Source organism: Equus quagga, chromosome 3 (genome assembly GCF_021613505.1).
Source record: "Equus quagga isolate Etosha38 chromosome 3, UCLA_HA_Equagga_1.0, whole genome shotgun sequence".
NCBI classification, from domain to species: Eukaryota; Metazoa; Chordata; class Mammalia; order Perissodactyla; family Equidae; genus Equus; species Equus quagga.
The window spans coordinates 103,248,786-103,392,844 of record NC_060269.1 but is presented as its reverse complement, the minus strand read 5'-3'; the positions used below and the strand labels follow the sequence as shown (position 1 = coordinate 103,392,844).

The following is a 144,059-nucleotide window of genomic DNA, read 5'->3' as shown; positions in this document are numbered from 1 at the left end:
CTGTAAATGTACTAAAAGATGTTGAGGGGGTCAGCCCCATGGCCAAGTGATTAAGTTCACGTGTGCAGCTTCAGTGGCCCAGGGTTTCACCCATTGGGATCCTGGGTGCCGACCTAGCACCACTCATCAAGCCATGCTGATGTGGCGTCCCACGTAGCAGAACTGGAAGGACCTACAAGAAGAATATGCAACTAGGTACTAGCAGGCTTTAGGAGAAGAAGAAAACAAAAAAGATTGGCAACAGATGGTAGCTCAGGTACCAATTTTGTACACATTAAATGGAAAAAAAAATGCAAACCAAAACCACAATATGAACAAATTTCCACTTAGAAAAACGTTAGATACAATGTTTAAAATCGACAAAAAATTTGATTTCACAAAAGAGATGCAGATGGCAAATAAACACATGAAACAATGCTCAACACCACTATCATTAGGAAATACAAGCTAAACTAAAATAAGACACCAATATACACTTACAAGAATGGCTAAAAAGTTTTTTAAACTGACTGTACAATGCACCAGTAAGGAGAAGGTGCAACTGGTACTCTCATGCATTGATAGTAGGAATGTAAAATGGTACAGACGTTCTGAAAAACTTCCATTTCTTATAAACAAATGACATAGCAATCCCATGCTTGGGTATTTACTGAAGAGAAATGAACACATATCTACACAAGGAATTTAATACAAATGTTTATAGCAATTTTATTCATAATGGACCAAATTGGCAATATGCCCATCAACTAGTGAATGAATAAACAAATTGCAGTACATTCATACAGTGGAATACTACCTGGCAATAAAAACAAACTACTGATATACGCAACAACACAGATGAATCTCGAAAACATTATATTAAATGAAAGAAGCCAGACATCAAAGGCTTTCTGCTGTATAGTTCCATGCGTGTGACTACATAAAGCTATACGAACGGAAATGAGATCAGTAGTTGCCAGAGGATGAAGTCAGCGGGGAGAAGACACTGACCACAATGGGCCTCGAGGGAAATTTCTGTGGTTGTGGAAATAGTGTATGTCTTAATTATAGTGATGGTTACGCGACTATATGTATTTGTCAAAGCTCTTAGAATAGTGGTCCTAAGGAAAGGGTGGCTTTTGCTGTAAATTATACTTCAATAAACCTGACTTGAAAAATTAAGAACATTAGAGAGAGAGACCGAGAAACAAATCAACCAAATGCAATGTGGGAATTTTGATCAGAGTCTGGTTCAAAATAAAAACGCTATAAATATCATTAAGCAACAGTGAAAACTAAAATATTAATTGATTATTAACTGACAGGAAATTATAAAATCTGAGATGTTATAATGCTATTGTGTCAATGTAAGAGAATGTCCTGATTCTTTTATGTCCTTACTCTTCTAACATATACATATTAAAGTATATGTATATGTATTTTACCCTCATGAGGGGTAAAATGTCATGTTTGTAAGTACATTGAAATGGTTCAGTAAAAAGAAAGAGATACAGTTAAAGTAAATATGGCAAAATGTTAACAATTATTGAACCAATATGGTAGATGTGTAGGTGTTTATTACTACTCTTTCAGCTTCTCTGTATGTTTGAAACTTTTTACAGTAAGATGATGGGCAGAGTGGCATTAATAAAATTGCTGAAGTTCTCAAAAGTTTTGCAAAAATTTGTTATTCTGCAAAAGTCAAAAGTTAAAATGTTAGCAAATTACCATTGGAGAATTTTATCAGAAAAATTACACTCCAAAAATCAATTTTTTCTAGAAATTATAGCATAGTTGCAATTGTAACTTAAAATTTGCTAAAGTGAAATAAACATATTTGCATAATTTTGTTTTATCTTTTAATACAAAATTTCAATTATTGTTTTTCCTCTTCACTGCCAAATGTTGGTCCATTTGTTAAGTACATTCACTCTAAGTAGCCTTTTATGACAAAATTATCCCCAGATAGAAAGGCTCTACTATACTGTGTTGCCAAGTCAATACTGTAAAGTGGGCTTGCAATATACAGATAGGTGGCAGCAACGTTCACAAAAAGACAATTTTACCATGCAATGGGATTTAAAGGTCTGCACTGAGTCCTTAATTTTAAAGTGTTATGTAAATTGACTGACCTTCACATTTCTTAAGTTACCTCTGCCAACCATTTAATTCTTAGTTGCAATTATATTCTATTATGTACACATTGTTTCTCTTAACAAGAACACCACAATCACACTGTTCTCTGAGTCTCCATTCTTTATCCTATAGTTTACTTCTAGTCAACATAATTCTTACCTTATAAAGAGGAGTTTTTGTCATTTAAAATACATTTAGATTTTCAAAAGCTTACTACTATAGTTCTGCATTATAGTTTTAACCTTGCAAAGACTTTAATTACTTTGATGGTACTAGGCAAAAATTTAAATAATGTACATTTGTATTTATTGATGTGGAAATGTGCTCTAGATACATTATATGAAAAAATGAAGTTTATGAAACAGCTTGTACAGTATTAACCCAATTACATAAATATATACAAATAGAGAAAAAGTTCCAAAAAATGATGGTACCCATTCAAACAGTGCTAATGGTGGATGGTGGAATAGCATGTGCTTTTCATTTTCTTCTTTATCCCTTTCTGTTTTCTCTGAAATTTATATAAGTAAGTTTTCCATTTATAATAAGAAAAAATATGAAATTATTTAAATTTATGTATAGGATATGATATATAACATGTTTGTAAATTCAAGTGCCTATAGAAATTCATAAAAAGTAAAATGCCAAAACTGTAGCTTGCAGACAATACCTAATAGTAAGTGATTTATGAGGTGAAGGAAATAGGAAGATAAGCTGCAAGCAAAGACATGAGGCAGAAATGATGTGCTGTTGACACAGAGGAAATTTGTCAGATATTGTAAAGTGTTCATATTTGCAAAAAGGAACTAGATTATGCAGCACTTTCAATGTTAGAATAACTTTTCGCTTATTCCAATGGACAGTGGAAAACTGTATCAATCAGGGGTTAGTTACAGAATTCATGATGGCTAATTTAGGTTAAAAGGGATCTACTAAGAGTCATTTATCACACTGCAGAACTGAGCCACCAAAAGCCAGCTGCTGTATGCACAGTCAGGAAGCAAAATTGAAAAACTGGGAAGCTGATGCTAATGCTGGAGTCTCCAGAACCATATTGACATTGCCCAATCAGGAAGTCACCACAGTTACAAAACTGCCATGTCAAAGAAGTCACCACAAATAAGAAGCCTCCATGAGCAGGGAGCTTCCTTATTGCTTCTGGCTCCAGAAGTGCACCATACCTGCCGTGATAGGCATCAGAAAACTCATGTTCCATGCCTTGACTATCCAGGAAACTAGTGATCGATCGAACACTGGGACTTCTGATAACACTGCCGCAGAAAAATCAGATGCCTACAGACCACGAAAAACCAAAGGCAGCAAAGGAGTGAATTCTGTCTCCTTTCTGCCTTGCTAATGTTGAATGCATCCCAACTCCAGCTGCAAAGACGTCTGGGAAATGTTGTTTTTAGCTTTTCAGCCTCTGCAGTATAGAATGGCACACCAGAAGAGATTGGACTGAAGGTTCCACCAATCTACCTTATCCCCTAAACAAACACTAACGGACCTTAAATGAAGGGAAGGGGAAGAAAAATGTAGACCTAACTCTTGCATATATTGAATTTGAAATGGTGAAAACTGAATTTATCATTGCTGTATTACTCCCCAAGCTATCTCCCTATCTGAAATTTCCAGTTTCTGTTAAAGCTACTATTATTCTATGATTTACCTCATTTAGACACCTGTAGATGTCCTGTATCTTGGATGTGGCATCCAAGAAATAGTTCTCAGTAGTATAAATGTTTACTACACTACAAAAATAGTGTGGACATATAACTAGAAAAATTCTTTATCATCCTAGAAGGAACTCTTTGTACGCTGTAAACTCTAAGGCTGGCAAATCAAACCACTCGGACAGAGCGACTAACATCACTTCTATAGCAGTCATTCTTCACCACTTTTTTCTGTCCCAAAAGACCTAGTGGGAGTAACCAAAGTTACTAGAGGAGAGAGTATTTTTTAAGAAGTTTAAATTTAAAAGAGCTCTGTTTTGAAGGAACTTTTATGCCGTGCTGGAGCACATTGATGGTGCTCAATAAATACTTAGTGTTGAATGAACAAATGAAGGAATGAATCTCAAAAGCAATGAAAATCCATTAAAGTGTTTTAAGTGAGGAGCGACTTGATTAGATTGATTTTACATGAATCAGAGCAGGAAGAGTGGAAAGTAGGCAACTGCTTAGAAGCCTGTTGTAACTCTTCAGACAAGAAGTCATTTAGTCCATGCCCTCATTTCATAGGTGAGGAAGCTGTGATCTCAGAGAACTTAAGGGGTTTGTTCAGGGTCTCAGAGTTGGTTAGTGGCAAAATTGGCTTCTTTGCCAATGCCCAAACACTTTTCCTACTATATTTCCTTACCTACAAATTCATTATTTAACACCTGAAGCTTGAGATAGCTGTAAGAGGATTTCCGTTGTAATGGTGTAGTGATACAACGATGTTGGAAATTACAGACAGGTCTAACTGGCCAATAATATTTCAGCAGGATTTTTGCATTTTGTACTTATTTTTAGGGAGACATAATTTGAACATTGGTATATTAAGGATTAATTTGACTTGCAAATCAGCAAACCAAAGCAACTTACAGAGGTTGATAAACTAGATTTTTCTTTAATTTGGTTATTTTTTTCAAAAGTTAAGAAAGAAATAATTAACAAGATGATTATGTCTCAAAAATATTCCTATCTATACATTTTTCTAGGGGCAGTCTTTTCTCCCACGAAACTCTCTGGCCGTAAAGCCAGTGCCTACTTTTCTCATATTCCAATCACTGATCATTCCCAGCATCCTGTCTCCCTCCCTGCTGCTTCTTTTCATTTCTCAGTTCTCATCCCTCCTCACTTCCTCGCTGTGTTACGCCAGCTATCAGCTGCCAAGAAGGTCGTTTAGGTCATTCATCAAATCAGGAGGTTTTCCCTTGTCATTCAACTTACTTTCTTAGAACACTGAAACTGAAAAATAGATATGACTTTGTCTCAAAAAAATTAAGTGGGATTTATATTTTATCATTTGAAATTTGGGGTAGCAGGAAGCAGGTCTCAACTTAATATAAAGGCAAGGCAGTAATTCTGAATCTTCAACTCCCAAAATCTGTTTCAAACTGTCTTTATTATTTTTATTTTTTGAGGAAGATTAGCCTTGAGCTAACTGCTGCCAATCCTCCTCTTTTTGCTGAGGAAGACTGGCCCTGAGCTAACATCCGTGCCCATCTTCCTCTACTTTATACATGGGATGCCTACCACAGCAAAGCTTGCCAAGCAGTGCCATGTCAGCACCCAGGATCTGAACCGGTGAAGCCCGGGCCGCCGAGAAGCCGAACATGGGAACTTAACCACTGCATCACCAGGCCGGCCCCTCAAACTGTCTTTATTTTGATAATGCACCTGAACACTCTCCTCTAGTTCACTGATAATCAGTCTGTATTGTGCCTCACTTTGTTGACAATTTAGCTCCCATAGCTACAGCTGCAGATCCAGTGGAACCCATACTGATGGCGAAAACCACATGGTCTCTCCATTAGGAAAGGAAGATCAGACTGCAGATTCCTGGCCTGCTTTGATTTCCGAAAATAGGCTGCTCTAACTGGAAAGAATGCCCAGGCCCAGGCTATACTAAATCTAGAGTAATTCTGAAATATTGAGGGTGAAATAAGAAGTGGTGGAACTTCTCAGGACTCCTGCAAAACAACCCAAAATTCCTTCCAGTGTTCCCTTCCCCCAGCATTCCTTGCACAGTGTCGGGCCAAATCCAGTCTGTCAAGGACCATTTCCCACATGTAACTATTAAATGCATTTTGGCCCCAGTGTCGCTCTATAAAGCTAGAAAACTGTAGGGCCCCTGTCTGTGGATCATAGCATCAGTAATCCACAGATCAGAAAGCATAAAAGAACAAAATAAAAGTTTGAAAATTTACAGCTTTATCTGTCAGACGTATTTTGCCAAACATCCACCAGTAACTCACCAGTAACTCAAAATAGTGACAAAAAAGGGAAAAATGTCATGTTCCCATAACTGGTTTATATTTAGTGGACCATCAAAATGGGCATGGGATAAAGAACTCCATTTTTCTAAAAATTTAAACAAAGCTCTATCCTGAAATACTTACAACAGAAATAGTACCAATAAAATTATCCTATGAAGTAATTTTTAATGGCGTTCATTCAAATCATGCCTTCTGGGGATAAAAATGGACAGCAATAAACAAGAAAAGTGGAAGAAAACAAATGCGACTTTGATGTCCCCTCTAAAGTCCATAATCTCCACATCAGTTCCTTTCATGCTCTGGTGATGTTAATCTTCTGTTTATTTTGCTGCTGTAATTTGAAGTACATGTAGTTTACTCAGAGATTGCCCTCTTAAAGTTGGTCTATGCCTGTTCTTTCTTACCTCACAAAAAGTAAAGGAAAAAAATGTGTGTGTGTGTGTGTTCTGTTGGTGGTTAAAAATCAAGTTGGGACTTCCTCTTTGAACAGTTGCCTTTTCCTCTCACGTAAGGGAGATCTCATTTTCTTTGAGACTGGATACAGTTGAAAGTAAACCAGACACCAACGAGAGGGTATGATGGCTAAGAAGCCCCCGAAACCAGCCCCTCGAAAGATCTTCCAAGAAAGATTAAAGATTACTGCTCTACCATTGTACTTTGAAGGTTTTTTACTAGTCAAGCGGTCAGAATACCAGGTAAGTCTATGGATGATAATGTTAAACTAGAAGCTTCTGTCTTAATATAAAATTTATTTCTTGATGATGTGAGGTGACAAGGGCCTCCTTGTTTCTGTTGGAATTAAGTGCTCTTACTTGAGCTCAGAAATATGATTCCAATTTTTCATACTTTAAATACAATGTGTGGCTTAAACACATACGTGCATGTATGTGTGTATTATATATAATAACGTAAGGTCCTAATGTTGTGACTAATGCAAAAAATTCAATAAGCTAAATTCCCAAAGAATTAATTTAAACATCACAGAAGATTTTAGCTTAGAAGATAAAATGTTTCCTATATTTTCTCTGCAATTTACTAGTGTGCTTCCACGATGATGTCTACCATTAAGATAAAATGATACTCTGATTGAAATGAAACTTTCTGTTCTTATTCTCAGTTGTTTCAAGTTTACAAATAATGATCAAATTATTTTTTTAATGGTAAACTTTTGTAAAATGTTGAAAATGAGAAAATTGATACTGTTTCAGATCAGGCGTAGTTATGTCTTCTAAAAACACTGTTCAGGATAGTGACTTTAAAAGATAAAACTTAGGGTGTGTTGTGGGTAGTATGTACACTAAGCTACATAAATACATTCACTCTAAGAAAATTAAAAAAGCACTCCATGTTTTTATTTATTTATTTATTGGTGAGGAAGATTGGCACTGAGCTAACATCTGCTGCCAATCTTCCTCTTTTTGCCTGAGGAAGATTGTCCCTGAGCTAACCTCTGTGCCAGTCCTCCTCTATTTTGTATGTGGGACTCAGCCACAGTATGGCATGATGAGCTGTATGTAGGTCCACACCTGGGATCTGAACCCAAGAACCCCAGGCCACCAAAGCAGAGTGCGTGAACTTAACCACTGTGCCAGCGGGCTGGCCCCCTACACTCCATATTTTTAAAACGCAAAAATGAAAACTTATAATTCATTAAAATCAGTGCTTTTAAAATATTAATTGTGGATAATTTGAAATTAATGAAAGAAATATGAAAGTGCCTGTTACCAAAGAAATCATTGACTTTGTCAAATTTTATGAAATTTTAATATTAACTGAAACTAGGAAAAATTTGTGTTTTGAGAAATGCCATAAGAAATGTTAAATAATGATAATAAAAATATATTTCCTGAGGATTTATTAATACTTATGGAAAAATTGTGTATGTGAAAATATTTGTAATAGCACATTCATATTTCTTGCATATACGCTCAGATCATTTACTATTAGAGAGTAAAGACATGGTAATTTGCATTCTTTTATGGGTGTTACACATATACTAGTAATATTTGTCAGTTACATTGGAATATATTTTGGCTGATCCTATATGCTTTTAAAGTGAATTCAATCTTGTCACCACAAGTTAACCACATTGTTATGCTTTGCCAAGAAAGAGGAGTTGGGAAAAATAAATTTCTAATTTGTAATTTAAATTTGGTTATTCACTGAATGTTTTCCAAAGTATATTTATAATAACTGTTTTTTTATGGAATTTTTTTTCTTCTAAGATCGCCCGTGATCTAACTTGTGTTGCCAATCTTTTTTTCTTTTTTTCTCCCCAAGTCCCCCAGTACATAGTTGTATATTCTAGTTGTAGGTTCCTCTAATTCTGCTATATGGGATGCTGCTTCAGCATGGCTTGATGATGATGCTACGTCAGTGCCTAAAATCCGAACTGGTGAAACCCCGGGCTACCAAGGCAGAGTGCACAAACTTACCCACTCAGCCACAGGGCCACCCCTATCATAACTGTTTTTTATATCTGGTTCCTTTTAATGTTTAAAGAAGGTGTTCCGTTGGTATGGTTAGCAGAAAGAACAAGGATTTTAGAGTGTCAGTAAAACATGTCTTTACCTGATAGCTTTGCCACTTTTAGCTTGTGACCTTATGCAAATTACTCAGTCTCCTTGAGACTCAATTTCCTCAACTATAAAACGGAGAGAATACGACTTGCCTCCCAGTGTACAATGCCTGGGATATAGCCAGCGCTCAATCAATTTATCCATTCAACCAACGTTTATTGTGTGCCTCCTATGCACCAAGCAGCACACTCAGTTCTGGAGAATGTGAATAAAACACAAAGACCCTACCTCCAGGAGGCTTAGTTTAGTAAGAAGTGAAGACTCCCTTACTCGATTGCTCTATCTTTTCTTAGAAAGCATGTTTTGAAATGGAAAGAATAAATTATAGGTATAAATATTTCTGATGAAATTAACTTGTCTTCCACTTGAATTCATAGCAAAGTATCTTTTACTTGTATGTCAGGGAGAAGAGAGCAAGAGGACATCAATAATATCGACTTATAGGGTGCTTTCAGTTATCAAAGGGATAACGTATATAAAACACCTGGCTCACATTGAAAGCTAGATTCATTCTCCTTCCATTTTGTTATTTATTGTATTCTTGTAATAAAACTGATAAAATCAGTTTTGAGTCCACAAGTAATATGGCTCAAAGGAGAGCCACAGTGACAGAGTGCTCGAAAATAGGAGGTATGAGAAAAAACTGAAGAAAATAGTGGGATTTCTAGGCAAGAAGCGGCAAAGTGCCAGGGAACCTTTAAAAGGAAGGTGATCCAAGGGTATACCAAAGGTCATCTTTGGGGCAAATGGGCGAGAGGAAGTCGGGAAGCAGAATGTTAAATGGGGTCTTTGCTGAAGGAATTCAGAACACTTAAGTTAGAGAAAATGTAACTAAGGAGTATTTTGGTCTGTAATGAGATTACACTTTGAGAAGTGTTTCTTAGCTGTTTTTGTGACAGGGGCACTTAAGAATTTAAGGAGGAGCATTGCCCCAGGAAAAGATGCCAACATACATCATTTTAAATGCAATTCCAGAAGGTTCGTGGATCCCAGGTCAAGAACGCTTAAAAGTATATCATATTCATGGGGCTGGCCCAGTGGCCGAGTGGATCAGATCGTGGGCTCTGCTTTGGCAGCCCAGGGTTTTGCTAGTTCGAATCCTGGGCAGGGACATGGCATTGCTCATCAAGCCATGCTGGGGCGGCATCCCGAATGCCACAACTGGAAGGACCCACAACTAAAAATACACAACTATGTACCAGGGGGCTTTGGGAGAAAAAGGAAAAATAAAATCTTAAAAAAAAAAAGTATATCATATTCATGGAAAAGACAATGTGAGAAGATTTACTTAAACCACAGTGCTAGAATTTTGGATTGATCAGGAATATTTAGTTGACAGTAAGAGCTATTAAATGCCACAACAGGATACCAGTGGCAACACAGTTCTTAGAAATGTGGAAAATTCTCATTTTTCTGGAGCGGTTATAAAATAAGAGTGAGTTTCGGCAACATCTAATAGTTTCTTCAATCTGTAACGTGCTAAAATTAGAAACGATGTGTACAATATGTCTTCTTATTAGCCTGGACATAAGAGTGTGATCATCATAGTAGTATCAAAATAACATTTCTCTAAGTAGTCTTCTAATTGCCACTAATTCATTTAGAAAAATCTTAGGGCTATCTCAGTTGCGCTCTCAAACATTCTCTATGCCAGTAATTTCCAAATTTTTAAAATAACATACTCCTTTCAAGAAAACATTTTTGAGCACAGATCTCAAATAAGAATATTAATTTATTTAGAAATTATACGTGTGTACTCCTATACTAATACTCCCAGCAAATTATTAAATATATGCAAAAATGGAATTAAGAAAAATGAAATATAATTAGATATTCTAAAAGTTTCTTCCCAAATGGGAGTATCTTGCACACCTCTGGGGTTTATGTGCCCTACTTTAAAGAACACTACACAATATCCTTCCTTAAACAAAGGTACAGTACTCACTCACAAGAAAAAGAGTGGAAGCTCTTTACTGGGGACACGGGTTAGAGAGGAACTTAACTGAATTTTGCCTTGTAACCCGTTTTTACTAGTTACTTCAATGAGAAAAAAGCCCTGGGGAGCCAGGGGATACAAATAGCAGTCCAGCTATGGAACTTGGGCAATTTCTTTAAATCTTTTCATCTGTTTCCTCTTTTGTAAAATGGATAATTACTCTCTTGCGTAACTGAATGAGTTGCTGTGATGATCAAATGAACAATATAATAATGGGTATACTTTCTTGAGGTGTTGACATATGGCAGGTATCATGCTAGGCTCTTAATGTCTTGTCACTCTGATCCTTACAATAACTATTCTGGGTAGAGATTATTTTATCCGCTTCACAGGTGAGTGAATTGTGGTCACAGAGGTAAAGTTCAACGTTCTTTGCCTATTAAGGAGTCTGGGCTTTTATTGCAAAGCACTTGACATCACGCTGCCTCTCAAACTTAAGTTCTAGTTCCATTTGATTGCGGGCTTCCAAAGGTTGGGGATGTCTAATCACTAGGTTCTTTATCACACTGAGCTCAACAGTAAGCTCAGTAGACTTTCAAAATTTGTTTGATTGAATAAAAATGAGATAGTGACCTTAAACTCTAAATACAAGGTCACCTAATGATTATGAAGCTAGCAATAAATTAAAAAATTCCATTATAGTCCTTTTATCTATTTCAGCGATTCAACACAAAAAATTGCTAAAAAATAAGAAACTTTGTGCTAAATGTATTTCATTCAACAATGTCTACTTCAAAATTAATTTTTAAAATATTTACATATCTCTATAGATTTAAATACATACCTAGATGTTTGATATTGATATTGATAGATGCCTCAAATTATACTGGTATTCATGAGAGCTTATCAGAAACTAAATCAAGCCTGTGATCTGCAGATCTCTGCATACTGAATATAAGTTTGATCTATTCTTAGGTTTGTGGCTGTGGTTGGAGTTCACAGGGCCTATTGCTATTTGTAATCTTCCTTTTCTTCTGGTCTGTCTTTACTCTCAACTCAGTGCCTTTGTTCTTGCTTCTTCCCCCATTTAATAAACCCTCCTAATCCTTTCCCTGAATCTGTATGTTTGTTTACCAGTAAAACTTCCATTTTTCCCTGATTAACTCTACCCAATTCATATCATTTTCTCATGACTGATCACCTCTTTGATTTTGCTCAGGCATACAGATGGATGTCTGCGCATACATCCAGAAGGAACTCAATAAAACTTGACTGGCCATTAGTAATTTTAGTATTTTAGTTTTTCTATCTTATGGCATGTTAATACTAATGAAGCTAAGTAAGAAGATTAATAAAGTGCTTGACTTTGACTTCAGGGTTTACTCTTGCTTTTTTTCCTCCAAAAATCATAGATCTCAGATTTGGACTTGATTTTAGATACCATACCTCAGTAAAACTATACAACCCATGATTAAGTTCTCTAACCAAAATGCTTACCTTCCAGCCTGCTCCCTCTCTCCCTCACCCACATCCTAGTTCCAAAATACAGTATAGCATTGACTTGCTCCTTGCATTCAGAGGCTTACCACCAGAGCAGAATGCAAAAGGCTTAAAAAAAGAGATATGATTTTAAAAAAAAGCTCCCAAGATAAATTCAAATGGTTTTATTATTTAATCACGTCAAATCTGAGAAAAGTAAAGTGTTTTTCAGCAGAGTGACAAGACACTCATGGGTTTTACAGAACATCTGCCCAATCATAAAGACAGTATATATTAGCAACTTCTCAAGCCAAATTTCTCACTGCAGTTTTCTATCTCTTTATTTAAGGCAATTTGAAAGGACGATTTTATATAGGAATGACAATGGGTTTCACTGTTCTGGTTTACAAACTATCCTCTCCTTCATATACATAATCCCATTGAAAGAGATCTATTTTAGATGCCACCACTGTCACACATACATACTAGTCACCATATGGGAAAAGTATTATATGGATAATGAAAAATGCAAAGTACCTGTTAATAATGTGAGTGATGAGGCAATGTCTTTTTTTTTTTTTTTCTTTTAGTGGCCAACATTTATGGAACACTTGCTATGTCCCAGGTCTTTTGTGCTTTACCTACATTATGATTCCATTCAATCCTTCAACAACTCTGAGGCAATAGCAGGAGGCTGGTTTCCCTACTCCAGTTCTTGGTCCCTCGACAGTGAACTCTCACACAGGAGACACAGTAATTATTGTTATTGTTAGCTTTATTACTACAATTCAGTGGTTTTTAATATATTCACAAAGTTGTGCAGTCATCACCGCTAACAAGTTCTAGAGCATTTTTATCATTCTAAAAAGAAACCATGTGAGCACTTACCACTGAGCCTGCCCTGTAGATTTTTACTCATTTGTTGGGATTTTTCCTCTCCCAAGTTTGAAACCAATTGACAATTAAGACACAGGAATCACACAAAGGAAGATCAATTAGTTAGTTTTATTATTAATAAAATCTATTGATATGTGGTTTAGATTTAAGGCCAAAACTGTGCTAACACTTTACCCCAGATTTAGGTGGCCTTGAGCTACCTTGAGCCACTGACTCAGTTTAAGAGCCATGAGCCCACACCTCTTAGAGGCCCTTTGCCAAATGGCAGGGAACAGAGCAGAACACCCACTCTCTCCTGGGAGGCTGAGCTGAGAGAGAACAGAAAGGGTCTCAGTTGAACATACTGCCTCCCAAACTCACCTAGTAGTTACTCAGTCCTACTCTCTACAGAGGGGATAACTCACTCTGGCAGCACTGTGCAGGATAGATTGGAGGGTGTAAAAAGGTGGCAGAGACCAGGTAACAGGCTACTGCAATGCCAACAACACTTTGCATCCTACATGAAACAAAGGAAACAAAAGACTTCTGATAGGGCTGAAATTATGGTTTGTTCTTTTGCCTTATTAAGCTGCTTGACTCTGAGATGTGTCAGGTAAAAATCCAGGTATCTGGATTTCAGAAAAGAAAGAGTCTCTTTGCCCAGTTTTATAATTACTCCTTTGGGGACCATCTATTGGCTGATCCTTCAATCCTATGCCCTTTTTTTTTTTTTTTTTTTTTGAGGAAGATTAGCCCTGAGCTAACTACTGCCAGTTCTCCTTGTTTGTGCTGAGGAAGCCTGGCCCTGAGCTAACATCCGTGCCCATCTTCCTCTACTTTATATGTGGGATGCCTACCACAGCATGGTGTGCCAAGCAGTGCCATGTCTGCACCTGGGATCCCGGCCAGCGAACCCCGGGGCTGCCAAGAAGCAGACATGCGAACTTAACCATTGTGCCACTGGGCCGGCCCCAATCCTATGCCCTTTTGAATTGTTTTTTTGGGTTTTTTTTTTTTTTTTTTTTTTGCTGAGGAAGATTTACCCTGAGCTAACAGCTGCTGTCAATCTCCCTCTTTTTGTATGTGACCTGCCACCACAGCACAGCCACTGACAGATGAGTGGTGTAAGTCCACGCCTGGGAACTAGGCACAGGCCGCCAAAGCAGAGTGCACTGAACTTCACCACTAGGCCACCAGGGCTGGCCCTTGAATCATTTTTTTTATGGTAATTCATTCTCAGTTCAGGAATTCTCAGAGGTTCGTTATATTGGATTATCATCAGCTTTCATTTGGGAGGTAGGATGGAGTGAAAAGACCACAGGGCGTAGACAAAGAAATCTTGCCCCTAGTTCCTACTCTTGCCCCTGAATTGATTGCTGCAGGAATACTAACAATTTGTTCAAGCCTCACTGTATACACTCCCCTTTGAATGTGACTTTTCTGCTCCTTCCATAAAGAGGTTGAGTCTATTTTTCTACCCCTTCAATCCAGACTGGGTCATGCTTTGGTAAGTGTGACAAAAACAGAGGATTAGAAAGTACTCACATGTTGGGCTTTGCCCTCTCTGGCTCCTGGGAATCCCTCTGCCAGCATGTGAACGAGTCTGGGCTGCTTGCCTGGAGGATGAGATTGTACGGAGTGAGACTCCAGTTGTCTCAGTGGGGTGTTGTCCAATACCGATAACCAATTCTCTGATTTGCTAGACACTAACTGGGTGTTCAACAATTCCGTTCAATTCTGACACTAACTCCCTACCCAGATTTAGTGCAGACCCCACAGCTTAATTAAGGGCTCAGTCCCACAAGACTGCCCTCACTGTGTCATCAGTCACAAGTCCCAGGCCTCCTGTACTTCTGACCAACTGGCTTTAAATCAGGAGTTGCCATGACCCCCTCCTAAGATTCGATAATTTACTGGAACAGCTAACAGAACTCAGGAAGATGCTTTACTTACATTTACCGGAAAGGAATACGAATGAACAGCCAGGTGAAGCAGTGCATAGGGCAAGGTCTGGGAGGGTCCTGAGCACAGGCCATTCTGTCCCTGTGGAGCTGGGTTTCACCACCTTCTTGGCATGTGGATGTGTTCAGCCATCAGGAAGCTCATCAAACCTCATTGTTCAAGAATTTTTATAAAACTTAATCTCCCTCTCCCCATCCTCACCCCGCTTCATGGAGGTCAGTGGGTGGGGCTGAAAGTTCCAACTCTGCAATCATTTGTTCTTTTGGCAACCAGACCCATCCTAAAGCTATCTAGGAATCCCATCCTAAGTCACCTCGTTAGTATAAACTCAGGTATGGTATAAATGGGTTCATTATGAATAATAAAATCACTCCTATCAATCAGGAAATTCCAAGGGTTTTAGGATCTCTGTGCCAGGAACTGGGAGACAAAGACCAAATATATTTCTTATTATACCACTCCCAGTTGTTCTGCATTCCTAGCTAAGACTTCAGGCAAGTGAATGAGGCCACCCAGACCATTCAGCCACAGCCAGGTATACCCAGATCCAGAGACTCATCATCCAGCCACAGAATGATAAGAAATAGGAAATATTTGCTGTTTTAGTCCACTAAGTTTTAGGGTAGCTTGTCACACAACAAAAACTAAGTAATATAACACCTTATCAGCCATGAAGACAAAGGGAGAAAATAGTTCTATTAAGAACAAGAGAAAGATAGTTGTTGTAATTCAGAATGAATTTAATGTTGAGCTTCCTGGGAGCCAAGGCAAATAAAAGCAGATGGGTTATAGAGTTCCCATTATTTGAGAAAATAAGTACATAAATTCTGAAGAGGGAACAAACATTTTGCTGCTCAAAAAAAGGATAAATGGGGCCAGCCCGGTGGCGCAGTGGTTAGGTTTGCATGTTCCACTTCGGTGGCCTGGGGTTCACCAGTTTGGATCCTGGGTATGGACCTGCACACTGATTGTCAAGCCATGCTGTGGTAGACGTCCCACATATAAAGTAGAGGAAGATGGGCACAGATGTTAGCTCAGAGGCAGTCTTCCTCAGCAAAAAAGAGGAAGATTGATGGCAGATGTTAGCTCAGGGCTAATCTTCCTCAAAAAAAAAATTTTAAAAAAAAAGGATAAATGATGGGAGGATGGCAGAAGGTGTAAAGGGGCACATATGTATGGTGTCGGATTAAAAATTGGACTGTTGGTAGTGAACATGATGCAGTCTATACAGGAACTGAAATATAGTGATGTACACCTGAAATTTACATAATGTAAGCCAATATGATCCCAATAAAATAGTTTTTAAAAAAGGAGAAATGATACGTCAGTATTAAAGAGGCACAAAATATCATAGTATGTAAAAAGAGTCTTCACATTTATAAGCAAAAGAAAAAAATTTCTTCATGTGATTTTCTTACATTAGTTCTCAATGTAAGTCAAAGTAATCCAACATGTTACAAAAACTCAGCTTATTAAATCCTAAAGGAATGAATGATCAACATGTCTATGAAACTGACTGGAATTTTTTTAGCACACTTTTGGAAACAGCTGGGTGTGAAGGTAAGTCTTTAGATGTGGAAAGATTTTATTCTTTAAAACTCCTTGCCATTCTTTTAAAATATAGCCAATATTCATAGAATGTAAGTTCCTCTTATTTAAATAAAAATGAGAGTCTGACTAGGTTATTTACATTTTCTACACTTAAAAAGTTGTATTTCCATAGAATCCATAATAATGTGAATGTATTAATAGTGAAATGTTCAACACATGAATGAAATTTGGACTTCAAAGTTCAGCTTTGACAGCGTTCAATTCTTTTTATCATTATCAATTGTTCACATTTCCTTGATCTATATCAATATACGTCATTTATCGAACTGAAACTATGAGCTAAGTGCTTCACATGTGTTAATTCACTCAATCCTCCCAGCTGTCCTGGAAGGTAGACATTAAGTGCTTGTACTACCCTGGTCCCTTAAATGGCTCCTCTTATAGGTGTAAGCTTCCACTGAAACTCCATAAAAAGTCAAGAGTCTTAAATCAATGAGGAAAGTTTTGGAAAATGATCCATTTAAACACAAATCAAATTACATCCTGACTTCACACCTTATGCTAAAATAAATTTGTGAAGGATTTAATCAAGAATTAAATGTAAAATTAAGTCATAAAAACTAGGTGATTTATCGCAGGATAAAGAAGAACCTTATATCACAAAGCAATTAAGAAAGTTACAAAGGAAGATATCAATAGGAAAATAGTTGGATATTCACTAACGAATAATGCTTATGATTTCTTTCCCACAGGAGTATAAACGTTATTGGACAGAACTGAGAGGAACTACACTTTTCTTTTATATCGACAAAAAAAATACAATAGTAAGTAATTAAACACGTTCAGCTGATTCCAAGTTTTCCCAATATCCACTTGTCATATAGTTCATTATACATTTGGGATTTTATGTCTTCCAAGAATAAGGATGTTCTAGTAAAACCAATTCAAATAAGAACACTTAGATCTGTGAAGGCTATCAATTATAAGACCCATGGTAAAATTTCCTGGGCAACTCAGAAGACAGCATTAACTCATATTTTTAACTTTGCATTCTTTTCTTTCTGATCCTGATAATAAAAACTTAGTTGAAAAGTGAAAATTTTAGCTAGACATCTGGATACAAACTGCCTAATACAAGTGATAGCCTTAATTTTCCCCACTTTTTATGTTGCCGTAGCATGCAGTTCTAATCTGAAAGGAACTAGATGGTCTCCAAAGCCTCATAACATACGCTATGCCACAAAATAATTTTTCTAGAAAGACAAAAACATCCCCTATGAAACAGGATTCCTAAGAGCTGAAGCATGAGAATAACAACAAAGAGATTCTGGGATTTATTTATTCTTATTGCTTTCAAATAATTTATATTTTAATTTTTCCACAAAAATTTGAAAATTGATTGTGTATTTCATTTTTTCTGTAAACAAAGTGTAGTATTTTAGTGGCAAATGCTTGCCTACTTTGGAATGCTATGCTTATAAGACATTTTATGATCCAGTAACTTGCTTAAATATCAACATTTTGGACCATGGATTTAGTAGCTCACACTTTTTAGAATATCATTATTACATGTCCAGATCTAATGAAAGAAACGGGCAAAGAGCCTATGTGATGTATTCCACCTGTAGGTATTCCAGCGCCATTAGTGGTAAACTAACCAGAAGTTATTTTAAACAACAAATGAAAAACAAACTTGAAACAGTCATCTTTCACCAGAGTTTTGGATACACAAGATTTATATAACGGTGTTGTCAAATACCATAACAAATTTTAACAAAACTAATTTCTACGTTGTGCCTTCCAACTTCCCACTGATGTCAGTAAAAATATAAAAGACCCTGGCTTAAACCTTGTGTAATACACATAAATGAGACAGTTAATAGTTATTGCTCACTTACTATGTGGCAAGAGGCAGTACAGCTTAGTGAATGAGAGCCTGGTCTTGAGGTAAACTACCTGGGTTTCTATCCTGGCCCTGCCACCGTTCGCTGTGCCATCTTGGGATCTTGGACAACTTACCTAACCTCTCTGAGTCTCAGTGTATCAGACAGGGAACTGGTAAGAAACAGATGACATCTCAAATTGGGCAATTCAGACAGAGTTTAATGAGGATGCTATATTCAAAGCAGTGAACAGGATGTAGGAAAACCACAAAAGATAGCGCAGAAGGTTGAGGCTAGTAACACTGCCCCATTACCATGCCGTGGAGTAAAGGAAAGACTGAGAGAATGGTAGGGAGGCTTATGTGATGATGACTGGCTTAGCAGGAATATGATCTTTGAGGAAACAATTGTGTAAGGTAATAAATACCTAATCTCACTCTACTCACTCTCCTGATCTCCTGCCAGTGTTCACCAGCAGTCCAAACCAACAGAAAGAGGGCAAGGGAGCCCTTGATGTTGTCCATACAGGTCTCCCTTCTGGCTCACTGCGTCGGGTGGTGAAGGGATAAAAGTGAATCTAGAGGAGCAAATGAAAGATCTTCAACACACTCAGTTTCAAATCTCTGAAATTAGGATAAAAACAGTAGCCCATTTTATAAAGTTATCAAAAGGATTAAATGAGATGGTGATTGCAAGGACTTAAGAGTGTAGCTGTCACATAATAGTCAAGCATTTTACATGCATTATCTCATTTAATTCTTACAACAACTCTGCAGAGTGGGTACTATTTTAATCCCCATTTTATAGATGAGAGTATTCAAGTTTAAAGATTAAGAAATTGTACAAGATCAGACAGCTAATGAAAGGGGTGCAATTCAGGTCTTTGCTCCTGAGTCGACATTCTTAGCCACTATGCTGAGAAGAGATTGTTATAATGAAATGCTGAAGAATTGCTCACCTACCGATTTTGTTCAAAGAGGATGCAGACTTTTTAGGAAATTTTTTGAGTGATAGTCTCAGGAAAAAGTACAGGGATAGAACAGGTAGAAACTGTAGATTTTTAGCCTATAGTAGGGGAGAATTTAAAGCTGCCTTTAAATATTTTAAAGGCTGTCAGGAGGTCATGTGAATAAGTCACTGAATTTATTTAGTGTTATCCAGAGAAAAGGGACTAGGACCAATGGATGGAAATCACTTGGAGAAAAACTGTGCCTTAATACAAGGAAAAAAACTCCCTAGCAGGCAGAGTTGCATAGAAGGCATGAGTTCCATGTTGTTCGAGACGTTCAAATGTAGGCTGGATGACTACATGGAGAGATGCCCCAGGGAGATTCAAGCATTAGATGGCAGCTAGATAATACAGATGACCTTTAAGGGGCTTTTGAACATTACAATTAAAAACAAAAAGATATGACTTCCTTTCTTCTAATCAATAGATCAGCTTGCAGCACTCTATCTAACCCGGCCACTTCTTCCTCTTTTGCTTCCTCCTTTGTCTCAGCAAAATTCACTGAGCTTGCTCTAGACAACCCATCAGAAAAAGATTCTTGTGTAATTTTAAATTCTGTCCTCCTTCCCTTATGCCTCTCCTTCCATTTTCAATTTTTCTTTGTTCATTGAAAATAAATGGATCAACTCAAACTTACCCTTAATCTCATCAATTTAGGAATAGTTCTGGAAAAAAAATTTATTTACTTATTTTTATGTCCTACCTTCTTCAGAAAAATACAATGAGGAGACTTACAAAAATAAAGTGAAATAAGTTATACCGGGTTTAACCGAGAGGAAAATAAAAGGAGATGAAAACAAGTCAAGAATGAGGCTCATTTAGCAAAAAATTATACCATAAAAACCCTGCTATACTTACTAGAGGTGATCCTAATCACAGAGCAGTCCGTATAGACCAATTGCTCAGAAGAAATATTTTTATTGTACTGGGATAAGACAGGAATTTCTTTTTTTGGTGTGTGTGGAAGATTAGCCCTGAGCTAACTACTGCCAATCCTCCTCTTTTTGCTGAGGAAGACTGGCCCTGAGCTAACATCCATGCCCATCTTCCTCTACTTTATCCGTGGGACGCCTATCACAGCGTGCCTTTTGCCAAGCGGTGGCATGTCTGTACCCGGGATCCGAACGAGTGAACTCCAGGCTGCCAAGAAGCAGAACATGTGAACTTAACCACTGTGCCACCGGGCGTGCCCCAAGACAGGAATTTTAATAGGATCCTCATAACCAGTGGTATTTGGTAAATGTTGAATAACAGTTTTCTGGGAAAAAAAAAATGTGTGTATTAATATATATATAAACATATTGTAAATATTACAGATATAAAGAATGTGTAGCACACAGTTAAAAAAATAAAATATACAATACTGTTATTGTAATTTCCATATAGGTAATTGATTCGTACAGAATGCTTTTATTGATTTTTCTGAATTCGCATCCGTAGCCAACTCTGATTGCAATTCAATAATGATTTGACAAATGGAGTCATTTTCCAATCTGCTGTTTCCCTAATAAATTTATTGTCATTAAATATGACATTTGACATGAATGTTGGCTGATATTTTTGTTCACATTAATGACTAAGAGGAAAGAAAAACAACAATTATGTATGTCAGAACTTTACCTAAAATTTGTCAATAACATGAGCAACTTCTTTGCTGAATGAGATAATAGTTTTTGAATTATAGAATATTTTGTCAATTTTTTGTCCTGTTCACAAGGAAAATGCTTCAGACACAACAAATTTTAAAGTTTCATCTGCATTATTAACACTTTCTCCTTCATTTTCTTAAGTCTAGACCAGAGGGCAGCAAACCATGACCCTTGAGCCAAATCGAGCCTGTGGCCTGATTTTGTACAGTCTATGAGCTAAGAATGTTTTTATACTTAAAAAGTATTGTAAAGAAGAAAAAGAATTTGCAACAGAGACTGTATGGGGTCCATAAAACCTAAAACATTTATAATTTGGCCTTTGAATAAAAAAATTGCTCACCCTTGAGACAGTTAACAAAATAAATCAAGCCCTAATTTGTAAAGTTTGCTGGGTTCCATGATGTAAGTACTCATATGATGGCTGATTTCAGCCTATCAATGTGACCTCACTGATTACGCAGTTGGGAAAAGGTACAGCAGCGCACCATTATATAATATTCCACCACATAGAAATGAAGATGTAAATAACCTTAAGAGCATAGAGAATACTATGCAGTAATATAATTAGAAAATGATGAGTTTTGAGTTTTAATTACCTTTGTTTTTAATATCATTTATTTACTTGTAGATGTATATAATTTAATTTTTAATAAGGGCTGTGTTTACCAACTGGCTTGCAAAATTCCTGAAAATTTAACAATTGGCTTTTGTAAACCTGTATGAGCCAGGTCCAGCGCACCACCACATGACACATTTCCAAATGCCCTGTAGGTTGGGAAGGGGTCCCACGCCCATCTAAAAGCCAGGATATCATGCAAAGTACAAATCAGTTGAAAGGAAGCTATTGCATACGTTCCTTTCTACTAAAATTAATGCATGTTGCCCATGAAATAATTTAATGAGATTTCCCTTTATCTTTGCAGTATGTTGACAAGTTAGACATAATAGACCTCACACGCCTTACTGACCGGAATTCAACTGAAAAGAATTGTGCAAAATTCACCCTTGTTTTGCCAAAAGAGGAAGTGCAACTGAAGGTGAGTGAAGAGAAGCAATTAGTCTGAAACAAGTTGTGGGTATAAATAGCTTTCACCCCTTCACAACCCAGTGGCTGAAGTAAAGAGGTATTATAAAAGGACTGCCAAGTCTTAGGCTTTGTTAATACTCCTTGCCTTTTGCCAAGAGTTACAGTTTTCTAAACAGGGATTTTAAAAACGCACACTCACTTGTTTAGTATACAAGCACTTTGACACCATATACTTCTGTCCTCTGGCAAAGTCAAAGATCCCACCTGGTGTTTTTTCAAAGTTGTTTTTGAGTCGGCATTCAAGAACTTGGCATTTACACGTTCCCAGATGATTCTGAGACGTGTCCAACATCATCCACGTTTGGAAACATTGAATTAGACAAACCCGTATTTCACAAATTGAGAGACATTCTGCAAAGCAATTGGCCTATATCCTTCAAGAATAGCAGTGTAAGAAACGCCAAAGACTGGGTGCCCGTTCCCAATTATGGAGACTAGAGTGTCGTGATGACTAAATGCAGTGTGTGATCTGGATTGGATCCTGGATCAGAAAAGGAAAAAAAATCACATAAAGAACATTATTGAGACAATTAGAAAAATTTGAACACGAACTGTATATTAGATATATTCAATTTGTGAAATATGGTGTTAATCTCATAAAACTCATTTCATAACATATATAAATGTTGAATCACTATGTTGTACATCTGAAACTGACATAATATTGTATGTCAATTATACTTCACTAAAAAAATAGAAAAAAATAAAATAAAAATATAGGCATTTTAGATATACAAAGAAAAAAATCTCGTAAGACTCTAAACTCCACAAGGGCAGATTTCTTTGTTAAACTTACTACTGTACGCCCAACACCTGTATAGAAAAACAAGTTGTTCTTGAATTGGCATTCAAAGTGAGTCAATCGAAGACAACCAACAACTACAGTTTTAAAGAGAACAACGTGCAATTGAATAAGATGTAGTTGAGGCTGACCTTGAACGTACTGTTCCTTACGCTTTAGTGAATCAGGAATCACTTGTAATTAGGAAATCCCGGCCTCACCTCTAAACGAGGGCCCCAGGACCTACGTTTTAAGCAAGCTACCCAGCTGATTCTGACTTGGCGGTTAAGGACACAGGATTGGGGTCAGATGTCTAGGTTTGAATTCTGGCTGTCTTATTTGTTGGAAGTGTGATCGTAGGCAAGTTGCTTAACCTCTTTGTGCGTTGATTTCTTCACCTGGAAGTAAGTCTCTGCTTAGACGTAACCCTCTGACTGAGGGCTACCTGGACCACTTTATTAAAATTGCAACTCTTCCTTTCCCCTGACAGCATTGCCAGTCTCTTTTAGCCTGCTCTACATTTTATTTTTCCACTTATTTCCTTCTGACACTGTAAAACTTAGTCACTATTACATTTATTATTTATTCTCCCTTGCTAGATCCTAAACTCCACAAGAAAAAGGATTTTTGTTTTGTTCTCTGATGTAAACCAGTAGCTAGAATAGTGCCTAGCACTAAAAGGCACTCAATCAATATCTGTTAAATGGATAAATCTGTAAAATATAAAATAATAATAGTACCTTTTGCACGGTGGCTATGAAGATTAAATCAGTTAATACTTGTGAAGTTCTCAGAATAGTAGCTGCCACTTATAAGCACTTACTAAATGTTCTCTGTGTTAGTCACATTTAGAGCTAAGAATTGGAAGTTTCTAAGGACTAACTACATTGGTGCTACCTAGTTGCCCCAAACTGAAAGCCAGTCACTGTTGAACACCAATGGGAGGACTAACCATGAATTGACATACTGCAGAAAAAAGTGTGCTAACATGTAAATTTTTTTGAGTTAAGTAAATTGTACACTTTTACTTGTTTGAGTTAAGTAAATTGTACACTTTTACTTGTTTAGTAAGCAAACAGATTAAAGCTATATACTTCTACATTCTGACAAAAGAGAATAGTATTGAAACATTTCATAGCAAATACACATGAGTGCTTCTGAGCAGGAAGGAAAACGAGTTGTTTCTTCCTTTCGACTGATTTTAAGTGGTTTACAGAATTACAATTGACTTTTTGAAATAATGTGCTTCAATAGGATAATAAGCATTTTGCCAATCTTGCTGGTTTTTGATGGTTTACTTATTTTGAGTCTTACAAAACAATCATGAAATTCTAAAGTTATTTGAAATTAACAAAAGTATTAATGTTCATAGTCATTCGTGTCTTTTCTTCCTTGTCTGTTTTTGTCTTCATCTTTAGACAGAGAACACAGAAAGTGGGCAAGAATGGAGAGGCTTCATTCTTACAGTAACAGAGGTAGGAAGGACATTACTTTTGATTCATTCACTCATTCAACAAATATTTACTCAACACTTGCTAAAAAAACTATGCAGAGTGAAAGGGGTTGAAGATATAGCAATTGAAAAGGACAGATAGAAACCTTTACACTTACTCATGAAATTTACATATTTTTTGGTGGATGGAGAAGGAGAAAGAAAATAAGTAAATAAATGAGATAACTTTAAATCGTGATAGTTGTTATGAGAAAATATACAGGGTAGTGTGCCGGCTAGTGAATAACAGGGAAATCTACTTTTTGGTCATATCCTTTTGACACAGTGGTCCTTTGTATATTCTGATATTTGTAGCTTACATAGCATCTTCTAAAATACTTTCCAATTCCTTTCTTTCTTCTTTTTTTTTGTGAAGAAGATTGGTCCTGTGCTAGCATCTATTGCCAATTTTCCTCTTTTTGCTTGAGGAAGATTGTTGCTGAGCTAACATTTGTGCCAATCTTCCTCTGTTTTATGTGGGATGCTGCCACAGTGTGCCTTCATGAGTGGTTCTACGTCTGCGTCCAGGATCTGAACCTATGAACCCAGGGCCACCAAAGCAGAGTGCATGAACTTAACCACTATGCCACTGGGCCCGCCCTCCAATTCCTTTCTTATTCATTTAATACATATTTGTAAAATGCTGAGATGAATTTTATGAACAACATAGGTAATATAACAGGGAGAGACCATCAAAATGAAAAACCACCTTTAAACATTTGTTTAGTGAGTCTTAAGACGTCACTAAAGGGATGCTTATCTATTAAACTCTGTGGCATCTTATCTGAGACAAATAATAAGATCTACTGCCTATAGTTAACTGTTGCAGCAGGATAACTAGCATTATTTTAAATAAAGCCACTGTAGCAACTGTCTTAGGAACATGAGGTACTTTAACAACCAGCCCCCCAAAGAGCACCATGTTCTCTAATACTTTTAGAGGAAAGAAAACTTCCTGTATTGATTAGGGTCAGTTAAATTCAGACTCTATCCAAAGCTAGTTCTGAAGTAAAGGCTTTGCAGTCACACAAAATAAGCACTGCACTTTACTGAGATGATGGATGCTGGTTCTTTATCTCAGCCAATAATAGGTAAAAGTTGAAGTTTCAACTACCATGTAGGGAAGTCATAGGAGGCTAGAAAAGTGGGCCAGTTAAAGATGTGAAAGATATGTTGAGTCGGGGGGTGGCGGGGAGATACTCTTTGAGGCATGGGAGTCTCTCCCTCTGTTGTGAAAAGGCATCACTGTGTGGCATGGCACTTCTTATATTGGGGTACAAGTATCCCAAGGGTATGTGATTAGGTGTCAAGGAGTATACTAAAACCACTGGAAAAACTTTGGGGTGCATCTCCCTAGTACACTAATTGTACTTGGAATTTTGGACAAAAAAATTGTTTATATTTTTTTTTCCTTGAAGGAAGGATAAAAAGCATTATTTTTATTTTAAAATGTACATAGGTACATTACAGACTATAAAATAAAATTAATGTGAATTTCCAACAAGACAAGTTGCTTCAAATTTCATGCTCTACAAATGTTGTTTTTCAGTATGTTCTCAGATTACTCTGTGTATATGCATTCACATTGTGCTGTTATTAGGAGAGCTTTAGCAGAAGTTTGAAAAACACAGACTGTAGTTGAAAGAGCAGAGACGTTACTTTTGAATTGAATAAACTAAAGTTTGAGTCCTGGTCCCACAGCTTCCTAGCTATGTGACACTGGACTAGTTATTTGATTTTTCTGAGCCTGTTTTTTTCATTTCTAAAGTAAGGAACAAAATACCTATCTTGTAGCGTTGCTGTGAGGATTTGCAATGCATAATGCTTCTAACAGATAGGCAATTAATAAGGAGTAGTTTTTCCTCTTTCTTTTATTTTTTTCTGGATTGGTATATAAGGAATAGACTTACTGATTATTAGTTAGCTTAGCTAACCAGAAGAATAGTCTCTAAACCTTTTTGATTGTGTACTCTTATCAGTAAGTTTTTATTTCAAATTTCATATATATATATATACACACACACACGTACGTTATAAAATATAAAAAGTAATAGGAATTAATAAGGTGATGTGTAAATAGAAAATAAAATTCTAGTGTTTTCTTCCCACACTTCAAGGGACTTTCTTATACACCCCTTGGAAAGCATGGACCCCATTCTGGAGATCAAGAGGATAATTGGACATGTCTGCTTCAAAATACAGACTAGGTAGTGTCATCTAAAGAAAAATATTCTACCATTCAGATTATACCTTCCAAGAGCACATAACTGGTCATAATGAGGTCTAAGTTAGTGGTATGAATATAGATCAGCAGGATATAGGTGACTCAACCCGAAACACATCTCTAGACAAGGCTAAAAGGAAAACTAAGCAGAGCAGTATCATAATCCTAATGTGCGAATGAAAGTTTGAAATATACACACAAACACACCAAAATATAGACCTTTGATTGCTGATTCTCAGTCATTTGATGAATAGTTCCATCTCAACCCCATGCTGCCATATGGCTGGTGGAGCTTATTCCAGATTACCTGTGGGATAGCTAGGTAGGCAGCTTGCAGGTCCTCTGGGACTTGCCGGCAGGGAGAAATAGTGAGCTCAGAATGAAAAAGGAGAGAGTTGTTCTTACTTGAATTAGCTTGTAGTGCAAGGTGGGTATACATTGTTTGGGGCCAGACCAAAAGGAACATTTCTTGGAAGAAGATGGGGCACCCTGTGCAGGTTCAATTTGGTTTAGAGGCAATTCTAAAACATCAAGATCCTCTATTCATGATTCTACCCATCCATCTCTGTAGGGTAACTGAAGCTCCTAGAATCAGCTCATCTTTGCTAAAATCAGTTCTTCTGCTGTCCTTCTTGTTTTCCTACTGCTTTAATTGGTTTCAGCTGTCAGTTCCCCTACATGTGTCACTCCTTCCTGGGCAAGTAATTAGACTGCATGAAGTGCTAGAGAGAGAAAAGAAAAGGAGGATTGAGACAGAGCAGATACCAAGTTCATCTACGGAAAAAGAGAAGGAACCAATCGAAGATTATGTGGATGTACTGACCCCTATGCCAGCGTAAGTGCACCCAGTACTCCAGTTTATTTATTAGATTTTAATATTATCTTCTAATTATCCAAGAAGAGTTAGTCATTGACCTCATTAAACCAGGGACAATAAGCCGTCTTGTGGATAAACAGTATATCTCTGAATATGTGCCACATTTCCTCTTCCATGTCATGATCAACAAAATGCAAAATGCAGATTTGAACCAACCCTCATACCACACGGGAAATCCCCTTCCACCCACACCTTTAGACCAAATAGATATTCTTTCCAAAGCTCAACCTAAATAAAAACTGCTATGTAGAAGGAAGGAAAAGATATTTTTTTCACCATGCACCTCTATGATTGACTGATTTTCTATCAGAAAATTATACTAAAGAATTTAAAATCCCTGAATGTTCTGTTCAATTGTCCAGTCAATCAGTGAGTAGTCATTGAACTTGTACTTTGAGGAAGGCCCTGAGTAAAGTATGTAAGGTGTTGTTGGGAAAATGAAGAGTCAAAGAACATGCTGAATTTAGCAAAATCTTACATTTATTTTTTACCCTTATATCGTTGAAAAGTGCAACTAAGATTGTGAGCCCTTTCCTCCCGGAATCTAGTCTTCTTGTCAGTGAAACTTGTCCTGGTACCATCTTTGACATCGGGTTCTGGTGCATATTCTATCTGTATTACAATCGCTGAAACCCAACTGTCACTCTTGGCTGAAACCAGTAACAACTGATGGACTAATAAGTTAAAAGTCCCATAGACTGCTTCTTTTTCTTTTTTTATCATTAAAAAAAGTAATATATGTTTATAAAGATAAATAAAAGGAAGATTAAAATCACTCCTTGTCCCACTACTCAGAGATATTTGCTATTAACATTTTGGTGTATTGCATATCCTGCCAGAGTTTTTTCTGTTGAAAAAGTAGACTTTTCATTGACTGCAATATTGACTATAAAAATGAGAGGTGCTTTAAAAATTTTACACATAAAAATGTCACCAGGGCCATTAGAAAGCCATATTATACCAAAAGGAGTGAGTTCAGGGACATATTCTTAAATATCAGTTATTTAGAACAGAGACTATACAAGAGAAGCATGTATAGAGACGTTTTGTAGCCCTGAAAAGAAACCACTAACAAATATTATTTATCCAAGATCCTATTATAAACTGAGCCTGGGGATACATTGTTAATTCTTGTCTTAGATTTTCAAGTGGTATTGGTGATTATATACTGATCAATAGATAACTTTTCAGGTCCTCTTTGGTTAAAGAAAGAGGCTTTGAAGGGATAAGGGAAAGAGGGCCTTAAGCATAAGCATACTCATAGTGGCACAGGTGTAATAATAGTAATTATAATTATATCATTGAAATTGTAATAATAAAGCTAGAAATTTAAAGAAAAGTTAATAACTACAGGTCTTCGAGTTATTTTAGCAGCATTTTTTTTCAAGTAATCATCTTCACCAGTTTAAAAAAAAATCTGTTTTTTTTTTTAATTTCACCTTTGTAGATGTTTCTATACAGTATCCCGGAAAGAAGCAACTGAGATGCTTGAGAAGAACCCTTCTTTGGGAAATATGATCCTGAGGCCTGGTAGTGACAGTAGAAACTACTCCATCACTATCCGGCAGGAGATAGAGTACGTTTAACTAAAAAATGTATGCAATAGTTAAAAGCATGATATCACTTTAGAAAGCAAAGTCACATAAGTTCAGATTAGTGCCTGCTATGTGTTTGTTGGAGTTAAAAATACGAAAGCAAGAATAAGGAGAGAATGTTATATAAGCAATGCTAAAGACTGAGCCAAGGCTAATATTTGCAGTAGGAGAGAAGAATGAGCAAATTACTTTGGTCCTGGATATAGTTCCATTGTTCATTCATTCATTTCAATAAATATGTATTGAGCAACTACTATGGGCCAAGTAATATTCTGGGTACTGAGGATACAGCAACGAACAAAACAATATTCCTGGTTTAAGGAGTTTACGTTCTTGTAAGGAGACACAGACTATAAATAAATACATAACTGAAAATGTCATATATGGTAATAATGTCTATGGAAGTAAAATAAAGCAGGATAGGGGAAATGGGAACACTCAGTGGTGATATAGAGAGAGAATTTTTCTGGTTGCTCCTGTTGTTTTAATATAGAGTGGTCAAGGAAGGCCTACTTTATTAACTGACATTTAAGCAGAGATATGAAGGAAGTGAGGGAACAAAACATGCCAATATCTGGGACAAGAACATTCCAGGCAGCAAGTGCATATGCCCAGAGGCAGGAGAATGCTTGGTTTGTTCAAAAATAAAAAGAGGCCGCTGTGACTACAACGGAGTGAACAAGGAGAAAATTGTAGGAGATGAGATTCCAGAGGTGGGGGGAGGGACTGGTCACTCTAAGCCCTACAGCTCATTGTAGGGACAAAGGTTATACTCTGAATGACATGAGAAGTCACTGGACTGTGATGAATAGAGAAGTGACATAATCTGATTTATCTATACAAAGGACAACTTAGGAGCCTCTTGTCAAAGTTAATCATTTCTTTCTGGTAAAATGGTTTACCTTTGATACAAAGTCAGTAACTCTTATATGCGAAAGTTGATTTCTCTGTGTAGTTAGGGTTATTCGATCTTTTAAGGTCCACTGCAGCTCTCAGAGTCCGTGACAACTTGCGTTTCAACAGGGACTCTGGATGAGTTAACACTTTCACAACTGATAATATAATTAAAAGAGACTTTTTGTCCTAAATGAAAATATTCAACCAATGATCATTTTTCATATAAAAGCGTAAACAAAACTTTGACTCTAGAATTTGCCATTCTTTCTCAGGGAAAATTTTCTATTAATTTTTTTAGCTATAACACATCTATTGGGCCAGCCCCAAGGTGCAGCGGTTAAGTGTGCTCGTTCTGCTTTGGCAGCCCTGGGTTCACTGGTTCGGATCCCGGGTGTGGACATGGCACCGCTTGGCACGCCATGCTGTGGCGTCCCACATATAACGTAGAGGAAGGTGGGCATGGATGTTAGCTCAGGGCTAGTCTTCCTCAAAAAAACCCCAAAAAACCAAACATATCTATCAATGAATCTATCTACCAGTCCACCATAAATATCAACAATTCTAAATAGATTAAATATGAAGATTTTGACAGTGGAGAAATGCAGTAAAAAGAAAACAGTCACTTACATGGCAAGACTAAAATTATGGCATTATGGCTGCAGTGCCAGTATGAGCCATGGCCCAATAAGTTTCATTCACTTGCCAAATACTCTATATAAACAGAGACTTGTCTTTGTATACTTGCTATGTGCACTAAATGGATGGCAAGAATGTGATGGTAAATCAGATCCTGGTTCTGTGTTATCATAGATTACTCAGTTTTAACTTATTTGATTTATAACTTAATTGGCTATCTTGAAACAAATCCAAAAGAAACAAAAGTTATGACTGCCATTAAATATCAGTGAACTTAGAATAACTCCTGGGAGAAAAGTGAATTTTTCTGTTTAGTGTGACCTCATTAAGGAGCTTGTCCTTTTTTAGAGTTTAGGAAACTGAGTATCACATAAAATACGAAATATCTTTAACTGTTTACTACTACTTTAAAAAATAAGAGTACATAAAACTGAATTAAAATTTATCTTGCAGATTAAAAAAAATTTAACCTTGGGGCTGGCGCTGTGGCCGAGTGGTTGGGTTCGCGCGCTCTGCTGTGGCGGCCCAGGGTTCGGATGCTGGGCGCGGACATGGCACCGCTCGTCTGGCCACGTTGAGGCGGCGTCCCACATCCCACAACTAGAAGGACCTGCAACTAAGATATACAACTGTGTACAGGGGGGGTTTGGGGAGACAAAGCAGAAAAAAAAATTTAACCTAACTAATTTCTAAAGAAATTTAATCTAACTGCTTGAACGCTAAATTAGATCACACATGAGAGTGATTAACTTTTTTCCTGCATACTATTTTTTTCTTGGTTGGATCAAGTGATCCATTTGCATGTGAACCTTGTGTTACTATTCTGCATGAAATGAAAATCCAGGGACCTAATGGCTCTTTAAAGACTGTATATTTCCTGCGCAAAAGCAGCCTGATCTCTTTTAAGGTGGTCCGAATTAGTGCAACTTTCGCATACATTTCCTGTACAAGTGAGCTATGAAAAATAACAGGCTTTTCTGCTGTAGGTGTAGTTTGTGACCAAATGCAATGAGTTTCTATACTTAGGATATGCATTTAAGGTCACAGTTTTTACTTATATTTATATTGTATTTAAGGTATTTTTAAACCTATAAGAAAGAGTCTGGGAAAAGAGTTCATATCTAAGTTACATAGTTCTAATTTCATTAAACTCACCTCCAGTTTGAATTCATATAGAAATTTATGCTTTTGTACAGCTGATGGTCATAAAACCTTGTAACATTTCATAAAACTAATCACTCCCTGCCCCCTCAAAGTTCATCTTTAGAAAACAATGAGTAAGGTAGAAGGACCAATCTAGAGAATTCTAACACTGGAGTCCATAAGTGCTTATTTAGGCTCTGGGGAATAGTTTATACTTGGAAGTGGCTTAGAAAAATTTTAACTGTTATTGTACAGATTTTTCCTACAAGCCAGATATATCTATGATGTTAAGGATTGTTATATGTGCTCTCTGATTCCTCAAACCAGGTCTTTTAGAATGCCTGGATTTACTATCTTCTGTTTAACAGATCACTTAATTTTAAAGGATAGCAATTGTAGAGAGTAGTAGAACTTCAGCTTGTTAGATTGTCGAGCTTAATGTGAAGACTTTGGCAGGAATCTAGACTATGGGGAAGCACCTGTGTTACCAACAAAACCAATTCACTCTCTTACAGGATGTAGGAGAAATGTTCAGCCATGCACACCATAGGTGTGTCTGGTAAAACACTAGCTGAAAAGGACAAGTTGGTTTACAAAGCAGTACTTGAAAGTAAAATTATCTCCATTTGTTAACACATCAGCTGTGGGAGGAAGACTGTAGTTCTCAGGAAGAAGCAAAAGTCATTCAATGCCAAATTATCAAGTGACTCCTCTCTTGATGTAAAATATCATGCACCTTTACCCAGCCCAGTGGTGTGTGAATTCATAAGACATAAAGCTATTTTTACAACAAACCTCGTGGTTTGGTTTTGTTTTCTTCAAATTGTTATGACTATGTGGCAAGCTAGTAGTATAAACACTTTGGAAAGTCATTAGCCAAGAAAGCAGTAGAAAAATATTTACCCAAAGTTCATTCCTTTACAAAAACTAGGGTTAAAAGCAAAGAACAAGTATTTATAACCACATTTAAGGTTACTCATTTTTTTTTTTTTAAAGACAGGTTACTTCTTTTTTGAGGTCATAATGAGGAAACCTCAACTAGTAAATTTTATCAATCTCAGTCTCATTTTTTCCCTCCCTCTTTATTCCTTTGGAAAAACAAAACAAAATATGAAAGCAAAACAGAGGTCTAAAATGAGAGTCAAAACCTAAGTGACTTCAATGGAATTTTTTTCTACCTTACTTTCTGCATCAGAGCTTAGTCCCATTAGTCAAAAGTTCCAAGAGACCCTGACAATCTTTGCTACTTTTCCTCCCACAGCTTTGCCATGAATGATGATGATGATGATATGATGGCTGTTACTAACAACAACAATCATTGTCCCCACTTACAGGGTACCATTTGTGGGTGCTGTGTTGAGTGCTTGACAAACATTTCCTTCAGGCACAATAAAAACTAAAACAGACAGTGTTTTCTATGTTTTACAAATGAAGAAGCTGAGACTTACAGAAACTAATCTGTTAAAACAACGAATTTTAAAAATAGTAAAAAACAGTTATGGTTTACTGAGTGTCTAAATATGCCAGACACTGTACCAAGAACTTTTCAAGCATTAATTCTCAACAGCCCTGTGAGGAAAGGCATTACCAGCGCCATTTTATACATGAAGAAATGAAGGCTCAGAGAGCTCACACAACAGAACAAAAATCTGAACCTAGATCTTTCTGGTTATAAAAGCCTTACCCTTCAAGCTTTCTATCAATCTTCCAAGAAGTAATAATCACTTATTTCATAGGAGTACAAGCTTTCTAATTGGAATTGGTGAGAGTTTTCAAAAGTAACTGTATGATTATATATGTCTTTTCATGTAGGGAGAAAGATAATGCCAGAGTCAATCACCCCAAAGGAGGCTATATGTAAGAACTCCTCTGTCCTAAAATGTTTCCTTCACCAGTCTGTAACTCATTTCTGAAAGTTTAGCATTAAGAAATAGGTGTTTTTTTTTAGGAGGGTAGAGGGTTGGTTAGGTTTTATCCCATGTTTTGAAAGTAAAGCTCTAGAAGAAGTCGCTGGAATAAAATGATTAGTTGTTTTCCAACATGATGTCCAACTGAGAGATTTGAATATAAGAGTGCATGAGAAAGTCCCTTGAATAGAAGTGTAGTGTAGTCCTAGGGGAACATGACCTGGAAAAGGAGACAGGACTGGTGAAAAAGAAGGTGGGAGGCCCTGTAGACAAACCTAAAATAATAGACAATTTGGCTTTGGATAACTTCTGTAAATTGGACAGGTGTAGAAATAGTTTGTTTTTCAAGCAAATGGCAGTGTAATAAATGCTGTTAACTTTTCAACAGTAGAAAAAGTCTTTGTCCTGACTCTGTTGCCATATGAATCAAGGAAATTCAAGGCAAGCATGTTGACCTCTGCCCACAGTATAAATTAGTTCTAGCAAATAGCACTATGAGATGGCCTCCTAATATTTTAAAATTCAGTTTCATAAATGTTGTGTGCCTAATGCTGGAATAGAAAGGTCAATAGAATGTGCTTCTTGTTCTTAAGCAGTCTAGTCAATAAAATACCATGTGTTTAGGGCAGTAATAATTTAGAGTGCCATGAGACTACATAAAAGGAAGACATTAAGATTCATCTGCTGTATTTACATGCTCACCTATTTTTTTCATATCTTTAACACCTAGCATTTTCCATATCTCCAAGTCAGCCCTGAAGTTAGCAGATGCCCAAGGTGGTATATGAGCTAGAAGGAAGAATAGCCACTGAAGTCTTTCTGATTGGAATAGTGATGAGGTGGAGTACAAAGTAATTTGCTTTCAGTAATTGTTTCTATTTCCCTTTTAATATAGAGAATACACATTTGATTTTTATATGCCTACATAGGATTTCATAATCTTGTCTACTTTGTAAATTACTGGCATTTAAAAAAATAATTTCTTCCTGAAAGACTTTCAGTTTTTGATTCCTTTTTTCTCTGTTATTCTTTCTCATTCACCCAACTCAATGACCCAGGCTTCCTATATCCCTAGTATATAACATCCCAAAAAGAGACATAGAGAACCAGGTAAATAGAAAAACAAAAACCACCAAAGTTTTTTTGCCAACTACAGTCATGAGAACATAGGTTTTACTATACAGGTGATATTTTATACTCACTTTAGTTTAATTTGACCCAATAGTATAGTCATATGGAGAGTAACCATTTTTTTCATTTTAGCATGCCAAGAATCAAGCACTACAAAGTGATGAGTGTAGGAAATAACTACACTATTGAACTGGAAAAACCCGTAAGTAGCTATTTCCTTGTTGCTGAATTTTCTTCTGCTTCCTCTCAAACTTACGTTATAGAATACAAAGAAAGGTGGAAAAGCAGACTCCTTGCCTAGGAACATAGTGCTGGCAAAACCCACCAATGTTAAGGAACCCTGGAGGTGGTAGATATCTAGGGTGAGAAGTGAGACTCAAGAGCAGGTGGATGAGGCAGAGTAGGAGACAAATCTTTCCACTTTTATTTCTCTGCAAATCTTTATCAATATAATTTTTTTCAGGGAGAGAAAAATATATATATATATTTTTTTTGAGGAAGATTAGCCCTGAGCTGACTACTGCCACTCCTCCTCTTTTTGCTGAGGAAGGCTGGCCCTGAGCTAACATCCGTGCCCATCTTCCTCTACTTTATATGTGGGACACCTACCACAGCATGGTGTGCCATGTGGTGCCATGTCCACACCTGGGATACGAACCGGCGAACCCAGGGCCGACAAAGCAGAATGTGTGCACTTAACTGTTGTGCCACAGGGCCTGCCCGAAAAATATTTTTGTTAAGCATCTGTTTTACAACCTCCAATTTTAAATATTTCAATGTGCTTATTTCTAATGGGGAAAAGATCTGTGAATGCCTAGTCTGCTAATAACCATCATGCAGAAGTTCCAAAATCCCCTTCTTAATAGCAACATAACAGTCAGGAAAATTTTCTTCCTTGTCTACCCCAACTGACTTATCATGGGGCTAATGATATAATATCATAACCAGTAGACGCTATGTTAGGCACCGAATTAAGTACTTACATACACCATCTAATTTAATCTTTGTCATTACCCTGAGGTAATGCCTATTATACAGGCAGGAAAACTGGTATTTACAGTGGCCTCAACCAATGAGAATGTAGTAATGTGGCCTATGGCCCAGGGTGCTGAAAAAGGGAATACAGCTCTGTAAGCTTAGGCTGAAGTGATGGGAAGATTGGGCCAGCAAAGTGATATGACTCAAATGGAACCATTGGGTCTTGGAGATATTTATGATATCTTCTCTTAAAATTGAGCTCCTAATTCCTCTGCCTCTCCAGGCCCATTGTTTTGCTCAAGTAGAGAAAGGGACTGTATGGTTGAATTTCTTTTGTTTTGGCCATAACCCTTAGAGTGCAGTAGTGGTCTTTGCCAAGAGCAAGGCAGCTGCTGATTCATACACTCCACATACGTCTTTGCCCTAAATGCTTCCCAGAGCTTCTCAGTTCTCATGTCCATGCCTGACTGGGCTTTTTCAAGAATTCTAATGAAGGAAACAGAGAACTAGATTGCTGAAGGATAATCCAAATAACCAAATGACAGGAAGCAATTGTCAGGGAAGAAGAAAATTCCTCTGCAACTGGTGAATTGGGGCTCATCTATCTGTCATTAGCCCAAACAGTCCCCAGTGTAAGGAAAGCTAACAGTCTGGATTATTCTTTCACCTTTCACACTCCCCAACCCTTCCCTTCAACCAGGTTGTCATTTTGTAAATTCTTTTTCCTCTTCAAGGTTACCAGCGATGTTCAGACTTAACCTGATCTTACTTGTATAAAAATATTGATTTCGGAGGCAGCAACACATTTCATTTACTCCTAGCCAAATAAATTATCCTGTTACAATGAGATACTAAAATGCTAAGTTCTCTGGCTTTAATGGCTCTCAGGTTTCAAGCAGAAGAAACCAACTATGGCTACTTAAGTAAAAATGAATTTAAGAACACAGGAAGCACACAGAATGACTGGAAGGCCAGAAAATCTTCAAGGACTAGGAAGCAGTTACTTGTAGTAAGAACCATCTGATTAGGAATCTGCTATTCTTTCTTGTTCCTCTACTCAAGCCCAAATTTCAAGAAGGGAGCGTTTTCTGGACTAACTTGTCACATTCTCATGCAATAACTGGGGAAGAGCAGAGTACTTCATTATTGTCCCTCAAAATGCATCCAATGGGAAAGGGATAATTCCTTAACAGGGAATCAGATATGGTTATAAAGGAGAAATAAAATGCATGAGTAAGTAAATCCGTGGCCATTCAGTAAGCCATTTAAGTGTGGTATTGACACGATTTTCAGGAGGTCAGAAAATACACAGTATTCTACATTAAATTTCAGTTGAGCTTTCTCTTACTCCATCAGGTGACTCTGAGCCTTCTCTCATTCTCTCTTTATACAGGTAACACTCCCAAACCTTTTCAGTGTCGTTGATTATTTCATGAAGGAGACTCGAGGCAATTTACGACCATTTATATATTCAACCGATGAAACCCTTGGTATGTTCTTCACTTTACTGCTGTATTAAAGAAAGCAAAGCAAAACGAAACAACGACAAAAAACCCTGAGTATGATTTGTAATACCAACCAGGTAGGACTGTAGTTCAGCCTCATTTTGTCACCGACCCTGTGAAAATACGGGAGTACCAATATATCCTGGTGGATATAGTATGGGCTCGTTCTAGAGAAAGAAAAACCCTGAGGCATGTATTGTGACTATTAACTTTATTCCATCATTCTACTTGGCTTTATAAAACAAGTTCAGAGATAAGAAGAAAACCATATGGATATAGAGTCATGGAAAACAAAAAGTGAATTTAAAGGTGTGGTCTGTCAACAATGTCAGATGCTCCAGACAGATTAAAATGGATGAGGACTGAGGAGAGAGTATGGGAATTGGCCACAGTAGATGACTCGAGACAGAGGTCTTATTCCACCATAAAGGCAGAAGTCAAGAGTGCAAGGTAACAAGGAGTGAGTGGGTAGTGAGGAACTACAGATAAAAGTTGTAGTCAGGACTGGCTACAGAATTTGTGGGGCCCTTGTTCATAAATTATTAAGAATTTCAAAACAAGTGATAGCAGACCATTAAACCAAGCATGCCCTGTGCAAGCACAGTTCACATGACCATGAGGCTGGCCCTGTTCCCAGTCCAGTTTTTGGCAGAGCAGGGCAGGCTGGATGTGATAGTTTCTCTTCATCCTTTGAAACAATCCCTGGTACACATGGTCACATGACAAGTTGTAAGCAGGAGAGATAAAATATCTCCAGCTTATTTAGATTGAGTTGTCAAAACAAGTCCCTGTTCCTACAGATTATGAGGGAAAACAATTTTGGCTATCTGCATCAGGGCATACCTAGAAAGTCTCACTAACTAAAAGAACAGCAAGCTTAAAAGTCCAAGTTTTAAAACATGGCTATAAATCTTGTGATGCCAAATGATTTTTAAAAACCCAGAGTCTGAAGGAACTTTAGAAAATTATCCAGTACAGTGTCTCACTCTGCATAGGAATCACCTGCACACTCAGTATAGAAAACATGTCGAAGACGTGACCATTCAGCTTGTTTGAAAATTTCCAGTGATAGCCATACCCCATTTATTTTTGAGGCAGCCAAGTTCACGTTTGGTCAGCTCTCAAAGAATTATTCCTTAATATAGAGTCCGAAACATTTCTTTCTTTAACTTCTACCTATTAACCCAATCTGGCTTTAAAGCAACACAGGCTTTTAAAAAGCCCATCAAATATTTAAAAACAGCCACAATGTCCCCACTTAGTCTCTCTCTGTCATCTATAAACTATTGGTTCCTTCAGCCCTCTCACTCTCATCTTTGACCTTCTCTGTACTCTAATTTCTGAACATCCCTCGTAAAATATAACCCACAAGGGATGAACACATTACTATAGATATGGCCAGCCTAATACATTACCTGGGCTTTATGCAGGAAAACACCATCTAATAGAAATCTCTTGGAATGAGCTATTAATATAAGCCTGTTTTTTTTTTTTTTTTCAGAGACCAAAGGATTTCCTGTAACATCTCTAAAATGAAAAAAAAATTTAGGGGGGAGGGGAATGCAATATAATTTGTCTCCTCCATGGATGATATTGTGTCAGTTATCTAGTGCTGTGTAACAAACCACTCCCAAAACATGGTGATTAAATCAACAACCATTTTATTTGCTCACAATTCTGTGCCTCATCAATTTAGATTGGATTCAGTTGGGCAGTTCTTCTGCTAGTCTCACTTATATGACTGGGTAGCTTGACTGGGGCTGGATGGTCCAAGTGGGCCTCATTCATACATCTGCTGTTGGTACTTAGCTGGGTCTGGCTGAAGCACTCTCTTCACATGGTCTTTAATCCTTGAGGAGGTTGGCCCAGGATCTCTTACATGACCTCTCAGAGCAGTTAAGAAGAAAAAGGTAGCTATATGTCTGGTCTAGAAATTCTTAGTGTTGAGGATAAAGTATGGCCCTCTTGGAGCTTTTAGTATAGGAGAAGTGGTGAAATGAATAAATAATTCAAAGTGTAAAATGTCTTATGTACAGGAGCTCTACTTCTTTCTTTTAAAAAATTATTTAATTTGCATATACAATAAAGTTCATTCTTTTTAGTATACAGTCCTATGAGTTTTGACAACCACAACCACAATCAAGAAAAAAAGTTCCATCACCTCAAAAAATGTCCTAATGGTCTTCCTTTGTAGTCAACCCTTCTTCTCACCCACAATCCCTGGCAATCACTGATCTTTTTTCCATTCCTATAGTTTTGCATTTTCCAGAATGTCATATAAATGGAATCATAGTATGGAACATTTTGAGATTGATTTATTTCACCATAATGTCTAAATTCACACAAGTGTTGTGTGTATTACTAACTTGTTCTTTTTATTGCTGAATAGTATTTCACTGTATGGTGGTACCAGTTTGTTTATCCATCCATCAATTTAAATGTATTAGGTTTGTTTCCACTGTTTGGCAATTATTAAGCTATATAAATATTCAAATACAGAGTTTTGTGTGAACACAGTCTTCATTTCACTTGGGTAAAATATCTAGGAATGAGATTACTTGGTTATATGATAGTGTCTGTCTAACTTTATAAGAAACTTCCAAACTCTTTTCATAAACGGTCCTACCTTTTTGTACCTCTGCCATCAATGTCTTAGAGTTCTAGTTGCATCCTTGGCAGCAGTTGGTATTGTCATTTAAAAAAAGTTATTCTAATAAGTGTGTAGTGGTATCTCTACACTTATGTGGTTTTAATATGCATTTCCCTAACGATTAATGCTGTTGAGTATCTTTTCATGTGCTATTTGCCATTCATATATCTAATATGGTAAAATAATTTTAAATCTTTTGCCCATATTTTTATTGGAGTGTTTGTTTTCTTATGGTTGAATTTTGACAGTTCTGTGCATATTCTGAATACAAGTCCTTTGTTAGATATGTGATTTGCAAATATTTTGTTTGTTTTTTCATTCTTTTAGCAGTGTCTTTTGCAGAGCAGAAGTTTTAAATTTTGATGAAGTATAAATTGTTAATTTTCACTCCTATAGATTGTACTTTTGGTGTTGTATTTGAGAATTCTTCGCCCAATCCAAGAGCACAATTGTTTTTCCTATGTTTTCTTCTAGAAGTGTTATAGTTTTATGTTTTACATTTAGGTCTATAATCTATTTGGAATGAATTTTTGTTTAAGGTGTGAAGAATGGGTCAAGGTTTATTTTGTTTACATTTAGGTATGTAACGGTTCTAGCACCATTAGTCAAAAAAAGATCATCTTTTTTTCATTAAATAGCCTCTGCACCTTTGTAAAAAATCAATTGATCATATTTTTATGGGTCAATTTCTATTGATCTTCCTATTTTTTGCCAATACCATGCTATCTTGATGACTGTAGCTTGACAGTAACTCTTGAAATCAGGAGGTATAAGTCCAACTTTGTTGTTCTTTTCAAAATTGTTTGGACTAGTGTAGTCTCTTTGCCTTTTAGTATAAGTTTTAGAATCAGTTGCATGTTATCTACAGAAAAATTCTCCTGGGTTTTGATTTGGACTTTGTTGAATCAGTAGATCAGTTCAGGGAGAACTGACATCTTGAGTCTTCCAATATTGAGTCTTCCAATTGAGGACTAAGTATATCCCTCCATTTATTTAGGTTGTTTTTGATTTCTTTTACAGTGCTTTGTAGTTTACAGCATATAGATCCTGCATATATTTTGTTAGATTAATACCTAAATATTTATTTTTTGATGCTATTATAAATGATACTGTTTAAATTTTTGAACTCCAGGTGTTTGGTAATATACAGGAATACAATTTTTGTATCTTGATCTTGTATTCCAAGACTTTGCTAAATTCACTTATTCATTTCTAAAAGCTTATTTTTTGCAGATCTCCTGGTATTTTCTATGTAGAAATAATGCTGCGAATAGATGCAGTTTCCATTTATGTTTTCCAATCTGCATAGATTTATTTTTCCTGTATTATTGCACTGGCTAGGATGTCCAGAACAATGATGAAAAGAAATGATGAGAGTGGACATCCTTGCCTTGCTCCCAGTTCTAAAGGAAAACATTCTATCTTTCACTAATAACTATGATGTTGGCTGTAGGTTTTTTTTTTTTTTTTTTTAAATGCCCTTTATAAGATTGAGGAAGTTCCTTTTAATTCCTAGTTTCCTGAGAGGTGTTTTGTTTTTTAGCCACGAATGGATGTTGAATTTTCTGCATCTATTGAGATGATCACATGATTTTTCCTTTTATTTGGTTAATACAGTAAATCAATTGTTTGATTTTTCCACTTTTGAACCAGCCTTGCATATACCCACTTGGTCATAATGTATTATGTTTTTTTTTAAATAATTATTTTGTCTAGTTTTGGTATTAATGTAATGCTGGCATCAAAAAATGAGCTGGGAAGTATTCCCTCTTCTTCTTTAGTCTGAAAAGTGTGTGTAGAATTGGTATTATTTCTTGCTTAAATATTTGGTAGAATTCTACCAATGAGCCTTATGAGTCTGAAGATTTCTTTGCTGGAAGGTTTTTAACTATGAATTCAACTTCTTTAATAGATGTAGGACAATTCAGATTATCTATTTTTTGAGTGAATTTTGGTAGTGTCTTTTAAGGAATTGGTTCATTTTTTCTAAGTCTTTGAATTAGTCTGGCTCAGGGCCGGGTAGAGTAGAAGCTGATGGATGTTGGTAGAATAAAGGCCTAAGCATGGCATTGGGGAAGGAAAAAGCAACTCTCCCTGCTTCCTAGAGGAAAACTGTCACTTTCAGAAAAACAAAAGAACTATCTCAAGTAACAGGAGCCCTGGTCACCATATACTTACCATGTGCTGGGCACTGTGTGTAGTGCCAGGATTACACAAATTGTCTCATTTTATTTCTCCCAACAATTTTATGAGGAAGGTATGATTATTATCCCCATTTTTATGATCAAGGAAAGCAACACTTAAGTAGTTTTCACGCATGGCTAGTTAAAGAAGTTAAGACAGAAACACAGCTAATAAGTGAAGCTGGAATCCAAACCCATGTTTATGTCTAAAACCTTTTTTTAAAACCTCAGTATTTCTGCATCTCCGGTGATAGATATTCGTATGTAGGTACTCATATTCTCTGTCTTTCTGTTCCCTTACTCCATCCTTTCCTGTTTCTGTGGGTTAGGGGTCTGGGCTTGGTTTAGCTGGGTCTTCTGCTAAGTCGCAGTCAAGGCATTGGCTAAGGCTAGGTTATCTGAGACTTGATTGAGGAAGGATCCACTTCAAAACTCACTCAGGTTGTTTGGAGAATTCATTTCCTTGCAGTTCTAGGATTCATAGCAGCTGGCTTCTTCAAAGATAGCAATGAAGGGTAGCCGAAGGGAGTGACGGCAGAAGGGAGGAGGGACTAGAGAGCAAATCTGATAGCAAGATAGAGTCTTACATAACATAACATAATCATGGGAATGACCTTTGTCATATAATGTAGCATAACCATGGTATTGACATCCCACCACCTTTGCCATATTTTATTGGTTAGAAGTAAGTTACAGGTCCAAACCACTCTCAAGATACAGGGTTTACACAATGTATGAATACCAGGAAATGGGAATCATGTGGGTTACCTTAAAGTCTGTGCACTACAAGGTGCATATGCTTTTAAGATTATGTCTTTTTGGTAGATTAACTCCTTTATAATTATGTAACTTTCCCTGACTTGATGTGTACTTTTTTCTGATATTAATAAAACTACCCCAACTTTTTTTTAGTGTTCTCATCGTTTGTTATTCTATTTAAAGTAGGTTTCTTAGAGGCTACATATATTTGTCTTGCTTTTTTTAAAAAAAATCTAACCTGAAAATTTCTGACTTTAAATTGTTTAGACTATTTAATGTTTTTTATATGGTTGGATTTATGTCCAATATTTTATTGTTTTCTGTTTGTCACTTCTGTTTTTCCTGTGTTCCCCCAACCTCAATCCTGCTCTTTTCAATAATCTGAATGCTTTTTAGTATTCCATTTTTATTTACTGACTTTTTGGCTATGCTTATATTATTATTTACAGTTGTTGCTCTGGAAATTACAATATACATACCTAACTCTTCTCAATCTATGTAGAGTTAGTAATTTTGCTATTTCAAAGAAAACGTAGACTTACAACCATATACGTCCCTTTACTTTCTCAAGTTGTCATATGTATTACATCTACATAACAGTGGAAACCCCAACAAATGTTATAATTTTTGCTTTCAATAGTTACAATTATATTGAACAATTTGAGAAAAGTAGTCTATTATTACCCAGATATTTCCCATTCCTGTTGTTTTTCCTTCTTCCTGTGGTATCATTTCCCTTCAACTTGAAGAAGTTCTACTGAGCCCACCCAGTGGATCTTTTATTTCAGATATTTTTTCATTTTGAAAATTTCTGCTTGGTTTTTACAGTTTTTCTTTCTTTCTTGAGAACAGCTATCCTTCCACTTGTTTCAAGTGTTTATCACCACTTCATGGAGCTTAGTTCTTCAAAGGCTTCGATAATTTCAATATCTTGGTTATCTTAGTGTTGGCATTTGTTGTCTTTTTCCTTGAGAATTGGTCACCTTTTTCTGTTTTTTTATCTATCAAGTAATTTTAAATCATATCTTGGACATTTTGAATACTATGTCATGAGCCTCTGGGTCCTCCTAAAATTCTCTGGAGCTCTTTTTTTCTTTTTTAAAGCAGGCAATCATTCTGAATAGATTGAACCAGTTCTGACTTACTTTCTGTGGGAAGGGGTTCCAACATCAGCTCAGTTTTCAAAGCCTTTGTTGTGTTGCTTTGGACAAGTATATCTCAGGGATTAAGCTGGGGTTAAGGTAGTGGTTTATATCTTAGTTTAGTTCTCAAACCCTTCGCTGTTTTGTATGTTTTGTGCATGCGCAGCTCAGGGGTGAGCCTGGAACACATGTCACTTCATACACAGAACTAGGGGATGCTCTTTTCCAGCTCTCTCACCTCTCCAGGATTTCCCCTGACTCTCCAGCTATCAAAGTTCCTGTTTCTCGGTCTTCTACGTGGAAAGATGGGGCTTCTTAAGAGTTGTAGCCACCTGTGCCACCACTGTACTTCTGTGAGACTGGGGCTGCCCTTGGGGCAAAAGACGTTAAGAGAAAAGAAAAAGAAAAAACAGGAATTCTAGCCTTCTTCCCCCACAACCCCCCATTCTTCAGACCACAGGGCCCACTTTTCCTGGTTTCTCTGACAGGAGGATGAGTTTTCTCCTGGAGTTTTAGGTGCTCAAGCTGTCACTGCTACAGTGCAGCACCTTGACTGGGGCGAACCTCATAGCAGGTCCAGAAGAGAAAAAAATAAGACAAAGGAAAGAAATAACCAAAAATGGGCTGTTCATGTAAAATGTTAATACTTTCAGAAATACACAACCAGATTACTATTGCTCTGGTGGCTAGACTAGTTCAGTTTGCTTTGTGATCAGGAACAAGTTACTTGACCTCCCTGCAGTTCAGATTCCCTTGTTATAAGGATTATGAAATAACATATAAACAGAAGGAATTAGAGGGGCACATGGAGAGAGACTTCAAATAATCTATCTTCTCTTTTCTTTCAAAAGCATAAAGATGATGGAAGAGTAAACTAGAAGAGTAAATGAGAGTAGAAACAGGACTGTATAAGAAAAACTACAAAAAGGTCAAAACCCATCTTGACAAATAGTGGTGAAGTTTTAAGGAAACTTTGGGGAACTCTACAATTGTTTCAGGAGTTTGGCCTTATAGCTAATTGGGGCACATTGGGAATGCTAGAACCCTTAGCTTTAATTTGCCTTAAGTTTGGAAATGGGAATTGTAGAGCACCTAAGGATTAAAATCCGGAGACTTGGAGAAAGTTATTTCCAGCAAAATACTACCAAAAAGAAAAGGAGGTTTTCTTTGATCCTTGTTAACCCATGTCAGCATTCAGCTTTTGAGAGATGACACCAGAAGGCAAGAACAATGATGGAATCAGAATGGTCAAAGATATTTCCTCAATTTATTTTTCCCAACTTCAGAAATTAGAAGTTTAGACTAAAAGTCACTTTAAAATATGGTAGAGTAGGTAACTGATATTAAGCTAGCCAGGAAAAAAAAAGTTCCTAGAGAAAAATTTATTAGGAAGTTAGAAGTCAATAAAATAAAAATTAAAAAAGCATCCAAATATTCAGTATTTAATTAACTAAATTTATTAAATACACCACCAATCTTCCAACTACAAGCAGGAAAATCAGTTCACATTGAAATAAGAAACTGCCCTGTTCCTTGATATTGGCTTTTTATTTAATCAAGCTTCTCCACCCACAATTTCTAGGCCAAGAACCCAACACAGAAGAGAGAGGAGAGAGGTTGAGGAAAAATCTACATATTGCATGAACCAAAATGGGAAACCTAGCTTCATGTGTCTTGGTAACTTTTCAAAAGGAAGATCTTACTTTTAAAGAAAATTACCTCGATTTTCCTGATCCTGATTACCAAGTCACTTACCTGGACACCAGAATTAAACACTGTAGCATACAATTTCACTATCTTGTCAGAATGAAACCAACTCACCAGTAAACTATAAAATATAGCTGTGAAGGTAACTCAGAGATATACGCATTCCCAAGCATTGATATAAGTTGAAAACATATGATCCATTCCAAATGGAGTTTTTATTTCCCTATGCTTCAATTTAATACATTTCCCCTCTATACAGCTTCCACAGCAGATTTTCTAGTTCTCCTAAATTCTAGCAATTCCAGAAAACCTCACTAGGTTTTGTTGAAATCTGATTTATCAAATTTAAGTCATTCTAACTATCTAGCTAGAAACCAGAGACATGAAATGTACTAGGAGAAGCCCTTTCCCAATGGAAATATTCCACGTTACATTTTTGTTACTAGAAATAAATGAAATTTATTAATTTCCATGTTTTTCCCTGACGTTATCTTTTTGTTAACTCTAAATCAACCCACACCTCCTTTTGTAAAAGCCTTAATGGTAAGGATGGTAAAAGGCTATGTAATCATCCATTTCAAAAGTATAACAGTGAGACTGACTATAATCACTCAGAATCCTTTAAAAATACTGATTTCTCAACCCCACGCTAGATCTACTGAATCAAAATCTCAGGGATATTTTTTTAATACATTTTTTTCTTGAAAAACAAGCTTCTAAATTGATTTTGATGGTCATTCAATTTGGGAATCACTTGTGCAATCAACTAAGAATCAAAAGATATGGCTTATATTCTACTCCTGGTTCTAATTATTTGGATGTTTGGCTTCTTTGGTGTCCTCATCTGAAAAAACAAAGGGGTTAGAATGGATTTCTAAGGTCCTCTTACCTCCAACATCTTATACAGATGTGTCTTTATGAGAAAAGGAGATTAGGACGCAAACACAGAGGAAAGACCATGTATGACAGAGGGAGAAGATGACCATCTATAAGCAAACAAGAAGAAATGAACCTTGCTGACACCTTGATCTTGGACTTTTAGCCTCCAGAACTGAGAAAATAAATTTCTGTTGTTTAAGCCACTGAGTCTACGGTATTTGTTATGGCAGCCCTAGCAAACTAACTCAATGAGTTATCTGGGATGCCTGAAAATATGCAGAATCCTAAGCCTCCTTCAGATTTACTAATTTCTGGAGTTGGTCCAGAAATCTGCCCTTTTATCACACACCACAATCAAATTTGTTATAATGAAGTCTGCAAACTTCTTTAAAATCTGTGATATCAACTGTATTAACTGATGCAAAGATCTATCTACCTATCTATCTACCTACCTACCTACCTATCATCTGTCTGTCTGTCTAATCTCTTATTCTCAAAGACCTTACAATTAAGTTAGTCCAAATATAGTTAAGGAACAAGAGACTAAAGAGCTCCAATTTGCTACCATCTCAAAAGGTTAAGAGTGAATTCTTGCATTCTATAAGAAAATACAGTCCTTAATACCGAAAGCTTCAACAAAATGGACCCCTAAAGATGGTGAGGCACGTGGCTGACTGCAATGAAGAGAGAAGGAATGGACAAGGGAGCTCGAAATCAAAGGCGAGGGCCTGATCAAGGTGGAGAGTCTAACAGGAGACAAGCAACACATAATTAGTTGGGAAAAAGAGAGAGTCACAAAAACTGCAGAAATTGAAATTGGGAGACAAAGACCATAAAATGGCCCTCAGAGTTTAAATAATAAATATTAGAAAATATCTGCATGGGATAGGAAACTACAAAAAGTGACCCAGCAGCTTTAAAAAAGAGAACCAAACAGAACTTCTGGGACTGAAAAATACAACCAAAATTAAAAACAAAATGGATGGATATAATAGTAAGTACGTACTTAACAGATGAAAAGAAGTACACTAGAATATGAGTCAGAAGAAATTACATAGAATAAAGCATAAGACAAAAACAACTGGAAAATACAGAAGAGAGGGTGATAAACAGGGAGGGCAGAGTAAGTTTGCCATGTTCAATGAGAGTCACCATAGAAGAGAATGGCGGGGAGCGGGGAACAACATGTGAAGGAATAAGATCTGAGACTTTCTCAGAACTAACAAAAGATATAAATCTACATTCAAAGAGCTGAACAAATCCCAAACAGGATTAATAAAAAGAAATCCATACCCAGGATTATTTATTTAACACAGACTAATTATTTAACACACAATAATTAAACTGCATAAAATGAAAGCATGTAAACAGATTTCTTTTTAAAGATGCAATATTTAGCCTGACAGCTGACTCAACAGCAACAGCAGAAGTCATAAGAGAGCAGAAAAGCATCTCCAATGTGCTGAAAGATAATAAAGACCAAATTAGAATTTTACGTTTGGCAAAATATATTTGCAGACAAAGAAATCATGAGCAAGTATGCCACCAGTGGACTCTCACAAAATGAACTTCTAAAGGAAATATTTCAGGTAGGAAGAAATTTATTCCAGATGGTAAGCCTGAGAAACAAAAAAGAACAAAAAAGCAATGAAAGTGATATGCTTGTGAATAAATACAAACATAGACTATCTAGACAAAGTAATAAAGTCTTGCAAAATTAAGACATTAAACTACATGACAACAGAATTGAATACATAACAGAAATAAAATATATGACCACAGTATGCAAGTTGGGAATTAGAGTTGTACCAGTGATCTGCATAATAAATAATCCCCAAACTTATTTGCATAAACAATCCATGTTGATGGACTCTGTGGGTCAGGAATTTGGTAGAACACAGCAGGGAAGGTTTGTCTCTGCTCCATTAAGCCTGGGGCCTAGAATCATCTGGAAGCTTGCCTACTCACATGTCGTCTGACACCTGACGCTGGCTGTAGGTTAGGGGCCTCATTTTCTCTGCATGTGGGGTAGTTTAGGCTTCCTCAAAACATGATGTCTGGATTCCAAGGATGAGCTTTCCAAGAAGGAGAGATCAAGCAAGAGAGAGTGAGAGACAGCCAAGTGGAAGCCTTTTATGACCTAACCTTAGAAGTCATACAGAGTTACATATGCTGTACTCTGTTACATTAGTTGAGGCATTCATAAATCCTTGTTTAGGTTCAAGGGGAGCAGAAACAGATTCTGTCTCTTGATGGGTTTGGGGGATAGGTGATAAGCTTCTAGAATAGTATCTGTGATTGGAAATGTTGTGGTCATTTTTGGAAACTATAATCTGCCAAAAGATAAATGATTAACTTTAGTCTAACTTTACCTGAATATGGCATGTTGTAATAAAGGGTAATCATCAAAGGACGAAAGTTATTAAACTAGTAAAGAAAAATAAAATGCGTACAGCTCAGGAAAAGAGAGACCATATCATTTATATTAAGAAAGAATTTAACATAAGGAATTGGTTAAACAGGTTTTAGGAGAACTGATAATGTCACCAAGGGACACGACATTTAAGGGAAAAGGGTGGGATTACTAGAACCTGGAAGCCTAGAAGAGATACTCTGCAGATTGCTGGAGAAAAACTAGAGCATGGGAACTAACCACAACTACTGGGAGAAAAGCCATTGCTGAGGTGATGCTGACAATATCAGGAAGCAAATGGGAAGAGTAAAAGTCTCTTCTCCCTACCTCCAGCATTCCAGTCTCCTTCTAGTGCCCCCTATTTGTGTAACCTAAAGGAAGCCAGATGGCAAAGGAGAAATGTAGTTTGCAAAGTTCCAGAATATAGAAGGGTATCTAGAGTTGAGAGACAATCAGTTAATAATCGGCATAAACGGATTTAAAAAATTAAATAAATGAAAATTTTAAAAAGGTAAGAAAATAGAAAAAAAGGAATCATAAAACAAGCTAGATGAAAAACAAAACCCCACCCCCTAAGATGGCAGAAATAAATCTAAATATATCAATAATTACATTAAATGTAAATAGATTAAGTGTTCCAGTTAAAAGACAAAGATCATCAAACTGGATTTAAAAAACCCCAAAACCCAAACTCTATGCTGGAAGTTAAACATTTTCCTAAAAGACCCAAGAGTTGAAGAGGAACTCCTAATGAAAAACAAAATATTTTAACTAAATATTAACCATGTCATATATTGAGACTGGTAGCATATGCTACAACACAGTAGAGTATAATGTAATGTAATTACTTTACAGTAATATAGAGATATTTATAACTTTTAAATGCATATGTTGGAAGACAGGCTGAAAATGAAGTTAGAAATAAGAACAGTAAAATATACCAAAGAAAACAGAAAAAAGTAATAATGATAAGAACAGAAATTAATGGAATAGAGAACAAACATACAATAGAGAGGATTAACAAAACGAAAATTTAGATCTTAAAAAAGACTAAACGTGGTCCCTATTTGAAGATTATGTAGGATATTGAAAACTGAAAAAAAATTTACAAGAATCATTAGAGTTTAGTAAGTTTCCAGATATAGAAGCAATACAAAGAAATCAATTATATTTTACACATAATCAACAGTTAGGAAATAAAGTCGGCTAGGTAAGTTTAGTTTAACATTCTTACTTGAGAATATTTAGAAAAGGTGGACAAAATATATTTTAAAAAATGATCACTAATTGGATTATTAGTGAATAACTGTTAGGCTAATATCTGAGAGCTAGAATAGAAACAGAAAATTCATAAAGGTGAATCTTTCATTTGGGACCCTACTGGTGCCCTGGGAGCCTTGGCAGATTTGTAAGGGGCCACTGAGAAGCTGAGCAGAGCTAAGGCACTAGGGATTCAAAACTAGTCCAGTGCCAGCCAAGAGGTGGGGGTCTTGGTAATCCCAACCCACTCTGAGGAACCTGAAGGGCAGTAGGAATAAGGGGTAACAGGAACTAAGAGCACTAGTACAATCTATAGTTCAGCTCTGCATCACATGGATGACTCAGAAAATCTAAGTCTCTGAAATTGGGTCAAAATGATCCTGAATTACTAGTGCCCAAGTAACTGGCAGAGCATATTAAAAAACTCTGTGGAGGATGAAAATATCATGCTGGCCATCAAATTATTTCTACAAGCAATTTTTCAAATATAATATTAGCATACAATTAAAGATAACCAGACACACAAGGATATAATAAGATAAGAAGAATGAGGATTAGAAGAAACAAACAAACAAAAAAACAGACTCACAGGAGAGTTTCAGATTTGGGAATTATTAAAACACAGACTATAAAATAATGCTTTTCATATTCACGCAGATAAAGACTGAAAATTTCAGCAAGACAACTGGAAACTGTGCAAGTGACAGATTTGCATATTTGCAATTAGAAATCTGAGAACTGAAAAACAAAGGGCTAAGAATAACTATGACACTCTTACAGAACAGTAAGTAGGGAGGACTTTTTCTTCCAAATATCAAAAACAATGTATCAGCTACAGTGATGAAGACAGTATATTAGCACAGGGATAGAAAAGCAACAAAAAAATTCAGAAAGATGTATAGATATATGGATATGATACATGACTTTGGTGGCACTGCAGAAAAGACTTCAATAAACAGTGGTGAAGCAGTTCTCAGCATATCTAAAATTAATTTCTTGTGAATTAAAAACTTAAACGTGAAAGGCAAAACTAACACTTTTAGAAGACGACACAGTCATGTGCCACATAATGATGTTTTGGTCAATGGTGAACTGAACATATGACTGTGGTCCCATAGATTAGTACCATAAAGAGTATGTGTGTAGTAGGTTATACCATCTAGGTTTGTGTAAGTACTGTAGGGGAGAAAAATTTGCTTCTACCCTTCTAGGTTCTTCTGGCTAGTCTAAGAATTACATTGACAGGAGATGGATTAACAGGAGAAAAACAAAGTTTAGTAATACATACACATGGGAGAAACCCAGGAAAACTGTGTAACTAGCCAAAACGGTCAAAGCCTTTACCTTAAATATCACCTTCAGTTAAAGATAAAAGATATTGGGGTTGGGGAAAGAGTCAGGGACTTCAAAGGGAAGGAAGGCAATCCAAACATAGGAGAATAGGAGCAAATGTTTGGAAAACAAGTGTTTGGCCACACAGAAACAGGAGACAGAGAGGAGCCCAAAAAACAGGCTCTTCTAGGTTCTTCCCTGTCTACCACCCAGTTCACGTAATGCTAAGGTGATAGCTCACTTGATGAGACAGTTTTTTTAATCTGAAATCTTTTAAGCAGTTAGGGGAGAAACAAGAAAAACTCTCTGTGAGTCTTTTGTTTCTTAAAAATAATCAGCCTAAAATAATCCTCATGTTAAAGAGACACATTTTGAGGTGGCAAATTTTCTTCCTCTTCAGAACACTCTATGATGTTCACACAACTACAGACATGTTTCTCAGAACGTACTCCTGTTGTTAATGGACACATGACTGTATGGAGGAGTATCTGCATGACCTTTGGTAGAGAACAATTTTTTAAACTTACAAAAAACTCTTAATTTAAAATAAAAGATTGAGACTTCTCAGTACTTAACCATTAACAAATTCTGTTTATCAAAGAACATCATAAAGACAGGGAAGCCAGAGTGGGAGAAGATATTTGCAACTATATAGCTAACAAAGAATAGGTTTTATAAAGATCTTTTTATGAATAATGAGAAAAAAGACTGCCAGCACAACAGAAAAATGGGCAAAACTTGAAAAAACACTTTACAAAAAAGAAAATCAAGGTGACCAACAAACTTAGGAAAAGGTGCTCAACTTCACTGGTAATTAGGGAAATGCAGAGTAAAACTTCAATGAGACACAACTGCATTATCCACCAGTTTAGCAAAATTTTTAAAAATCTGTTAACACCAGTGTTGAGCAAGATGTGGAGAAACAGGAACCTCTATTGCTCAGGCAATCTTTGTTATTATCTATAAGATTTAAGATGTGAATACCCTATGACCAACCAATTCCACTCCTAGGTATATACCTTATTTGCATTAGGAGACAAGTACAATAATGTTATCGTGGAATTGTGATTGCCTCAAACTAAAAATATCACAATTGTCCACAATCAATAAAATGAATAAATAATTTGTGGTATATTAATGCAAAGGCAAATCATACAACAATGATGATGGAAAACAGCTATGGAGAACAACATGGATGAATCCCACACGTAATGAAAGCAGCAGCCACAAAAGAATGCAATATGATTTGACTTACACAAAGTTCAAAAACTCTTAAAAGTAAACTGTATGGTTTAGGTACATACATAGATGGTAACACTATAAATAAAACCAAGGACATAATTATCACAAAAGCTAGTGTAGTGGTAATTGCCAGAGGGTATATGTAGGGAAGCTGCTTGTAACTGGGAAGGGACTACAAGGGGAGTTTCTGGGCTGCTGTCAATGTTCTGTTGATTTGAGAGCTGGTTATACAAGTAGTTACCTTAAAATGATTCCTTAAATTGTGTATTTATATTTTATGTAGTCTTCTGAATATATATTTTTTGAATATTTCTCAGTTAAAAAAACAAGGGGTGGACTCTGTGGCGTAGTGGTTAAGTTCAGTATGTTCTGCTTCAGTGGCCTGGATTTGCGGGTTTGAATCCCAGGCATGGACCTACACCACTTGTCAGCCACACTGTGGCAGCGACCTACATATAAAGTAGAGGAAGATCAGCACAGATGTTAGCTCAAGGCTAATCTTCCTCAGCAAAAAAACCCTCCCAAACCCCAAAACGACAACAACAACAATAAAACAACAAAAAAACAAAGGTAGGACATGGCAAGAGAAAAATGAACACAAATTACGGACTGATTACTTACTGTGATCCCCAAGATCTCAACTTCCTGTTTTTGAATTTGTTAAAATAGTCAAGCCCATAAACCTAGTGATTGTAATCTAAATAATCATATATTTATGATTATAATACATTTTTGGTTATATTTATTATGGTTGAAAGAATTATTAGGTCAAGAGATTTTTCCTCAAGATCTCAAGAGACTAATTTTCTGTCTTCGTTTTATTAATTATAAAATAGTGGATTCTAAACATGATTGATTTTTTTAATGCCTTGTCACTGGAACCACCATGGAGTACCATAATAGAAAAAACATAAAAGTAAAGATACACGTCTATTTCTAAGTTCTACCTTTGGGACAATTTAGAGGAACTTACAGATGAGTAACATAACTGCTTTGAACTCTAAAAAGGAGTGGACATTAGAAATTCCACCCAACAGTCTGGAATTTACCAGATCTTCTTGGTTTTACATGGTTACCATCATTTTCCCTCAACCATTTTAATAGAATTTCCAGGATGCAAAAGTACTTGGAAGTAATGTCTTTCTACAACCAGTGACTGTTGTCATCTCCATGACAGCAGAACTTGAAAATTAGGAAAACACCAAAGCAACATTACTCACAAAACGAACAGCAAAACTGGAATCTCTGAAGTCAACTATGGAACAGGATTTACAAATATATTGTCAAATTTCTTAATTTATTTTTAATAAGTAAAAAATTACTCAGCGGTACCGTACAAAATCAAATCATTAATTTTTGCACCTGGTATTTCATTCACCAACAGTGATCTTATGGTACAGAAATAAACAAAACAGACAATGAAAAAAATTGTCATTAACTTTACCCTGGCTTTCCAGCTTAGTAAAACTAAATAGAAGAAATTAATGGCAATAACCATCACGTACAGAAAGAAAAAGCAATGACAAGATGGCTCCAGGTTTAATCACAAAATGAACTTAATCCTTGTTGATTTTGTTTGTATCTGCTAAAGCAGTGATCTGTATAAATAAGAACTGATAGCATGGTTCTAAATTTACCTTTGAAGAGATGTGGTGATTTAGATCAAATATAAGCAAGCATTAGATCACAGTTGAGTATTACTGAATGGCTACCTAGAAAATATCAGTTATTGTCATAGAACACAAAACAAAGTGAAAGTGGGGAAAAGGGTTCTTAAAGAGAAGTCCTTTTATTATTCCTAGCCTCCAAAGTTCCAAGCTATAGAGCTTTGATATTCCTGGATTCAATTTTAAGTAGTATTAATTTCAAGCATTAAATTTGCAATATGCCAAATGGCAGAGAGTAGGATATGGTAAACAGAAACTGCTTATTTCAAAGGTAGCCATTTCCTTCAAACTTATCCTATCCACTTTTTCCCACCTCCCAACGCAGATTATCTTTTAATCATAAGAATTCACCCTCTACCTCCAAATAAATATATTTTCCCAACTGGATGATACTTTTACAAAATAATATAACAATGCAGCTGGTTGACAAAGAAATTTAAACTATTTGTAAATAGAGTAAAAGGAAAGTTAAGTAAAGAGTAGAAAAAGATACCAAATTGGGGTAATACTGATGTGAATTTAATTTTTAATTTATCAAAGTATCTATTAATGGTCTGAACAGGAGAGCAGAGGAAAAACTGCTAGAGGGAAATGACTTCCTGTGGTTATAAAATGCCAATTGCTTTAGAATGCATGACAGTCTTCGAAATAAAAGAAACATTTGCTGTCTTCACTGAGTTTACAATGTTGAGTACACTTCATGTCATTTTAATGTAAGCACTTATATGAACATCTGCAATAGTTCACATTAGAAAACAGAAAGTTTCCATTAATAAAGACCTAAAAAAATAAATTTTTATCCTCATCAACTCCCTTTCTGGGAATGCAGAATAAAATAATAAGTTTCTCTTTAAAATATTTTTTTTCTACCCATTAAGTTGCTGGAAGAAAAAAAATCAAGACTCAACTAGTGATGGTTTTTTAATTTCCAGTTTTCATCTAATTCTAAGGACACTCCCTTTACAAAATCTTTCAGCTTTATATGCTTTGAGAATCAGGTTTAAAGTTCCAAATAAATAAAATAGCCACACTAGAAGGTGTATTGAAGAATCAAATGATTAGCCACATTTATCTGTTCACATTCACGGATTCTCTAAGAGGGTTGTCAGAGTCCATATAATACTGTTAACATTTAGTCCAAGTTAACACGTGTCATCTGACGTAATGCTTGTGGCTTACAACACTGATGCTATCAACAAAGATCTTGATTTTGGGGAGACAGTAATACAACAAACTCGGGTTAAACTAGCAGAGGTAAGAGGACAGTAAATTCTAACTGTACAATTTAAAATGTCTACTCTTCATCTGCTGCTACCATTCCTCCTCTTCCCACTGATGTTAAATTCAAAGTCTAATTATGAGAGGTGCAAGATGCCAAACACTATTTGTATAAAAAAAATAGGCCTCAAATACTAAAGAAAGAAATTCATAAAATAGGATTACACTTTTTGGATAGTTGCATTTGTTGCTTTCAATTTCTTGATCTTTTCTCTCTTCTGGTCATGGATACATATTTTTTCCTTCTTTTGATCCAGAGAGGTTAATACACAAATTTGTTGTAAGCATTATAAAATGGCATTCCAGTTCAAAGTTGCTTGTGATCATATACTATGCTCCAAAATGTTTTGCAATTCTTCAGTGTAGTTTCCTATCTAATATTTAAGGGATATTTCCCTTAAATTAAGGCTTCCTCAAAGAGAAATCCATAGTATTATGAGGTGATTTTTTTAGCTTCTGAATTAAGCGTTCTCTTTCCAAAATCAAGTAGTCCTGGAGTAACTTTAAGACAACTTCTGTTAATCAGTGTCATGACTAAAGTAGTATCTTACTGGAGGTCCAGGCAAATCTTCATCTCCATCAGAGTCTGGGGCAAATGACACAGTAAGATCCACATATTTCTTTTCAGTTGAGGGTTTCACAAGTTTATGCATTCTAAGAAAAATAAGCAAGGACAAATAATTTGGTAAATTCTATAAAATGAAAGAGTTATTTGCTGACTAATGTTGCCTAGAGAACTTGGACTTGTATCTAGACTTTAAATTCATTTTTAAATTTAATAATCCATCTGCTTTCATATATTCATTTTTCTTTACTGAAAGCTCTAAACTCAAGACACTCACCTACCTAAGAGTGAATCAATTTGGACCATTACTGGTACTGATAAAGAATACAGACCACTTATTAAAAGACAAAAACACCCCAAAATGTAAGTGATGTTTTTAAAAAATGAATTCTCCTCCTATACTCCCTATAAAGTTTGGCAGCATTATAAATTCTTCTCAAGCATTTCTCTGTAAAGAGTAAAAAGCAAGCTAGATTTAAATCTTCAAATGTATAATACAAACATCACAGTAAAACACATTCTTAGGTTTTACCTCTCTCATATCCTATTTACTAAAAAACCACTTAGTTTTTGCTATTGTCACTGCTACTATCTTAAATCAAGTCTTCATCTATATGCCCCCTAGATTAACGCATTAGCTTCAGGACAGCTGACTTGTTTTTCTCCTATCTCCAATCCACTCTGCTGCCAGAATTCTCTTAAAATGTAAATTTGATGTTATTCTCCTGCCTAATAACATTATTTATCATACATCATCTACCTTTGTTATGCCAGGCTCTGAACTATGTAGTCATGTGCTGCTTAACGATGGGGATATGCTCTGAGAAACGCGTCATTAGGCAATTTTGTTGCTGTATGAGCATCACAGTGTGTGCTGATACAAACCTAGACAGTATGGCCTACTACACACCTAGGCTATATGGTACTAATCTTACACTGTCGTACATGCAGTTCATCGTTGACTGAAATGTCGTTATGTGACGCATGACTGTTAATCTACTTAATTCTTAATAATAGCTCTTTCATTTTAGAAAGATATTTTGTTCCATATATAACTTTTCATTCTTTCCACATTCATTCTCACCATCTCATCCTCGAGTCATTCCAAAATACTTGATTTCCCAAATAGATCATGCATGCTCTTTATTATTAGCTGCATGCCTTTGCACAAACTATTGCTTCTTCCTGATATAATCCTTTTTCAAAGGTAGCTCAGATGAAATCTACCCTAAGCTGAAGGTTTGAGTTAGTAATGCCCAGAGTACTCATAAAAATCTTTCTTATAATAATTATTCAATTACATTTTAATTATTCATTAATATGTCACTTTCCCTTAGTAGACTGTGAACTCCTTGAGAGTAACGGCTATTTGATAATGATGATGACAAATATTAACAGGAGTAACATTTATGGAATATGTCTTACGGGCACACATAATCATCCCTCTTTGTGGATTGAAAACTAAGTTTCAAAAAGATTCAGTAAATTAGTGTGGTAAAACAAGTAAGCAGCTGAGCAAGGACGTGAATGCAAGTCTTTCTGAAGCCAAGCTTGTCCAGTCAATTCACAGCTACTCAATAAATCTGCTAAATAAGCAATGTAATAAAATGAGAAATATCATTCACAAACACATCATGCTGGAGGTTTCAAATATTGACCAACTCTATAAAGTATTTCTGTGAATTATTTGTAGCAAATTTTAAGTTCCACTAATTAATACACCTCAGGATGGCAAATTCTGCTCTCATCTAGGTGGCACACAATAAAGGAATTCGAAATACTACTCTTAATTTATCCAAAAGATACTTAGGGATCCTAATGAAAAAACAATATAAGACAAATTAAGGCCTTAGCTAATATAACAGTAATTTTGTTTTTGAAAGTATAGGTAATTAAGCCCAGATAATAATAAAAAACAGTGATTAACCTCATTAATTCATAATCATAGTTAAAGCATCATTATGCAGAGATTTATAAATTCAGAAGACAAGTATTTACTGATTGATGCCTATTATGTGCCAGGCATTGGTCTAGGTGCTTGAAATAGATCATGACTAGATCAAATAAAGATTACTGCCCTTCTGAAGCTTACGGACTAGTGGGGGGACACAGATAATACATAATAAACAGAAACAAAATATATAGCAGCTATAAAACAGTAATAAGTTCTATGAAAGAAACAAAAAATAGAGCAGAGTAAAGGGGATTGGGAGTGCTAGGCTGGAGCAGCTGACAGTTGCAGTAGGATTAAATAGAGCTCAGGGAGGTCTCTTCAGGAAGTACAAAGACAAGAGGTGAGAGTCAACCAGGTCACCATCTCAGAAAGAGTTACAAGCAGAGGGAACAACTAGAGTGAAGATTCCATGCTGGAGCATGACTGGAGTGTTCAAGGAAAAGTAAGGAAGCCAGTATAGCTGGAGTTTTGTGAACAAAGTGAGAGAAGTATGAAAGGAACCCAGAAGGGTAACTGGGAAGCAGATCATTTAAACGTTGTAGACCACTGTAAAGACTGGCTCTTTTTGCTATCCTTCTTCCTTCAGTTCTCTGCTCAGATGCCATTTATCAGGTATTCCCTATGATAGGCAAAGGGAATACCTACGCTACCTCAGTATAACATAACAATTTAACACATCCTTATTCTGCTTTATTTTCTCCATAGCACGCACTACCATCTGACATACTTGCCTAGTTGTTATGCAAACTCCTCAAGTAGGACAGGGACATTGCTTTGCTCACTGCTGTATCCCTAATGCTTACAAAAGTACCTGGCACATAGTAGGCACTCTTTAAAAAGAATCAGTTGAATGAATGAATGAAAATAACAATTTGGCATCTTTCTTTTATACCTCAGTCTCATAAATCAGGACATTATGTATGTGTTTCCACATAAGAGGTAGATCTATTTTTACTTGGTGTATTGACCAATTCAGGTTTCTAAGCCTATTAGCTAAAAAGCTGACTCTGAACTATGATAAATTCACAAGGGTATTGTAGTCCTATGAATCTCCCTTGAGAGGTAAGTCTGTTGAGCTTGGTAGATCCACTGTCTTTATTACTAACAGTAGACGGGAGTAAATCACATATTTTTTCTGAACTTCGATAATCTGTTTAATTTTCCAGTGTGCATCCAGCTTATATTTCAATTCTTGTGAATCTTCTGCATATAATGTTTGATACTTACGTTAACTTCAATCTTTTTGCATGACCAGGCATTACAGGAACATAAAGCATTTTGACGCCCTGTACCACCATTGTTGGCTCAATTCCGTACTTCTCCTAATAGTGAATACCCAAAAGAGAAACAATCAAAACTCCATTCAAATATAAAATGCTGGGTAACAATGTTTTACAACCAGTAAAAAGAGAGCAAACAAACCCCTGCCAAATAATATTTATAAAAACCTCCAATGAAATTATTTGTAAAATCTAACAGACTCAAAGTGACTAATGAACTAAGTAAATAACTGTCTTACTTTGACTGCATTTATGAAATCCAAGAGAGTGAAATCTTCTTTTCCATGTATAGTCCATCTGTCCCAAATTGTAAATGATATTCCATTTCTGTTGTAGAAAAATATTTAGAACAAAAAAGTTTTACTTTTCTTCCCTTTAGTAGTAACAAAAACCCCACAAGTCCATTACATGTGATTTAGCTAGATATTAATGTGGGGTAATAAAGGAAAATACAATTTCTGAAATATTCCATAATCTTATTTCCCCATCATACCACCCAGGTAACCATTTTTATCAGTATCTTTTTGATCCTTCCGGTGTCCCATTATAAACCAGTATGTCTTAGTGAGAAAGTTTTTTCTCTCTTTTTAAACAGCTGCATGGGTTTCACTGCGAGGACATAACAGTCCCCTATTACTGGAAACTTGGGTTGTTTCAATCTTTGGCATGATAAACAATGCCAGAATGAATATTTTGTATGTACATCATTTGAGATGAGTGTAAATGTATCTGCAAATTTGAAATATAGTTATTTCCCTTATATGGGTTATATGAGAGTACTTTCTTACACTCTTGCCAAGATAGGTATTTTCAAATTTTTGACTGTTGTCAATCTGAAAAGTAAAAAATGGAGGTCCAGGGGAATTGTTGTGCTTTGCTACACAGCTTTTGGAATTAGACTAAATTTCATGATCCATTCAGTCAGACACTAGAGTGCTTTCTAATTCATCTAAGTTAGATAAACACAGATGAAACCAAAAGAAAGTACAATGCTAAATAGTATGGCAGATTAAGTGTTCTAAGAGTTCTACGGCTAGTTTAGCCAGAAATGCTTCATGAAGATTGTGTTTTGACCTGGTCTTGAAGTGATGGCAAGGATTTATATATACGTAGAAGAAAAAGGAGAGGTGAAGCTAGTATTTTTCCCCTTTAAAAAATTTTATTTTTTTAAAAATTTTATTTCATTCTCATTATGCAAGAGAAACAGAACTTCATGCATACCTGATTTCAGTTTTTCTTACTTCAGATGTTTCTGTAAACACTATAACTGGAATGGCTAAGTTAAGGAAACAATTTTTGTAAGCTTCAAATGGATAGCCACCAGCTACTTTAATCATCTCCAATGCAACCTAGATAAAAGAAGATGATGATCTGTTTATATAAATAGCTTTATTATTCATAAACTTAATTGCATCTATTTCATTTTCCTAAATTCTTCTCAAGCATTTCTGTGTAAAGAGTAAAAGCAGCTATTGGATTAGAGTAATATAAATTTCTTATAAGTCTCTCCACTTTTAGCATATTTTATACTTTCAAGCTTTCAACCTGTTTTATACATGGTGAACAAAGTTATTCAAGAAAATACACAAATTTGACCATGTAATCTTTCTACTTTGAAAGCAGACACCAGAAATTAAGAAATACAATAGTCTAAAATCATTTAACATAGGGGCAGATAATTACACAGTTTCAAAGAATAACATTAGAGTATAGTATAGTAACTAGGGCCATCCTAAAGATTCTGCATCATTAGGAATGATGAAATTTTAAGGAATCTGAATTACCAAGAGGAATTACATTTTTTTTTTTAGGCAAAGAACAAAAATTCAATATAATCAAAGAGCAAAGATTAGGCCAGTTCATTTTTTTCCAAGAAACATAGAGTACCCGCTTTGTATGGAGGATACAAAGATGATTAAGAGGATTACTGCACGTAAGAAAAATTAGATTCTATCATGACAAAGCTTATTTTATAAGTTAAAATGTTTATATACCTATAAATCTCAAAATGTAGATTACTGTATTTTCAGAAATATCTTGAAATTTTAAATTATAAGATCAATATATCTCTCTCCTTCTCTAAGATCTCTGAGCAACTGGTTGGGGGCAGTATAATGGGGAAGAGAGGAAAGAGGTGATAAAAAAGGATTTTCATTCGAAGAATAATAAACTCACCAAGCCAGAAACTGCAGCAGTGGATGTTGCTATAGCAGGGATAATTTTACCAGCTATCCGCTTTGTTTTGAAACGGTCAGCTGGTTCAATGCTATACATTTTGGCACGAAGATTTGATGCAGCTGTGATGAAATCTATGTGTCCATTACTATCATCATCTTTTTCAAATGAAAGCACTGCCATCTGAAGGTCACCTGATCATAATAACCAGAAAAACAAAGTTTCCTAGTAAGTGGCAAAGGTTTTACTAGGTAAAAAGCAATGTGGGGTTCACTACTATTAAAGATTCCTTTTTGGGTTAGGTTTTTAAATGACTAAAAAGTCTAAGAAAAATCCAGGGAACTGAAGTTACTGAAGGATATGAAAATGATGGCTTTAATAACACTAAATTAGACAAGTTTCTATATTTAAAAAGCCTTTCCAAAAAACAGAAAAATAAGAAAGCCATGTACCATATCTGCTATTAAGTGGTTTATAACAAAATGTCAACACTGGGTATCATTCACAAATTGATTCCATAAATATTACTCTGAAACATTTTGCCTCTGACAACTAAGAATAGGGTCAGCTGGTCAAATAAAAATGTATCTTTTTGAAAGGTTTCTAGATCAGTGATTCCCATAACCATTTGGTAGACCGGTGTAGTTTGATCTGTGATGAAATGAGAAAGTAAGAAACAGTAGTAAGTCTTTTGTAGAACTATAATTATTAAAATAAGATACTGACCTTTTATTTGAAAAGTAAACAGTTGGCTAGTCTAGGCTGTTTTTCCTGAATTTTACTGGTGTGTGTATAAAATCCCAAAAGTCTGGAAATCACTGATTTATGTAATAAAAAGTGATGAGCACTGATTTACGTAATAAAAAACATGAGCTAATAGCTCTGTTTTTAAGGAATTAAAAGTTCAGTTTCCCTATATTTAAGACCATTTAGCAAGGATGTACGTAGGTCAGCTCATATTCCACGTGTGCAATCACAGAGACTAAGGCGCCAAGAAGAAATCTCTCTATGGTATTTTTTATCCTAAAGTGACTTAACTGGGTCAAAGGGTTAGTCTCCACAAGGACTCCATTGCTTTGTTCATTACGCTAGCTGTAAGTTAAAAAGGACTCACACAATACAATTTCAAGGACTAAAACAATCAGAACGAAAACAATGACTTACATTTCAGCCTTTGAGGGTAGGGCAATGATGGAGAAAATTATGAATGCAGTCACAGTTAAAGATGAACAGCAACTTTCATATAATCACGAAATCAACTAATATCATTGTTCGTGTTGTTATCATTTAATCTCACAAGCTTTTGGGTGTAGAGCTTAGTGAAAATAAAAATCCCTTCAGTTCAAAACATTTTTATAAAGACTTCCCCTTACTTGTGGTAGCTTCATTAGATGAAATAGCTTTTTCTAGTTGGAAAATAGCATTCCTCTCATCTTCACTGCTAATAGGAACATGGTCTGGTTTCCTTGCAGTTTCATCTGTTTGAACAACCTTTAAATATATGTAAATATATCCATTAATGTTATCACATCCTATACCTAAGTTTGGTTACTGTATCTGTTTTATCAAATATGTCACAAAGAGAAAATACTTCCTCCATCTAGTTCAATCAGGTTATTAATCATTACGGTCCAATGTATTTTACACCTTTCATTAGTAAGTAATATTATGTTATTTATTTACTTGTTTTCTTTATTATCTATCTCTGCACACTGACATGTAAATTTTATGAGAAAAGGTATCTTTATCATGTTTACTGAAAGAGAGAACCTCAGTGACAACAAACTTGCTTATAGTGAGTGTTAAAAATAGTTACTGAATAGCTTATAAGACTTGAGTTCATATAGGTCTTTTTAAAATTCTGCACTAAAATAATGTTAATATTAACCAACAGTTTATAATTCTGATGAATCTACCTCAAACCAAATTGCACAGCTCTAACTAGTGCAGAGCTGTTTTCTGCCTACAAAGAAACTGAAGAAATTTCATAAAATATATAATATGGGCATCCTTTAAATATTTATTGATTGCTGATAAGAAGTTCTTTCCTAAGGAATACGTCTTCCTTCATACAGATGCGCACTTAGGGCAGTACATACACTTGTGCTGCACACATACACCTGTACATTTATCCTTAAGAAACGACTTACTAGACATTCCACGAGGGCAGTGAAGTTGATATTCTTAAACTTAGAAACTAGTTACATCATCACAAATTAAAATAGTATTTCTTATTAAAAAATGCATCCAACTCATGTTTTTACAGATTAAATATTATTTAAGTATTTAAGAAATATTAAGGAGTCAAGGAAGCAGAAATATTTGCCAGAATGTCTAGCTGATATTTTTGGCTGTGGCATCTGTTAACAAAAAGTGCCAGACCCTGAAGCTTTGGTGTGGGCTGCTTCAGGGAGTAGTGAAAAAGCTTATAATTCATGTTAAAACTAGCTAAATTGCTCAGGATAATTTATTATCTCCAAACTTTGATACAGAAAGCAATTCAGTTTAGAAAACATTGAAGAGCAATAAAGACTAGTAAAGTTATTGACACATGTTTCCTTGGCTTCTGTCTAGCAGTTTTGCCCATTAGAAACATGGGCTAGAAACTTTCTTTATATAGGAATTCTGTTCATACTTTCCGAACTTTCCCTCTTAAAATGCTACAAGTCATGAGAGGAGTGACATCAGCATCATAGCAGAGTGAGCTTTACCAGTAATCACTCCCATCCAACATACAATGAAAAACACATTCATATTTCAAGAGAGGACATCCAAACACAACACAAAAAATGTTGGAGAGACCAATGCATCCATATCACAGAGGGCAGAGAGGCTGGACCCCCTCTTGGAGGAGGTGGGACAGCGTAAGAGAAGACTTCACTCCTTCCACTAAAGACTGTGATCCGGGACCATGAGCGGCCTCTGGGAAGGAAGGAACGGGGGAGGGGATGTTCATTTGCGGGAACATCAAGGATCCCCAAGGGCCCTTGCAGCCCAGAGGAAAGCCTTCTACTGGGGCGAAAGCTTTCACAGGGGATGACCTTATCAAGCAAACACGCCAGGAGAGCAGAAAGCAAGAGCAGAGGGAGAAAACCTTGAGAGCATCCAGGAGAAAGAGCCCCTACCCCCACCTGCACAGTGCAGGCTCCAGAGCCTGGGATCTTGGCTGAAGGCTGAGGGCTCAGAATAAGCAGCTCTTGAACCCCAACCAGTGGCGATAGGTGGTAACTGTGACCAAATAACACCAGGATGCAAAAAAACAGCCATGCCATCTAGCAATATCTAATATTATATTAGATCTCCAGACCAGAGAGAAAATGACAAGTCCAGAAATCAGTCCCGAGGACAGAGAAATATGTAATCTAAAAGACAAAGAATTCAAAATAGCTATCATAAAAGAACTCAACGAGTTAAGAGAGTGTAGAGAAACAATTCAACGAGTTCAGGAGCTACTTCACAAAAGAGGGTGAAACTATAAAGAAGAATCAATCAGAAATATTAGAGATGAAAGACAGTATGGATTCCCTGAATGCTTGAGTGGATGTCATAGAGGAGCATATCAGCATAATTGAAGATAGACATGTTGAAACGCTCCAGAAAGAAGAGAGAGAACTAAGACTAAAAAGAAATGAACAAAGTCTCTCAGAAGTATCTGACTCAATTAAGAAATGCAACATAAGAAGTATAGGCACTCAACAAGGAGAAGAGAAGGAGAATGGAGCAGAAAGCTGGTTCAAAGAAATAATAGCAGAGAACTTCCCAAACCTAGGGAGAGATGAAATCGATGTGGAAGATGAAATATCAGTGTAAAAAGACCCACTGCAAGGCATATAGTAGTGAAACTGGCAAACGTGAATGACAAAGAAAGAATCCTAAGGGCAGTAAGGCAGAAGAAAATAACCTACAAAGGAACTGCTATCATGCTTTCAGCGGATTTCTCTGCAGAAACCTTATAGGCTAGGAAAGACTGGAAGGACATATTCAAATCTCTGAAGGACAAAAACTTTCAGCCAAGAATACTCTGTCCAGCAAAAATATTCTTCAGATATGATGGAGAAATAAAAACTTTCTGAGACAAACATAAGCTAAGGGAGTTCATAGCCACAAGACACCCCACCCCCCTGCCACCACAAGAAATCCTCAAGAAGGCCCTCATACTTGAAAAAAATAAAAGGAGAAAAGGGTTACAAAGCACGGAGTAAGGAGATAAATAGGTAGACAGAATCAGAGCAGGACAGCAATTACTAAAGTATAGCATTAAAGACAAAGGGAAGGAAAACACCAAAACCAAAGATAACCTTGTTATTTAAACCACAAACTCACAACACAACATGGAATAAGATGTGAGAAAAACAACTTAGGAGGGGACAGGAAAGGGACTGAATCAGTTTAGTCTAAGGCAATAAGAAGCCATCAGAAAATGGACTATCTTAACCACAAGATTTTTAAAAGAAATCTCATGGCAACCACTAAACAAAAAAGCAGAACAGAAACACAAATAATAAATAAGGAGAAAACAAAGAAACACAACATAAAAAACTACATAACTCAATTGGTAGACCAAAATACACAGGAGTGAAACAAAGGAAATGCGGGAGAACTGGAAAATGAGTGATGAAACAGAAGCGTTAAGCCCTCATATGTGGATAATCACCCTAAATGTAAATAGATTGAATTCTCCAATAAAAAGACACAGTGGCGAGATGGTTTAAAGAACAAGACCCAACAATACGCTGCCTCCAGGAAAAACATCTCAGCTCAAATGACAAACACAGGCTCAGAGTGAAGGCATGGAAGACGATACTCCAAGCTAATGGCAAACAAAAGAAAGCAGGTGTCGCAATACTTATATCAGACAAAGTAGACTTCAAGATAAGACAGGTAAAGAAAGACAAAGAGGGGTAGTATATAATGATCAAAGGGACACTCCATCAAGAAGAAATAACTTATCAATATCTATGCACCCAACACAGGAGCACCAAAGCACATAAAGCAATTATTAACAAACCTAAAAGAAGATATTAATAGTAACACAATAATAGTAGGGGACCTCAACACTCCACTCACATCAATGGAGAGATCATTCAGACAGAAAAGCAACAAGGAAATGGTGGAATTAAATAAAAAGCTAGACCAGTTGGACTTAATAGACATATATAGAACACTCCATCCAAAAACAGCAGAATACACATTCTTCTCAAGTGTGCATGGAACATTCTCAAGGATAGATCATATGCTGGGAAACAAGGCAAGCCTCAATAAATTTAAGAAAATTGAAATAATAACAAGCATCTTTTCTGATCACAATGCTATGAAGCTACAAATTAATTACAAGAAAAAAGCTGACAGGGATAAAGATGTGGAGACTAAACATGTTTCTAAACAAGCAATGGGTCATTGAAGAAATTAAAGGAGAAATCAAAAAACAACTGGAGACAAATGAAAATGAAAACATACCAACCATACCAACTCATATGGGATGCAGCAAAAGCCGTATTAAGAGGGAAATTCATCACCATACAGGCTCACCTTAACAAATAAGAAAAATCCCAAATAAGCAATCTTAAACTACACCTAACTGAATTAGAAGAAGAACAAAGCCCAAAGTCAGAGGAGGGAGAGAAATAATAAAAATCAGAGGAGAAATAAATGGTATTGAAAGACAAAAGGCAGTAGAAAGGACCAATGAAACAAAGAGCTGTTTCTTTGAGAAGATAAACAAAATTGACAAATCCCTAGCCAGACTTACAAAGAAAAAAAGAGAGAAAGCTCAGATAAACAAAATTAGAAATGAAAGAGGAGAAATAACAATGGATACCACAGAAATACAATGGATTATAAGAGAATATTATGAAAAACTATATACCAATAAAATGGACAATCTAGAGGAAATGGATAAATTCTTAGACTCTTACAACCTCCCAAAGCTGAATCAAGAAGAAATAGATAATCTGAATAGACCAATCACAAGTAAAGAGATTGAAACAGTCATCAAAAGTATCCCAAAGAATAAAAGCCCAAGACCAGACAGCTTCCCTGGGGAATTCTACCAAACTTTCAGAGAGGATTTAATACCTATCCTCCTCAAGCTATTCCAAAAAACTAGGGAAGACTGAACGCTTCCAAACACATTCTACAAGGCCAACATCACTCTGATAACAAAACCTGACAAGGACAACACAAAAAAGGAAAACTACAGGCCAATATCGTTGATGGACATAGTTACAAAAATTCTCATCAAAATATTAGCAACCTGAATACAACAATACAGCAAAAAGATCATACATCATGATCAAGTGGGATTTTTTTACCAGGGACAGGGATGGTTCAACATCCACAAATCAATCAATGTGATACACCACATCAACAAACTGAGGAATAAAAATCACATGATTATCTCAACTGATGCAGAGAAAGCATTTGACAAGATCCAACAGCCATTTATGATAAAAATTCTTAACAAAATGGGGACAGAAGGAAATTATCTCAACATAATAAAGGCCACATATGACAAACTCACAGCCAACATCATACTCAATGGGGTGAAACTGAACACCCTCCCTCTAAGAACAGGAACAAGACAAGGATGCCCACAATTACCACTCTCATTCAACACAGTACTGGAGATTTTGGTCAGACCAATTAGGTAAGAGAGAGGAATAAAAGGAATCCAAAAAGGGAGTGAAGAAGTGAAACTCTTGCTGTTTGCAGATGACATGATCTTATGTATAGAAAACCCTAAAGAATCCATCGGGAAACTATTAGAAATAACTAAAAACCACAGTAAAGTTGCGGGATACAAAATCAACTTACAAAAATCAGTTGCATTTCTGTACTCTAATAACAAACTTACAGAAAGAGAAGTCAAGAATACAATTCCATTTACAATTGCAACAAAACAAATAAAGTACCTAGGAATAAATTTTTTTTTTTTTGAGGAAGATTAGTCCTTAGCTAACTGCTGCCAATCCTCCTCTTTTTGCTGAGGAAGACTGGCCCTGAGTTAACATCTGTGCCCATCTTCCTCTACTTTACATGTGGGACGCCTGGCACAGCATGGCTTGTCAAGTGGTGCCATGTCCGCACCCGGGATCCAAACTGGTGAACTCCGGGCCGCCGAAGCGGAACAAGCGCACTTAACTGCTGCGCCACGGGGCCAGCCCCGGAATAAATTTAACTAAGGCAGTGGAGGACTTATACAAAGAAAACTATGAGACATTACTGAAAGAAATAGATAATGACATAAAGAGATGGAAAGAGATTCCATGCACACGCATTGGAAGAATAAACACAGTTAAAATGCCCATACGACCCCAAACGATCTACAGATTAAATGCAATCCCAGACAGAATTTCAACGACATTCTTCAAGGAAATAGAACAAAGAATCCTAAAATTCATATGGGGCAACCAAAGACCCCGAATTGCTAAAGCAAGACTGAGAAAAAATAAAGCTGGAGGCATCACAATCACTGACTTCAAAATGTAGTACAAAGCCATAGTGATCAAAACGGCACGGTACTGGTACAAAAACAGACACACAGATCAGTGGAACAGAACTGAAAGCACAGAAATAAAACCGCACATATACGGACAGCTAATCTTTGACAAAGGTGCCAAGAACATACAGTGGAGAAAATAAACGGTGTTCAATAAATGGTGTTGGAAAAACTGGACAGCCACACGCAAAAGAATGAAAATAGACCATTATCGCACGCCATACACAAAAATAAACTCAAAATGGATCGAACACTTGAAGATGAGTCTTGAAACCATAAAACTCCTGGAAGATAATATAAGTAGTACACTCTCTGACCTGGAACTTAAAAGGATCTCTCGAAGACCACGTCTACTCAGACAAGGGAAACAAAAGAAAAAATAAACAACTGGGACTTCATCAGACTAAAGAGCATCTGCAAGGCAAAAGAAACTAGGATCAAAACAAAAAGACAACCCATCAATTGGGAGAAAATATTTACAAATCATATATCCGATAAGGGGTTAATCTCCATAATATATAAGGAACTCACACAACTGAACAACAGAAGAACAAATAGCTCGATCAAAAAATGGGCAGAGGATATGAACAGACATTTTTCCAAAGAAGATATACAGATGGCCAATAAATACATGAAAAGATGTTCAACATCACTAATCATCAGGGAAATGGAAATCAAAACTACACTAAGATACCACCTTACGCCTGTTAAAATGGCTATAATCACTAAGACTAAAAATAACAGATGTTGGAGAGGGTGTGGAGAAAAGGGAACCCTGATACACTGCTGTGGGAATGCAAACTTGTGTGGCCACTATGGAAAACAGTATGGAGATTCCTCAAAAAACTAAAAATAGAACTTACCATAGGACCCAGCTAGCCCACTACTGGGTATTTACCCAAACAATTTGAAACCAACAATCCAAAGTAACATATGTACCCTTATGTTCCTTGCAGCACTATACACAATAGCCAAGACATGGAAACAATCCAAGTGCCCATTGACTGATGATTGGATAAAGAAGATGTGGTATACATATACAATAGAATACCACTCAGCCATAAAAAAAGACAAAACCATCCCATTTGCAACAACATGGATGGACCTGGAGGGAATTCCGCTAAGCAAAATAAGCCAGACTGAGAAACACAAACACCAGATGATTTCACTCATATGTGGAATACAAACAAACACATGGACAAAGAAAACAGTTCAGTGGTTACCAGGGGAAGGGGGATGGGGGGTGGGCAAAGGGGTTGAAGGGGAGCACTTATGTGGTGACAGACAAGAAATAATGTACAACTGACATTTCACAATAATGTAAACTTTTATGAACTCAAGTGAAAAAAAAAATTATTGCCCAGACCAAAAAAAAAAAAGCTACAAACCATGAACATTTCATTCAGCAAATCCATGTATCTGTACAAAATCAACTGCCTACAAGTTTTCCTTTCCCCTAAAAGAAAAATGCAGAGTGGAAGACTGCACAGAAGACTGTACACATCACCTCTTTCTTGAATTTTGCAGAGACAGTCATTACTTCACATTTTCCAGTATAGCTACAGGGTAAGGGGAACAGAAGGTTGTTTTATGGATGATTTTTAGAGTGTATACAAAAAGGCAGATAATGAACATGCGAAAAAGAAAAATACTTATTTTATAACTTTCCTATTTAATGTCCTTAAATTGTATGTTCCATGTTTATTAATACTCCCTATGTCTTTCTCCTTCCAACATATTTGCCTGACAAAATCCCAAGCCTTTTACTGAATTTTCCATCTGTTCTACAGTAGCATCCAAGCAGCTGTCTTTTCTCCAGGCACATTAAGTGGATTAATATTAAGTGGATCCTCAGTGCTGTCTGGAAATTGTACTACATCTTCTAATTAAATGACTTTCGCACTCCCCTGAGCAATTATTTCACACTTTCTTTCCTCTGCTCAAATTTCCTTTATCTTCTTCTCCTCACTCTGAACTATTAAGCTTGCTTCTTATTTCAAATAAGAAAATAATCTTTTTTCCTCTCACACTCCAACTCTAATCCCCTTACAAATCCAGCAGGGCTACTGCAAAATATACGCAGAATCCAATCCCTTATCACAACTTCCCTGTTACCAACCACTTCTTTCAAACCGTATCATCTCTTGGCTATAGGTTCCTAAGAGCTTTCCTTGCTTCTTCACTTGTGTCCCATATAAGCATTCTCAACACAACTAGCCAGTCATCCTTTTGGATATGTCAGATTGTATCATCTGCTTAAAATCCTCCACAGGCTTCTTATCTCATAATAAAACACAGAACCCTCATCATAATCCCAACTACGCCTCCAATCTCACCATCTACCACTCTCCTCTTGCATATTATCCTCCAGAAAAATCCTGACCTTGAAACTGTTTCCAGGCTTTTCTGTGCACTTGTTCCTGTTGCCTGCATTGCTCTTTCACCAGAAAACAGTATGGCTCATTCCCTCACTACCTTCAGGCTTCTGCTCAAACGTCTCTTTATCAGAGGCTTTCCCCTTTTATTCCATGTGAAATGACACCAGTTCTGTCACCCTTTATTTCTTTTCCCTGTTTTAATTTTTCTTCTTAGCACTTATATCCACACTGAAGTATTATATAACCACAGTCACTTGCAGCATAACATGATGTGTTGGTCAACGACGGACCACACATACAACTGTGGTCCCATAAGATTAGTACCATCAAGCCTAGCTGTGTAGCAGGCTATATCATCTAGGTTTGTGTAAGTACACTCTATCATGTTTGCATATGGACAAAATCATCTAATGACGCATTTTGTTTTGTTCACTGTGGGATTCTTGAGATTTAGAATGGGGTTTGACAAATAGAAGTTCAATAACTATTTGCTAAATGAATCAATTTCTAAACATACCTTGTTGGAAGGTTTGAATTCCTGAATCTTTACTTCAGAAAGAATATTCAAGAGGGCATCTGCTGATAAGTCCTGTTTTTGTAAAAAGTAATTTTATCAACAAACATATTTTTTAAATTCTGAATTCTAAAGCAAAAAACATCCTATACAAGGGCCTTTAGCATACTAAAATATTTGAATAATTTATCATCTGATTATCTAGAACACATCCACTTGCGACATTTACCTTTCATTTTTATAGAAATGCCACCTATAAATGCTGGGGGAAAGGAGTGGTATGTGTGAAATAGTACTTTCAACCAAGCTGAAATCTTAGTTCCTTCCACAAAATTTTTAAAAAGTAGTTTTAGGACTGGTTGTAAGCATCAGACTGAGTGCCTTGACATCAGGGACTGTCCCTTCATTGTTCTACAAAGTTCCCTGCACAAAGTTATACTGAATAAATACTGACAATAAATAAAACAAACGAGTAAATGGAATTCATACGTTCAGAAGCAGGAAAAAATTGAAAGGGTTCAAGATGAACTCAGATGAATTTAAGGCTATTAGTTCCACATTCTTTACTAAGAAGCTGCTTATGCTTACTGAGACATACTGCTTTTGAGATCATCTATGATACTTACCACAAAATTACCACTCTTTTCACAAAAAGAATACCAGACTGAATGCCACTATTTTTACCAGACATTTACGGTATATCTCACTGTGCATTAACTGCAAAATGGATTAACCTATAACAGGCATTTTTATCTGGATCCCAAATAGCCAGTGTTAATTATGGATCTGGTTCATATTTCCCCATTCAGCCTGCCTAGAAGTACAGCAATTTATTTAGCTCCAATATGTATTTGTAAAGAAAAATTCACTAATGCAAATCTGCCTCTCAAGTAAAACTGTATTAGATCGTTTAGATGTTAGCCAGTAAAGATGTCTAAGAGAATGGGTATGATGATAAGGGTTAAGAAATGTCAATACGGGGTAGCATTTTCAAATTTCCTGAAAAGCATATAAGTTATTATCACAAAATAAGCCAAATAACTCTCAGGAATACTGTAAAAGTGCTACGAAATAGTTCATTGTGGGTGTTGAGTGTGATTAGGATAATTAAAGTTAACAGGTTATAGATGTTTTAAAAATAAAGTAAGACTGCTTTTACAAATATTTGTTTCACTACGTTCAACTTAGAAAAATTTGACTTTCTTCTACTTAGTAATGGTGCAATGGGATTTTAGCTTTTGCTCTGTTCGAACAGGCAAAAATACAACAAAATTAAAAGCTTATATTAAAGAACGATTCTCATAACATATAAACACATTTTGATGATGCAATTATCTGACAAGTCATCTAGTCTAGCCTGGTTTTGTATCATTACTAGGGCTTGAAGAATATCTTACCTCTTCTGTAAACGGAATGCAATAGACTGCAGCATATAATTTTGCAGCATTCAGAAGGAAACTGAAGTGCCTTTGAAATTAAAAAATAAAATGAAGTATGAATGCACAATTTCAAAGATGTTTAATTCATCAGAAATTATAGCTTTTAAAATGTTGAAGAAAAATAATCACAAAATCTTTGCTACAGAATTATTTTTTTAAAAACTTAGGCAATGAAACTCTGCTCTAGACCAAAGCAGTGCAGAAGCTATAAAAGAAAAAACATCAGATATTTATTCTCTCTTTTTTTCTTTTGAGGAAGATTAGCCCTGAAGTAAGATCTCTGCCAGTCTTCCTCTACTTTGTATGTGGGACGCCTCCACAGCATGGCTCATCAGTGGAGCACGTCCACATCCAGGATCCAAACCCGTGAACCCCAGGCCAATGAAGTGGAGTGCATGGAACTTGAACCACTTGGCCACGGGGCTGGCCCCCGATGTTTATTCTCATAACCATTAATATTCAGGTAGTGATCATGACTATTTTGGGGAGAGGAGTGTCCAGAAGTACAAAGATTAGAGTAGTGAAAGGAAATTCATTTTAATTTGTAAGAAAATATTACATATTTAGTTTTAAAAAGTGTACATCAGGTCCAAACTAAGCAAATGAGCTTGTTTAAAAACAAAAAAACGATAAGTTTTACAGGAGAAGCAGCCAGGATAAGGTGACTAGAAGCCTAAAACAAGCACCAGATGAGAAACTAAGCAGAGCTATCTGCTGAAAGGAAGGTTAACACGCTAAGTATTTAATTAAAATAATACGTATAAGTATGTGTGCATGTATATAAATAATCTGTCTATCTAATACAGATAGGGTATACAGGTATAAACTCAAAGATCCACTCTTTTTTTTTCTTCTTCTCCCCACAGCCCCCCACTACATAGTTGTATGTTCTAGTTGTGAGTGCCTCTGGTTGTGCTATGTGGGACACCGCATCAGCATGGCCTGACGAGCAGTAACATGTCTGTGCCCAGGATCCAAACCAGCAAAATCCCAGGCCACCGAAGCGGGGTGCACGAACTTAACCACTTGGCCATGGGGCCGGCCCTGTAGATCAACTGTTTTCAAAATTAATTTGAGATTATTTAGGGAGAGAGCAGTAGTAGTCATTTTCCCTCTAAATAACTAAAGTTTCTTACATACTGGCTTCATTATATAGAAAAACATTTGTTGTCATTTTACTTTTTTATGGATAAAGTCAAAGAGGTGACACTTTGGTTTCATTCTAGAGAAGATAAAGATAATGTTATTTACCATAGGGAGTACACACATTGTGTGGAGACAAGGGTTGTGGCTGGCTTCGTTGGCCAGACTATGTTAACTCTTAGAACAACAGAGATGTAATAATTTATCATTAAAGAACCGTAGATTCTCACCTTGCAATGTAAACTTATACACACTTAAGAAATTTACAATGAAGGATGCATATAAAACTGAGTACAAATACTTACAAAGGTTCATTTAAATCAAATTTTATTGGAGAGGGAGGCCTCTTTGGTGATTGCCAAAATAAACCTAACAAAAAATACAAATATTATTTTCAATGTAGGAAGCCAGTAATAAATTACATTAAACTTTCTTCTCAACACTTGGTTATACTTACTGCCATCTTTTAATTGTGTGTCCAGAGGGAAACAGTGAAGAAGCTGAAGAGCCTAAAGAAAAAATTAATTAAAAAATCACTACTTCACATTATCTGAAGTATAAAGAAAAGATTAAAATGCATAAAAAGAGACACAGTGAAGTCTCCCAGCTACTTTTGTACTCCATCTGTCCATTCTCCTGTTACTGCCCCCTATACCTCAAATAACTTGCATTATTATTATTACTTTTTTCTTCTTCTCTCCAAAGCCCCCTAGCACATAGGTATATATTCCAGTGGTAGATCCTTCCGGTTGGGCTATGTGGGATGCTGCCTCAGCATGGCTTGATGAGCGGTGCTAGGTTCATGCACAGAATCCCAACCGGCGAAACCCTGGGCAGCCAAGCAGAGCGTGTGAACTTAACCACTCAGCCACGGCGCCAGCCCCTGCACTGTTCTTCTTTATTGACACTGAGAGTTTGTTTTTTGGCATTGACAGCAAACACGAGTACAGATTATTTCATCCCTTTTTAAACAAATGGTGGCATATATTATAAATTATTCTGCTCCTTTCAAAGAGCTAATCCTTAAAAATGAAACTAGTAAAAATACATAGTACTTTATATTTTGAAATGATATGATGTTTGAGATTTGCTTCAAACCACCTCGGGGAGAGTATATTGGGTGGAGTTATAGAGGACAAGAAGATTATCTAGGAGTTGATTATTGTTAAACCAGAGAGACAGGTACATGAGGATTACATGGGAGTTCATTATACTATTTTATTTATATTTCTATGACTGAATTTTTCCATAATACAAAAAGGCTTTTTAAAAAAAACCTACAGAAGATAAGGACTAAAAGGAATTCTTTAGATTTTGCAACAAGAGGTCATTGATAATCTTGGTAAGAAAAATTTGAATAGCAATGGGGAAAGAAGACATATTTACCAGAAGAGGAAGTGGCAGCAGTGAATACAGACCACTTGTCCAAGGGGCAGAGTCAAGAAGGAAGTGAAAACCAGGGATAAGTGCAATTAAAAGACTTTTTAAAAAAGATGAACTTACTTTAGATTCCAAGAGGTAAGAGCTTAAAGAGAGGGAGAGACTAAAGAGAGTCCAGGACACATTCTAGCAACTCTAAGTAACTGGAGGTAAGAATATTTAGTGAGCATTTATGGGCCAGGTTCTGTTCTAAATGCTTCACATGTACTAACTTGCTTGACCCTCACCACAGCCCTATGAATTAGGTGTCGATTTATTATCCCCATTTTACAAATGAGGAAATAGACACAAAGTGCAATTATCAGATGGGTAGGGAAAGCAAAATTCCAACAAAATTTGTGACTGAGTATCTCTATCTTCTCAGTCTCTTGCTTTACTCTGAACAACAAATTTCTTCTAGACTATTGATGAAATGTATTCCTTATTCTCTAGATGGAACCCCTATCTAAAAGCCAATTTTGCACACAGAAAGACAAGGATCAGTTAAATGTATAACTAACAACTCAATGGGTGGAGTGCAAATGTATACTTTAATCAGTAACATTCAAGGAGAAATCAGTTGTGCGCCCAGAACTTGTTCTCACCTATCTTACTGTTTACTTCTGAAAAGCTTCCCCAAAGATAAATATTTCACTTTAATGAAATTAACTTGGTAGTAATTAAATGAGCCAAGTCAGACTTTTTCTTAGTGTTTATAATGCATACTTACCTTATGGTTAAAATATTTTTCAAACTTCAATCTTGCTAATTCTATACACTGGGACCAATTTCTAGGTCTTCTGCTCAGTAACTTAATAACTTGAAAACAGCCTTCTAAACTGTGTCCAGTTTGTATCTTCTAGAATGAGAGAAAGAAACAAAACAAAATGAATACAATTCCAGCTAAACACACACACACAAACACACACACACACTCCCAGGAAGTATTAGCCAAAATATGAAGTGCCAGCTCATATGCCTTATGATCTCACTTTTTTCACCATGAAATTCTTGTCTCTGCCTTTCTCCTCTCCCTCTTTCTTTTCTTTCTTGGAAAGGGAACAGGAAAAGATAGCATGTGAAATTTTAACTCTACAGTTTTTCATCTCGTAAGTTACCCTCATGTCTTGCTAGCTATAAGTTATTAGTACTATATATGTACTTACTATAAGAAGTTCTATGAATAATACTTTGTACTAAAAAGTTGGCATTTTTAGCATAGGATTAAAGGAAAAGTAGGAAAACATCTGTGAAGTTCCCCTCATCATGAGAGTAAGTCTGAGAGATTACCATCCACTCATGAAGTTTTCACTAGAACTCAAAGAATTTAACCAGCCATTTTATTATTTGTAGCTCTTCTATCAGGTTGAATCATATGAACTGCTGCTTTGTGGGTCAAACATGGTCAAATATTGGCAATTCCATACAGTTCAACCAAACTAAAAAAAATCATCTGCAACCTGCTAATTTCAAGATTCCTCATGCAGTTACTATGAACAATAAAAATGTTATAAACTTTAAGAAGGTAAAATAAACCGTTTGTAGGCAACTTGAAAATAAGATTACACTGACATAGTGTTAAGTTTGTATTAAAATGTATTGATTTGTACCTGTAAGACTTCTTCGGCAGATGGATAGGTTTGCCAAAATTTGTTAAACAATGAAGGCTTATGGGAAAAGGAACTTTCAAACTGTAAGGGAGAAGAGGAAAAAAAGTTACAAATAGAAGTCTATGTAAAAGTTGGAAATATCTTCTTTTCTACTTCAAAGAAAGGTCCCTTGAAAAAAGGTCTTTATTACCTTATCTCTTGCCCACTGTATAGTATGCTCGATAGCAGCTGGAAAGGATTTGAGAGTACAAAATGGTATTTCCTCTTCTGGGGGATCCCGCTAATTTATAAAATATGACAATAGATAGTTAAGAGAAGTAACCATGATTTTTTTATTGAATTTATTTGAATGTTTTAAGGCCATTAAAAAATAAAATTCATAAATAAAGTAAATCCAACATTTTTTTGTTTTCTGCAAGGAAGATTCGCTCTGAGCTAACATCTGTTGCCAATATGCCTCTTTTTTTGCTTGAGGAAGATTAGCCCTAAGCTAACATCTGTGCCAATCTTCCTCTATTTTGTATGTGAGTCACTGCTACAGCATGGCTTGATAAATGGTGTAGGTCTGTGCCTGGGATTCAAACCTGCGAACCTGGGCCACTTAAGCAGAGCGCACCGGACTTAACCACTAAGCCATGGGGCCAGCCCCAATCCAACACTTTTATATCTTCTTTCTCATAGGCAATAAGAGGAAAAGTTGATTCTAATGACACTTAAGCTATTTGTTAACAGTAATTTAACAACAAACATGAATTCTGTTGTCACTTATCTGTGTACTCATTTGGTACCACGTAGAACTCGTAGCAGATCACCATATATAATTCATGTTTTTCCTCCAAGAATTAAAGTAATATTTAAAACTTTATAAAACTCCCTACTTTGTTCGACAAGTAATTCAAGAATCCCCAATACAGTGCTCAGATATCATGAGTTTCTCCATGGAGAAAACAATTTGAGAGCATGGTTATGTCCCCAGTGGTTTTTTTTGCAGAAAGTTTGTATTAAATGAATGGCAAATGCCTATGTTGTCTCATGTGAAAAAGTACCACTGCAGAAATCCATATTCTATTGCAGGGTACCTTTTGCCTAGGTTTATTGGTTCACCCAATCTTTGCCTCTTTTCACTTAGAAATTTATATTTTAGTTTGTTGATCAATGAAATACTGTGAAATATTTTATAAGCCAAAGAGGGAAGCCACAAGAGTATTAAATTCTGTTTTATGAATATGAAGTCAGAAAACATAGAAGAAAGTTTGGGAAAGACGTAGAATGAGAGAATCAAGTTAACTTTTAGAATTTGACAACATTCTCTACTTTGAAAATCCTCCAATATGACACCCAGAATATCATGATTTTTCTCCATTACTTTCAAATTAAACTTAATTTTGTTTACCATAATGTTTTTAATGTATAAATTTCTGATTTCTTGACAGTAAACAAGAGAATAAGTTTTAGAAAATTTTACTAAATCAAACATATCCATTAAAATAAAGGGATATTGGGGCTGGCCTGGTGGCGCAGCGGTTGGGTTGTGAGTTCCGCTTTGGTGGCCTAGGGTTCACCAGTTCAGATCTCGTGTGTGGACAGGGCACTGCTTGGCATGCCATGCTGTGGTAGGCGTCCCACATATGAAGTAGAGGAGGATGGGCATGGATGTTAGCTCAGGACCAGTATTCCTCAACAAAAAGAGGAGGATTGGCAGCAGTTAGCTCAGGGCTAACCTTCCTCAAAAAAACCCCACAAAAAACAAACAAAAAAAATAATAAAATAAAGGGAGATTTACACTAGTAAAATAATATTCTGTCAATTTTACAACTTGGGTTATCTTTTTTAAATTTCAAAGCCTACAGTTAATTCCTAGGTCAGTGGTTCTCCCTTTGCAGTACTTCAAAATTACCTGTGGGGTTTTCTAAAAAAAGTTATATCTATATCATTTATGCAAAATATATATACACATAGACAGACAGCTTTGTCCTTCCTATGGAGAAACTGATTCTTTAGTAAGATTTTGGGTGGGTCACTTGTTGAAAAGTTGTTAGAAAACTAATCAAGTAGCTCTGAGAAATAAACAGTAAACACACAAATGAGACTCCAGAAAGGCCACGAACAAAATTTTGTTTATTGTGATAACATTGGTTTATAACATTATATAAATTCAGGTGTATGTTGTTATATTTTGATTTGTGTGTAGATTACATCACATTCACCACCCAAAGACTACTTATAATCCATCACCAGACACATGTGCCTAATCACCCCTTCTGCCCTCCTCTCTTCCCTCTTCCCCTCTGGTAACCACCAATCCAATTGCTGTCTCTATGTGATTGATTGTTCTCGTTTTTATCTTCTACTTATGAGTGAGATCATACGATATTTGACTTTCTCCCTCTGACTTATTTCGTTTACATAATACCCTCAAGGGCCATCCATGTTGTCACAAATGGCAGGATGTCATCGCTTCTTAAAGCTAAGGAGTATTCCATTGTGTATATTTACCACATCTTCTTTGTCCATTCATCCCTTGGTGGGCACCTAGGTTGCTGCCAAGTCTCGGCTATTATGAATAATGCTGCAGTGAACGTAGGGGTACACGTATCTTTATGCATTTGTGTTTTCACATTCTTTGGATAAATACCCATCAGTGGAATAGCTGGATCCTATGATAGTTCCATTCTTAATTTTTTGAGCAATATTCATACTGTTTTCCTTAGTGACTGCACCAGTTCCCACTCCTACCAGCAGGGTATGAGAGTTCCCTTCTCTCCAACACTTGTTGTTTCCTGTCTTGTTAATTATAGCCACTCTGATGGGAGTGAGGTGATATCTCATTGTAGTTTTGATTTGCATTTCCCTGATAGTTAATGATGTTGAACATCCTTTCATATGCCTGTTGGCCATCTTTGGAGGAATGGCTGTTCAGATCTTTTGCCCATTTTTTAATTGGGTTGTTTTTTTGTTCTCGAAGACGTATGAGTTCTTTATATATTTCGGATATTAACCCCTTATCAGATATATGGTTTGCAAATATCTTCTCCCAATTTTAGGTTGTCTTTTTGTTTTGTTGGTGGTCTCCTTTCCTGTGCAGAAGCTTTTTAGTTTGATGTAGTCCCATTTACTTTTTCTATTGTTTCCCTTGCCCGGTCAGAAAATATGCTGCTAAGACCGATGTCAAAGTGACTTCTGCCTATATTTTATTCTAGAAGTTTCATGGTTTCAGGTCTCACATTCAAGTCTTTAATCCATTTTGAGTTAATTTTTGTGTATGGTGTAAGATAATGGTCTACTTTCATTCTTTCGCATGTGGCTGTCCAGTTTTCCCAACACCATTTATTGAAGAGATTTTACTTTCTCCATTCTATGTTCTTGGCTCCCTTGTCAAAAATTAGCTGTCCACAGATGTGTGGGTTTATTTCTGAGCTCTCGATTCTGTTCCATTGATCTGTGTGTCCGTTTTTGTGCCAGTACCATTCTGTTTTAGTTATTATAGTTCTGTAGTATATTTTGAAATCAGAGAGTATGATAACTTCAGCTTTATTCTTTTTTTCTCAGGATTCCTTTGAGTATTCAAGGTCTTTTGTTGTTCCACATAAATTTTAGGATTCTTTCTTCTGTTTCTGTGAAAAATGTTGTTGGAACTTTGACAGGGATTCCATTGAAATCTGTAGATTGCTTTAGAAAGTATGGACACTTTAACTATGTTAATTCTTCCAATTCAAGAGCATGGAGTAGCTTCCCATTTCTTTGTGTCTTCTTCAATTTCTTTCAACAATGTTTTATAGTTTTCAGTGTACAGATCTTTCACCTTTTGGTTAAGTTTATTCCTAGGCATTTTGTTCTTTTTATTACAACTGTGAATGGGATTGTACTTATAATTTCTCTTTCTGCTATTTTGTTGTTAGTGTAGAGAAACACAACTGATTTTTGCATGTTGATTTTGCATCCTGCAACTTTACCATACTCACTTGTTATTTCCAAAAGTTTCATGGTGGATTCTTTAGGGTTTTCCATATATAAAATGATGTCATCTGCAAACAGTGAGTTTCACTTCTTCCTTTCCGATTTGGATCCCTTTTATTTCTTTTTCTTGCTTGATTGCTCTGGCTAAGACTTCCAACACTCTGTTTTAGAGTGGTGAAAGTGGACATCTTTGGTTCCTGTTCTTAGAGGGACAGCTTTCAGTATTTCGCCATTGAGTATGATATTAGCTGTGGGTCTGTCATATAGGGCCTTTATTATGTTGAGATACTTTCCTTCTATACACATTTTATTCAGTTCTTCTCATAAAGGGATGTTGTATCTTGTCAAACACGTTCCCTGAATCTACTGAGATGATTATGTGATTTTTATTCTTCATTTTGTTAATGTGGTGTATCATGTTGATTGATTTGCAGGTGCTGAACAAACCCTACATCCCTAGAATAAATCCCACTTGATCTTGGTGTATGATCTTTTTAATGTATCGTTGTATTCAATCTGCTAGTATTTTGTTGAGGATTTTTGCATCAATGTTCATCAGTGATACTGGCCTGTAATTTTCTTTTTTTGCATTGTCCTTGTCTGGTTTTGGTATCAGGATAATGTTGGCTTCAAAGTATGACTTAGGAAGCTTCCCCTCCTCTTCAATTTTTTGGAGGAGTTTGAGAAGGAGAGGTACTAAGTCTTCTTTGAATGTTTGGTAGAATTCACCAGGGAGGTCATCTGGTCCTAGACTCATTTTTTGGGAAGTTTTTGATCACTGTTTCGATCTCCTTACTGGTGATTGGTCTATTCAAATTCTCTATTTCTTCCTGATTCAGTTTCGGAAGCTCATATAATTCTAAGAATTTATCCATTTCTTCTAGATTATCCTATTTGTTGACATATAGCTTTTCGTAGTATTGTCTTACAATTTTTTGTATCTGAAGTGTCCATTGTAATTTGTCCTCTTTCATTTCTGATTTTATTTATTTGAGCCTTCTTTTTCCCTTGGTGAATCTAGCTAAAGGTCTGTCAATTTTACTTATCTTTTCAAAGAACCAGCTCTTGGTCTCATTGATTTTCTTCTATTTTTTTTAGTCGCTATTTCATTTATTTCTGCTCTGATTTTTATTATTTCCTTCCTTTTACTGATTTTGGGCTTTGTTCTTCTTTTTTCAGTTCCTTTAGGAGCACTGTCAGATTTTTTATTTGAGATTTTTCTTGTTTGTTGAGGTAGGCCTGTATTACTATAAACTTCTCTCTTAGAACTGCTTTTGCTGTATACCATAAATTTTGGCATGTTGTATTTTCATTTGTCTCCAGGTATTTTTTGATTTCCCCAGTCACTGTTCAGTAGTATTTTGTTTAATCTCCATACATTTGTGACTTTTCTAATTTTCTTCCTGTCATTGATTTCTAGTTTCATACCTTTGTGGTCAGAAAAGATGCTTGGTATTATTTAAATTTTCTTAAATTTATTGAGATTTGTTTTGTAGCCTAATAAGTGATCAATCCTGCAGAATGTTAAATGTGCACTTGAAAAGAATGTGTATTCTGTGGTTTTTGGATGGAATGTCTACTAAGTCCATTTGGTATAATGTGTTGTTTAAGGTCAATGTTTCCTTATTGATCTTCTATTTGTATGATCTATCCATTGGTGTAAGTGGAGTGTTAAAGTTCCCTACTATTATTGTGTTACTCTTTATTTCTCCTTTTATGTCTGTTAATAATTGCTTTACATATTCAGGTGCTCCTATGTTGGGTACATAAGAAACAAAATTTTGATGATTAAAAAAATAAGTTCAGCTATATTTTTAAAACCGTACATGCACATATGTATGGACATCATCAACAGATCAAAAACAGAAGGATTAGGGAAGCTGAATCAAATTTGTTGACTGATGAAGACAAACAATTGTGAGATATTAAGAAGAGAGATATTTACTTCAAAAAATTGGTTCACTTACATGACTATTATAGGATTCAGTCAAATGAGGTACAATAACTTCAGTGTGTCCCTTAGTGCCCATTGTTCCAGAATCTAACAGGGGCCGTAGATTTGCTAAGCAACGGCTATTTGAAAAGATAACAGGTAAGAAAAACATAAAAGTGAGCAATAACAACGTAAGCATACGACATCCTCCCACCTTCTATTAATTTCACACACGGATCACTCCTTGAATGTAATATTTTAGGAAAGAGACACATTTCCACTAACTGACCGATTCCTCATTTCTGTTCCCTATCCCCCCAAAATTTTATTGCTCAACCTAATAATGTTTGTGTCCACCTTCTACTACTAGTACCAAATTTTGGACTTCAACTTGTTTTCCGCTAGGTTAACTCTTAACTGTGTCACCCTTTCTTCTCTTGCTTTCTATTTCTTCTTTGGTTATTTTCTGACTATAAGTTCTATCCCACTGTATCTTCTTAATGTTATCTTTATCCCCCAAGATATACCCTTCTTCCTCAATTTACAACTCTTGTACTTTCTACATGTGTTAATTTCTTAAAGTGTTTTTTATTACCTTCTGCCAAAGATTACAAACTTTTCACTACACTCTTAACTGGTAAATTTCCCTCTGTTAATATGCTCTAGCAGTCTAACATTAAAGAATCATATAAAGATGTAAGAAAGATTATGTAAGGTATACACATTATAGTCATTCATTCATCTACTTATTTAACAAGTATTTACTGAATGACATCATGTGTTGGGCACTGAGGATACAGTGATGGGAAAAATAAATGGTCCCTATATAAATGATTTAGTGAGGAAATAAACATCAAATAAATATGTAGATCAATAAAAATAAGCGCTATGAAGGAAAAAGTATAGAGTGCTATGAAAGATTACCATAAAAGATTCTAATTCACAATTTGGGGGTTAAAGACAGTCTCTTTGAAGATACACATTTAGGCTGAAACTAAAAGCATGAGGAAAAAAATTAAAATAGGTGAGAGTAAGTAGGCAGATTTGGGGCCAAAAGTTTTTAAACAAGATAAACATAATTTCCTGAAGCTGAAGGAGAGTACGTGCAAGTCCCTGAGGTAAAAAAATGCTGGATGCCCTATAAGAACTGAACGAAGGAGTAAATGTAGCTGGAAGAAAGGAAGCCAGAGAGGAATAGGTAAATTCTAATCTGGAGTGGTGGACATGAGGCAAATACTCTATGCAAAACATTTAGGCTATGTTAAAGATTTTGAATTTTATTATGGGGTATAATGAAAATCATTAAAGGGTTTGGGTTTGAGAAGTACTACAACAGGAACATAAAGAATAGTCAGAAAATTTGATAACTTTTCAACAGGTTTGAGAGAAGTGAAAACAAGACATTTCTTCATGAACCTGAAATTTAAGAACATACCTGTCAACATATCTCCTGGCTTCCACATTATCTAATGCTGTAATAATGATATCTTGTCTAGTATAGAACTCATCACTGTAAATAGCCTCAGTGGCTGGGCACACTTTGTTCAAGTGTGCATCTATTTTTAATTGAGGATTTATTTTCAGGGTTGCATCAGCAGCAGTATAGCTTTTAGGTTTCTAAACAAATAACAAATAGAAGAAATAAGCGTTAAAGATAGGCTGTGATTGAACTTACACATTCTTATCCTCTGTAATGTATGTATGAGGTGAGAATAATGAGACTAATTTTCATTTTTAGTTTGTGGAAATTATATTCATTGTAGTCGCATTACATTTAGTAATGCATATTAGTCTGAATAATTTATACATTATCAGTAAAACAGCCTCTATTTTATAGATAAGTGCTTTAAAGCTCTTAAAATATTAGTTCAAAGTCCAATTAAAAGTACATTTTTGGCGGCCAGCCTCGTGGCCAAGTGGTTAAGTTTACGTGCTCCACTTTGGCGGCCCACGGTTTCGCTGGTTCGGATCCTGGGCACGGACATGGCATTGCTCATCAGGCCACGATGAAGCAGCATCCCACATGCCACAACTAGAAGGACCCACAACTAAAATATACAACTATATACTGGGGGGATTTGGGGAGAAAAAAAGCAGAAAAAAAAATAAAATAAAAAATAAAAAAATAAAAGTACATCTTTTTGCTAGAAATGAGGGTTGAAATGTATAAGTGCCTACAAAAAAAAAGAGAACACATTCAGTGAAAATATTGGAAATCCAAACTCCGCAGAAAATGAGTTCTCACAGGTATGGGAATCTAACAATTTGGTACCAAAATCTTTTAAAAAATATTACAATTACTGGATGAGAATATTTAAAAAATTATTATATATGTTTCAGCTTTATAAAAAAGGGTACCCTAAATATAATGCATTCTTTCTTTTCTTAAAGATTTAGTGATCATTATTAAGCCATTAGTGTTATCAAAGTGCATTCGGGAATACTGGCTCTGACACTAAATATCTACAGGCAAATTCTGTTTGAATTCAAGCATCTAGTTTTTCTGTCTCTTCTCAAATTTAGGCTGACATTTTTACTTCTCACTGTTGTTAGCGTACATACAAAGCAGAAACTTTATTAGAACTTAATAAAATAAGAATTAACAGGCCTTAATAGTTATTCTATAAATAAAATGCACAAAGTTAAGTGAATGAATTTTGTGACACATATTTTAATTCATGAGAGACCCTGTTACTTAGTTCTTTATACTGGATAGGTCAGGCAATTAGGTTACCTATGCCACCTAATCTAGTTACTTTTCTCTTCATGACATTCTTAAGCTTAGTTTATTTAGATTATCAATGAGTTGTTGAAAAACAAAGTGAAAAAACACTTCTAAAGTAAAAGCAATTTTGTTTGACTAACTAAACTGCTTCTTTTCCTGACAAATATCTTGATCTCCATAAAAAAGATTGAAACAAGCACTGTTTTACAGTAAAAAGGAATGTTAAATAGTCAAAAAAGATCAAAGAGCATAAAATTCTAAGTGCCAAATGTTACCCGTTTTGTACTAAAGGCCAAAAAACCCCCAAAAAGTGCCAAATTTGTGATCTATTAAAATTTCAAATTTGGAAACCTGTTTCTATGTCTATCCTTAGTTTCTAAAATTAAATATGCAGACACATTGTGGTGATTACAAAATGAAAAAATACTGACCATAATTCACAACTCAGATTTTAATATGCAAAATCAATGCAAATACCAATTTTTACATTACAAAATAATTTATATTTTTCCCTATTTTCATTCCCATTCTTTAATAATTGAGAGATTCTAATAACATAAAGACCATAGTATGCTTGTTTAAGCACCATTTTCTATTTATAAAAAAGAAAACTCTCTTTTTTGTATAACACAATAGATGATTTAAATTTGAAACAGAATAGCAACATACCTGTATGTGATGAGGACGAAATAAGAACTGTCTATTCAAGTTGGACTTTTCTATCAAGTCAGGATCTGTAACTGTAATCTAATATCAAGAAAAGAAAATGGCTGAAATTGCATAACGTGCCTTTAAATCTATTTTGCTTTTCTCAAAATGACTAAACTCCCACAAGTTATTCTACATTATTTTGGCTGGTAAAGGTTGTAAGAATATAAATATTCCAAAATGGTTACCAATACTGCTCTTTTTATACTTATACTTAATTATAATGTTTAGCGTAAGAACATGAAACCAATTGCAATTCCTGTTCGAAACTTTTTCTAATTCTAACAAAACAGAGGCTAAAATGTCACTATCACATTTCATAAACATGTAATGAGGTACACATAGATGAGCTAGCTCTTCTTTTTTAAATCTATATTTCTTCCCATTCTCAACTAATTTGGAAAAAAGGCTTGCATGTTTCAATTTGAAAGGAACTTTTGCTAAGGCAGAAGCCTAGAACTATAGTGCAGGCAGGCTGCCTGTTTTTGTAAATAAAGTTTTATTGGAACATTGTCACAGTGTTTAAGTATTGTCTATGGCTGTTTTCATGCTAAAATGGCAGAGCTGAGTAGTTGTGACAAGAGAATTATGGTCTGTAAGCCTAAAATAGCTGCAATCTCGTCCTTTGAGGAAAAGTTTACAGATCCTCATTTTCAAGGATGCAAGATGAAAAGAAACAGATCCAAGATAATGTGAAAAGTATTCATAATGCATTTGTCACTTAAGCTAGTATTTACAAACAAGATCTGACTAAGAGTAGTACTTCCCAGTGTGCTCCAGTTGTTAGATTTTGATTGGTGGTCAAAGACACATTCACCTTCTTTTAGCTGGCATTTCCCTGATTTATTTTGTTTTCAACATTTCTACGTAATTATGTGTTAGAGGGTGTCTCTTTTAAATCGAAAAAAAAAAAAAGCCAAACAGAAAATGTCTTCTAACAAAAAGCTTAATCAATATATAATCACTGTGATTACTAATATAAGACTTTTTTTCCATACCTCCCAAACCAACGTTTCATCATCTCCTTTTTTTTGGTTTTCTACTGGATTGATCAAGTTTTCTTGATTCCAATCCCCTCTCCTCTCCAAAAGTGAACTAGTTTGGAAGTTAGACATCTATTTTTATGTGGTTATATTCAAAACTTTAACATGTAAATGTGACCTAAGATCTAATTTAAATCTCTATCTTCCTCCTCAACAATTAGAGGATATTTGAATTCTCCCTTCTACTTTCCATGATATCAGTGAACATTTTACTTATTTTTAACCATCACACTCCCCAGACAATATTTTAATTAAAGGTATCAAAAGTCAATGCTTATTTAAATGTTGAAAAAATCCTCCACTTAGACTCTTTCTCGTATTGCACACATTATCTAATAGTTCTTTCAGTTAGAATCAAGAAGTGGGTAATCTTTCATCATTTTACTTGTAAGACATCTTTACTTCTCTTTAAAGATAATTTAAATGAGTACAGAAATCTAGGTTGACAGTAACTTGCTTTTGCACTATGAAGATATGCTTCCCTATCTTCAGGTGTGCATTTCTTGCTGATGAGAAGTCTACTAAGTAATCTCTCTTTTTATCTTTGCCTTTGATTTACTTGGGACTAGTTTACCTTTTCAATCTGAACACATTTATCCCTTCAACTCTGGAAACTTTTGTCCTTATCCTTGGAGTGTATTGCCTCTTCTTATCTTTATTCTCTTTAGAAATTCTACTACACTTATGTTGAACCATTCAAATGCATCCTTTCATTAAAAAAAGATATTTTTCCACACAACATTCTAGGTAGCTATATTTATCTTCTTTCCACCAATTCTCACATTAGCTATATCTGAATTTTAAGTTTACTGACTATACAGAAATCCTTACTTCACTTTTTGTAAAAATTTCAGTGCCTTTTCCACTTCATATTTCTACTCCTCTTTCTATACCTTTGGTCATTTTTTTTTTTGAGGAAGAGTGGCCTTGAGCTAACTGCTGCCAATCCTCCTCTTTGTGCTGAGGAAGACCAGCCCTGAGCTAACATCCATGCCCATCTTCCTCTACTTTTTTTTTTATATATATGGGACGCCTACCTCAGCATGGCTTTTGCCAAGCAGTGCCATGTCCACACCTGGGATCCAAACTGGTGAACCCTGGGCCACTGAGAAGCAGAACGTGCAAACTTAACCGCTGCACCACCAGGTTGGCCCCCCTGTGCTCATTTTTAACATTATTTTAAAGCTTGTTTGCTCTGTTATCTGTCGTACTCCTATTATTTATAGTTTTCAGTGGCCTAATTATTCTATTGTTATTCTATTGTCTTCTTCCAGGTGGTACTTTTTTCTAGTGGACTGTCATTTTTAATTGTGAATTGTCTTGAATGGATGTTGATTTTTCTGCACAGTCCTGCATACTCTGGGGATGTAAGTATCAGCAATGAGGCAGTTTTGCATTTGTTTTAGTTAGAGCTCTGGAGGTTTCAATTATCCTAAATCTGTTATATTCATTTCTCTGTGTGAATTCTTTGTATGATGTAATTTAGGACCCCATACACCAGTGTGGTACATGCTCTGAGTTTCAATTTCTCATGAGTGACTTCCCTTCTATTTAAATTTTTGGACATATATTCAAGATAGAAACACTTGTGATTCACCACAGCTTTTAGCTCAGGAATTAATTTCTCTCTCGGTTCCCAGAACCTGGGGATTTCTCTTTCATTCTTTCCAGTTGGTTTGGCTACATATGTAAAAACTTAAGAAAACAATGTATACAGAACATCTATGTCTTTGTATTAGCAGAGGTATCTGTTTACCTTTTCTTGCCTTGTTTTGTTACCTGAAGTCAGTAGGTTTGTTCACTATAGTTCTATTCCTGACCTTTATATGTTGATATCTACCATAAATTTCTAAGGAGTTAAAGTACAGTCATGTGCTTCATGACGTCTTGGTCAACAACAGACTGCATCTACGATGGTGGTGCCATAAGATTAGTACCATATAGCCTAGGTTGTAGTAGGCTATATCATTCAGGTCTGTGTAAGGCACACACTATGATGTTCACACAACAACAAAATCTCCTAATGATGCATTTCTTAGAACGTGTCCCCATTGTTAAGTAAGGCATGACTGTATTCAGGTGATTCTCAAACTTAGGTTACCAAGGATTTTTTTTCAGAACTATCTTTTAAAAACCAACATAACAGTGCTTTGTGGAACACAATTCAGGAAATGCTGGCCAGGAATAATATAAATGTAGAGCATCTGCCTGTAACTGATAGTAACGAATACCCTTTTTAAATGGAATAATAAGCCAAGTTTAATAAACTATAAAATGTGAACTGTTGCATAAACTTTAGTCATTTAATTACTCACTGTTAGTTACCACGATAAATCACTACTCTGGGAAGCTAATTTATATCTCAAAGGCAAAACAGCACCAGTGAAATATATTTTTATTTAAACACATGACATGGCTTCCCAATTAACTCACATTTATAGTCTAAAGAACATGAACTGTATACCAAAGTTTATAGTATTCCCACTTCTTTTGATAATCACCAGTTGTGACTATATAGCACTCTGCAACTTTTTAATGTTAGCTTCTCCCATCTTTAAGATTTATTTAAATAATTAGTATTATCTAATTGAATTAATAACATTAACATGGTTTATAGTTTACAAAGCCCTTTCATGTTTGATCCACAAAATTACGTTATGAGACAGGTAGTAGAGATACCAGTTTCACAGTGTTAGAGAAGAAAATGGGGAGCACAGAATTAAAGTAAGTTGTCACAAGATCACATAACTTGAAAAGTGGTCAGAGTAGAATCAGAGTTCTCCAATTTTTAGCTTAATATCTATTCTCAAAAATCTGTGTTTCAGAACTACGCAGGTAAATACAGTTAAAAAATGGGCAGCAACAGAAATATAAACTTTTAACTCTCAATGATTTATATCTTACCATTCCCTTCTCTTTGCTTGTGCCAACACCAAGTAAAGCAAAATTTTTTAACATTTCACAGCCTATGGCTCCACATCCTACCTATGAAGGAGAAAAATGATATATCAGATGAAATAAAATTAGAACTTCTACTAAAGAGCAATTTTATCTTAACTTTCTTCAAATGCTGTTATAATAAATACATTTTAAAATAATTTGAACACTGTAACTCATTTTACTTTAAAACGTTTAACTGATTTATGATGCCATTATAAGTGTGTTAAAGAAAAAAAAAATGTATAAACCAAATAAGGAAAAGCATAATATTGACAATTCCTTTAAACAGAACACATTTTTTGTGTGTGTGTGAGGAAGATTGGCCCTGAGCTAACATCTGTTGCCAGTCTTCCTCTCTTTTGTATGTGGCTTGCTGCCACAGCATGGTTTGACGAGCGGTGTGTAGGTCTGCACCTGGGATCTGAACCCGGGCAGCCAAAGCGGAGCATGGAAATTTAACCACTATGCCACTGGGCCAGCCCCTAAACAGAAGACATTTTAAAATTCCAAACAAAAGCCAAACATTGAGCTCATTTTTTATATAAGATAGAAACAAACTGCACAAAACATCAGTGTAACATTGTAATGAAAAAGATTCCTTGTTTATAGACAATTTGCAAAACTCATTTGATGGATATAACTATTCTAAGACTTTCCTATTATCAGTTTTAAGTATCAATTTAAGTAAAAACTGATAACAGATTTCCCATGCACATAAAAGGTTAGCAATTGCTGATGATTTTCAAAACATTATTTTAAAAATGATTACTAAAATCAGCAGTATTTTCATGACTGATTACAATAATGAAAAAGAAATAAACGGCAGGAACATAAGGAGTCTTATGTTATTGGGAAGAGCTTCCCTACCAATGCACTAAGATATTTAAGAAAGCCAAATCCACCTACATATTTCTTCATTTGGTAAGAAAAAAATAAATTTTTAGTATATTTCTAGAAAATCATTTAATGTTCTCAAAACTATTACACTCATATTTTAATTTTAAATGTATTAATTCTTCAGACTAGGGGTTGGCAATTTTTTCTGTAAAAGGCTAGACAGTAAATATTTTCAGTTTTGTGGGCCATACAGTCTCTGTCACAACTAATCAACACCACTATTACAGCATGAAAGAAGCCATAGAGAATACATAAATAAATGGGCTTGGCAGTGTTTCAATGAAACTTTATTTACAAAAACAGGCAACAGGATGGATCTAGCCTGCAGGCCATAGTTTACAAACTCCTGTTTTAAACATTTACTGAATGTCTACTGGGTTAGGAACTGTACTTATTTAGACTTAAGTTTGTTTTAATAAATTGACTTGATGATAGATAACAGCAGGTTGAATGCAGTATTTATTCTCATCATTATTCATACTTACTAAAAAGATATTCAGGTTTTGTAGCTTCTGACACAAAGTGTCTCCAATGCAGGCTCTTAAGGCATCATATCTATCTCCTCTGAAGAAAATAACACACACCAAGACAACAGAAAGGCATAAAAAATGTTATTAAGATTAGATTCAGTATTGTTAATACCAATCTAATGTTGTACTTAAATAGAATACTCTTTAAGTGTTTCCCCCAACCTAACAGATAAACTATCTTGTTTGATTTTTGTTTTTTTTGAGGAACATTAGCCCTGAGCTAACATCCGTTGCCAATCCTCCTCTTTTTGCTGAGGAAGACCGGCCCTGAGCTAACATCCGTGCCCATCTTCCTCTACGTTATATGTGGGATGCCTACCACAGCATCGCGTGCCAAGTGGTGTCATGTCTGCACCCAGGATCTGAACCTCGAACCCCTGGGCCACTGAATTGGCACATGTGAACTTAACCGCTGTGCGACTGGGCTGGCCTCTAAACTATCTTATTTGAAAGAGAAGAGACTCCATAAAGAAATCAGTTTTTCCTTTTTCCATTTGACTTATTATCCTAAGTCCAAATGACTTAAGTAAAGGTGACTTCAGTTTATCTAGAAAAAACAATTTTCTAAGGCAGGGATTTTCAATAAAGGTTCTTAGAGAAGTCTACGGATGGGCTTTGGAGCTGTTAACTCACTTAAATTGAAGGCAGAACTTTGGGTTATGTGTATTTTGGGAAGAATGAACGCATAAGCTTTTATCAGATTCTCAAAGAGATTTGTGACCCAAAAAGGTGAAGAATGACTCATATATTTTATAGCAATTGTTTTCATCTAACATCAGAATGGTATTTTGAATGCTAACCATCCTCATGATACACATTTAAAATTTTACATTTGTTATTTATAAAGTGGTAGAGAGAGGGCATTATTAAGACAACCTCTAAGTAGAGAAGAAATAATTCTAGAAGTAAATGAGTTAGAAAAGATTATCTAAAACAAATGCATGTTTAGACAAAAACTCTTTTAATCTAGTTGTGTCTTATAAACATACAACAAAGAAAAAAGCAACAGAAATTTCAGTATTACCGTGGGAGAAATTCTTTTCGTTCAGGTTTGTCTAGGGGTTCAACAATATCTTCTGCTTCAATGTATAACTTAAAAATAGAAGGTAAAAATACAACTTAGTATGTATAAAATTTAAATTGCTAGAAAAAGTAGTTCATCTGTAGTTATTTAATAATCATTAAGGAAAAACAATGATAAGAATGTCAATTCAGAGTAAAATCATAGATTAAAAAATATAACTTTTTAATACAATATATACTATATTCTTTCATTAAAAAATGTTTAAAACCAAAGGAATTGTTAAGAGATACAATTTGAGTTATGTCACTTAGCCATCTTAAAGATGATATATTCTAATTTTAATAATCAAAAGGAAATTTCACCTCCAAATATATTTTTTATAACTATGTTAAAAACCCTGGAGGCTCTATTCAATTTCAGCTACCTGTGAATAAGTAATTTGATTACTTATTGATAAGGAAGTACATAGTCTGTATTTCTTTTCCAGCTTGCGTGTATACTATGTCATTTACAATTACATATACTGCCAAGGAGATGATCTAGGAAGCCACAACTTTAGCATTTTGAAAAATACCAAACAGAATTAGTTTAAAGTTAATGAAAAAAAGAACTGAGTCTCACTCTCATTTTCATTTAAGTAACTTAGGTGGCTAAACTTCAACATGTCCAAATGGTTATTAATTATAACAACATAGACTCTACATTAATAACATAATTAAGTTATATTTCCCATGTTATTAAGTTGTATCTAAGCCAGACACTTACAACTGAACTTGTACTCTGTATTAAAATAAACTAAATAATTCAGCAGCAAAACAGCATTATGTGGGTACTTTTTAAAATGTAAAAAAAAAAACGTTATTTTAAAATGTTTAAAGTGTTTCAAAAGAGAAAGAACCTGAAGAGTGTCCTTTGATACCCTCTGCCAATTATTCCTTCTGGTAACAGAAATGAAAGTTTTTATTCTATCTTGTGATGTTTATAGAGTTCTCAAACATACACCATCTCTATGCTTTTTACCTTTAGAAGGTCATATCTAGGAAGGGAATCTGAAGATTCATGATGACAAATGATTTTATGGAGCAGTTCAAGAGTCCTGAGAGCCCATCAATGTTAAGCTAATAGACTCAGAAACTAAGTATGAAGATAGAAAATTAATTCCCTCACTTTCACAAATAAAAAAACTACATCCTAGAATGAAACTCTGGGTTATATCTGAATAGCCTCAACAAGTGATCTTGTTTCAGTTGCAATTACAGAAGTAAGTTTTGGTGGCATATTGCATCTCTCTCAGGCATCAAAAAATATTTTAAGGTTGCTTTTATGAAATATTAATCATATATTATGATTCATAACAGACATTCATTGTATGGATGGATAATTCAAACTCAAACATAAAAAATTATTAAAATACAGAACTAACCCACTGGCACAAAGGAGAAAACTTTCCTGTCACAGCTTTCAATACTTCCTGGCTGGCAATACCTCCCACTACTGCAGCAAGTGGGGCTAAAAAGCCTTGAGCAGTCCAAGAAAGCCAACGCACAATGTCAACGTTTACTTCAGGCTGAAACAGAAGCCATGAAAGACAGTAATGTTAACAATATTCACACAGGACACACAAAATTTCAATGATGTAATGTGAGAATTATTACAGCTTAACTTGTAAAAAAAGCTACTCAATTTCCCTACTAAGTAGTTTCTAAGTCCTAAAAAAGTCCCAATCTCATAATAAAAGACTCAATTGCATGATAGTTACTTCAAGAAGTATTTCTCTTTACCAGTACTTGCCCATTTCTGCTTTTTGACTCTGCATGTTACACTGGGGCACCATTTAGAATTAACTGGACTATCTACCATTTACAGTTTTTGTTAAAGAACAGTTCTGTGATGTCAGCCAATATTTATAAAAAACTAGGATTAAAAAAATTGTTTTAATGAAAACTACGGAAAAATCTTGAACCCAGGTAAATGAAAATAGAAATAAAATGATCCATAAAAAATGATAAAGAACTATGAGTTTGTGCTCCAAGTGGTAAATAAAAAGTAAAAGCGTGAAAAACAATGAAGCAAAACATTGTTTAAAAAGATAGTTAAAAAAAGAGTAATGGCTGACGGATAATAATGTACACCTGAAATTTCACAATGTTCTAAATTATTATGACCTCGATAAAATAATTTAAAAAAACAGAGTAATGGCGCCCGTGCATACTAATCTAAGACCCAATCATCATAAAGCTCTCATGTTATACTTAAAAACTGAAATGATGTTTCTCAAAATAAGATTTATTAGTATTTTTAAGGAAATTTTGGAGAATTGGATTTTGGTGCTATTGTTTTACCGCAATTTTTTATTTGTAACAAAGACCTCTTCATGAACTCTAGCTTCTCTTTCTCTTCTTATTCTTTCAACATTAGTAGCCTTAATCTTACACTTAAGATTCAAGCAGGGCTCAATTAATCTCCTGAAATGCTATGTAAAATAACAGCAGTTGTGCATTTAGGGTGAAAAAGGGAAAGATTTTACTACATTTTCAAAGATATCCATAATATAAAAAGAGGTTACTCTCTGTTCACTGTTCCACTTACTCCATTTCAATTTTCTGTATCTCATTATTTTTCAACTATTTAGCACTAACCTCAACTCAGACAGATTATGATTTTAGGCTCTGCCTTTTTTTTTTTGGTGAGGAGGAAGATTGTCCCTGAGCTAACATCCATGCCACTCTTCCTCTGCTTTGTATGTGGGATGCTGCCACAGCATGGCTTGAACCAGCAAACTCTGGGCTGCTGAAGTAGAGTGCGCAAACTTAACTACTACACCAGTGGCCTGGCCCCTAAACTGTGCCATTTTTGAATGCAGAGATATTGGTGGTAGTGATAACATTAAAAACAATGACTAGATGCTAATAGAAGCAGGTAATGCGATGGAGCACCTATGTGAATTGTGTATCAAGTCCTCATGTAATATAACTCCTATCATGTAAATTAGAAAACGAAACTTTGAAAGATTAAGTAACTTAGTCAAGGTTTTATAGCTAGTAAGTGTTGAGGCCAGGATCTGATGGTGAAAAGTCCAACTCCACAGCTCTGTTCTTACCATTAGGTTACACTATCTCCTAAGATTCTATTATTTTTTTAATAAACAAACAAAAATAGAAATCTAGGGTATTTTTGGTTGACCTAGGAAAATGACGATGGCCGAAATCTGAATTTCCCTAGTAATTTCCAAAAAAGGATACATATCCATAGGAAGAGAAACAAACCAGTGGTAGGACTCTTTATCATTACTAGGAAACAGACTATTACAAACTTTAAACTACTGTAAATAGAGAAAGAAATACCAAACTCCAACAGAACTATTTCTGGTGTTCATCTTGCTTCCAACCTGCAGAGAGCAGGAAGTATGTGACCAAAGAAAAGAGAATGAAAGGCCTAATGATGACAAAGCACAGTTAAAATCATCCTGAGAAAACCAACTCCCACACTAAGTGCAAAAAATATTAAATGCAGGTACAAAATCTTGCAGATCTCAGCACTGACTATGGCCAAAAGAACTTCGCTGGGATAGAATGATGTAAATAGCAAGGGGGGACATCCTTTGATAGACAGGGCTAAAGAAGGAAGCAAGTGAGGGAAATTAAGGATTTGACAGTAATCCAAGCGATCCACAAGACACACCTATCCACCAAAAAAAATCATCTATTAAAGAAACTCCTTTTCAGTATCCTGAGAGAAGAGAGCTTCTAGAAGGAGAAATCTAAAACAGCACTCAAAACCTTACTCTTTCCAAAAAATAATCAGAAAAATCAGTTCACCACACCAAGTTAATATAAGAAGGATACAGAAAATTAGAATCCAAACATTTTAGCTACTGAAAATTTCTCCCCAAAACTAATCAGAAGGCAGAAAAAATTTGACTGAGTGAATTATGTGTCCTTAACAAACATTTGGAGATATGGGAAAACAAACACAAAAAACTCCACCTTGAATCAGAAATTTAATAAGTAAGAAGCAAAATAATCCATTCCACATCCCCCAAAAGGGAGAAATAAATAAGAGAAAATCTGAATCTACACACCAAAATGGGCTCATGGTGAACCCGGGAAAACTAACTGAATAATCAACCCTAAGACATAACTAGGTAAAACTATTAGACTTTAGGGATGAAAATATACAGAAGAAAAAATATACAGAGACTCAATAAAATGATCAGATTACTTATAAGAGTAAGAAAATTGAGCCAGCATAGTATTTTTCAAGAAGAAGATACAAAGCAAGATATCACTGAAGAAAGTAAGAGCCTAAAATTTTACATCCAGCTAAGCTGCTTTTCAAGTATAAAGGCTTCAAAAAAATTCAAGAACTCAGGGAATATCATAATTCTAAGCTCTCTCCGAAGAATATATAGAGACCAAACCTGATTTTGAGACTTACTATAAAGCTACAGTAATCAAGATAGGCTGGTACCAGCAAAATGACAGAAACAACTAATGGAAGTTAACGGTGAGTTCAGAAATAGCCCTACACATATGTGGTCAATAAATTACTGACAAAGATGCCAAGAAAACTGAATAAGGAAAGAACTATCTTTTCAACAAATTAGAATTAGAACAACTAGATATTCATATACAAAAAAATTAACCTTGATCTATACCTGGCAAGGTAAAAAAATGAACTCACCAAAGTACAAAACTGTACATAACAAATTCAAAATGCACAGTCATGGACACTTGATCTATACTTTGCATGGTACACAAAAATGAACTCACAAAAATACAAAACTTCTAGAAGAAAACACAGGAGAAAGCTTTGTGACTTTGAGTTAAAAAAATGCATAAACCACAAAAGAATTATCAATTGAACTTTATCAAAATTAAAAGACTTCTGCTCTTCAAAAGATACTCTAATGAATGTAAATGAAAAGACAACCCATAGACTGGAAGAGAATATTTGCAAAACACGTATCTGATAAAGGCCTGATCTCCAGAATATATAAAGAACTCTCTCAATCACTAAGACAAACAATTTAATTAAAAAAATAGGCAAAAATTTGAAAAGACAGTTTATCAAAGAAGAGATATGAATGGCAAATAAGCACATGAAAAGATACTCAAATTCATAGCCATTAATAAAATGCAAATTAGAACTATAATGAGATACCAATAGACACACTTTAAGATGGCTAAAATCAAACAGATAATACAAAATGCTGAAGAGAATGAAGAGCAACTGAAACTCTCAAACATTTCAGTTGAAAAAGGGTACAGCTACTCTACAAAACAATTTGGCAGATTCTAATAAAACTAAACGTGCAGCCATGAGTTGCGTAATGACATTGTGGTCAAAAACAAACTGCATACATGTTGGTGGTCCCATAAGATTAATACCTTATAGCCTAGGGGCATAGTAGGCTATACCATCTAGGTTTGTGTAAGTATGCTCTATGATGTTTGCACAATGATGAAATCACCTAACGACCATTTCTCCAAACATATCCCCGATGTTAAGTGACACATATCTGTATTTATGACTCTGTAATACACTACGAATGTCTACTCAAGAGAAATGAAAACATACGTCCATGCTAAAATCTGTATGTACATGTTTGTAGCAGCTTTATTAATAACTGCCCAAACTGGAAACAATCTAAATGCCCATCAAGTGGTGCAGAGACAAAGAAACTGTGCCACATCTATGCAATGGAATACTGTTCAGCAATAAAATGGAATGAACATGCAATGACATGGATGAAACTCAAATTCATTATATTTAGTAAAAGAAGCCAGACTCAAAAGGCTACATACTGCATGATTCCATTTATATGACATTCTGAAAAAGGCAAAACTATAGTGGTTGCCATGGTTTGGCTGGGGGAAAGGGAGATGATTAAGAAGCATGAGAGACCTTTTTCGCATTGTGGAAATTTTTGTATCTTGATTGTGGTGGTAGATACATGATGGTACACTTTGAATTCATTGTGCACAGGTGAATTAACTGTGTACAGAATTTTGTGTAACTAAGTGTACACCTAAAAGGGGTGAAATTTACTTTCAGTTTTATCTCGATAAACTCTAATCATGTCCTTCCTTCTAATTACAGACTTCAACAATCTATTTCTAGCTTTTCATACCTTTCTCTAACTACTAAATAAGCAATAAAACGTCTTTCACTTGGGGCTAGAGATCCACTGTTTTCAGCATATTTATATTTGTTTTAACTATATAAAATATGAGATATTATTCTTACTACTAACATTAAGACTTTCATTTCTCCTTCATTTTTATAAAATAAGACCAAAAAGAATAAAATTTTCAAATAATTGCACAAACACTCCTATGTTGATATTTGCTAAAATGAAACTGTTGGCTGGCAGGCACCGGTACCATAACAATGTCAAACTATGTCCAAATATGACACACAGAAGGCAATTAAGAGATGTGAATATACAATGTATAAAAGAGATAATATATAAAAAAGCTGACAACTTTATATAAACTAAAGCAGGGTGAAGTCAAGTAACTTGCCTACTGTCACAGAGTCAATAAGTAGCAAAGCAAAGATTTGAAAGACAAGAGAATATCAATATATAGAACCTTGATGTTACAAATTTTTGGGTGGTCATAACTTTGAATATTCACCTTCTCATCCAAGGTTTCACTTACTGATGTTGCTAGTTTCAATAGCGCTTCTGAATCTTTTTGGCATCTAGGATTCAAAACACAGGACCCTAATTTCAATTTTCTCAATTGCTATAAATAGTAGGTCATATTCAAAACTGAAAATTTAAGAAATAGTTTAAAAATTTATAAGTTTTTCCAGAGGTGGCACAAAGTACTTCACTGGCTTGAAGGTAACAGACTTATTAAATACATTACTTCAAAATCATGCTCACCTAAAGACAGTATATAAATAAGATCTAGTTTTAAATACACAAGGCAAACACCTTTCGCAACAGTACTTTTGACTTAATAGGCTAGAAGGTAAAAAATTACACAGTGGATTCATAATTCAATAATTCTCAGACTTGTCTTAAAAAGTTGGAGCTTTTGAAGACTTCAAAATGGGAAAATTCTTATTTAGTATAATCCATTTTTATAAACTGATCTCTCCACTCCCACCAGAAAAAAGACCAGAAGGTCATAATAAATGTTTATACAGTTTGGTGTATCTAGTAGTGTTGCAATTACCAGGGGCTTAGTTATTTAAAAATTTTTTTACTCTATAATTTCTGAAACACAGCTTTTACAATAAGAAAAAAGTTATTTCAAACAAAGAACATTACCCAATATTTGGCTTGCGACTATAGGTCTCCTGAAACTGGTCCAAGGCAAGCATAGCTGTGTGAATCTGTAAAGATGCCTATTTAGAACATTAAAAATTGGTCAATATTTACTGAGTGCTTCATATGTGCCAGGCAGAGTGCTAATGCTTTTAAAACACTATTTAATTTAACCTTTACAATAAACGTATTAGGTTAATACGATTATCCCTCTTTAACAGATGAGGAAGGTGAGGGTTAGAGAAGTCGACTTGACTTTAAGAACATAAAGCTATATTTAAGCAACAGATCCAAGTTTCAGTCCCAGGTGGTGGTAGTTTTTACTAAGTCATCCGCGTGAAACTTAAGAGCAACACCAACTGAACAGCAGCAACAAAATATTTGTAGCAGCTCACCCAGTCCTTTTTCCTTATCAACATTTACAAATTTGGAAACTGTTAATACAATTCTTTCCTCATCACAAATACATTCACTGCTACAAAATTATATCCAGTGATTTAAAAAAATGCATTTCCAAGATTTTTTTGAAAGAAATATTAATTATGTAAAACTCTACATAGTTCAGAAAATCTTTTAGTAAGACTGCCTCTGTATAAATAATTGAAATAGCCTTTTAACCATCAAAGCTAGCAAATCATTATAAAAGTAAAACCTTTTCCTATTATTCTAACATTTTTCATGATATAAATTCGTTTTTAATCCTTAAGAGTCAACTTTGTATATGTGAATACAACCTTTATTAAAAAAATCTAACAGAAAAGTATATACATGTTACTCTATTTTAACTTTTCACTTACCAATCCCCATCCCCGATTATGTTGCCTCTCTCAAACCTACAAAGTGTTTATTTACCTCAGGTTTGCTAAAATCTGCAATAAGGCACTTCGGATGCTTTATCTGCCTCTCCAATGGTTCCTAACAGAAAAAACAAACAAAACCCCCAAACTATTACTACAGAGCAAGTGAGCGATTACTTGACAAAATATACTGTTATAGGTCAGAGCACTAAAAGCAATGGATCTCTCTCAAAGGTCTGAAATAAATAAGGTTGGGCCAGTATGTTTTAACCAAAATATAAAATAGCTACCATTCCGTTATTCCTCGTCTTATTACCACACTTTACTTCTTTAACGTTAAATGCAATAAACTGCTCCACATAGCAAATTTGAGAACTGGTGAAAACATCTGTATACTCGAAAAAAATCTATCTTTTAATAGAAAAGCTAACATATTTTTCTGATATCAAGTTATCTAGCCTTGTTATACCTGACAAGACTTGAATAAATACTCAAAGTTAAAATTTTCTATGTGGAGCAAAGAACACACAAAGGTGTAAAAATGAACAAACAAAAATCCAATCAACAAGCAACCCCCCCCAATCCCCGAAACAAAAACCCAAAACACCCACCCAATCTGAAATTTACTTGAGGTGTAAATTATCTAATTAAAGTTGGGATAGTGACAAGAGAAAGTAATGCAGGGGCAGATTTGACTAGCTGCAGTATTTTAATCTTGTTCTGTTCTAACTTTGGTTTGGACAGAGCCTTTTAGAGGACTATAGTTAATAATTGTTCTGGAAAAGAAAAGGCAATCAAGTTAAATCCTTGAGAACTTGCAAGAAAAAATAGAGATGTATTAGCCTACACAGAGAAGTGCCCTAAGGATTTAAGGAGCAGGAGACTTCTTTTTCTCTGATACAAGTAGCCTCCACATTCTCTCCATTCACATACTTATTTTCCTTTCAATGCCAGTTTACAGGAATTATTTTACCATTCCGACATATACACTGTTTCTTGAAATTTAAAAATCTGGATTAACAAGTATGATAAATAAAATAAACATTCTTTTACTTTAAAAATGTAAATAACTGAATAATGTCAAATATATATTAGTTTTATCTTTTGTCTTGGGAAGTTGTAAGAAGTATGATTAACTCTGATGATTCAGGAAGGTGTAGTTTCTTTGAAGTAACATATGCCTCAATTATATGCATACGGTGTTCTAGCTGTAAATTTTTTGGGGGATGCTAGTTTATTTCCTTAGACAGATACAATTTCCATCAAAGTGAGTGCAAATTAAAAAACAAAATCTGTTTGGTCTTTAAATTAACTGTTTGGTTAACTGGGTATTTTTTTTTTTAACTTTTTTTTTTATTAATGTTACGATAGATTACAACCTTGTGAGATTTCAGTTGTACATTATTGTTAGTCATGTTGTGGGTACACCTCTTCCCCCTTTGTGCTCTCCCCGCATCTTCCCTTTTCCCTGGTAACCACCGATCAGATCTCCTTGTCAACATGTTAACTTCCACCTATGAGTGGAGTCATATAGAGTTAGTCTTTCTCTGACTGGCTTATTTCGCTTAACATAATACCCTCGAGGTCCATCCACGTTGCTGCGAATGGGCCAATTTTGTCTTTTTTTATGGCTGAGTAGTATTCCATTGTGTATATATACCATATCTTCTTTATCCAATCATCAGTTTCTGGGCATGTAGGTTGGTGCCACGTCTTGGCTATTGTAAATAATGCTGCGATGAATATAGGGGTGCAAGGGACTCTTGGGATTTCTGATTTCAGGTTCTTAGGATAGATACCCAGTAGTGGGATGGCTGGGTCATAGGGTATTTCTATTTTTAACTTTTTGAGAAATCTCCATACTGTTTTCCATAGTGGCTGTACAAGTTTGCATTCCCACCAACAGTGTATGAGGGTTCCTTTTTCTCCACAACCTCTCCAACATTTGTCGCTCTTGGTTTTGGATGTTTTTGCCAATCTAACGGGTGTAAGGTGATATCTTAGTGTAGTTTTGATTTGCATTTCCCTGATGATTAGCGATGATGAACATCTTTTCATGTGTCTATTGGCCATATTTATATCTTCTTTTGAGAAATGTCTGTTCATGTCCTCTGCCCATTTTTTGATCGGGTTGTTTGTTTTTTTGTTGTTAAGCCGTGTGAGTTCTTTGTATATTATGGAGATTAATCCTTTGTCGGATAAGTGGCTTGTAAATATTTTTTCCCAATTAGTGAGCTGTTTTTTTGTTTCAATCCTGTTTTCCCTTGCCTTGAAGAAGCTCTTTAGTCTGATGAAGTCCCATTTATTTATTCTTTCTATTGTTTCCCTCAACTGAGGAGTTATAGTGTCCGAAAAGATTCTTTTGAAACTGATGTCAAAGAGTGTACTGCCTATATTCTCTTCTAGAAGACTTGTTTCTGGCCTAATCTTTAGGTCTTTGATCCATTTTGAGTTTATTTTGGTGTGTGGTGAAAAAGAATGGTCAATTTTCAATCTTTTGCACGTGGCTGTCCAGTTTTCCCAGCACCATTTGTTGAAGAGACTTTCTTTTCTCCATTGTAGGCCCTCTGCTCCTTTGTCGAAGATTAGCTGTCCATAGATGTGTGGTTTTATCTCTGGGCTTTCAATTCTGTTCCATTGGTCTGTGGACCTGTTTTTGTACCAGTACCATGTTGTTTTGATCACTGTAGCTTTGTAGTATGTTTTGAAATCGGGGATTGTGATTCCGCCGGCTTTGTTTTTCTTACTCAGGATTGCTTTAGCAATTCACGGTCTTTTGTTGCCCCATATGAATTTTAGGATTCTTTGTTCAATTTCTGTGAAGAATGTTCTTGGGATTCTGATTGGGATAGCATTGAATCTGTAGATTGCTTTAGGTAGCATGGACATTTTAACTATGTTTATTCTTCCAATCCATGTGCATGGAATGTCTTTCCATCTCTTTATGTTGTCATCAATTTCTTTCAAGAAAGTCTTGTAGTTTTCATTGTATAGATCCTTCACTTCCTTGGTTAAGTTTATCCCAAGGTATTTTATTCTTTTTGTTGCGATTGTGAATGGGATTGAGTTCTTGAGTTCTTTTTCTGTTAGTTCATTGTTAGTTAACTGGGTACTTATTTATTACTTTCTTCTCTTCTGCCATTCTTCTTCTGTAAAGAAATATTTTTTAAGCAGAAAAAAAATACTTACAAAGCAAAATGTTTTAGGAGTCTTAACTTGGACAGCTATGCCTCCATGTAAATAAGGTTCCAGCTCTGTAGTATCACCAATGCTAAAAGAAAATGGTGACACCACTAAAAGAAAAAAAAGAAAAAAATCATTATATAACATATAGACATTTAAACTTGAATATCTATCATCATAAAGCTGTTAATTTTCCCTGATTTACAAAATTAAGAAAATCCTGGTATAAATATTTTTGGGGATGGAGGTGGGAGGAAGTGTAGGGAACCAAACAAATTATTTTTCTAATGTGAACTTCAGGACTTTAACAAAAATAGCAAAGAAAACTCAAAGGGGGGAAAAAGTAATGAGAAGTGATTATTAGATATCAAAATATTCTATAAGGTCTCAATAATTAATATATTGATATCAATTATATACAACTAAAAATAATTAACATAGTGTGGTATGGTACTGGCTCATGAACAGACAGACAAACTGAATAGATTAGAGAATTCAGAAATAGACCCACATAGGATACATTTAAAGTGGTACCTGAAATCAGTGAGGAAAAGGTAAGATCAAATTCAATAAATCTTTTGGGAAAGAAGCCATCTAGAAAAGTATCTATTTCAAATGGATAAAAGTTTTAAACGTCAAAAAAGATGCCAAAAAAATTATTAGATAAAAGTGTAGGAGGAACAAAAATCCTTTAAAACTTTGGAGTGAAGAAGGCTTTTCTAATTATGACTCAAATAATGGAAAGCCAAAGAATAAAAAAATGAAAAATTTGACTATATATCAATACAAAAAAATGCACAGTAAAAATCCATTACAAGTAAAGTCAAAAGAAAAATGCCAAACTAGAAAAAAATATTTGCAACTCATATTAAAAAAACCCCAGAAAATATGTCCTACATAGTAGTAGTTCAAAGAAATAGTTAGGAAAATGATCAACAACTCAACAGGTTGAAAGGTGAAGGAGGTAAAAAAAGTACAGACTTTCAGTTACAAAATAACTAAGTCATATGGATGTAATGTAAAGCATGGTGACTATAGTTAATAATACTGTATTGCATATTTGAAAGTTACTAAAGAGAGTAGATCTTAGAAGTTCTTATCAAAAGAAAAAATTTATAACCATGTGTGGTGATGTTAACTAGACTTATTGTGGTGATCATATCGCAACACAAACATACATTGAACCATTACATTGTAAACCTGAAACTACTATAATGTCATATATCAATTGTATCTCCAAAAAAAAAAACATCAACTCCTCAACAGGAAAATGGTCAAAGGATAGATGATTCACATTAAAGGAAAAACAAATAGCGCTAAAACTTAAGATACTTAATCTCATTCATGATACGTAAAATGCAAATTAAAATTATACTGTGATACCATTTTCATTAATACTATGAAATACTACATAGCCATAAAAGAAAATTTAAAGGAAAAAAAGAATGCTCGGCAATTACTGTTGTGAGAAAATCATCTAGATGTTTTGTTCAAGGAAAAGGCAAAAGGGTAGCATGATGTATAATATGCTGCCCTGTATGTAAAAAAGCAAAAGGAAACCTTGGAGGGATACACGATAAATAAGAAGAGTGGATGAGTAAGAAGTGAGGGGGAGTCACAGGTGGACAATAAACTTTTCACTGTAAAAATTTACCCTTTATTATTTTTGAACTATTTGCTTATTTAAAAAATTAAATAAGGGGCCAGCCCAGTGGTCCAGCAGTTAAGTTCATGCACTCCGCTTCAGTGGACCAACATTTGCCAGTTCAGATCCTGGGTGCAGACCTATACACCACTCATCAAGCCATGCTGTGACAGTGTCCCATATACAAAATAGAGGAAGACTGGCAGGGATGTTAGCTCAGGGACAATCTTCCTCAAGCAAAAAGAGGAAGATTGGCCACAGATGTTGGCTTAGGGGCAATCTTTCTCACAAAAATAAACAAACAAACAGTAAGCCTCTCTTCACACAAGCCTTATGTATCAAGTAGAGAGAAAAGGTCAGCAAACATCAAACTTAGCTGCTATTACCTCTGGAGAGGGGAGGAGACCTGAAATAGTACTCATTTTTTACTCTATTTGAACATATATACATACATATATTTAGAACAAGCATGTATTATTTTAACTATTTAAAAATATTTTTCAGGTAACAGAAAATTACCTCAGAGCAATAAGTGCCAATTAATAAATGTTAAGAAATAAAGTTTCATAAACAGCCACTCTATTTAAATATTCTCTCCTCGCCCAAAGAACTTCGGGTACAAAATGTGGGTTTTCTTTATTTTCATCCCTTGATATTCAGTGGCTCCTCCTTTTATATGTAGCCTGAAGATTCTGATCCATTACCACAATCCATTGCATGGATCCCAAAATAATAAATGATAATCCCAAATGATCAGTTAAGACAATTTTTGCAAAAACAGATAAAAATTCTTTAATATCAATGAGCTGAAGCTGTATTTTAGATATTTAGATACAGTCTGGGAAACAAAATCCAATAGCTTTTTTATTCAAGATGCAAAGATATAGATCCAAAGTTTTTCGTTTAACAGGGACTGATTTTTCCTCTCCTTAGGATCCATTTTGCAGTCATTAAAAAAAAAGCAATTCTATTTATTAGTCTATACACTGATCACTTAATTATACTTTCAAATGCCCTAAAGATAAAACTAAATCACCTGAACAGGTGTAAACATGCAGTCTTTGAGTTACAGGATGTCTAGCACTGTCTTTAATTCTTTAAAACATGGCTGGAGGAAAATCACAAACTATGCAGACTAATGCTGCTATAAATTTATTATCTTCAACTTCAGATGAGCCCTAAATGATGCCTGATAATCTTTCTATTTTTCAAGATGAGTTTAAAAACTCTCCTCAAACCTCTGGCCTCAGTACCTTTCCCCATCTTAGAAAACCAGACTGTTCAACTTCTTGCCAATAAACCCACAACCTTGCCTGCAATAATATCCTTTCAGTCCTTTTATCCAAGCCACTGAAGAACAACATATATCTCTATTTGAATACTTCATTGCTAGCTCACTCAACAAGCCTAAACCATATTCCTTACCTTAGCTCCAAAACCTGCTCCCTTTATTGCACTCTCTAAGTGAATAAACAAGTTGCCCAAGTCAGAATCTTTGCTCCCTTCCTATATGAGATAGCAAAGTTTCCTCCTAATTGTGTTAACTCTTCTTATCTCAACTCCCACTGCCAGCTGCCATACTGTATCATTCAGTTCCTTGAATTGTCTTGACTCTTACTGTTTGTCTCTGTACAGAATATTCTTCTAACCACCTTCCCAAGCCAATGAAATCTTCAAATTTCAATCAACATATTCTGTCCCCACTGCTCCTGTCCCAAAACTTGTTTTCTTTTTGAGGAAGATTAGCCCTGAGCTAACTACTGCCAACCCTCCTCTTTTTGCTGAGGAAGACAGGCCCCGAGCTAACATCCATGCCCATTTCCTCTACTTTATACATGGGACACCCACCACAGCATGGCTTTTGCCAAGCAGTGCCATGTCTGCACCCGGGATCTGAATCAGTGAACCCCGAGCCGCCGAGAAGCAGAACGTGCGCACTTAACTGCTGTGCCACTGGACCAGCCCGTCCCAAAACTTCGACAGCTTTCCTTGCTAAGTCTGGAGTTTCAAGAATGCCTGTACTCTCTTTACATCATGACTGTTTAATGGTGACTTCTCCTCAGTTGGACTGAATGTTTCAAGGCCAAGAAGTGGATCATGTCTGTCTGAGGTGATGCTGTATTCTCAACACTGAGTATAGTGTTTGAACTATAAATGGGCTGAATAATAAGCATAAATGAATTAATAAAACATATCAACTTACCAGTTATTTGTTGTGTAGATCCATTTAAGCCTGTCATTCCATTAATTTCTCGAAATGTTAGGAATTGTCCTGTTTCAAGTTTGTGAGGAAGATTTTCAAGGCAAGTCACAATGCCAGGATTAGCCTACAAATAAGAGTTGCCTACTAAAAAACAAGTTATGTATTCTTTTTACATACAAATTCCGAATCTCACACAAAAAGGACAAACCTCAAAACAATAAGAATTCCAAGCCATTCGTCTCCTTCCTTAGTAACAGCAAGCCTTTAAAGAGTTTACACAAAATAGTGATCAACTTATTATTTTTTTATTTTGAATGCTGAAAATATAATTTCTGTGTTTGGAGCAGATATTCAGAGATTCCACATAGGAGTTCAGATACTTCAAAGATTCTTGTGACTTATAAAAAACATTTAAAGTTATCTAAGTCTAAAAGTTATATTACAAAAACTCTGTGTGCATAAGTGATAAGAGTCTCACTTCGAAGATCAAAGAAATCTAAGAAAGGAGGATGGAGATTTAAAGCCAGGAAACTGGTAGTTAAAGCTTGTTCAACGCTTTAAAGTAAAGAAATATTGTGTAGCCCCACTTATCAGGATAAACTTGGCTTATTTCACCAAAGAGGATGGAAGAGATAGGTCAAAGGCCTGGAAATTTCCTAATTGCATATAATCCTACATATTGCTTGAATAAAGTGACAATAATTTAATCTACAAAAAACCTAATGGAATTATCACTCTCTCTCTGATAATTGCGTAGATTCTAATATAATTCTTTTGCTGCTTAATAATTTGGATAGGAATAATAAAATTATGATCACAAACATGTAGATAAAATTAATGTAATATGAGTTTGCTAATATCTCAAGAAGAATAGAATTCATAAGGACTTTATTAAGGAGAGGTAATCTGCAGATAAGTTAAACGGGAACATTTATGATATTTTCTAATTCATTAGAGATAAGCTCCATATTTCCTGCACTATTCAATACAAGAAAATACAAATGCAATACAAGAATCTGTACTATCCCTTGGAGTTTATTCTAATTGTATGACATTCTCAGGGACAAACTAAAAACAACTAGAGAAGGTAAAAGGTTGAATAATAAACCATTCTGTAAGCAGAAAAATACACAGAATGATTTATTCAATGGATTTTTCTTAAAAAGGGGTAAGAAAGGCAATATTACATTGGGTTTAAAAATAAAGCATAAGGATAGAAGCACAAGTAATATTAGGTCAAAATATATTATCATTCCCTTATATCTGGCTTCTTTTGAAGTTTAATGTAAATTGATTATAAAGAGTGCAAATAAAGTTAATGATTTAGGCCAAAAAGGAAGAGTACTAAAAATGGATCATAATGATTTCTTCAATTCTTTTAGGGAATTAAAATATTAAAAGCTTATAGGATATCAAGAGAATGTGGTGAGACAATGAGACTTTTTGATATAAAGGTTAATTAATTCTTAAACTTATTTTCTTCCTCCAAATAACATTTGAGAAATGCAACAAATTAGAAAAGTTTTTGTCTATGGTGACTTAAGTGTAACTCTTCCTGGAATCAGTGACTCAAGACATACTTAGTACATTTATGATCTGACACAATAAACAGTTCAGTAAACACTGACTCACAATTCATGTCCCATGAGAACATGACATAGATCAAAATTAAAATTAAAATTTATGATATAAGCAAATGTTGATCAATTACTGAATAATGTTTGAAGGAATCCAGAATACTTTTAGCTACTTAATATTTGAAAGTTAATTGAGTTTTAATATACTGCAATCAAGAAATTAACAAAATATTCCCTCATGATTACCTTAAAATATCATAAAATAAAAAATATTGCATATTTTGCTAACACCACTTTTTAAAAATATTATTTACATTAACTTAAAAAAATCATATACATGTAATACACATAAACAATCATACTTGCGTTATATTTGAAATGAAAATTTCTTTCGATTCTTCTCCTGTTGTATCTAAAACTTCAAATTCATCACCGAAATCACAAAACAACCGTGACCAAATTCCATGTATATCTGCACTGATGAACTGTGAAATGATAAAAACAAGTTCAAGCTCATCTATTTATATAAAGAAAAAAAAACAGCTCAACTTTCTCAGGCCCTTTTATGACAATTTCATTTATAATTAAGAATATCCTTTGGGAGATAAAGTGAATTATGAATAGGATAAATTTATTTGTCTATAAATTGGTTTAGGAATCGCAGATTTTGGTATTTGGGACTGGATATCTAGCGTTACAAAATTAGAAGCAACATCAGCACATCATCATTAAGCATTCTATGGTTTTTTTTTTTTTTTTGAGGAAGATTAGCCCTGAGCTAACTGCTGCCAATCTTCCTCTTTTTGCTGAGGAAGACTGGCCCTGAGCTAACACCCACATCCATCTTCCTCTACTTTATACGTGGGATGCCTACCACAGCATGGCTTGCCAAGCAGTGCCAGGTCTGCACTCAGGATCCAAACTGCTGATACCCGGGCTGCCGAAGTAGAATGTGCACACTTTAACCACTGTGCCACCGGGCCGGCCCCTATACTCTATTCTTTACCTAGCTTTTTTCTTCACAGGACTTGAAACTATTTGAAAACAGATCATCTACTTATCTGCTCATTTATTGTGTATCTTCCCTACAAGAAGGTAATTTTCTTGAATAGGAAAATCTGCATGTCCTATTCACTAATGTATTCCTAGTACCTAGAATTGCATCTGGTACATACTACTCAATGAATATTTGTTAAAAAAAGAAAAAAACAATTAACCTCTTGAAAACCACCATCATATCATATTTAAATTTAGATGATGAACTCAATGTTTATCATCCTTTCTATTTCTAATTGTAATTTTTCCTTAGTTGGCAATCTGCCTATAAACCAGATTTAGATCTTAAGTTTTAACTTTTTTTTTGTGAGGAAGATTGGCCCTGAGCTAACATCTGTGCCAATTTCCTTTATTTTATGTGGGATGCTGCCACAGCAAGGCTTGATGAGTGTTGCTAGGTCTGTGGCCAGGATCTGAACCTGTGAACACCAGACTGCTGAAGTGGAGCGTGCGAACTTAACCACCATGCCACCGGGCCAACCCCTAGATCTTAGTTTTAAAAAATGGAAATGGGGGCCGGCTTGGCGGCGCAGCAGTTAAGTTCACACGTTCTGCTTTGGTGGCCCAGGGCTCACCAGTTTGGATCCCAGGTGTGGACATGGCACTGCTTGGCAAGCCATGCTGTGGCAAGTGTCCCACATATACAGCAGAGGAAGATGGGTATGGATGTTAGCTCACGGCCGGTCTTCCTCAGCAAAAAGAGGATTGGCAGCAGATGTTAGTGCAGGGCTAATCTTCCTCAAAACAAAAAAAGGAAATGAATATGATGCCAAAATTAAAAATATTACTGTGATTGTTCTAATGTAAAAAGAGCATCTTATATAACCCACTGAAAAGCTCTAAATTCTAATAGTGAGAGTGTTCTTCCTTTGTTTAACTACGTGTCATTATTAAGTGATAATATTACCTTAATTGGAGGGTGCTGAGAACGGCAAAAGTCATTGATCTTCTTCTGCAATGGAAGTTGGATCTCAGTCAATACTACACACTGTTGAGAAAAATACAAGAAATTAAAGACTAGAAAATCCACAATTATTTTGGTAATATATAACTTCTAAGTCAGAAGCATATCAGTTTGCATTATGCTAAAAATACATTGTTTTCCTTATAAAAAAATACTATCCTATTGTAACCCATTCTAAGGTTAATACCTTCAGAAGTACAGAATAACAAAAGTAAAAATAATATATACAGGGGAAAATATGCCCACATTAAATTCAATTACGAAAACAGGTTTCATAATTAGAAGTAAAATTTAATATCCCTCCTATGTGGTATTTACGTATTCCAAGTGATTGGAAATTTTACTTGCTATTGCCTTGGGAATACTAAGCTAGTCACCAGAGTATCAATTTAATGCTAACTTAAAGGGATAACAATTAGATTTTTAAAGAGGTACATTAGTTGGCTTAGCTTTCTTTTACTTGAGATTCAACAGATTCACAATATAACAAACTTATGCTTTATAACAATGTCATTAGTAAAACCAAGATTGTTAAAGATAGCAAATTATAATTTTCAACATCTACTTCATTTAATTTTTGTATGACCACCCTATAAGTAAAAAAGGTTTTATAATCAAATTTTATCATAAGTAACTTAGACTCATATGGGTCAAATACTTTCTTAGGGTCATTCAATTATCAAGTGGCAAGAGCAGAGCTAGACTCTCAGTCTGGAGTCTTCCTTGCTGCTGGTTTCCATGAATTAGATAACTTTATTTCACTACAAATAGCCAAGTGTGAATTTAGTCTTATTTATCTAGGTTAGAATATGGTGTGCTTCTCACTCTCACGGTCTGTCACTATATATGTCTCACTGGGTATGTCATGAATGCAAGGCTCTGACTGTTCTTTACTTGGGCTATTTCTCAGGATTGTATTTGCCTTGTGCAAACTTGCGGAACGAGGTAATGTCTCCCTCTGCGAGCAGGAACAGGCTTGTTTACTGCTTGCTATAAAATAGCAGGTTCCCAAAGCTCAGGGTTCCTCTCCTCTAAAGGAACCACTAAATGTGCAGGCATCCACTGAGCCCTCTGTACTGCACTAGTGGGATCTGAGGGGTAGGCAAAAGGAAACAAGGCAAACATGATGTTCATACTTCTTACCATACTCTGAGTAATAAAGTCCTTAGTCTATGACCCAGAAATCCCATTTTTTCTGCCAACATCCATGAAACAGTAACAAGGTAACTTATAAGCTTGTAAATAGGGTAAAATCAAATCCTAGAGCCAGCATATACTACATCTGATTTGTGTTTCATCAATGCCAGAAAATTCTCAGGCATAATTTATTTGAATATTGCCTTTTCCTAATATTCTCCTTCTAGAAATCCAGTCTCATGAATTGGACTTTTACATTCAAGCTTTCAATTAATTTCTCTTTCATATTTTCTTATTTCTGTGTGCTGTAGTCTCAATAACTTCCTCAGCTCTATCTTTTAATTCACTAATTCTTACTCCAGTTTTATCTATCCAATGTTTAATCTATTCATTGAGTTTTAATTTTCAATACAATATTTTCATTTCTAAGTTCTATTTGGTTATTTATCACATCTGCCTGATTGTTTGCTATAGTGTCTTATTCCCATATTATATATTTAATCCCTTCTTTTAAGATTTAGTCAGTTTGAACATCTATATTTTATAGCCCCTATCCAATAATTCTATTATCTGAAATTCTTGGAGGTGTAATTCTTCTGTTTGTTATATCCACTGACTCTTGATTATGCTGAACTGCTTTTTACTGTCTTGTTATTTTGCATTGTGAACTTGTAACCACAGACCAGTTTAAACCGGCCCCATCTTATCAAAGACAGAATGTTAAAGTTATCCTGTAGGGGCATCGGGGGTATCGAGCCAAAAGTGCAAGTCATGTAGCCAGAGCACACACAGAAGAGAAACTTTTGACCTGAAATAACATCTGGAACCAAAGATCTTCTTACTATGGAACCAAAGGACCGGGACATGACCAGAACTTCAAAGCTGGACTCTCCTCAGAAGCAAGGGGTCCATTGTCCAGGAAGATCCAGTGTTAAAGCCCCTTTCCATGCTTTATCACAAATGATCTTGCTTGCTTAAAGACCTTCCAGTTTAAAACTCTCCCGCCTGTGCTTCCACATACCACCCTGCCTTCCCAAATCCCTTAAATTTTACCCCAAATCCTGAATCAGGGAGATGGATTTGAGAGCCATGTCTCCTGTCTCCCTGCTAGTCAACCTCACAATAAAGTCTTTTCTTTTCTCAAAAGCCAGTGCCATAGAATTGGCTTCTATGTGTGTCAGGCAGTGGGCCCTTGTCTGGTAACAAATTGATCTTCAAAGGGGTTTTATTTTTGGAATATCCTGTGGCCTAGTTGAGGGTACACTCCTCCAGATCTGTAGAGTTTTATTTCTATCTGGTATTCTAGTGTATCACCAGCTTAGTACTACTTTTTATGTTAAGTTCTCAGCTTGGGAAATTGTAGACTACAAAGAATTATAAAGCTGATCTCCAAATTTGTGTGAGGACAGGCTTATGGTTATGAATTCCTAGAGATTTTCATTTTTTCATTTAGCACTCAAGAGAAAAACAGACAAGCTTCTTATTCTGATGGGCAAAGGCTGTTCCCATCCACCCTTTCACTGAGGGTGTAGCTCTCTGACATTTTGGCTTTACAAAGAGGGGTAGGTCTCAATTCCATTTCTCTCTCTCATGTAGACCTATTTTGTATTTTCTGTTCCTGTGTGACCATTAATTCCCAAGAAACGTGATTACTGAGATAGGCAAACTCTATCCTTGAAAGTGCCCAGAATCAACAGTTCACTGGTCTTCTTTTAGCTACTTATTCATTTTTTAGCTTCTAAGCACTTCCCTTACATTATTTTCAGCTCAGGTAGTCATTTAAAAGGAAGTCTATTAAGCATCTTTGTTTTTTTGTTTTTGTTAGTGCCATTGAGTAGATTACAACTCCTGGCGGAAGCCTGCCTGGTCTTTTTGTGCCATCCTCTCACTTTCTGGTGCAGTATCAGACAAAGCTCTGCTGCTATTTATATGGTTTTCATGGCCAATTTTTTTGGAAGTGGATAGCCAACTCCTTTTTCCTAGTCTGTCTCAGTCTGGAACCTGTCCACCATGAGTGACCCTGCTGGTGTTTGAAATACTACTAGCATAGCTTTCAGCATCACAGCAACACACAACCACCACATTATGACAACAGAGATGGGTGGTATAGCTCCCGGACCTGGAAATGAACCTGGGCCTCGGCAGTGAGCGCCAAATCTTAAACACTAGAACACCAGGGCTGGCTAAGCATCTTTGTAGCAGGATGAATTTCAATTTATCCAGTCCAGAATGGAAACTACACTAGTTTTTCCAATAAGAGTGATGTGATTATAATAAGTGATACATATTTTGGTGGTCATCCAAGGTTCCTGGCACACAGCTCCAAAAACTCCTATAATTTCCTATACAAGAGCTAGAATGGCATCTTTTGTTATAATATTTAGTTCTGTCCCAGTTCCTGAAATAACTCCAGAGTGATAAAGGTGAAATGGATGTCTTCTGTTATTCATAACAAGCCCCTAACAACCACACCTGAGTTTACCTTGTTAACGAAGTGACTTTTGGAAAGCCCTTAAGGATGGGAGCTGGTTGCCAGGGGAATTGATCTTGTGACTTCAGGGTCAGAACTTTCAGCCCCATCTCCCAGACCTCTGGGGAGGGGAGAGGGGCTGTAGATTGACTGAATCACTAATTGCCAATGATTTAATCATTCATGCTTGCGTGATAAAGACTCCGTAAAAATCCCTAAACTAGGGGCTCAGAGAGCTTCCGGGTTTGTGAATATGTGGAGGTGCTAGGAAGGCGGAATACCTGGAGAGGGCTTGGAAGCTTTGTGCCCCTTCTCTCACACCTTGCCCGATGCACATCTTTCATCTGGCTGTTCCTGAGATGTATCCTTTTATAATAAACTGGTAATCTTGTAAGTAAACTTTTCCTGAGTTCTGGCAAATTAATTGAACCTGAGGAGGGGTTGCGGGAACCTCTGATTTACAGCCAGTCCTCAGAAGCACAGGTAATAACCTGGACTTGCAACTGGCATTGGAAAGGGAAGAGGGGAGCACTTCTTGTGGGACTGAGTGACCTGTGGGATCTGATGCTATCTCCAGGTAGAGTGTCAAAACTGAATTGAATTATAGGACACTTAGCCAGGTGTCCAGAGAGTTGGAGAATTGCTTGGTGTGAGGGAAAAACCCACACAAATATGATCACACAAATGCCAGAAGTATTGAGAGTAGAGGAGAAACACAGGAGTGTTTCTTCCTAGACAATGGGTAACATCTTAGTTTCACCACAGGGAAAATCTGGGTCAATCTATTCACTTTTAGAACATCCAAGGTGCTGAAAATTCTTCTTGTTGTTATTTATGGTTGCCTAAGGTAGACTGAATTGTTGATCCATATTTTTTTTTTTTGAGGAAGACTAGCCCTGAGCTAATATCTGTTGCCAATCTTCCTCTCTTTGCTGAGGCAGACTGGCCCTGAGCTAACATCCATGCCCATCATCCTCTACTTTATAAGTGGCACGACTGCCACAGCATGGCTTGCCAAGCAGTGCCATGTCCGTACCTGGGATCTGAACTGGCGAACCCCGGGCCGCCAGAGCTGAACGTGCGCACTTACCTGCTGTGTCACCGGGCGGGCCACTGATCCATATTTTTTACTTCTCTGTAATCAAATTATATGTCACCCTTTGCCCATGGCCTTAGGACAATCAGAGTGTACTTTCCTGCGCCTTGACTTTGGGCTTGACCATGTGACTTGCTTTGGCCAATGGAATATTAATGGAAATAACACGAACAGAGGCTTGAAACGTGCTTGGATGGCTGCACTTACACCTTTGTGTTTCTGCTATTGCCATGAGATCATATCCTAGGTAGCCTCCTAGTCCCAGAAGAGAGACACATGGAGCAGAACCCACACTCTGGAGTTCAAGTTCAGTCTAGAACAGCTGGACTCCAATTGACATGCAGATGCATGGGAAAGAAACAAAATGCATGTTGCTATAAACCACTGAGTTTTAGGCAGTTTTTCAATGCACATTATTGTGAAAACAGCTGACTGATATAATTGCTTTGTCAGTAGTTCTTAGGCCCTTTCCCTAAAATGGAGCATTTGAAAGATATTATTCTAAAGGAAGTCTTTTAATCTAAAGTTTTTTGTTCTCAAAAGAGTAGGTTAAATTAGTTATACCATATTAATAGTTAATGGTTTGCCTTGGAATCTGTCAATAACATCTAATATAAAATGGGGTACCAACCTGGTAATTATCTAAGAAGGAGAGATCTGTGGTTTCATTTAAAGGAACAGAAGATGATGTGACATGAACATATGGATTTAGTTCTGCAATATCTTGAAGTACAGCTTCCGCCCTAAAAAAATAAATAAATGACCTTTACTATTCTTTCATTCAATATACTCAATCTCTCAAATTTGAACACTGACGACATCAGAGGAACATGAATGTTATAAAATTTCAATGGAAATTTAATACACTGTAGAGGAAGAGAAAATTAAGATTTATCTTTATAGATAACTATACAATTTTGAGATGCAGCATACTATTGTATTCCATAGTAAGCTACATAATCTCAAAGGGTACCTTCTTAGTTCCAAGCTCCTTAAGTCTTTTAACGATAAAGACCTCCTCTAACAATCTTAAAGAAATTCATTCCTAGGTAGCAATGTGAATGTATTAAAAATATGAGAAATATAAATGATTAAATAAGTATATGTCAATACTTATTTATCCATGGTAGCATGAACTTACGGTGATGAGTTAAACAACTGTGACTGAACTGGTGTTCTGGATAGAGAAAATATTCTAAACAATTGCAAGAGAAAAAAAATCCTATGATAATACATTAAAATATCTTCACCTGTTTCTCATATTAGCAACATCATCTTCACAGAGAAAGAAGTTGATTCCTAGATCCCATGCTTGGCATTTTTCTGTATCGTGAATTGTAAGTGCCTTCAAAAAAGAGGAAAATATCTGTTAAAGTCAGGAATAAGACAAAGACGCTTACTATCTCCAATACTATTTATACTGTATAGCAAGTATTATCTTGCATAATCAGACAACAGAAAGTAATTAAAGGCTTACGTATTGGAAATGACATAAAGTTAGATCCATTCACAGATGATATGACTATATACATCTGGAAACCCAGAAAAATTAATGGACAAAATACTTTAAACAGTATGAGAATTTAAATTTAGGAAAGTAGCATGTTATTTAAATCAAAACATAAAAAAATCAAAAAAATTCACACATACATTTCCCAAATGCTCCATCTTCAAAGCAAGAAAGATAACTAACTGGAAAAAAATCTGTAACTTATATTACAGTCCACAAATCTTACAGAAAAAGGGGCAAAGTATATGAACACAAACTATACTGAAAAAGAAATGCATGTGGCCCTTTAAAATATTTAAGCATGTTCAATCTTGTTCAAGAATAAAATACCTTTTCTCATTCATGAGAATGGAACAAATCCAAAAGTTTGATAATATATTCTATTGGTGAGAGCGAGGTGAATCAGGCATTCTCAAACATTATTGGTAGAAATGTGAAGTGGTACAACCTCAATGGAAAGGAATTTGGCAATCTCTAGCAAAATGTGCATTTTTACCCTTTGACACAGCAATCCCACTTTTAAGAATATCCCAAACACACACTGAGAAAAATACAAAAAGACATATGTACAAGAACACTGCGGCACTATTTGTAATAGCAAAAGGCGGAAAATAATCAAAATGTCCACCAATGAAGAACTGGATATAATAATATATGATACATCCACACAATGTATATCTATGCAGTTATAAAAAAAGAATGAAATATCTATATATTTATCACCATGGAATAATCCCAGGATATGCTGTTACATGATAAAAAGCAAGGTGGAGAAAAATATGGCACTCTATCTAAGAAAGGCAGATGGGGATAAATATGTACACACACACATGTACAGATTTCCATGTTTATAAGTATCCATTTGCTTATATTAAGAAACAGTGAGAAAAAGGAAAGAATACCACAGAGAGAAGCTAGACATACCTGAATATACTGTGTTTTATCAATTTGACTTTGAATTATATAAGTCTTACCAAATAGTAAAACTAAATTAAATTTAAAAAAGCAATCCTTAAAAATCCAAAGCAAGAATGGACAAAACTATTGATTAAACTTGGAATTATTTAAAGTAACTTAAGAAAGCACTTAATGTGTCTGCCAAATCCAGATGGGATATATCCTAAGGATAAAAAAACTTAAACCTTACAGTAAGAGATACAAAGATAAAATCAAAGAAGTAAATACTCTATAATCCTAAGTTGAAACTCAGAAATTTCAATGTTTACTCATGATGAATGTTCTAGCTCTGCTCATTGAAAAGATTTTACCATCAGTGACGATCAAAGACTACTGGGGTTGTATTAAAAGGACTCACGAACTTGCAGACAATCCCAATGAGCAAAGATGTTAAAATTTGAGCATCAATGAGAATAACTACTACAGTAGATCAAAACACATCAAATATGTTTAAATCCAGGAGTTTATCATGATGTTCATGTACACACACAGACACACACAACACAAGTTCACTAGTCACTTTTGGGGGATGAAAGGAAACCAGTGATTTTGAAAACTGCTAAATAAAGGGGGGAAATCAAGTATTTATCCTGCCTTTGGTACATATACAAATGATACTTTAATGAAACCAAATAAGTGATGAATGGAAAATTTTCTTTCTAAAATATTATTTCAGTTAATAAAAGAAGAAAAAATGATGGCATTAGAATATCAATGCCCCTAATAAAATAACGAATGTAGGCAATAATCATTAATAGCTAGTAATAATCACAAAAAAGGGGACAACAGAATATTATTTCCTCTTGATGGGAGAAAGTATCATGTGTGAAACAGTAGTGCCAAAAGAATCAAATCTAAATCTGATTCTCTGGACATAACTACCAGTTTGCAGGAAATACAGGGGTAGAGGTACACATGATAAACGACCTGATTTCTTTAACAAGTGAATTACAAGAAAAAAAAAATCAAGGAAGGGAAATTTAAAAATCAAAAGAAACCAAGTTCACCATATAAACTTTGCTTGGGTCTTGATTAGAAGAAACAAATTAAAAAAATTTCTAAGACAACTGCGAAAATTTGAACTCTAACTAGATATTTGGTAATAGGCAGGATTCTAAAATGGCCCCAATGATTCCTGTTTCCCGCTCCTAAGGCCTTTGTGTGATCCCCTCCCCTTGAGTGTAAGCTGGACCTAGTGACTTGCTTTTAATGAATATAGCATAGGTGATGGAATGTCACTTCTAAGGTTAGGTGACAAAAGACTCTGATTTGTCTTGCTAGACCATTCTCTTTCTTGTCTTCTTGTTAGCTTACTCTGATGAAGCAAGCTGCCATATTGTGAGGTGCCCTATGGAGAAGATCTCATGCCAAGGAACTGAGGGTGACCTCTGACCAAAGCTAGCAAGGAAGTGAGGTGGGAATGTGAAGTGGCACAACCTGGCCATTGAATCCTGTCAAAACTACATGAGCAAGCTTGGGAAGCAGATCCTGCCCTTGGCTTCAAGATGACTGTGAGCCCTGCCAATATCTTGACTGTGGCCTTTTAAGAGATCTTCAAATAGAGGAATCAGCTAAATTGGGCCTAATTCCTGACCCATAGAAACTGCGATAAATGCTGTTGTCTAAGTTGCTAAGTTTTGGGCTAATTTGTTTTGCAGCTATAGGTGACTGCTACAATGATATTAAGCAATTGTTACATTTTTAGGTGTGAAAATGGTATTGTGGTCAGATTTTCAAAAGGCACTCATCTTTTAGAACCATATACCAAAATATTTAAAGGAGATATAACAGGTGGTCTCAGCATCACATCAAAATAATTTGGTGTCTGGGGAGCAGTGGGGGAACGGGAAGGAGATACATGAAACAAATTTGTCTATGGGCACGTAATTGCAGTTACATGATGAGTACATGGAGTTTTGTTAAAACTATTCTATTTTTGTATAATTTTGAAATTTTCTGGAATAAAAAGTTTTTTAAAAAGAGGACAATAGAGCATTGAAACAATTTTGCTACTAAATAAGGAAGCAATAATTAGGCCAAAGTGTAAAGAATATTACCACAACTGATGAGCACAACAAAACAAAAAAGTTTATAACTAACAATTCTTACCCTCTCACTAAGGACATTTACTCACTTACCTTAATCCCTGCAAGAACGAGATTTTTTGCTGTAACAGGAAAAAAAAAGAAGAGCTTAATATTAGGAATGTATATTAGATATGTCTTCATGGAGCTTGGTCATATCTCTGACTGGATAATTTTAACTTTTTTACTATTTAAGAAATACAAGTTCCTTAGAAAATACAGATGAACAAGAAGGAAAAAATAACTTTCCCATAATCATACCACATTGAAATAATCACTCTCAAAATTTTAGTGTATTCTTGGGGCTGGCCTGGGGGAATAGTGGTGAAGTTTGTGTGCTCTGCTTTGGCGGCCCAGGGTCCGCATGTTCGGATCCCGGGTGTGGACCTACGCACTGCTCATCAAGCCATGCTGTGACAGTCAGTGTCCCACATATAAAAAACAGAAAACAGAGGAAGACTGCCACAGATGTTAACACAGGGACAGGCTTCCTCAAGCAAAAAGAGGAAGACTGGCAATGGATGTTGGCTCAGGGCCAATGTTCCTTACCACCCCCCCCAAAATATTTTAGTGTATTCTTCCAGACATATTGTTATGAATATACATATGTGTGCTTTATCATAATGAATTAATGGACATAGAGAATGATCATTAATGGCTATTAACATCACAAAAAAAGAAGCAAGAGAGTCATTACTGGTTCCTTGTGGAAGAACACAACAGTACCATGAAATGATCTTGCCAAAAGAATCAAAACTGAATCTGATCAAGGCTTTGGATCTAATTTCCTTTATAGTAAATAATACAGGGGAAGGAGTTAAATTCTTTAAATTATGTTGTTCAAAAGTGTCGTATAAAATTATGAATAAAAATAGTGCTTACCAATTTCCAAACCAAGACCACCCATACCACTTAAGAAAACACGAGACTTGGCCATCTTCTGCATTGCTGTGTCTCCAAGAACATACCTCTGTCGACTACATGTAAAACACAATAGAAAATAATTTATTTCATCAAAATTACATATCCCTTTAAAGTTGTTTGCAAAAGAATAGCATGGCAAGTAGATCCTGCCCACAGACTTGTTTTGGATCACTTGCATAGTGTTTAAAATTTCTGAATTAACTTTGCGATCTCCACTTTAATCCTTTTCCTGTAAGCAGACTTTCTGAGGCAAAAAATTGGTTCCCTTGTTGGAGTTTAGGTGACTTAAAATTAAGCAGTTTCCAAACATTATTGTAAATATAAAAGCTGATAAAGTATATAAAAGACCCTGCCACAGCTAGTATCAGAAAGGGAATTTAAAAAAAATATGCATTGGCAATTTAAAAAAGTCCGATATAGTAATAAAGCCAACAGTAAGAGCTTTTTTGAAAGAAGAGTGATAAATATGATGCTATACCAGTTTTTGAAGATAGTGGACATTCCAATGGATTCTTATGAGAATCACTTGAAAGATGAGTTTAGTATAAACAACAAATAATTCCAGAACCCTTTGGGTTGTATGTATTTCTTTGGAATTCATTCACACACACACACACATGCTAGTTTAATGTATGTTTGTTTAATTCCCATATTTCCACTATTCATATTCACTATAAAAAAAGCCAGAAAAGGGATTTCTGTCTAGTCAGAAGAACCTTCGTAAACACCAGCTATCTTTGTTATTTCCTTCTTTACCCTACAAAAGATAATAAAACCTAGGCTTTTCTTTAAAGTGTTATTCATCCTTTCTGTTTCAGAGATAAAAACTATCCATTTATTCATCAAATATTTATTGAATATCTACTATGGTATGTATGGAACAGTGTATTATATAGTCTTACCACCCTTATTTGTGTACCCCTAAATAATATATTTAAGTTTTCTCTGTTTTGTAACTTTAAATAAATGGGATCATTTTGAACATCTTCTTTTGTGTCTTGCTCTTTTTGAATGAAATTATACATAATGAGATTTATTCATATCAATACATGTAGCAGATCATTAATTTTCATTTGTGTTGTATTCTGTTGTGTTTTACTATGCTATTCTAATAATGTACCATAATATAGCTATATTACAGTTTTGGACAGTTACCAATTATGGGACTATGAGCATTCTTATATACGTTTCCTGGTATACATGTGCAGTAGTTTCCACTGTGCATATATCTAGGAGAGGAAATGCAGGGTTAACTTTATTAAATAATGCCAAACTGTTTTCCAAAGTGGATGCACCAATTTACTCTCCTCCTGGAAGGGTATCAAAGTCCCTGCAGTTCCACATCCTTAATGTGAAGGAAAAAGTTAACATAACAGGCTTGATCTTCAGCTTGTTTACAGGGCTAGACCTTGGTTGGTGTCTGTGAACTTGGCTTTTGAAACATTTCCTATGCTAATAAATTTTACTTTTCTATTTTCTTTTTTCCTACTTTCCGGAAACAAAAACTCATTAATTCTCAGGTTTCCTTTTCTACAATACAGTCATGTGTTACTTAACGATGGGGATACGTTCTGAGAAATGCCTTGTCAGGCAATTCTGTCGTCGTGCGAACATCATAGAGTATTTACACAAACCTATATGGTATAGCCTACTACATACCTAGGCTATATGGTGTAGCTTATCATTCCTAGGCTACAAACCTATACAGCATGTTACTGTACTGAATATTGTAGGCAACTGTAACACAATGGTAAGTATTCGTATATCTAAACATACAAAAGGTATAGCAAAAATACACTATTAAAGATAAAAAATAGTACACCTGTACAGGGCAATTACCATGAAGGTTGCAGGACTGGAAGCTACTCTGGGTGAGTCAGTGAGTGAGTGGTGAGTGGCCTAGGACATTACTGTACACTACTGTAGACTTTATAAACACTGTACACTTAGGCTACACTAAATTTATAAAAAAAATTTACTTTCTTCAATAATAAATTAACCTTAGTTTACTGTAACTTTTTTACTTTATAAACTTTTTAATTTTTTTAACTTTTTGACTCTTTTGAAATAACAGCTCAAAACACAAACACACTGTACAACTGTTATGACAGTTATGATGTCACCAGGCAATAAGAATTTTTCAGCTCCACTGTAATCTTATGGAATCACTGTCATAAATGGGGCCTGTCATCAACAAAAATGTTACATGGCTTGTGACTGTACACATGTAAAATTTTGATCTTAAACAGCATTCCAAATTTGGATACATAGTACTTTCACTATCATTTTCCAATTTTAATTATGATTCTTTTTTGACTTATGGGTTAAACTGAAGTTTTTTAAATAGCTCCAAAAAAGCATGAATTATATATAATAAAATTATCTTATTGAATTTAAATATTTTGCTCTGCAAAAGACATTGTTAATAAAAAGACAAGCCACAAACTAGAAGAAAATAACTGCAAACATATATATAATAAAGAACTTGTAAACAGAGTATATAAAGAACTCAGTAAGACAAAGAACCTAACAAAACAGGAGAGGTGAAAGATTTAGAGATATTTCACCAAAGAAGATAGATGACAAATAGGTTCATGAAAAAATGCTCAAGATCACTAGATACTATGGAAACGCAAATTAAAACCACAATGTAATACCACTATATACATATCAGAATGCCTAAAATTAAAAAGACTGACTATACCAGGAGGTGAGTGAACATGTGGGACAACTCACACTCTCATCCACTACTAGTGGGAATGTAAAATGGCACAACTTGGGAAACATTTTGGCATTTCTTAAACAGTTCAAAAGAAACCTACCATACAACCCAGCCATTCATTTCTAGGAATTCAACCAAGAGTAAATGAAGCCACATATCTACCCTAAAACTTGTATATAACTTCTCATGACAGCCTTATTTGTAATAGTCAAAACCTGGAAACAACCCAAATGCCCACCAACAGCTGAATAAATTATAGTATATCCAAAGCAACATAATACAAGTCAACAATAAAAAGGAACAAATTACTGATGCAACATAGATGAATCTCAAAGTCATTATGCTGAGCGAAAGAAGTCAGACTCCTCAAAAGTGTATATACTGTATGATTCCATTTACATAAAATTCTAAAAAATGAAAACTATTCTACAGCGACAAAAAGCAGATCAGTGGTTGCCTGGGAAAATGGGAATTGGAGAAGGGAAGAAGGGATTACAGAGGGCACCAAGAAAATGTTTGGATGTGATGGATATATTCATTATCTAAATTGTGGTGATGATTTCACGAGTATATACACATGTCAAAACACATCAAATTGTACACTTTAAATATGTACAGTTTATTATACATCAATTATACCTTAATAAAACTGTGAAAAAAATATGTATTTATGTTGGGAGACACTCCTGCAAGAGTCTTTCACACTCCTACATTATCTCTGTAGATATGCCTAGAAGAGCAACGTCCTGACCTCTCTTAACCTGGGCCTTTCCTCAGGATTGTTTTTACAGCACATAATCTTGAGGGATGAGGCAAATCTCTCTCCAAAAAAAAGAGCAGTTTGCCTACTGCTTGCCATAAAATGGTGCATGCCAAAATTCAGTGTTCCTCAGCTGTGATGTAAACATGCAGTGTACACAGCATCCATCTGAGCCCATGGCATCACCCCCATGGGACTTGGGAGCAAGAGGAACTGACACCACGCTTATGTCTACGCTGCTTGCTGCCTTGTAAGTGATGAAAACCTTTGTCTCTGATCCAGAAGTTTCACATCTACTGTCAGCATCCACTAAATAATAATCAGCTAGCTTTCAGCTTTTAAGTAGGATAAAATCAAATCCTAGACCCTGAACATACATACATAAGGTCTGACAAGGTTAAAGAAGAGGATGTTGGAGGGTAAAGCGGTGAGGAGTGACATGGAGGCTAAAAAGAAAGATATGGCCATAACTCGTAAATAATAAACAGAAACGACTGAGCTCTTAGGCTCTATTCTTCATGATTAATTTGTAATTTGTACCAATTTTTCTCATTAAATATTTGTTGAATGAATGAATGTATTAAAAAATGAATGAATGAAAAAAGATGAGATTTAAGAGGTTAAGTAATAGATTAAGATCACACATTCATAAATGGTGGAGGATGATTCAAATTCAGATCTAATACCAAAGAATATACTCTTACCACTATGTTACGCTGTATCCAAAAAGGGGCTTAAATACATATTATACAGTTTGGCCTCACCAATGTAAATGACAGGGAACCATTTAAGAATTTTAAACTGAGAAGCCATGGGCTCTGAGATGAGTTTCAAAAATATGACTTTGGATAAAATACGGAAGATGGATTAGAGACAAGAGTAGCTCTAAAGAGATTACATAACAGAATATTACAACAGTTCAACTGAGAGATGCCAAATGCAGAGAGAGAGAATGAAAGAGTTGGAATTGAGTTGTTTAGAAAAAACTGAAAGGATTAAAAAAAATTAATTGTATTTAGAGGATGACAAATACGGAAAAATCTAAGATGACACGAAGGTTTCTAGTTTAGCTTACTGAGTGGGTGTGGTAGCATTTAATTAAGCTTGGGAACGAGAGGAGGAAAGGAGGAAAAGGGATCCAATAGTGTTGAGTGCTACTTTATGCCAAAAACTTTTACATTAACAGTTTTCTTATAAAATCTTTAAGACTAGACATTTGTTTTTAAGAAACGAGATATTATTCTCATTTATGCATGAGAAATATAAGGAGCAGAAAGATCAAATAACTAGTTCCAGTTCATACAAATATCGGTATTGAGATGTGAACATTCATCTCTGTCTCCAGAGACCATGTTCATTCCACTGTACCACAATGTTTCCCTAAGAAGTAGACATCTGCTGAACATCTACCTGGTTTACATTTAAAATACCTTGTATGCATTTAAAAGCAAAGGTCGTGAGCTTGGGAAGAGAAAGCTGAAGAAAGAAATTAAAGTTTCACTAGCATACAGTAACAGCGAAAATCATGGGAATGGATGATGTGAACGACAGTATGAACTGAGAGAAAAATCCTAAAGTTGGAACCTGGAGTTTACAGTGCATGCAAAGCAAGAGCACCCTAGGAAAAAGTCTGAGAAGGAAGAGTCAGAGGAGTAGAAGCAAATCCAAAAAGACTGTTATGTCAAAAGCCAGAGGAAAAAGTCTTCTCTAGTATTCCACTAGAATAAACACAGGTTTTGATACTATTATGGCTGTATTACATCTAGATACCTAAGAATGCCCTGATTCTGCTTTGATATTCACTTCTTCATAAAGTGATCTCTACACAGAAACCTATATGCAAGGAACATACAAAAATAGATATCAAAGTACCAACTTAATATTAGGTGAATCAGCCCTAAATACCTCCAATGGAGAGTTCTTTGGTAAAAGCAGTTAGAAAACCAAGGCTGGAGTCCTAAACTGGGACTCATTCATTTCTTCAGATAAATCTTGGGATCAAGAGGCCCAGGCACATCCTCAGAGGGAAAGAAAGAAATGGCCAGATCTACAGAATTGGCTGAAGTCTAACTCACTCAACAATTTACAGGCAATAAAAGTACAGAAATAAATAGAGATGTGGATTAGAAACAGTCCACCCAAAAAAGCTTTGGATTCTGAGAAAAATTTAATTGATCAGTAACTATAAGATGAATTAAGATTAAGCAGTAATAGGAAAAAAGTGAAATGTATTCAGAAAGACACTTTGTTCAACTAGGTATTGAAATTGTCCTAAAAATATTTCCCACTTATGTATATATATTGACAAATAAAAATGGCAAGCAATAGGATATATTGGAGTATATGAGGAAGCCATTTGGTATAAACCTAATTCGGCCTGACTTTGTTTTTTCCAAAAGGGCCTGACTGTGGCTGTTGAGCAAGCATTGTATATCTGCTTAGCCATTTCCTATGGCCAGAATAAAGGCCCTTGAGATAAAGGTGCAACTTCCCCTCACATTGGCATTTCCTTAGGGATAAGCATCTTTCCTTAGGCTAGGAACTGATTGCTGTACTCACCTTTGACACCCAGCTCACCTGTGACCACTCAGCTGGAGACAAGAGACTGCCACCCTGCTGTGTTCACTGAGACAGAAGACCTACCTGCCATTTCCATCAATCGCTGTGCCTACAGAGCAATCTCTCGACTACTGTAAAAAGGACATTTCAATCCTATGTGAAACATCCTCTCTGGGGGTATATAACCACTCTGTGCACCCCACTTCTTTGGTGCCCTTTCTTCCTTCGGGAAGAAAGGCCCCGGGTTATAATCCTCAGATTTAAGCTCAGAATAAACTCACCCAAATTTTCATTTATAGATTGGTTATGGATTATTTTCGTCGACAATATGAATATTAGAAACTTATTAGTTAATACCCAAGATTTGTAGATTTTAGAGAGTTTTAGTTTTGTAGGAAAGCCTAATTATTTATAAGTAATTATAACCTGAGACTCAGTTATTTATATCTGAGAAAACCTATACCTAGTAAATATTAACCAAATTTCAATTATAGTGTCTAGGAGGAAATAAATAATATTTCAAATACTGACTTTACAAATATCAACAAATCTAAGATGCCAAAAAGTTACGCTTCTTAATTTTTTGGTAAAAATGAATGTATGTGTATCTGGCCTGTTAAAAAGATGCTCATTTACTCAAAATATCCCAATTACAGAGAAAAGAGAAGCTTTTCTGTTTTTCTATCCTTCTAGCACTCAGAATCTTCCAGATATAAAGATTCTTACTGTCTTACTGTAGTAGCTTCATGTCAGATTCCAGCAGAGGGAATGTCGCACCTTGCCGTGATATTGGTTTTGCCTCAGGTGAAATGTGTAAATGCCCTCTTAACATCAATATCTCCTAATGTTAGCACCATATGCACCTTTTTCAGACTTTTCTATCTTATCTTTTGATTCTTCTAGCTTGGGTTCCTGCCCAGCCACTGAACTGCCAACTATCTAGGGTTCCAGACCACAGGTCAATCTGAACCCTCTGTCTTGTTCTAGTCATTCAATAATCATTTAATGAGAATCTTCTAAGAATTAGACACTGTGCCATGGACTTGGCTCTAAGAAACTCATAGTTTGACAGAGTTGACAAACATATAAAAAATACTATGAGACAATGTGATGAGTACTTTAACAGCAATGAGAATAATGTGCTTTAGGACTAAGCAGAAAGGATTATAAGTAACTCAGGTAACATACCAGAGTAGATATTTGAGTGAGTCTTAAAAGGTAAATAGAGGGGCTGGCCCAGTGGCATAGCGGTTAAGTTTGAGCGCTCCACTTTGGCGGCCCGGGGTTTGCTGGTTCAGATCCTGGGCGCAGACCTAAGCACCACTTATCAAGCCACGCTGTGGCAGGCGTCCCACATGCAAAATAGAGGAAGACGGGTACAGATGTTAACTCAAGGCCAAGCTTCATGCAAAAAGAGGAGGATTGGCGGCAGATGTTAACTCAGGGTTAATCTTCCTCCAAAAAACAAAAAGAAAGAAAGAAAAAAATTTAAAAAAAGGTAAATAGAAGGTGTTTTTGAGGCACAAAAGGGCACTCTAGGAAAAGACCACTGAGGTGTAAAGGTATAAACTATGTTTGGTAAGAAAGTAGTCTAGTATGGCCAGCATATTTGGAGGAAAAGGTAAGTTGGGGCCAACACATGGTGTTGGAAAAACTGGATTTCTGCCATGTAAAAGATGAACAGAAGAAACTGGACCTTTATCTTATACCATGCACAAAATCAACCCAAAATGGATTAAGAATCTAAACATAAGACCCGAAACTATAAAAATTCCTAGAAGAAAATATAGAGGAAAAGCTTCTTAACATTGGGCTTGGCAAGTATTTGCTGGATATGACACTAAAAGCACAGGCAATAAAAGCAAAAATAGACACGTGGGACTACTTCAAAACTAAAAAGCTGTGCAGCAAAGGAAACAATCAACAAAGTGAAAAGGCAAACTACGGGAATGGGAGAAAATATTTGCAAAACATATATCTAATAAGGGGTTAATATCCAAAATATATAAGAAACTACAATTCAATAGCAAAAGACCCCCAAATAACCTGATTAAAAAATGAACAAGGACTAGAACAGACATTTCTACAAAGGAGACACACAAATAGCCAAGAGGAATATGAAAAGGTGCTCAACATCACTAATAGGGAAATGCAAAACCACAATGAGATATCACCTCACACCTATTTGAATTGCCATTATAAAACAAAAACAAAACCCCAGAAAATAAGTGTTGGTGAAGCTGTGGAGAAACTGTTTGTGGGAACATAAACTGGTCCAGCTGCAATGGAAAACAGTATGGAGGGTCCTCAAAAAATTTAAAGAGAACTACCATATGATCCAGCAACACCTGATCATATATAAATTACTATATATCACATCTGAACTGCTATATTCTGTAACTTTCAGCCAAGCAAACTTCAGACTACTTACATAACAGTGCAAATGGAAAATCTAATCTCTGGTTTACTGAAAATTATATCCATTAATCAGCCATTACAGGGTCGGATGGATATAAAATAGTTTCACAAGGATTATAACTAATGAATAAAATTAGTCAATGCTATCTCAAGGAGCTGCCATTTGTTATCCTAAGAATATGACCAAAGGGACATTAAGAACATCATAATTATAGATTAAGAGTCGAACTTAAGTGACTTCTGAAGTATATTTATAATCAGGAGACCATATGGTAAAATGATTTTCACATAAGTAAAATTAAGTTAGTCTTTTCTTTTTAAAAAAATATAAAGAGAAATTCAAAATACATAATGAGCCAAATTTTACCTTCATAAAATGTCTTTTATGATTGTATAGAGAGAAAGTCTAAAAACTTTTAAACTGAGATTACATTATCTTCCATACAAACAACAAAGTATTAAAAAAAATTTCTTAGGAATAATAGCAACATGTGTTTTAATTTTTCTTTACTTTTGAAAAACACATTTTGAGTTCACGGAAAAGTATCGTAAAAAAAGGCCTACTAAATTCTATTCAAATCACAGCTCTTCAATCACACAATACCTCTCCACTTTCTACACAGTGCAAATATGCAATGTTGTTAATGAGATTAAAGCAAATATATTCTCTAGATGTTACTGACTGAAGTGAAATGAACTGTTTTTCATGAGACTCTTGCAGTAGTGAGAATATGAATGTGTACTGCCCAAAAACAACAGGTATGTTTTGTGGTGAATAGCAAAATCATTCTTAGTCACATCACCGAAACCTAAAGCAACTGAGATTTAAATATTATTCAAGCTTTCAGACTAAAAACAAAAAACAAAAAACAAAAAAAAGAAACAAAAACCCAGAAAACTCCCCCCAAAACCACAGAAACTCTAATTTTAACTTGAGAGGAACTCTTAGGATATATTTACAAAATTCTGCATAGGCTTAATGGTATCTTCAAATAGACTACTTCATTACTTGAGAACAATGAATGGGGAAAATAAGTTTCCGTTTTCATAAGGTCCTTACCTGTATAACGCATCATCAATCTCCACAGATTCTGTTGGCATGATTGGCAAATTTGTATTTGTACTGAAAAAATAAAACAATTTATAAGGGCAAGTACAGTTATTCAATATTCACATTCTGTAATACAACAGTCAATTATATGTGAAATCAGAGTCACCAGTTATTAAAGGAGATTTTACAAACCAGAAATATATTTATATACCACTTTACTTAGATTTTAAAAATAGGTCAAAATTAAATTCACTGATTGTCTATTCTGTCTGTGGGTAAAATTAGAGTCCATGGTTGTTTTATTCTCAGGTGTTATCATTGCTACACATATTCTGACCTAGATTTTAGCAATTTTGTTGGAGTGCCCCATAAACGTTCTTTAATATACATAATCTTTAGATAATCTCATTCAACCCATGGAATTTACCATAAACTGATAATATCTAAACTTATTGCTCCATGTTTGATATATTCACTGACATCCAGATTTTATACATCTGACAAAAGAACATCTCTACTCTAATGTCTAATTGGTATTATGAACATAATAAGCCCCAAACAGAATTAATTGTCCCTACTTAATCTGTTTTCCCCCAGTCTTTCCCCAACCCAATTTCTGGTACCACAATTTACTCACTTGCTTAGACCAAAAATCTAGGGATCTTCTTGTTTAACTTGTTCTCTCATTTTCTCCATCTGTGAGTCCTGTTAGCTCTACCTTCAAAACAGATCTCATATCTGATCACTTATCACTATTTCAATCAGTACAATCTTAAGCCAAACCACCATCATATTTCATCTGAACTACTTCAAAGGCCTCCTAACTAGTCTCCCCATTTCTACCAATGTCCTTTCTCTTCAGTTTATTCTCCACATAACAGCCTAATCTTTTAGAATGTAGTCAGCCATCACTCCCCAACTTAGAACTACCCTTCAGTGGATTTCCTTTACTCCTAGAATAAAATTCAAACACTTTACATGCTTAAAAGGGCCTACGTGTTCTGTCTCCCAATTTCCTCTCCAATCTCAACTCCCACCACTCTCCCTCTTGCTGACTATATTCAGCCAAACTGGCCTACTTGCTGTTCCACAAAAAGCCAAGCTTGCTATCACTTCAAAGTTTTTACAGTTGCTATTTCCTCTGCTTGGAATACTCTTCCTTCAGATCTCTGAATAGCTGACTCCTATCATTTAAGCCTCTATTAAAATATTGTCTCACAAATATTACACAGCCCATTCCTGATTCACCCTATCAATGAAATGGCTCCCCTTCTCCCTAGGTCACTCCCTAACTCCATACCCTGCTGTATTTCCTTCCAATCATTTACCATAGCTGTTTATTGTCTGTCTTCCCCTATAGAATGTATGATGTGCTAAGCATTCATTACTGTATTCCAAATACTTAAAACAGTACCTGACATTTACTACTCATAAGAGAGAACAGTGTCACTAATTGTTTTAAGTGCTTTAGATGTACTGAGTTAACCCTTACAACAACTTTGTGAGATACGCACTATTACCCATCTCCACTGAACAGAGGAAAAAAACTAAGGCTGACAGAGGTTAACTTAAATAACCTGCCCAAGGTCACAAAGCAGGTAAATGGCAGAGCCAGGATAGGAACCTAGGCAGTCTAGCTCTTGACCACGATGCTATACTGCCTACTGCCTCTCATAGTAGACATAAAGAAAGCATTCAACATCTGTTGAATGAACTTTAAAAACAAAAAAAAAAAGCATTAAACATACTAATGTGACAAGATATAGTAATATATCGTTTGCCACAGCTCATCTCAATTTTTTCACAGCACAGCACACAAAGAGAAATGATAATAGGATATACAATGGGAAACAGACAGTTGCTGGACGGAAGGAACCAGCCTGGGGCATTTGGGTCTGAGCCATGGTGACAGTGGAGATCAATATCATCTTGGCAAAAGTGTAATGCATTCCAGGTTCTAGGAAGCTCTAATTATCAATTACAGGATTCTAAAAACGTGACAGCATGATATTTAGTTTTAGAATCCAGTTTTCTAGGCCTGGTACTGATATATAAGCCAAAGGATTTGTAAATATACTTAATCAAAACGTTATCATTTATCTTACCACAAATTCATTGGGATCAGCAAATCACACCAGCTTCTAGCTAACCAAACGGATAACTATTAGAGAGATTCCTGATTGCAATTATGAGAGCAAACCAGAAGACAGCTGTGTCCTAGGAGATCACCTAATAAAAATATACATGCACAATATACCGTGTTTTGGCATTGTAACAAAATATGAAAATCAAATTTATTATACAGTTTTTTTTCTCCTTAGTACACTTTCACTAGCTGTCTTCCTTGCACCGAGGGCAACAGTCTGGCGGGTAAAGCTCTCAAGTAAAAATGAGAAGAGCTATATTCTAACCAGCTGTCACTTAATGATATGACTCGCACTTACTTTTCAGAAAGTTCTGCCTTACTGGAATGTTTCAACATTTCTATAATAAGGTATACCTGGCAATCAAAACATCCTTAAGGGGAGGTTTTGTTTGTATTACATAATAGTCCCCAAGCATATTTGGCAGTGTTGACAACAGCAGACAATATCATCGTTCTAAAAGGATCCCTTCAGTCTCATTAGAAAAAATTCTACAGGTTTATGACAGTCTCACATTAACTCAAAATCATATATCCATCATTTCTATCGTTGGAATATTATATTCCGGTAGTGGGTAGGATTTAACTATCCACTTTATTAATTATGAGGTGATTGAAACAAGAACTACATGAACATTTTGCAAGAGTGCAAAAGACCTGAAAAACCTTAACACCAAGTAGAAGATAAGAATGAGTAACTCGTGCAGGGTTTTTTCCTAGATTTTTTTTTTTTCTTTTTTTACTGGAGTCAACAGAGGCCTCTGGGTGTCCTGACCGCCACTGATTCACCATGACCAACTTCCCTCTGGTAACAGTTTTCAGAGGAGGAGCTCAGCGGAGGATCGCGCACAGAAGAGCTCTTGGCTTTCACTTTCCGAGAGAAGGGAAGAAGGTGTCGGGCCCTAGCGCTGGGAAGCTCACACCCAGCGACCGGCCAGAACTCTCGGTCAAAGGCGCCCCGCCCCCTCCCCGCCCCGCACACGTCCGATGACTGGGAGGAAGGAGGATGGCAGACCCTAATCGGAACTGAGAAAGCGCTGAAAGGGACCAGAAGTGGACTTTCTCCTCCTCTAAACCGGGAGCCGCAGAGGCCGGCGCCCACGCCGCCACACCCACCCCGCGCGCACCCCTTGCCTCCCAGGGCCGGCTCCGCTCGGCCCCGCAGCGCTCCCTCCCCGCCCGAGAGGAAGAAGCAGAAAGCTGGCGCCGGGTCCTGCCCGCCAGTCCTCGCGTCTTCGCTCCCAACTGGTCTTCTCACCTGCTGGCGCCCCAGGAAGAGCAGGACGCCTCTTCGGCCGGAGGTGCAGCCACCGGGTCGGACATCTCCATCGCCTCAGACGCCGCCAGCCCGGGAAGGGAGGGAGGGGGCGGGACCGCCGGGGGTCAAGGGGCGGGCGGTGACGTCACCGCAGGGGCGGGCCTGCGGGGCGCGCAGCCCGGCTGTGCTTTCCCGTCAACCCCAGCGGCGTCCCGTTTTCCGGTTTGGGTGTGGCCGCGGGGTGGGATTTGCTGCAGGTGTGCGCAGTGAGCTGCGACCGGTTCCCGCGGACTGGAATGGAACCAAAACACTGGAGTTCCACGTCAGCTCTCAATCTACAGCCAAGCCCAGAGGATTCCAGTGGCCAGCAAAATGATGGGGTTGCACTAGCAAAATCTTTAAGGGTTTTATAACAAGAAGAGGAAACCTCTTCATTTTATTAAAAAAAAACAAAACCCCAAGGTTAGTAATAGGTAGCTCCAGAATTCCAGTCTGGGATTCCATTTTAAGACGCTATACGTTTAACAAATAATTTTGGACATCTACCACATGTTAGGTACTGTCACAGACGTAATAGAATCATTTGATTTTTAGAGCTGTAAGTGACATTATGTCACCCGGTTTGCCCTCTTCACTTTGTAGGTCAGGGAAAGGAACTCCCTTCAGTGTAAAATGACTTGGTCAAGGTCACAGAGCTAGTCGTTACCAGAACACATGCTTAAGGACCTTTCATCTAATTCTCTTTCCATTGACTACCCTTTCACCTTTCTTAGAAACAACAAGAATTAGTGGGACACGATAAGATTAGGATTTAGCTTTCAGTCTAGATAACAGTACATATTTGAAGAAACAATTGTAGGATTTTAACAATTGGCATATACGTTGACTTTATATCGTCTTCTGTAATGTATATTTTTATTTAATTAGAATTTCTCCCTTCCTTGGGTTGAAAGAGGGTTCAGGCAAAACTGCATTATTCTTTGTGCTTCTCTATTCTCTTTTCAAAATTGTGTAATTGAAACTTCATGCTGCTCACCGATGGCATCATTCAGATTTCTCTGTCCAGTTGTGTGCCTTTTTTACATAACCTTTAAAATGAACTTGGTCTAAGTCCCATTCTTTCAAGGTTCCGCTCTAGCACTAGGCTTATTCCTTGTCTTTTCTCTTTATTCTAAGTTAAATATAAATGTCTTTGACTGGCCCACCCCACAGAAAATGCTAATTTCTCTATTTCCCTCCAGTTTCCCTTCTGCATTTATTTTCTTCCTAAATTTTTGTTGAATGTGTATTAAACTTTTGGACCTAATGACTAGACATTGATCAGGTGATAGAGATACAATGATCCCTGATTTCATCAGTCTCATTGTGGGAAGCCAAAAAATGGAAAATAAATGACAAAATAATTTTGGAAACTAAATATGATGAAAAAATATAAAAGGATAGGGAGTTAGAAGGAGACTTGGGGAGGAACAGGGAGATAATTTTAGATAGAGTAGTCAAGGATGGCCTCTTTGAGGAGGTGACATTTTTGCCAAAACCTGAATGATGTGAACCCTGCAATTATCTAGCAGAAGAATAATCTAGATGGGGGAAAAGCAAGTGTAAACTTCTTTTATTTTCTTTTTTTAGCATTTATCACCTTCTGGTGTATATTTATTTGTTTATTTCTATATTACCTCTCAAGCTTTAAAACAGACTGGGCCTAGAGAAAGAGATTCAAAGTGTGAGGAGGAATTTAATGTGAAAGAGATTCTCCATTGCTGGTTTTGAAGAGGAAACAGGCCACATAGAAAGGAGTGGGAATGGCCTCTAGGAGCCAAGAGTGGCCTCCAGCTACAACCAACAAGAAAACAGGGACCTTGGCCTACAGCTGCAAGGAGGCTCCGAGCTCCAGATCAGAACACAGTCAGCTGATACCTTATTTCAACTTGTGAGGCCCTGGGCAGAGAACCCAGCTATGCCGTGCCCCCACTGCTAACCTGCAGAACTGTGAGCTGATAAATTTATGTTGTTTTAAGCCACTATATTTATGGTAATTTGTTATGCGGCAATAGAAAATGAATATACTGAATTTCATCTAAGACCTACATTTCTTCACATTTCAACATCCCTAAAATTGGAATGTATTTTTTCTTTTTTATCAATACAGGAAATAATGGTGCTCTTAAAATTGAGGTTATCTTAGAGTTGGGAAAATATAGTATGAATTATTTCAAACAGTATAACAGATACCCACATTTAACAGATTATGTATATATATATATATATATATATATATACATATATATATTTTTTTTGGCTGAGGAAGATTTGTCGTGGTCTAACATGTTGCCAGTCTTCCTCTGTTTTGTATGTGAGCTGCTGTCACAGCATGGCCACCAATAGATGATCAGTGTAGGTCCATGCCTGGAAACCAAACCTGGGCCTCAGAAGAGAGTGCCCCACACTTAACCACTAGGCCACCACAGATTTAACACATTTTAATGTTTTCTCACACTTCCAAAATGGGAAAGAAAATTATAATATCATGACTTTTGACAGTGAAGCTTTTTGCCAGAAGAAAGTAGAATAACGTATTTAGGTTACTCGAGGGGACGAGTGTGGGGTAAGGATTTTATATCCAGCAAAACCAATTCTCACGTACAAAGGTTATAAACTGTGATCAACACTTGATATGATATAAACATAAACAAGCCCTTCCTGAAGAATTACTAGAGAATGAGCATCAGACAACCAAAATGACAAGAGAAACATTGACCTAAGGATTGGTTCAGGTTCTTTACAGAAAACCATAGTCTGTTGTATATGTTAGCTTTTGTGTTCCCTCTGGTTTATTACTAATTCTCCTGAGTTCTGTCACCTCATTTCTGAGTTTTCCTAATTTTTTCCCTAGCTCTATTGAGGTATAACTGACAAATAAAATTGTAAGATATTTAAAGTTGATAAAAGAAAGAGATACGGATGAGGCCAAGTTGATGTGATGGTTACCATGACCACCTCAAGGCTGAACTATAGGCAGAAATAAAAAATTATGTTTTAACCTTGACTGTCACCAGATGGCCAGAGAACAACGAAGTAGTTTTTCCCTGCAGTTTGGACATTTAGAAAGCCCCAAGCACAAGCTACACTGTAGCTGGAAAGAGTAACCAGTTAGAACTGGACTTAACCTTGCATACACTGCAATTTTGCCTTTGAAACCAGCCACTCCAAAACCAAGGGCTGCGCTCATCTATCAGCTTGCTGGTTGAGGTGTACTTCCCCCGTTTGCAAACCTTTAATAAAGCCTCTCTTTTCTTTGAAACCTATCTTTGCCTTGTAAAGCTGCTCATTTTGGTTAAAAAAGTGTACAGTGTGATGATTTGACATACATATACATTGTGAAAGGATTTCTCCCATTGAATTAATTGAGCTTTTCTAATTCTGAATCATGTTCTGTCAGATCTTGTATCATTTTCTTTTTTTAAAAAATTACTTTATTGAGGTCATAATGGTTTATAACTGTGTAGGTTTCAGGTGTACATTATTATATTTCAGCTTCTGTATAGACTGCACTTTGTTCATGACCAATAGTCTAGTTTTTATCTGTTACCATACATATGTGCCCCTTTACCCCTTATGCCGTCTCCCCACCTCCTTCCCCTCTGATAACTGCTAATCTTGTTCTCCTTATCTATGTGTTTGTTTATCTTCCACATATGACTGAAATCATTCAGTATTTGTCTTTCTCTGTCTGACGTTTCAATTATCATAATACACTCAAGGTCCATCCATGTTGTCACAAATGGCATGACTTTGTCTTTTTTTATGGCTGAGTAGTATTCTATTGTATATATATAACACATCTTCTTTATCTTTTCATCAGTTTATGGGCACATGGGTTGCTTCCAAGTCTTGGCTATTGTGAATAATGCTTCAATGAACATAGGGGTGCATATATTTTTTGGAATGAGTGAGTTTGTGTTCTTTGGGTAAATACTCAGAAGTGGAGTAGCTGGATCATATGGTATTTCTATTTTTAATTTTTTGAGAAATCTCCCTGATGTTTTCCATAGTCTAGGCACCAGTTTGCATTCTCACCAGCAGTGTCTGAGGGTTCCCTCTTCTCCACATGCTGTCCAACACTTGTTATTTCTTGTCTTGCTAACTATAGCCATTCTGACAGGTGTGAGGTGATAGATCATTGTAGTTTTGGTTTGCATTTCCATAATAATCAGTGATGTTGAACATATTTTCATGTGCCTACTGGCCACCTGTGTATCTTATTTGGAAAAATATCTGTTTAGATACTTTTCCCAATTTTTGACTGGGTGGTTCATTTTTTTGTTCTTGGTTCTATGAGTTCTTTATATACTTTGGAAATAAACCGCTTGTCAGAATATGATTTACAAATATTTTCTCCCAGTTGGTGGGATGTCTTTTTGCTTTGATGATGGTTTCCTTTGCTGCGCAGAAGCTTTTTAGTCTGATGTAGTCCCATTTGTTAATTTTTTCTTTTGTTTCCCTTGCCTGAGTATACATGGTATTCAAAAAGATACAGCTAAGACCAGTGTCAAAGAGTGTACTGTCTGTATTTTCTTCTAGGAATTTATGGTTTCAGGTCTTACATTCAAGTCTTCAACCCATTTTGAGTTAATTTTTGTGTATGGTGCAAGATAGTGGACTAATTTCATTCTTTTGCACATGGCTGTCCAGTTTTCCCAACACTATTTATTGAAGAGACTTTCCTTTCTCTGTTGTATGTTTTTGGCTCCTTTGTCGAAGATTAGCAATCCAAAGATATGTGGTTTTATTTCTGGGCTCTCAATTCTGTTCCCTTGATCTGTGTGTCTGTTTTTGTGCCAGTATCATGCTGTTTTGTTACTATAGCTTTGTAGTGTATTTTGAAATCAGGGATTGTGATACTTCCAGCTTTGTTCTTTTTTCTCAGGGTTGCTTTGGCTAATCAGGGTCTTTTGTTGTTCCACATAAATTTTAGGATTCTTTGTTCTATTTTTGTGAAGAATGTTGTTGGGATTCTGGTTGGGATTGCATTAGATTTATAGATTGCTTTAGGTAACATGGACATTTTTAACTATGTTTGTTTTTCCAATCCTTGGGCATGGAATACCTTTCCATTTCTTTATGTCATCATTGATATCTTTCAATAATGTCTTATAGTTATCAGTGTATAGGTCATTCACCTCCTTGATTAAGTTTACTCCTAGGTATTTTATTCTCTTTATTCCAATTGTAAATGGGATTGTATTCTTGATTTCTCTGTCTGCTAGTTCATTATTAGAGTATAGAAATGCAACTGACTTTTGTATGTTGATTTTGTAACCTACAACTTTACTGTATTCATTAATTCTTCAAACAGTTTTCTGATGGATTCTTTAGGGTTTTCTATATATAGAATCGTCTGTGAGTAGTGACAGTTTTACTGCTTCCTTTCCAAATTAGATGCTTTTTATTTCTTTTTCTTGCCTAGTTGCTCTGTCTAAAACTACCAGTACTATGTTGAATGAGAGTGGCAAGAGTGGGTATCTTTGTCTTGTTCCTGTTCTCAGAGGAAAAACTTTAGGTTTTTCACCATGAATATGATATTGGCTGTGGGTTTGCCATATTTGACTTTTATTATGTTGAGATACTTTCCTTCTATACCCATTTTATTTTTAGTTTTTGTCATAAATGGATGTTGGATCTTGTAAAATGCTTTCTCTGTGTCTATTGAGATGATCGTGAGATTTTTTTTTTTTTTTGAGGAAGATTAGCCCTGAGCTAATTGCTGCCAATCCTCCTTTTTTTTCTGAGGAAGGCTGGCCCTGAGCTAACATCCGCTCCCATCATCCTCTACTTTATATGTGGGATGCCTACCACAGCATGGCTTGCCAAGCAGTGCCATGCCCGCACCCAGGATCCAAACTAGTGAACCCTGGGCTGCTGAAGTGGAACGTGTGAGCTTAACCACTGTGCCACTGGGCCAGCCCCGACCATGTGATTTTTATTCCTCATTTTGTTATTATGTTGTATTGCATTGATTGATTTGTGAATGTTTGTTGAACCATCCCTATGTCCGTGGTATAAATAAATCCCTCTTGATCGTGGTGTACGATCCTGTCAATGTATTATTGTGTTTGATTTGCTAATATTTTGTTGTGAATTTCTGCCTCTGTCGTCATCAGCGATTGTTGGCCTGTAATTTTCCTTTTTTTGTGTTGTCTTTGCCTGCTTTTGGTATCAGGTAATGTTTGCCTCATAAAATGAGTTAGGAATCATCCTGTGCTCTTCAGTTTTTCAGAAGAGTTTGAGAAGGATAGGTATTAAATCTTCTTTGAATGTGTGGTAGAATTCACCAGAGAAGCTGTCTGGTCCTGGACTTTTGATTTTGGTTTTCAATTACTGTTTCAAGCTCTTTACTTGTGATTGGTCCATTCAGATTCTCTATTTCTTATTGATTTAGGTTTGGGAGGTTGCACGATTCCAAGAATTTATTCATTTCTTCTAGGTTAACCAATTTATTGATGTATAGCTTTGCATAGTATTCTCTTATAATCCTTTGTATTTCTGTGATGTCTATTGTAATTTCTCCTCTTTCATTTCTGATTTTATTTATTTGAGCCTTATCACTTTTTTTCTTAGTGAGTCTAGCTAAAGGTTTGTCAATTTTGTCTATCTTTTCAAAGAACTAGCTCTTAGTTTCATTGATTTTTTTCTATTTTCTTGTGGTCTCTATTTCATTTATTTCTGCTCTGATTTTTATTATTTCCCTCCTTCTGCTGACTTTGAGCTTTGTTTATTTTTATTTTGCTAGTTCTTTCAGATATAGTGTTATATTGTTTATTTGAGACTTTTCTTGCTTGTTGAGTTTGGCCCTTATTGCTATAAACTTCCTTCTTAGTACTGCTTTTGCTGCATCCCTTAAGTATTGGTATGTTGTGTTTTCATTTTCATTGTCTCCAGGTATTTTTTTATTTCTCCTTTGATTTCTTCATTGATCCAATAGTTGTGCAGTAGCATGTTGTTTAGTCTCCACATATTTGTGACTTTTCCAGCTTTTTCTTTTTTTTTCTTTTGAGGAAAATTTGCCCTGAGCTAACATCTACTGCCAATCCTCCTCTTTTTTGCTGAGGAAGACTGGCCCTGAGCTAACATCCGTGCCCATCTTCCTCTACTTTATATGTAGGATGCCTACCACAGCATGGCTTGACAAGCAGTGCCTATGTCTGCACCTGGGATCTGAACCAGCGAATCCGGGGCTGCCAAAGTGGAATGTGCAAACTTAACCGCTGCGCCACTGGGCTAACCCCTCCAGCTTTTTTCTTGTAGTTTTCATAGCATTGTGGTCAGAAAAGATGCTTGATATGATTTCAATATTCTTAAATTTATTGAGACTTGCTTTGTTTCCCAACATATGCTCTTTCTTTGAGAATGTTCCATGTGCACTTGAGAAGAATGTATATTTTGCTGTTTTAGAATGGAATGTTCTATATATATCTCTTGTTATGCTGTATAGAGAGTCATTTATTGGTCAATGGATGTCTGATTGGTTGTAACTTAAAGGAGAGACAAAGGGAATAACTCGCTGTGCCGTGATGCTGACATCACTCTCTTGTATCATTTTCTTAGTGTCATTTAGCTAGTTTAAAAATAGTAATTTACAATTTTTATCTATTTTGTGGCACATATTTCAGACGTGCTTTTGTTATCTGTAATGATGATGTTATGCTCCATCTTCTCTCTCTCCTTTTATTTTAAATAGCTTTGTATAGGATTTGAACTTGATACGTTTTTGTCCCTTATTTTTATGTAAAATTAATGTTCCTGAACTTTTAGTATGAGGCCGACTTCCTAGTCCAATAAGCCTATGTCCATCAGGAAAAAAAAAGATATTTCAAGAAAGCCAGGTTTCTGGCTCACTGCAAAGAGAGAGTCCCCGTTCCAGAAGAATCATGGGGTGCCTCACTAAATAAAGGAAAAGATACATTTATCATGGGAATTCGAGGAAGTGTGGAGGTTAGAAGAAGTTAAAATGAAGTAGTGTTTTCATAGGCTCAAAAGAAAGCAAGGCTGTATGTAAGAGGTCTACATTAGGTCTGGACTGCAACGTGGACCCAGGTGCTGTTTTCTTGGAAACTACAAAGTTAAAATAGATGTAGAATGTGTCCAAAACCCCCTCTTTTGAAGGTCTGCCCCTGGGTTTGAGGTAGAGGCTGTTTCTCTGTGTCAAAGTGACTTAGGTCTTAGAGCTAAGAGTGGGATATTTTGATCTTAGTGAAAGGATTTCAAACAGCAAGATTTTTTGACAATCTATGATTTTAGAGAAAAAAGTTCTCTGTGAGTAAAAAAAGTAGTAATTACTCTACGTGGGTTTTTTTCGTGATACTTTACAGTATATTCTTAGAGAAATATTATTTTCTGTTAACTTTATAGCTGGCTTTATTTGTGTTTATTTTCTATACCCAATGAATAGCAAATGAGATTTTTACTTTCTTAGTTCAGAGAGCTCCCTTTTCTGTTGCTTTTGTGTAATGTTAAAAAATATGGTGGCTTGATTTCTGTGATTTCCTGGCTCTCTGCCCTTCTCCACTTTGATCTGGACTGTCTCTTTCCTTCATTTTTGTTGTCCTTGTGCTGCATGTAAGTATATATGTATGTAAATATGGCTTCCTAGTTACGTTTTAACTATGGGGAGTCGAGGGTGGGCAAAATGGGTGAAGGTGGTTAAAAGTTACAAATTTCCAGTTATAAAATAAATACATCCTGGGG

At 35.7% G+C, this 144,059-nt stretch overlaps 2 protein-coding genes across 3 annotated transcripts; one reads left to right on the top strand and one right to left on the bottom strand.

Annotated features, from left to right (window-relative positions):
- Nucleotides 1-6,647: 6,647 nt before the first annotated feature.
- Nucleotides 6,648-49,497, top strand: STAP1 (signal transducing adaptor family member 1). 2 transcript variants are annotated; one of them, XM_046655886.1, is made up of 9 exons: nt 6,648-6,792; nt 17,233-17,304; nt 21,945-22,058; nt 24,308-24,364; nt 27,268-27,440; nt 28,930-29,058; nt 34,924-34,993; nt 37,163-37,259; nt 45,591-49,497. In XM_046655886.1, exons 1-9 carry the CDS (start codon nt 6,673-6,675, stop codon nt 45,650-45,652), a joined length of 894 nt encoding a protein of 297 aa, XP_046511842.1. In that variant the 5' UTR covers nt 6,648-6,672; the 3' UTR covers nt 45,653-49,497. The 2 variants fall into 2 exon arrangements, with proteins under 2 accessions (XP_046511842.1, XP_046511841.1); XM_046655885.1 differs by lacking the exon at nt 45,591-49,497 and adding an exon at nt 38,776-39,140.
- Nucleotides 49,498-54,117: 4,620 nt separating this feature from the next.
- Nucleotides 54,118-135,491, bottom strand: UBA6 (ubiquitin like modifier activating enzyme 6). Its single transcript, XM_046656894.1, has 33 exons — nt 135,315-135,491; nt 131,923-131,985; nt 122,362-122,456; nt 121,534-121,562; nt 118,179-118,273; nt 117,560-117,671; nt 112,169-112,249; nt 110,568-110,690; nt 108,629-108,752; nt 104,787-104,890; nt 101,653-101,715; nt 100,804-100,880; nt 100,160-100,226; nt 94,942-95,085; nt 93,519-93,586; nt 92,450-92,528; nt 91,032-91,112; nt 87,046-87,123; nt 85,087-85,268; nt 83,686-83,791; nt 77,952-78,041; nt 77,762-77,842; nt 76,882-77,010; nt 75,190-75,241; nt 75,038-75,101; nt 73,548-73,617; nt 72,154-72,225; nt 63,134-63,251; nt 61,761-61,954; nt 60,807-60,934; nt 59,825-59,912; nt 59,533-59,627; nt 54,118-56,440 (listed from the first exon to the last, which is right to left on the bottom strand). Exons 1-33 carry the CDS (start codon nt 135,383-135,385, stop codon nt 56,305-56,307), a joined length of 3,159 nt encoding a protein of 1,052 aa, XP_046512850.1. The 5' UTR covers nt 135,386-135,491; the 3' UTR covers nt 54,118-56,304.
- Between the last annotated feature and the right edge of the window lie 8,568 nt (nt 135,492-144,059).

Coding starts and splice junctions, on each gene's coding strand:
- STAP1 (XM_046655886.1), top strand. CDS start 6,673: ATGATGGCTAAGAAGCCCCCGAAACCAGCCCCTCGAAAGATCTTCCAA. Junction 27,441..28,929: donor GTACTGACCCCTATGCCAGC/GTAAGTGCACCC, acceptor TCACCTTTGTAG/ATGTTTCTATACAGTATCCC. Junction 37,260..45,590: donor TTCAACCGATGAAACCCTTG/GTATGTTCTTCA, acceptor CACAATTTCTAG/GCCAAGAACCCAACACAGAA.
- UBA6 (XM_046656894.1), bottom strand. CDS start 135,385: ATGGAGATGTCCGACCCGGTGGCTGCACCTCCGGCCGAAGAGGCGTCC. Junction 100,881..101,652: donor CAGATTTTAGCAAACCTGAG/GTAAATAAACAC, acceptor TGTTCTAAATAG/GCATCTTTACAGATTCACAC. Junction 56,441..59,532: donor GCAAAAAGATTGAAGTTAAC/GTAAGTATCAAA, acceptor TATTTTTCTTAG/AATGCATAAACTTGTGAAAC.